Source organism: Chelmon rostratus, chromosome 22 (assembly GCF_017976325.1).
Source record: "Chelmon rostratus isolate fCheRos1 chromosome 22, fCheRos1.pri, whole genome shotgun sequence".
In the NCBI taxonomy this organism is placed as follows: Eukaryota; Metazoa; Chordata; class Actinopteri; order Chaetodontiformes; family Chaetodontidae; genus Chelmon; species Chelmon rostratus.
This window is the reverse complement of record NC_055679.1, coordinates 19,327,377-19,452,397: the sequence shown is the minus strand read 5'-3', so window position 1 is coordinate 19,452,397 and position 125,021 is coordinate 19,327,377. Positions and strand designations below refer to the sequence as shown.

At 43.1% G+C, this 125,021-nt stretch overlaps 6 protein-coding genes across 8 annotated transcripts in view; 5 read left to right on the top strand and 1 right to left on the bottom strand.

Annotated features, from left to right (window-relative positions):
* LOC121625629 (leucine-rich repeat-containing G-protein coupled receptor 5-like) overlaps nucleotides 1-19,993 on the top strand; it is a 31,286-nt gene extending 11,293 nt beyond the window's left edge. Inside the window, exons 4-20 of the mRNA XM_041963791.1 lie at nucleotides 431-502; nucleotides 5,051-5,266; nucleotides 6,886-6,957; nucleotides 9,816-9,884; nucleotides 10,712-10,783; nucleotides 11,324-11,395; nucleotides 12,314-12,382; nucleotides 13,463-13,534; nucleotides 14,029-14,094; nucleotides 14,407-14,478; nucleotides 15,351-15,422; nucleotides 16,527-16,652; nucleotides 17,158-17,303; nucleotides 17,965-18,045; nucleotides 18,212-18,455; nucleotides 18,928-19,085; nucleotides 19,180-19,993. Of these exons, the coding sequence (XP_041819725.1) occupies nucleotides 431-502; nucleotides 5,051-5,266; nucleotides 6,886-6,957; nucleotides 9,816-9,884; nucleotides 10,712-10,783; nucleotides 11,324-11,395; nucleotides 12,314-12,382; nucleotides 13,463-13,534; nucleotides 14,029-14,094; nucleotides 14,407-14,478; nucleotides 15,351-15,422; nucleotides 16,527-16,652; nucleotides 17,158-17,303; nucleotides 17,965-18,045; nucleotides 18,212-18,455; nucleotides 18,928-19,085; nucleotides 19,180-19,907 (2,407 nt within the window). The 3' untranslated portion in view covers nucleotides 19,908-19,993. The remainder of the gene's footprint in view (nucleotides 1-430; nucleotides 503-5,050; nucleotides 5,267-6,885; nucleotides 6,958-9,815; nucleotides 9,885-10,711; nucleotides 10,784-11,323; nucleotides 11,396-12,313; nucleotides 12,383-13,462; nucleotides 13,535-14,028; nucleotides 14,095-14,406; nucleotides 14,479-15,350; nucleotides 15,423-16,526; nucleotides 16,653-17,157; nucleotides 17,304-17,964; nucleotides 18,046-18,211; nucleotides 18,456-18,927; nucleotides 19,086-19,179) is intronic.
* A 7,907-nt stretch (nucleotides 19,994-27,900) lies between these two features.
* LOC121625771 (myelin regulatory factor-like protein) lies at nucleotides 27,901-45,527 on the top strand. Of its 2 annotated transcripts, none has more exons than XM_041964020.1 (24): nucleotides 27,901-28,130; nucleotides 30,774-30,915; nucleotides 31,866-31,959; nucleotides 32,613-32,674; nucleotides 33,450-33,849; nucleotides 34,324-34,539; nucleotides 34,619-34,814; nucleotides 35,093-35,169; nucleotides 35,736-35,846; nucleotides 35,925-36,018; nucleotides 36,124-36,324; nucleotides 36,647-36,755; nucleotides 36,857-36,966; nucleotides 37,080-37,225; nucleotides 38,783-38,938; nucleotides 39,092-39,163; nucleotides 40,295-40,341; nucleotides 40,524-40,679; nucleotides 40,815-40,859; nucleotides 41,476-41,560; nucleotides 41,965-42,039; nucleotides 42,555-42,666; nucleotides 44,111-44,182; nucleotides 44,542-45,527. In XM_041964020.1, the coding sequence occupies exons 2-24, from the start codon at nucleotides 30,843-30,845 to the stop codon at nucleotides 44,641-44,643; spliced, it is 2,811 nt and encodes a 936-aa protein (XP_041819954.1). In that variant the 5' UTR covers nucleotides 27,901-28,130; nucleotides 30,774-30,842; the 3' UTR covers nucleotides 44,644-45,527. The 2 variants fall into 2 exon arrangements, with proteins under 2 accessions (XP_041819954.1, XP_041819955.1); XM_041964021.1 differs by having other exon boundaries at nucleotides 30,753-30,915.
* A 5,279-nt stretch (nucleotides 45,528-50,806) lies between these two features.
* Nucleotides 50,807-57,526, top strand: cct2 (chaperonin containing TCP1, subunit 2 (beta)). The gene is made up of 16 exons (XM_041963950.1): nucleotides 50,807-50,867; nucleotides 52,190-52,264; nucleotides 52,366-52,431; nucleotides 52,649-52,760; nucleotides 52,946-53,022; nucleotides 53,107-53,219; nucleotides 53,588-53,790; nucleotides 53,882-53,982; nucleotides 54,244-54,371; nucleotides 54,598-54,701; nucleotides 54,984-55,103; nucleotides 55,386-55,514; nucleotides 55,743-55,846; nucleotides 56,144-56,243; nucleotides 56,415-56,556; nucleotides 57,097-57,526. Exons 1-16 carry the CDS (start codon nucleotides 50,865-50,867, stop codon nucleotides 57,125-57,127), a joined length of 1,608 nt encoding a protein of 535 aa, XP_041819884.1. The 5' UTR covers nucleotides 50,807-50,864; the 3' UTR covers nucleotides 57,128-57,526.
* A 1,227-nt stretch (nucleotides 57,527-58,753) lies between these two features.
* On the top strand, nucleotides 58,754-64,525 carry nots (nothepsin). The gene is made up of 10 exons (XM_041963537.1): nucleotides 58,754-58,812; nucleotides 59,490-59,670; nucleotides 59,970-60,087; nucleotides 60,302-60,420; nucleotides 60,716-60,915; nucleotides 62,087-62,209; nucleotides 62,501-62,645; nucleotides 62,797-62,895; nucleotides 63,280-63,417; nucleotides 64,435-64,525. Exons 1-10 carry the CDS (start codon nucleotides 58,754-58,756, stop codon nucleotides 64,465-64,467), a joined length of 1,215 nt encoding a protein of 404 aa, XP_041819471.1. The 3' UTR covers nucleotides 64,468-64,525.
* LOC121625461 (bestrophin-3-like) lies at nucleotides 63,239-75,004 on the bottom strand. 2 transcript variants are annotated; one of them, XM_041963535.1, is made up of 14 exons: nucleotides 74,942-75,004; nucleotides 74,627-74,789; nucleotides 74,129-74,223; nucleotides 71,588-71,675; nucleotides 71,190-71,335; nucleotides 69,949-70,103; nucleotides 69,405-69,482; nucleotides 69,074-69,226; nucleotides 68,108-68,188; nucleotides 67,559-67,710; nucleotides 66,134-66,224; nucleotides 65,328-65,446; nucleotides 64,952-65,227; nucleotides 63,239-64,721 (listed from the first exon to the last, which is right to left on the bottom strand). In XM_041963535.1, exons 2-14 carry the CDS (start codon nucleotides 74,776-74,778, stop codon nucleotides 64,334-64,336), a joined length of 1,974 nt encoding a protein of 657 aa, XP_041819469.1. In that variant the 5' UTR covers nucleotides 74,779-74,789; nucleotides 74,942-75,004; the 3' UTR covers nucleotides 63,239-64,333. The 2 variants fall into 2 exon arrangements, with proteins under 2 accessions (XP_041819469.1, XP_041819470.1); XM_041963536.1 differs by lacking the exons at nucleotides 71,190-71,335; nucleotides 71,588-71,675.
* A 15,578-nt stretch (nucleotides 75,005-90,582) lies between these two features.
* shank3b (SH3 and multiple ankyrin repeat domains 3b) lies at nucleotides 90,583-122,386 on the top strand. The gene is made up of 26 exons (XM_041963505.1): nucleotides 90,583-90,923; nucleotides 104,878-105,049; nucleotides 105,245-105,448; nucleotides 106,214-106,285; nucleotides 106,536-106,644; nucleotides 106,862-107,013; nucleotides 107,257-107,386; nucleotides 107,579-107,616; nucleotides 107,747-107,863; nucleotides 107,988-108,065; nucleotides 108,614-108,680; nucleotides 108,841-109,060; nucleotides 109,351-109,526; nucleotides 109,605-109,718; nucleotides 109,824-109,899; nucleotides 111,168-111,250; nucleotides 111,632-111,756; nucleotides 111,844-111,976; nucleotides 112,429-112,509; nucleotides 113,250-113,380; nucleotides 114,267-114,360; nucleotides 115,157-115,765; nucleotides 116,535-116,822; nucleotides 117,155-118,460; nucleotides 118,581-118,607; nucleotides 119,502-122,386. The coding sequence occupies exons 2-26, from the start codon at nucleotides 104,882-104,884 to the stop codon at nucleotides 120,085-120,087; spliced, it is 5,184 nt and encodes a 1,727-aa protein (XP_041819439.1). The 5' UTR covers nucleotides 90,583-90,923; nucleotides 104,878-104,881; the 3' UTR covers nucleotides 120,088-122,386.
* Nucleotides 122,387-125,021: the final 2,635 nt, after the last annotated feature.

The following is a 125,021-nucleotide window of genomic DNA, read 5'->3' as shown; positions in this document are numbered from 1 at the left end:
CACACACGCACTGTAACAATGTGTGTGTTTACTGGTGCTAATCATTCACAGAGACACTTTGAAGATTTCATGAGTGGCGGTTTGATGAAGAGTTTCTACAGTTTGGAACAACACGTCTGTTCACTGTTTATGTTTCACATGTTTACTCATATCAACCAAATTATTATTCTCATTCATGTCCACCGGTTATTTCTGTTGTTTCCTGCATCCCTCAGTTCATCACGTTGTTTTATTGACAGTAAGATGACTGCTGGGCCCCCATCGACCACACTGTTCCCATTAGGTCCAGTGCAACCAGCACCCCCGTCCTGCAGAGACTCATTATTTAACTTTAAACTATATTCTGGAGCAGGTTCTCCTCCTGTTCTTCAGTCATCGCTGTGTTTCTTCCTGATGTTCCTTCATTAGTACACTTGTTGTGTGTTTTCAGGATGCTTCAGAACAACCAGCTGAAGTCTGTCCCTGCTGAGGCCTTCAACAACCTGCACAACCTGCAGTCCCTGTGAGACGCTCACACACACACACACAAGCACTCACACACAGACACACATACACAGACACGCACACTCACACACACACTAACACACACACACGCACACACACACACACACACACACACACGCACACACGCACTGACACACACACACACACACACACACACTCACACACAGACACACACGCACACTCACACACACACTAACACACACACACACAGCCAGACACACACACACAGAGCCACACACACTGACACAAACACAGTCACACACAGCCACAACCACACACACCCGTACACACACACACACACACATGCACACACACACAGCCACACACACACAGTCACACACACTCACTCACACACACACACACACACACACTCAGATATACACACACACAGCCACACACACTCACTCACGCGCACACACACACACAAACACACACACACACACACACACACACACAGTCACTCGCACACATATGGACACACTCATCCTTTTGTCTCATTTTACCTTTTGGTGGAAAGGAATCTTTAGTCACACACACATGCATGCATGTGCACACTCACATAAACACAAATACACACACACACACACACCTGTATATTAATGTATGCAGTCCAGACACTGTGTTCCCTCAGTCTGATAACACACAGTAATTATACTGAAACTGTACCTGTGTTTGTGAGTGTGTGTGTGTGTGAATGTGTGTGTGTGTTGTGTAGATAAGGGTATAAGAATGGAGACGTCTGAGTCTTTCTTTTTGCCTAAGGTCTCTCTCTCTCTCTCTCTCTCATCTGATGGACCATTATGTGAAGTCCCATCCTTCACTTTCTGTATGTGAACAGAGGACATATTGTCAAGACAGACAGACAGACAGACAGACAGGCGGGCGGGCAGGCAGACAGACAGACAGACAGACAGACAGGCAGACAGGCAGACAGACAGACAGGCAGGCAGGCAGACAGACAGACAGACAGACAGACAGACATACAGGCGGACAGACAGACAGACAGACAGACAGACAGGCAGACAGGCAGACAGGCAGACAGGCAGACAGGCAGACAGACAGGCGGGCAGGCAGACAGACAGACAGACAGGCAGGCAGACAGACAGACAGATAGACAGGCGGGCAGGCAGACAGAGAGTCAGACAAACAGACAGACAGACAGGCAGACAGGCAGACAGACATGTTTATGTTGTACGACCTGAAGTAAAGACCTGAACACAAAGATGAACCAAATAGAACAAGTGAACTGGATGAACACGAGGGGCCGACATGCTCGTGTTTGTAAAAACATAAAAACTGTGCACGGGGCAGCGATGGAATGTAACTAAGTACATTTACTCAAAGTACTGAATTAGGTTCAAACTCAAAGCACTTCTACTTTCCTTGAGTATTTCCATCTTACGTAACTTTATACCTCCACTTGACACGATTTCCCAGGCACGAGAGTCAGGAGTCAAACTGCACAACACAGATAGGATGGGAGTAAGAGGCTTCAGGCCGGTTTAATAACAGAAGATACTCTTTACAAAAGGAAGAACAAAAGGCGCACAGCTCAAAAATACAAATAATGACGCTAAGGTTTAAGTTCTCAAAAAAGGCAAGGCAAAACAAAAACTCTCTCAATGATAAGACAAAGGCAATGGTTAAACGCTGGACTGACGTGAGACATAAGGCACATGACAAGGGGAGATGAAGGAACAGGTGGAGACAATCAGGGCGGGGCAGACAGACAGGCGGGAAAACACACCAGGAAGTCAGGGTCTGAAACAAGAGGAGAGTTAGGGTTTCACAATAAAACAGGAAGCGCGAGACCAGACTAGACGCTAGTGAAACAAACAGCTGAACAGACACAAGACACAACACCACTACATCTTAGAGGCAAATATTCTACTTTTTACTCCATTACATTTGTCTGATTTCTGTAAATATCTGCTGATTCTGAATCTGATGCAGCAATATGTTTCAAACATGTTGTGACAGGAGCAACTAAAGACTGAAAGATGTGGAACGCTCCAAAAACACCTGTTTGGATCATTCCACAGGTGAACAGGTTGAGTGGTAACAGGTGATAGTGTCGTGATTCCCAGTGATGCTACTATCATCAATGATGCTACTATCATGGTTCCCAATAGAGGTCGAGCCCCCCAAGGGGTTCACAGGAAAAAATGAAATCATGTGAGTATTTGACAGAAGAAAAACCTGCTTTTTTGTAACAAGACAAAAAGGTTGGAAACCATTAGTTTGATCTTTAACAAGGTGAATCATACAATATGTTTAAATGTAAAAAGTAGTGACTTGTAGAGTAAAATCAATATTCTCAAGTAAAAAGTACATTGTTTCTTCCTGAACTGTGGTGCAGTTATAGTGTAAAGACCTCAAAACTGTACACTCGTACATGCATATGAGTAAATGTACGTAGTTGCCTCCCACCACTGGTTGCTACCTCTCCTGCTTTGTTGTCTTCATATTTTTCTGATCTCAGCGTCAACATAATATTTTTAGCTCACAAGAAATTAATTTCAACAAATCGTGTGAATGTCGTCGGGATCACAGAATCAGTTTTCTTGTGATCATAAAGTCATTATTTTGTGGTCTCGATCAATCGATGATCGATGTTTAGTTCTTGTTCCTCGATGTGGCTGCTGACTGACACACACACTCTCAGCAATAAGTCCGTGCTCACTAAAATGCCTTCGTTTTGCCTAAGAGCTCGTTGGCTGGCTGAGTGGTGCTTGAGAGGCCTGCCGATCATTCCTCAGTGCTGTTCAAACACTTGATCTCTAATGTTCCTCTTAAACGGCCTGAGAGTGAGGTGAGGCCTCACGTTTTATATTCAGAGTCTGCAACTACAAAGTCTCTTGTACATATTGAAAAAGTCGATGTTTTCTGTTAGTAGTTTGGTTTCCCCTCGCTTGTTTTTCTGGCTAAAGTCCTGATACTATATGATAAAGTTTATTTAAAAAAAATTCAAAACAAAGCTACAAAGTGTTGAATTGAGTCACAGTTTGAGTAAAAACATTTCTACGAAAACCGAACAATGTTAGAAGATAAAAACAATATTATGTCAGGAAGGCTGGGACTTAAGGGGAACTGAACCCAAATGCAGACACACAAGGGGGCGCTAGGTTCGATTAATTTATTAAACACAGGGAAAACACAAGACAACTAAAACTCAGGGAACTAATGACTAACGACACACAAGGGTAACAGAATTCACACCACAACGACGCAACACAGGGAAAGACAACACATTAACACAAGACACATGAGAGCTAGGGACCAGACTATGAATAACTATCAAAGAATAAGATAACAGAAAACGCTCCCGAAGGAGGAAAAGACAAAGGCTATAGAAAACGGAACTGGCTGAGAGAACTAGATAAGAAAATCTCACAACTCAAAATACATTCCTAGAAAACAGAGAAACAAGAATCTAAATAACAAAAGTAATCAAACAGAAAATCACTCTTACATGAGAACAATTCGGCAAGGCTATGAACTAATAAAGGAAAACAGAAAACTAAGTTATTAATGTTTCAAACGAATAACACGCACAACGGAACTATGGCCTGGGAAACTAAACAGCTAGGGAAGGGCAGACAACACAGCATGGGTACACTACATAAAAGAAGACATGAACACGAACGAAGAAAAGAACAAGATGACAAACTAACTAGGACTGTGGCAAACTAAAGACAAAGACGAACCAAGGAACAAATCAGACATGAACAGAAACACGGACATGAACAAAGGTAACGCAACAAGAAACACAACTCGGACAGGACAAAGGAATCACAATGACAAACACTCACTTACTGGCTAGAACTGTGACAAAGAATCATGGGCAACGAGGTTACATGGACATGGCTAGGAAACATAGACAACGACCCGACAAGGACAAAGGGGAAGACACGGACTTAAATACACTAGGGAGGAACACTAATGACGCACAGGTGAAAACAATCAGACAATCACACAGGAGGGAAAACACAGGAAGTGAAGCAACACAAAGACACATGACATGAACCTTCAAAATAAAACAGGAAGTAGCAAAACCCAGGCAAAGATGAGACACAATGGGGAACTTAACAAAATACCAACAAGACAGGGCAAGGGTACAGACTAAGACAATACCGAACTCTAACATAAAACATGGCATGACTGAGACAATGGCAAGGATCAACAAGAGAAAACTAAACTAAACTGCCGTGCATGGCACGGGTCATGACATAATATTAATAATAAAAATAACAGATATGTTGGAAATAAAACAGTTCACTAGCATTGATAAAAAGCTTTTATTCCTTCCTTTTCTTCTTTTTCTTCTTCTTCTTCTTCAAAATCATGTGCAGCTATGATCTGTATTTTGCTCTCTGGGTGGCGCTCACATCAGTATTTCCATTAAATCTGTCATCAAACAAATTTTTAAAGTATTTCTGGACGATTTTAGTTACTGTTTAAGTTATCTTTACATTTACTTCCATGGAGACATAACGAGCTGTCCGAATGTAAAGTTACGCTCTCTGTTCACTGTTCCTGTCTGCAGACGCCTGGACGCCAATCACATCTCCGGCGTTCCCATCGGCTGTTTCTCCGGCCTACGCTCGCTCCGTCACTTGTGGTTGGACGACAACTCTTTGACGGAGGTGCCGGTGGAGGCCCTGAACGAGCTGCCCGCCCTGCAGGCCATGACGCTCGCCCTCAACCACATCAGCCACGTCCCGGATCACGCCTTCAGCAAGCTGGGCCGCCTGGTGGTGCTGTACGTACAACACGGACACACTGACGGAGGTTAAAACAGGCCTGAAAACCAGCACAGAAATCTGCAACAAAGCTGCTGGACTTCATTTAGCTCGTGACTCATTTCAGAAATGCTCAAACAACGTTCTCCGAGGTTTGCTTTGAGGGTGAGACCCGGGTGAGTTGGTAGATCAGAAGACTCCAACATGGCTGCCTGAGAGTCCGCGAGTAGCCTCCTATTCTCCAGCAGGACAGTTTAAACTTCGTCCAACAAGAATGGCTCATAAAGTCAATATATTATCTCAATGACTTCACATTAAATGTAAAACCTTCTTAAGTGTGATGTGAGTTAATAATAACTCAACACCTCCGTCTGATTTATCGCCATTAAATCACATTAAAACACATTAAGCTCCTCCGTCGCCGGACTGATGGATCCTTGTTTGTAAAAACAGATCTACAAATCACTGCGAGGGTTTGGACTCACGGAGGTTCTGCTCTGGTCTGTTTGACCTGAGGAGGTGAACGAAAGTTAAAGAAAGAAGGAGAAGAAGACGGACGAGATGAGGAGGTGGTGGAGGAGAAGGACAAAGGGAAAGAAAAAAGGAGAAAAATAACTAAAGGAGAAGAACAGAAAGCAGTTCATAGCTTAGGCAGCTGGTTAGCTTGTGAATGAGCTAGTAGGTTAACGCTAGCCATGTAGGTCAGTCAGTTAGTTAGCAAGTAAGTTAGCTAACATGTTCGGCAGTCAGTTAGAAGAAAGTAAGCTAGGAAGTTGGTTGTTGAGTTTACAAATTATCCAGTAGGTTAATCAGTTAGTTAGCACTAAACTAGCCAGTTGGTTAGCTATTTGGCTTACAAGTGAGTTAGCTACTAGGCTAGTCAGTGAGCCAGTCAGCAATGAGTTGGTAAGGTAGTTAGCCATTTGATTAACCAGTAAGTTAGCATTATCCATTACGTTAGCCAGTCAATTAGCAAGCACTGTATGTTAGCCAGTTGTTTAGCAGTTTGGTTTATAATTAAATTAGCCTTAGGGTTAGTCAATAAATTAGCCAATATCTTAACATTAGCCAGTAGGTTAATCAGCTAGTGCCGAGCTAGTTAGCACTAGTTAATAGGTTGGTTGGGCCGATGGTAAGCTAACTGAATGACATCTAATTTGTTCCAACTGAACTTGTGTGAATTCAAAGTTTTCCTTTTCAGATTTTCACAAAGAGTTTTTTGGTAATATTTTTGTTTGTGCCTGTGTGTGTGTGTGTGTGTGTGTGTGTTTGTGTGTGTGCAGACTGTTGCTAGGCGCCGTTGCTGCATTCTGCATTAAGTTTAACGTGGCAGCGACTGTCCCTGACTGTCTGTAATAGCTCCTTAATAACATGCAAAACTCTCTGTTGGTGTGTGTGTGTGTGTGTGTGTGTGTGTGTGATGGCATTCAGCGCGGCAGCATTGAAGTCTGCTGTCATTTCTTTTGTCCAATCGGCTTGAAGCTAATTTGCATGAAATTACCAAAAGAAAAAAAACTTCTTGAGAGGCCCCGGGGCCCCTTTTAAAAGGACACACACACATGCACGCACGCACACGCGCACACACACACACACACTCTTTGTCTGCTTCATTAGTCCATCAGTCTCTCTCTCTCCATAGGCATCTCAACAACAATAGGATCGTTTCCATGGGAACGAACTGCTTCCACGGACTCCACAGTTTGGAGACGCTGTGAGTTTCTGTCTATGTGTGTGTGTGTGTGTGCGTGTGCGTGTGTGTGTGTTTTGGGGAGGATTTGGAGAAGTCAGGGTTGAGTTGGGGTCAGGGTGAAGGGTTAGGAGATGAGAGAGAGGTTTAATTTATACATTTGTAAAGAACACTCAACAGGATTTATTCAAAGAAATTTAGTGAAATCTTTGTTTTTTTCTTCCTCGCAGTCAAATCAGAGCATCTCATTGGTCCAGGATCAGCAATCCATCCTGCAGTCAGCTGTTTTTTGTTTGTAGTTAGATATCATGAGAAAAAAAACGATAGGATATTCTTCAGATGCATGAATTACTAACTTATTGCATAGATTAAATGTATATGATAATAAAAAGAGAAGCACAAAGAAATGAACAGTATAACAGAGCCAGTTAATAATATTAATTCCAAGTTTTTCTCTGCATGCATTAATAAAATAACACATTTTAACTTGTTCTAAGTCAATTTATTTATCTGTAGTGAAGCTGTTATACAGCATCCAGGAGGATATTACTTTGAAAAGCTGCCATAACGAAGTGTTTCCTTTGCATTAATAGTGTAGGTGTTAGTTAGCTCAGGAAAAAGAGAGTGTTGGGAAATTATCTGGTGATTTTAGCGACTACTTCTGGATTTTAGTTGGAGTTCAGGACAGATTAACCTGTGTGTGTGTATGTTGGTGTATGTGTGTGTGTATGTGTGTAATCTGAGGAATTTGTGTGTGTGTGTGTGTGTATAGAAATGTTTCTGTTTTCTCAGTCAACCAGAGAAGCAGGTTTAAACACACAAACACACACTGCCTTCATTTGGAAATACTTCTGTATATGTGTGTGTGTGGCTCTGTGTGTGGCCCTGGCTGTATGCTAATCATAATTACTATTCATGCACACACACACACACACACAGGCAGCCTGTGTGTGTGTGTGTGTGTTGGGAGGTTGTGTACCTGTACGATCAGCAATAATAAACCGCACCAGGGACTCATGTTCATCTGAAACTACAAACACAAACAGAGAAAGAAGAAGAAAACAGAAAAACTAAATTAATCCAGCCAGCTCAGCTCAGTCTTAAAGGAGAACACACCCAGGTTTTAGCAGAACGTCAGCGTCTAATTCAGCTGTGGCGGTTTCCCTTCTCTAGCCCACCGCAGCGTCACCTAAGCCCCCGTTGCCCAAATTAGGATTTTCTGGTTCCAGTAAGTGACGAAAACGGCGGTGAGCAGAAAACCCAAAATCCAGCTTTCAAAACATCCCTTTAGAAACCTCTGAAGCACCACAAAAACACTGTGGCTGCCTGTGGCTTCCGTGAGACCCCCCAAAAACCGCCAGAACTGGACTGGAGACACTTGTCAATCAAGACAAATACATTCCTGAACAGCATGAAAGGAATAATTCAACGCATTGGGAACTACAATGGCTTTTGTTTGACCAGCTAACTACGACCTAACGTGAGTTGCTGCTCGCTCAGAGAATGATCATAAACCTGGATCAGGTTTTTACAGTTTCCTGCTTCAGGACACTCAGGTTGTTTCTCAAAACCCAGATAAGGGTTTCAGTGATGTTTACATGCACGACAACCAGGATACTCCAAAAACCAGATCATAACAAGAATACTCGAGCTCATCCAAACATGCTCACAGCTCTGATGATTCAACCAGTGATGTTTCCAGCATCATGTGTTCGCTGTTGCTGCAGGACGCCTGATGTTCCACCACACGCTAACACAACCTGCTGAGCCTAATCAGCATGCTCCATTTACAGCATGACATTATGATAATTAACATTTTCCAAAAACCTCTGGATCTCCCATGAGCCCCTAAACTGACTGAATCAGAAACCTCTCATCCAATCACAGCGTTCCAAATTCCACCAATAGTTTGGCAGAACCCGACCATTGTTGCAAATCATCCTCTGGACACCACACACACGTACTCACACACTCCGCAGCAGACTGAAGCAATTTCAATTTAATGGTATTTTCACAGCTTCATTCCACACGGTGTGTGTGTGTGTGTGTGTGTGTGTGTGTGTGTGTGTGTGTGTAATAGCCACCTGCGTCCCAGGGATGGATGAGAGGAGCTAATTGAAGCCATGTGTAGACTGGGAGAATGCTCTAGTCTCTACTGGTGATGAAAAAAAAGAACAGGGCACAGTTAAATGTTTCTTTAATAAACTGAAAGACGGAAAACGGAAAGAAGATTAAGCTAAACATCAGGTTTGAAACACAAACATTTACATGAAACGCTTTTCCATTCTGAAGTTGACTTTCCCACAGCATTAGAGCTATCATTCCCAGTACACAGCTCGCATTCCTAATAGCCCTGTTACCAGTGTAGAGATGGTATTCCCAGTAAAGAGCAAACATCACCTGGTCTAAATGTGACAGTTCCCAGTACAGAGTTACAGTCGGTATCAGCAGTCTAGAGCTGGAATATTCTCAGTCTGCTATTCCCAGTCTAGATGTGTCATTTCCCAGTACAGAGTTTACTTAGTCCAGAGCTAAAACTTTCCCAGTCTAGAGCTGACATTCCCAGTATATAGTGTGGTTGGTATTCACAGTTTAGAGTTCAGAATTGGTGTCCCCAGTCTAGGTCTGACAGAGTTTCCAGTGTAGTTCCAGTATTCCCATTACAAGCTGACGCGTATCACTGGTTAAGAGCTGACATCACCAGTATATTCCCAGTCTAGAGCTCACCATTCCCAGTACAGAGTTGACCCCTGATTTAAAGCGATGACATTCCCAAATCAGATGTAACATTTCTACTGTAGCAGTGCTAATCCCAGTGGATATTTCCAGTATAGAGCAGGTATTCCCAGTCTGTGTGTGTAACCCCTCCCTCTTTGTCTCAGGGATTTGAACTACAACAGCCTGGAGGAGTTTCCGACGGCGGTCCGCTCGCTCAGCCACCTCAAAGAACTGTGAGTGTGAACGGTTTGACTAAAAAGACGTCCTCCAATGCTTGGAAACTAAAGACATAAAGCTGATGATGGTGTTAAAATACACGTTATTATTCCACCATGTTTGCTTAAGAATTAAGAACGCACAGGACGCTTCCTGTTAAGTTGGTTGGTTACAATAACTGGGGTTAACGATAACGATAAACGATTAATGTCAAATAGAAGCTGGGGAGCAAGAAGAGAGTACATTTACTCAAGCACTGTGTTTATTATGGGCTGAGTAAATGGATGGACTCCAAATGCAGGACACAGACTCAGGTTGTTCGATTAATAAGTGGATTTATTGTCACAAAAAAGGTAGATTGATCACTGTGAGGCGATGCAGGTGAGGCGGGTAGACTCATGAGGGAGGTGATCCTGACACACAAGGACAACACACTTCAGTTAGTCAGAATAAAGGCACAGCAGAGTCACCAGGCTAATGAGCGCAGGCGAAGGCGGGCGAGGAGAAGCTTGTCCTGTGGCTGGATTACAGTTCACAATGTGTTTGTCTCGTTACTAAAAAGCAGCACTTCTGATTTTCACCACAGAGACATTTTGCCAACAGCTCACATGGTTTCATTCCCAAAGAGGTAAAAGTATTAAAAATATTTCACATCAGACAACAAACCCCTGTGAAGTAGTTCAGGCTGCTGCTCTAACATCGATGCTTCAGTATGAATCTAATCAGAGATCAGTCACAGGAGACGTTTATTAGAAGGTCTGAGCACTTCCTCCACCAGTTTACCACTGACGGATCAGGAATGGCGGAAGGAGGAAATCTAATTTCCGTTCTGTTTCCTGTTTAGTGGTTTCCATAGTAACAACATCCAGTCCATCCCAGAGCACGCCTTCACTGGGAACCCCTCGCTCATCACCATGTGAGTAGCGCTGACTCATCTAAGAAATCTCCAGTGTTGTTTGACAAATCAGGCCCAACTCAAAGGCCACTTACGAGCTTTTTAAGGGGACTTTCAAGCGTATTGAACTTCTCGTCCGTGTGGGGTTGAAAGTGAAGCGATGAAAAGCGATGAGACCGTCACAGCTGCTGAGCTCACATGTCAACAGATCCATCTCCATGACAAACTGAAGAAGACCATGTGATACAGTGGAAAAAGCTCGTAAGGGAACCTTGAGTTGGGATGGTTTTGTCGACCCATGAAGTTAAAAAATTAATCATGTTTAATTTTTTTTTACTCTTTTAAAATCTTTTCATGCTGCCTCGTGTTTCTTTGGTATCTTGTCTTGTTGCATTTTTGCGTCTTGTGTGAAGTAAACTTATTATCTGAGAAATCGTATTTCAGTAAATTTAAAGTGAATTTGAGGAATTAATGAATTATGCAAACAGACAAGAGCGACAACTCTGTAGCCACATGTGTCATTGTACCGATGACATTTGTGTGTCTGGATTTGTTTTATAGATTTTTCTACGACAACCCGATCCAGTCTGTAGGCCGATCTGCCTTTCAGAACCTTCCGGAGCTTCGGACACTGTGAGAAACACACACTCGACGCGTGATAAGAGCAGCAGATGTCACACTTTTATAGTTACGCTTAATTAGACCTCTGTTCAGTTTGAAGTCGGGTGGAATTACATAAAGTCACCAAACTTTATGGGCAAAAAAGAATGATAAAGGTTGAACAGACAGGTGTCAATCAAGCTGTCCGTACACGCCCACTCAGTCCTGTAAAGAGTCTAATTAGGCGGTGAGTGAAAACACCTGTGTGTGCCTGGGACTCTTTTCAAAGCTGACATTTTGAATGATCAAATCAGGAAAAGCACATTTGTAAATATAACAACCTCCATGTGAGCGATTGGTCCATCCTGCTGTCAATCATCCCCCATAAGCAAACTGAACTGTCACACATGGTTGTGGCTGCTCTCTGCATGTTGTCATGGTGATACGAGCAGCATCTGAGCATCACTTTTGCTTTTGTCCCTTAATGGGAGATGGTGCAATATAAACCTTTAATGACAATGTTAACATCAAACAAATCTTCACTTTCAAATAGTCCCGGTTATTCTGGAAAATCAAATGTGCAACATTGAATAAGAAACTCACGGAAGTGGAAGTGGCCTAAAAATATAAACGATGGCTTGTTTCCCAAAAAGTCATGTAGAATTATGTCATCCATCTTTAATCATGTCCTCTGAGATGAGCTTGAATGGCACTGTGTCGATTTACAAGCACGTAAATAAGAATTTATTAGTACTTCATTAAGTTGTACTGTATTTCTATCTTAGTATCACGACGCGAAACCAGTCAATGTGCTGATTCAGGAAGCGGCTGCTGCCTCAGTAAATCAGACACTGAGTAGACAAAGAGTGTAAACACAAAGTGAATGAAGAGGGACGACGTTTCTGCGTCTCTCAGCTGGAAACTAACACGAACGCTGCGTCTGTTCCTCAGCTCTCTGAACGGAGCAGCAGATCTCACCGAGTTTCCAGATCTGACAGGAACCAAGAGCCTGGAAAGCCTGTGAGACACACACACACACACACACACACACACACGCACACACACACACACAGAGGAATGCTTCAAATCTGAGTGTGTTTGCTGTTGTAGTCGACATCAGTGTGTGTTTTGAGAGCTGGACCTCAAATCAAACTGCTGTTATTAATACGTGCAGTTATTATTCTCTCTGACAGACTGTAGCTTTATTTTTCTGCAGCTCGGCCTGAAATTAAAACCCCCTTTCTCTCCTTGTTGTGACCCAGTTTTCCGTGTCATAATAAACACCTTCGCTGTGTTTATTTTCTCGTATTTTTCCGTTTAAACTCGTATGTGAGAGCGGGGTGTGTTTAACAGTCACCTCACGCTGAACCAGTAGGTGGAAATAAAAACTCCGACCGAGCAAACTGTCACACATTCTTCAGCTCTCTGGCTTCAGATGATCCCTCACAGTGTTACTGCACGCCTCAACATCCTGTCTCAACAGGGCATCGAATGGAAGTTTGATGTCCACTGAAATCTGGCTAATGTACACCATTATACTGTCGGCTACACCTCCAAGGCACCTGAACACACCATATTACAACCTAATACAGTTGTGATTCACCTGAACACACCATAACATCTTGGAAATGTTCCTGAATGTACCATAATAGTTTTGAAATTTTAAATGTTCTTAAACACACCATAGTACTATCTGTTACACCCTTGATGTACCTGAACACACCATAATTCACCAAAAATATCATCATACATCTTCTGTATTCATCACATTGTAATTAGTACAACGTTGATGCACCCAAACACCCCGTAAAACATTCAATGTTCCTGAACACACCCTAGTACTGTATTACACCTTAGATGCACTTGAACACACCACTGCATTGAACCCGACCTGTTTGGGCTCATAATGCAGCAGAATCAAGGTTTAGGCGCCTGCACTGCCCAAGTGCCCATGAGCAAACGATGACCTCAGATGCAGAGTAACAGATGCAACATGTTTCTTTTGTGTGTGTGTGTGTGTGTGTGTGCGTGTGTGTGTGTGTGAGTGTGTGTGTGTGTGTGTGTGTGTGTGTGTGTGTGTGTGTGTGTGTGTGTGTGTAGGACCATCACAGGAGCTCGGATCAAATCTCTGCCCAGTTCAGTGTGTGAACAGCTTCAAAACCTTCAGCTGCTGTGAGTTCACAGTTCTGACAAAGCTGAACAGAACCAACAGATCCATCATAATCTGAAGATTATTATTAATGATCATTATTAATCTGAGATGTTATTGACTGGTGGAGGAAACTTTTCACTGATCAGGATCAACAGTGTGTGATTCCAGCTGTAAATCTGTTCGCCTTTATGTTAACGTTCAGTTTTTATTCACTGATAAAAAAAAAGGAAGCTAAGACATTTTAACTTTTCACTGGAAACATTAACACAAAGTCCTGCTGAGGCTGATGGAAATGTCTTTAGTGAAATTTAAAAAGAAGAAGTCAGAGGGTTACCAAAGTCAGTCAGATTTATTGTCAGCATCACGTGATGCTGTGAGGTAGAAAAACATCCGATCCTGGATACGTAATATTTTTAACATCTCGTCTGCCGTGTGTTGACGTGCTGCACCGTGGTGCGTTCGGTGTGTTTTGGACTTTTGAACCGTGTTGACAGCTGACACTTTCTCTCTGCAGTGATCTCTCCTATAATCAGATCCAGACTCTTCCCAGTTTCTCTGGCTGTGAGAGCGTTCAGAAGATGTGAGTTTTATTCATTTTATTTCGTTAGTTTTTCATTTGACACTTACTGCATCAGAAACTTTCTCAATCTCAGGTTCCCTTTGGGTCAGGTACAGTCAACTGATCTGCTTCACAGTCTCTGTGTTCTTAACAGTTACCATAGCAACCAATAAAGTACAGCCAGCTGTGAATTATGGGAATGATTAGCTCCATTGTAGTCTATGTTTGACCAATCAGATCAGTCAGAAACAAAACTGATGTACAACAGATTGATAAATGTGATGTAATGGAAATATGTATGTGTGTGTGTGTGTGTGTGTGTGTGTGTTGCAGTGATCTACACCATAATGAGATAGAGGAACTGGAGGAGAACACCTTCCACGGTCTGATGTCGCTACGCTCTCTGTAAGAACACACACACACACACACACACACACACTCAGTATGCAGGTTTAATTAGGCTGGAGATCCTGAGCAGTGATCCAGAGATGCCCTCTTTAAATACTTCCAAATGGAAACACACAGAGATCCAGGTGGTCTGCTTGTTGATGGGACAGGTATGATCCCACAGTTTGGCTCCAAGTCAGAAATCTACACAGAAATACTGCAACGGATACTTAAGTAAAAGAAGAAATACTCCGTTACCACTAAAAGTCCTATAATCAACATTGCTTTTAAGTAGAATTGCAGTGTTTGCATCAAAATATACTTAAAGTATAAGTAAGCAAGTAAAGTAAAAGTACTCATTACACAGAATGGCCCATTTCAGAATGATGTTAATGTTTACTGATGCATTAATGTGTTCATCACTTTACTAAAACATCATCATTTAATAGTTTATTCATATTTTGTATTAATAATGTGAATCTGCAGAGTTACTAATGTGGTTCAACTATCATTTAAACTATAATGTCAGACTTCACAACAGTTAAATTTCCTTTTCAACAAAACATTTGGAGGCGATCACAATATTCAGGTAACATAAAGTTAAGGTCTGCTCTGTTTTACTTCGCCGTTCTCTGTCATGCCTTTCTGAACATTATGACTTATGTTATTATGGTATTATAGACCTAAGAGTATTATAATATACACACACTTTCTTTCATCCTGGGATTATAAACAAAGACTGGCTGTTAAATGAGAACTCGTGATGCTTTTGCTGTTTAATCCATGTTAACGTGCCTGTAACAGCAAATATGAGGTCAGCACGCAGAGGTTACTGAGAGATTAAACAAACTGAAACTGGCTGTGAGAAGTAACTCCGTCTCTCTCTGCAGCGATTTATCGTGGAACAGACTGTCATCAGTGAGGCCGAACTCTTTCTCTGCTCTGCCCGCTCTGACCAAACTGTGAGTAACCTCAAAGCGTCTTCACTGGTTGTGACAAAACAAGCCTCGGTACCAGTGGATTTCCACTGAAAACCAGCGAAGGGAAAAGAGCTGCCGAGGTGTTTGTTTTGAGTGAAATCCTCCAGGCTGACCTCAGAGCCACAACACACAAGCGAACAACACAAACTAAATCCCTGAACATGACAAATTCTCATGTGGGTCTTCATTGGTTTTTGAGAAAATTCAGGTGTGTTAAGGAAATCTCAGGTGAATCCAGGGAAAGTCTGTAGATGTTAGTCATCTCTGAGACAAACAAGCCTTAAAGTGCCCTAAAATGTAGGAATCCCGAAAAAAACATTCAGTCTGTCATGAAGGGAAGCTCCCTGTTAGCTCACAGCGTAGAATTAGCTGTTAGCATCTGTTGAGCTGCTCAGAGCTCTGGATTTAGGCTTGTGAAATCCAGTTTGTCATGTTAGACTGCAGGCAGCTTGGGTTTTGCACTGATGTAAGACAGGTGGGATACATCGAGCGTGTGGTGTGCTTTGATGGTGCCAGTAACCAGAATGAGAGAAGCTCTACGCTGTTAGCCTCAGATAAATAATAACTTTTATAGTAACTCATGATTAATAAAGGGATTCTGCTACTATAACTGCTGCTAGCTGCCGTTTCAGCTGTGGGAGGTGGAGCAGTCGTCCGGTCAGCAGCAGGTCGGCGGTTCGATCCCCGGCCCCTGCAGCTAACGTGTCGCAGTTTAAGGGTACAAGGATGCAGGAAACCATGTGAGGAAATGAGGAAATATGACTGACTTTAACCGTGTCCATAATAAAAGTTAATGGAGGAAATAATGATGAAAAGAAAAATCTTTCTCCTGTTAATCAGTTAATACAGATTATTTGTGACATGAAAGAGTGATACAGTTTAATCTGTTATTAGTCGTCACTGTGATGATGTGATCAGATCAGTCTGATCAGCTGCACTGTCCAATCAATAACTGATATCCAATAAGGGGGTGTGTAGGCTGCTCATGTGTGTCCTCGCACCTCAGAGCAGAAATACGAGCTTTGACAAGAGACGTGACATGTACCCAAAGTGACGGGAGTCATGGAAACCTACCTCTCTCCGCAGCGACCTGTCGTCCAATCAGCTGTCTTCTCTGCCTCTGGTTGGTCTGCATGGTTTAACTCACCTGCGATTGGCTGGAAACACACAGCTGATGGAGTTAATACCTCCAGAGGACCTGCCCAGAGTTAGGTGAACACACACACACACACACACACACACCAAATGAAAGCATTTTTGTAGACTCCAGTTTATCCACGGCTCACTTACCACAACTGAAACATGAAATACCAAACAAAACACCTGCTGTGATGCTGGAGGGGGGATGACATCACTGGTTCACGGAGGTGTTCCTCTGGATTTTGATTGGCTGGAAGAAGGTCAGAATACAGAGAATGACTCCAAGCATGGCTGCTGTGATTTAACAGAATCTCTTTTTAACTGAAAATTATTTGAATTTACAGACATTTTACAACAGATTAGGAGTGTTTAGGTGTCTCTCTCTCTCTCACACACACACACACACGCACACACACACACACACACAGTCCTCACATCTCATCGGTCTCCATTATGTCTATAGGACCTGAACTGCAGGTGAAACAAAGTTGATTTATCTGAGCGTGTTTTGACACCGCTGGAAATTAAATGCTCTTAAATAACAAAGATGTAAAAGTGTCTTTGTGTGTGTGTTCAGGGTGATGGAGCTTCCTTACGCCTTCCAGTGCTGTGCCTTCGTCTCCTGTGAGAGGAGAGGAGGAGGAGGAGGAGGAGGTCCGTCCTGGGAGAGAGAGGAGGCGGCGGACTCGACTGGGAAAGAGACCTCCGTCCTCTCCAGCCAAGGTGACACCAGACACACACCATCACATCGAAGACAAACTGAGCTTTGTTTCCAATATAAACACCCAATTTAAAGATACAAATGGCTCAAAGTTTGATTATCCACTTCTGATACACCAGTTCTGCTGGGAGTCAGACGCAGCATTAGCAGCTAACAGTGTAAGGCCTGGCTAGTGGCTCCCAGGGGCCACAGTGTGAGTTACATAACACATTTCCTGTTTCCACTTTATATATATGTATATATATATACAGTATATATGTGTGTGTGTGTGTGTGTGTGTGTGTGTGTGTTTATGCTCATGTGTTCTCGCCTAACAAAGGCCACATATATAATATACTGTATTTGCCATAATCAATAAGAGATTTTATTTTTGTGCACACAATATTGGCACCGATCCATTCAATGAAATAACATAAACATATTGTAGTAAATATTAGTTTGTCTTACAGCACTTTTAAACTGTGACGAGGTTCATGATATCACTGTCTGCTGGTGGAGGGACGACACGCAGCTCATTGCCTTTAATTAGCAGCAACCAACATGAAACTGGAGACCTAACTATGAAGAATTAATAACAGTGTAATATGAGCAGATGAGTGATATTTCAAAGTAAAAGTCTGTGGAGACTGATGCTCTGCTCTCCTTGCTGTGTCGTTGCAGTAGATCAGGACTGGGAGGATTTTCTGATGGAGTTTGAAGATGAACCCAAACTTCAACAGTCTGTCCACTGCAGCCCTGCACCAGGTAACACACGAGTTCAACCGCTGCAGGTGCTGCTCACAGGTTGATGCAGCAGTGCTTTAATACATTATCAGTTCTACTCAATTTACATCTAATACCTGAATTTTAAGTATGATGATGTATTTATTGATTGTAAAGTGAAGTGATATTTGGTTTGATCGTCCTCCAGGCCCATTCCGCCCCTGCCTCCGTCTGCTCGGCAGCTGGTTGATCCGTGGAGGGGTGTGGCTCATCGCTGCGCTCTCATTGGTCAGCAACAGCCTGGTCGTCTTGTCAGTTTTCTTTTCCCCGGCCACGCCATTGACACCGCCCAAGCTGCTGATTGGTCTGCTGGCCCTGGTGAACGGCCTGATGGGAGTGTGGAGCGGCTGGTTGGCGGCGGTGGACGCCTGGACGTTTGGCAGCTTCTGGAGGTACAAAGCCAAATGAGAGGCACCCTGTGGATCCCCGTGGGGGGGTGTTGAAGCTCTGTTTACTCTAGAAGTTAAGAATAATGTGGTTTGTAGGGACTCTGGGAGCTCTGATAACTCTAGAGGTTATGGGGGACTCTGGGGGTTGTGGGGACTCTAACAATGCTTTGGCTCCTGGAAACTGGTTTGTGGTTTGTGGGGACTGTGAAATTGCTAAACTCTAAAAATTATGGAGTTTTTTTTCCGTCTTTCTGAACAATTTAAAGAGTTCACATTGGAAACAGCAGTTAGATAAATGATCTCACCACAGAGTCTGTTTAGTATCTGTTTCCTGGAGCTGTGGTGTGTCCAAAGTATAAAGGTTAGTTCTCAAAACTGATCTCCTTTGATATATAATGACAATGGTAAAAAGGTTATTAAAGGACTTAAAAGAAGACATTTCAAAATAAGAGTCCCGTATCTCTTGGTGTTGCAGGTACGGGGCGAGGTGGGAGAGCAGCTTCCTGTGTCGGCTCAGTGGCTTCCTGTGTGTATTTGCGTCGCAGACGGGCCTCTTCCTGCTCACCGTCGCAGCTCTGGAGCGATGTGTGGCCGCCGCCACCGCACGCCGTCACAAAACTGACGGACACAATGGTGTGAAGAACACACACACACACACACACGCACACACACACACAGATCTGGAGAGTTTTCCTTAGTTTCTGATTTCACTCTTCTTCCTCTCCAGGTCGCTCCTCATCACGGCTCTCCATCCGTCTGGCCGTCTGTCTGTGTTTCCTGTTGGGCCTGGCCGTCACACTGCCCCCCCTGGTGGCCGGACACAGTAGCACCTCCCTCTGTTTGCCGCTGCCTTCCTCCTCATCCTCCTCCTCCCTGGCCTTCACCGTCTCCCTGGTGCTCCTCGACTCATTGTGTTTCCTCCTCATGACGGCCGCCTACACTCGCCTCTACTGTCGGGCCCACAAGGCTCCGCCTACCACTGAAGAGGAGGTGGCGTTGACTCGACATGTCGCCTGGCTGCTCTTCTCAGACTGCCTCCTCTACCTCCCTGTCGCCTTCCTCTCCTTCTCCTCCCTGCTTCGTCTCTCCGCCGCCGGGCCGGAGGCAGCGAAGGGGGTACTGCTGCTCGTGGCTCCGCTGCCGTCCTGCGTCAACCCACTTCTCTACATCCTCTTCAACCCGCTCGCCCGGCAGGAGCTGGCGGCGCTCGCCAAACGCACCTGCGGGGCCGTGGGCTTACCCAGACTTGGCAGGGGGGGAGGAAGAGGAGCTGGAGGAAGATCAAGGCCGAACGCGATGGATTTAGCGTACGACGAGGATGCGGAGAAACAGTCTTGTGACTCGACGCAGGCGCTGGTAGCAGTCGGAGGCATGAAGGAGGAAGAAGAGGGGGAGAGAGGAAGAGGAAGGAGTGAGACACAACACTCGGTGGCGTTTGTTGTTCCTCATCACTAGACTGACACAAACACACGAGGTCTAAAGTTCTCACCTGCCAAAGGCCACTTCATGACTCTCACCTGAACTCACTGGTTACACTCAGTCTGTGGTCTCTTCGGGGGGGGGGGGGGGGGGGTTTCTTCCTTTATTCTGTAGGAAACTGTTGAGAGGTGACAGACGCAGAGGGGCTGACTCGCAGACCAGACTCCAACTGGAACTAGTGAGTGTGTGCTGGATTCATCTCCTGGCTGTTTCCTGTCACGGGAGGGCTGTGTTAAAAAAACAGGTTTTAAGACTTGGGTTGGTCAGTAGGGATCCAAAAACAAATATTAATAACAGGTTAATGAGGCCACACACTGGTCACTATCGGGCACTTGATGGGCGACAACATTTGAATCTAAACGCTCATGTTGTGTTTTTCCTCTAGCGCCACCCTCAGGACAGGCTTTACATTTCTAGCTAAGAAGTCATCAGTAGCTGTTACTATGTGGCAGTAATGAACAGTGCAGCCTGTAGGGGGCGCTACCTGGACTTTTGGCAGGTGAGTCAAAGACTTCATTTTGGACTTCAAACACACACACACACACACACACACACTGCAGACTGATGGGACTGTGTGGTAGCAAATGTAGCAGAGGATGGTGAAGGTGCATGAAGGTGAAGCTCCAGCTTTCTCTCTACAATCTTTGTTTTTTTCTGCTGCAAAACGACCAGTAAATCAAATAAATGATAAAAGAAGAAGAAGCAGAACTTTGCCCTGTGCAGGACTTTAAAATCGTCCACTCTCTGATTGGTTGATCCGAGGCTTTATGCTAGAGGACACACACACACACACACACTCAGACATTATGAGCATATTATTTTGAGATATGTCACGATTTGCAGCATTGTGTTACCGAGCACTCCACCAAATGTTCTACCAAATGCTGCTGAGCATTATGTGCGTGTGTGTGTGTGTCCACAGCTAATATGTCTTTGCGAGCGTGTGTGAAAAGTGCAGCGTCTGTGTGAGTTTTGTCACGGAGTCGATCCGACAAACTGAGAACAGGAACCAGAAGACAAACAGGATTAAAGACCTGAACTGAAGAAGCTCATGTTCAGCTGCTGCAGGACGACCAGTGAAGAAACACAAGTGGCTCCTTCAAAGAATTATTTTCTGTAGTACAACAAATAACACCAAATGTCTCCAGATCCACCAGTCATGAACTGAAAATGCATCGTTTTTCTCTCAGTTTCGGGGGTGGGGGGCAAAATGAAAGCCCCCATAAGGTGAATCATTTAGTTTTGAGGTGAAGAATTGTGTTCAGGGTTAGAGTTAGTCTGCATGAAATGAATGTCAGTCTATGTAATACCCCCAAAAGTGGATGATGTAAACACAGCTGTGTGTGTGTGTGTGTGTGTGTGTGTGTGTGTGTGAACAGTAAATGTGTGTACATATTATTGTAAATACAGGCCACTGTGACAATCCTACTTTCCTTATCGTGTAGACTGTGAGAAGTTTGCTGAATAATGTTTCTAATGTTTGTACATAGCTTCTGGCCCCGTTTACACTTCTCATTTCAAGTGTCTCAGATCCAGATTAAATCCAGATATGATTTCATACACTTTCACTTACATTTAGTCACACACACGTGTCTCGGTGAGCCGGATAAGAAATCCGTCTTGGTTTTCTCGTGCTAAATGTAAATCTGGTTGGAAACCCTCCAGTCCAGAGGGTGGCGCTGTTATCTCCAAAACTGTATTCAAATTAGCAGCAGCTGAAGAAGTTTCAGATTTTCTCTTTTCTGCTGCTTTAACTTCATGTCAGAGGGAAACTTTGTACTTTTTAGTTCTCTACATTTATTTAATCACTTTAGTTACTTTGCAGATTCTGATTAATAATACAAAATACACGATGTAATATTTTAGATGAAGAAAGTTTTGATCCCTGGGGGGAAATTCAGAAGCTGTCCAGATATAAAAATTAGCTCCACCTTTACCAGCTGTAACATTAAAGTGACTAACACATTATTTAATTCTAATCCAATAATATATATCATTTTGAAATGGGACATTCTGCATAATGAGTACTTTTACTTTTGGTTCTTTGAGTATATGTTGATACTAATACTTTTGTACTTTTACTGTACTTTACTGTAAAACATATGAATGCAGGACTTTCACTTTGATTCTTTTTTGATGCATTTACACTTTGCTTGTTTGAGATCAGACACATTCTCGATGTTTTTGTTTTGTTGTAAAATGTCAAATTTTTCCTCCTGCATGAGTGTGAAGATTCTGCTGAACTGATAATCCTTCACGAACATGTTGCACGAGCATCATCCAGATCCTGATAAATACAGGACGACACCAAGTGACAGCAACTCGTCTGTCTCCGTGACAACTGAGCAAACCTCATCCTCTGAGGAAGACATTTTTAATGACTCATTTGGGGAAAAAAAAGTGTTTTTGTGAATTTGTATTTGTAAAAGCATGTTTACGGTGTTGCATGTTTAATTTGTAACCTATCAGGTGTAACTAAGCTTTCACGTTGACTAGTCGGGGGTGGAGTCTAGTTTTCTGGCTCCTCCCACAGCTGCAGCCATGGAAACTCAAAAAAAAAAGCATTGCTTGTTTGAATGTCGTTAGGTGCAACAGTTTAACTGCTGCACTTTCTGTGATCAGCACTTCAAATGTGTAACAGTAAAAATATAAGTTGTTAAAATCAGAGCGACTCAACCTTTATTTGTTTCTGTTGTAAACATGTAAAATATGTGAATGTTTGGTGTTATTGCAGCTTCCAGAGTGAAGGTTTAGTTTGTGACGTTCAGCATGTAAAACCACCACCATGAACTGCTCGGACGAGTCTTTGTACGTGTTATGATTCATCCATATCGTCATAATTCACTGCTGTGACTCGTTCAGGCTAAAATAAAGGTTTGAATTGAACCAATTACACAATGATCCACAGCAGCATTAAGAGCCGAGCAGTTTCTGTTGTGACAGGAGAGGCGAGAACTCATCGATCCACATCAGCAGAGACTGAGACATGTCTGAGGATATTTATAAGAGTCATCAATGAGCATTCGTAGCTTCTGTTCCACCAGACTCAGTCACACTGTGGTTCCTCATATGAGGAAGTAAAAGTAGAAGAAGAATACTACAACTATAAGTGCTCTGTAGGCTACAGGCCACATTAGCTGCTGTGCTGCTAGCACAACACACCTGAATCTGTTGGTACCTGAGTTGCATTCTGGGTAATGTAGGCAGAGTGCAGGAGCTTCTGGGTCTGAAAAGTGTAGCCAACGCTGAAGTGCCTTAAAACTGCATCCTTTTTAATGGCCATCAGAGGGCGACTCCACTGGCTGCAAAAAGAAGTAGGTTGTATGGAAGCTTATGGGAAAACAACTCTACTTCTCACTTGATTCACTACCTCAGTGAACAGCTTCCTGATGAGTTTATGGTCTAAATCAATAGTTTCAAGTCTTCTTCAGTGCAGCAGGATGTTCTTTTAGTAAATTATGGTCCCGTTCAGAGTAAAATAGATCAAGCAGGGTTTGCTTTAGGAGGTGGCTACCTTTTGACTGACAAGTCGCTACCACGGCGTGTCCATGTGTTTACACTCAGATCCAATCGGGATAGAGGCATAGCAATGCGTATCCTCCTGAGCTCCACCCTCTCATCCAAATATGGTCACTTCTGGTTCCAAAAAAAACAAGATGGCCAAACTTGATGCTTCAAAGCTGCAGTCCACAAACCAACAGGTGACCTCACCGTGGTTACAACCACTATTTATTAAACAGTCTATGGTCTGTAAATATGAAGCTTCAGCCTCCAGCCAGTTAGCTTAGCATAAAGACTAGAAACAAGGGCAAACAGCTAGCCTGGTTCTGTCCAAAGGTAACAAATTCCACCTACCAGCGTCTCTAAAGCTCCCTGGTACTCTGCGTTGAGTACTTTTACTTTGAATACTTTAAGTACATTTTCCTGATTATACTTACTTTAACTTAAGCAACATTTTAAATGCAGGACTACTTCTAATGAGGCATTTTACAGCGTGGTACTAGTACTTTTACTTAAGTAAAATATTTCCTCCACTACCACTTCCTGTCACTTCCAGTTCAGCTGTGCAGATTAGTCACTACAGTGTTACTAAGCACTACATCACCTGTGCAGACAGTGATCAGAAACCAGGATCAGGTGCAGAAGAGTCCTGGTTCACAAAGAAGAACAAACTGCAATATTTCCGTCATCAGTGAGTCATCTGCCAGCGAGGAGAAAGCTAACACAGTAATTCAATTAGCTTGTTGTTACGTTACAGTTGACACGCAGCTAATCGTGACGCAGAGCTGATATTCATTCTGTTCCTACTAAAGAAAATGTGTTTTTGATTGAAGCCTGAACTTTGTGAAGAACAGGAGAACAAAATGAGGCCGAGGTGAGTCATACTGAATTTATACTAAAGCAATCGCACAATTACCCAGAACAAGTAATGAAAAGCCAGCGCTCTGAGTCATTGTTTGCTATTTTTGATTTCATTTCATTTAAAGTTTCTTCTGTGTTTGGAGAATCTCGCTGTGTGACTTTTACATGAACCAGGAGAGATTCAACAGTCTGTTCTTCTTCTATGGCTGCAGAAAGTGGCCTCTCTGTTGTAGTTGGTCGAGGTGAAGCTCATTTTAAACTATTTCTACAAATACATTCAAATCATTCGAAGGAAAAGAAGCAAGTCTTCACATCTGAGAAGCTGAAGTGACTGAAACAGTAATCGTAATGCAGCCGTTTGGCATCGTAGCACTGTTGTTGCTGTGATCTGGGATCCAGGTCACTGATAAGAAATGCAATACAGATAAGAAAGACAATGGAGTGTGTGAGTATGATAATGATTAGATAAGAGTGGACAGAAGAGTTATTGTGAAACAGGAATTATTTTTATGTTTCACTCATTCAGAGAGGTCAGAGGTCACAGAAACACGATAAAATACAGAAATATTAAAAACTGTCGGCTGCAGAAAACACTGTTCGGTAATTCAAAGGACTGTTTATGTAAGTGACTTTGTGTTAGTCTTTTATTTAAACGCCAAAGACGACACATGTTTTTTCTTAAGAAATTATTAAAAACGGTTTTAATAATTTGGAAGTTTTCATTTTTTCTTTTACATTTAGCTGCTCAGTTCATTTCCTGTACATTTCAGTCACATGGAGCAGCTCTTTGAAGAAATTCATCTGGAAATCAACAATAGTTTATGATGAAGTTTGTCTCTGTTTTCTGTATAATTAGCACCAGATTACAAAGTAAGAAATTTATGGGCTCGTAAATTGAAGCATTGCCATTTCATTTCCCAACATAAAACATCTACAAGCTGTTTTAAAGCCTTCTCACGCTGCCAGGAATTCAATTCAACTCTGTTGGTCGGAACCTTTTATCTCCACGTTATTCTGTTGGACCAAAAGAAAGGAAGAAGGTTGTCAAAGTACACAGTTTGGTCAATAAAGTGTGTAACTTCAACATGGCAAACAACTGTCGGCATCTCGTTGCCCACTGACCAAGAGTCCGTGTTGTTCTCTTTAAACCATCATCTTGTCCAGACCTGAACTCAGGTTTGAAGGCAACTTGACTTGAGAAAAGTCATGAATCATCTCATGACCCCTCTGGTTTATCTTGTGGCCTTTGACTGTGCTGTATATAAAGTCAGTCTATCAGTGCTAACAGTCTAGTCATGTCACATAGAGTCATGCAGGAGACGCTGATGATGGAGTATTTTACATCGTCATATTAACTCTTAAGTAAAAGATCTGAGGACTTGTTCCACCACCGCTCATCCCTCACCTAACATGAGGACACGTTTGACGGGACTGCTGCCCTGTAGCACCATCTGCTGGACAGACAGACAGACTCAGCTGATCTTGGAACCTGGAAATGCATTTTATTTTTATGCTTAAATATATTTATTTGATCTGACACTAATGCTTAGTAAAAGATAGACACTATTTCCAATACTTTTACACTAGATTCAATGACTTTACTTTACTTGGATTCTTGCTCACTGCCATTTGGTGGCAACAGGTTTTTACGATTCATGTCAATGACAGAAAGAAAGAAATGAACTCAAATCCACAGTCACTCTTTAAAAAGTCTGTACTGCCACCTGCTGGCCACATGATGATACCACACATTGTTTAGATGACCAGCAGATAGATAGATAGATAGATAGATAGATAGATAGATAGATAGATAGATAGATAGATAGATAGGTCAGTTTAGGATCATTTGTCTTTCCATCAAATGGTGTTTACCAAGCAGGGAGGGTTGATGATATTGATTTGCATTAAAAAAAAAAGTAGTAATTAGTCTCTCGTGAGAACTTGGAAAAGCAAAACTACATCACTGGGCTGTAACTTTAAAACTCAATGACAGTATTATCTAGTAAATACCTTCAATCAGTTGCTAGACAGCATACTGTATGAACACTGTCCAATCAAAATAATCAATTACACGGCTACACAGGAAGTCACGTTAGCATGACAAGCTAACTTACGGCTGTACAAAAACAGCCAAAATTATTGTTTAAGGGGGCAAAATATAAAAGAAAGCTGCTAATTTGTTATAAATGTAAGTATTACTTTGTTTATATCTATACATGGAAAACATGAAGGTTTCAGATGTAGAGCATGCGTTTTAGAATTAGTGGGAAATATCAGATTATGCTAGCCTAGCTAACACTAACTGACGTTATTAGCTAGGTCATTGGGTGAAACGTAGCTAGGATAATATTTTGTAGTTTGATGTTACTGTCGTGCGGTTTTTGTTAAATGTAATTTAAAATCCTCTCAGTTAGCAAAATTGTCAAACAGCAGGGGATCAAATGTCAGGACAGATATGTCGCCCATATTTTACTCTTCTCGTACTGTATATTAGCAAGCTAACGTTGGCGTTGATAGTTGGTTCTGTTAGCTCAGTAACAGTTACACCCAGCAGTTAATAGGCATAAATATTTAGCAACAACTAGCTAGTTAGTCACTATGCTAGAATTTCTTGGTGTGGTGTAAACAGTTTTTAAATTAGCAATGTGTAAATCTCCATTCAGTAAACATGTAACTCAATTATAATCACTCTAAGCCTGAATTTAAGAGGTAATTATGCAACTGGATCCTGGGTTGTGTTGCACCAGCAATTCATAAATCATTCATAACTAAATTCTTAATTAGCTTTAAGAATTTAATTAGTTTCTATATCAAGTTGCACCATTGAAACTTATGAAATATCATAGCTGGTGAAGACTTCAGTAACATCGAACTAAATCAGTTGGTAGGAACTATCTGGAATGTTAGCATCGTCCAATCAGGAGGAATCGGCTATGTGCGACAGCATTACAAGCTAGCTAGCTCTATATTTTGGAAATGTAGGTATTATTTTTGTCTGTGTCAGTGTTACAAATATCCATCCTGTTTATAATGAGTAGGAAATATCTGATTATGCTAGCTAGCTAACTGACATATATTTATTTTGCCAAATGGTCTTGTCTTCTTGTTTCATAATTTACGGTTGTGTTTTATTTGTGAAATGTAATTTAAAGTCTCCATGTTAACATTACTTCTTTTGCTCATCACTCTGAACTGGTCATATGTTAGCAAGCTAATGCTAGCTAAAAAATGAGATAAAAGTCTTGCACTGAAAATCTTTTAAGTATTAGCAGCAAACTGTATACAAAGTAAAACAGTAAAAGTACTCACTAGGCAACAGAATGACTCACATCAGTGTGCATTATTTTATTTGATGATTATTACTTATGTATTACTATCTGCGAAATCTAATTACGTTATTTATTAGGTTTAAAGGTTAAAGGCTGGGCAATAAATGAAAGTCAATGAGGGCCCTCACAAGTATAGCGATATAAGTGTGTGTGCACTGGTTTATGGCTTTGTCACACACACACACACACACACACACACACACACACAGGTGTGTTATAAGCCTGCGTCAGGTGTGTGAACATCGTTTACTGTTTCCTGTTCAAAGCTCAAAGTTCAGGTGGCGGACAGAGACGATCCACAGACGTCTCAAACATCAAGAAGAAGAACTGGAACCTAAAAGGAAGTATTTCTCTTCACTTAAACCACAGAAGAAGATCCGACAAACTGTGTGTAACATCTGAGTGTGAATCCGCCCTCACAGATGGATTACACCTGAGGACGAGCCGGACGGACAAACAAAGAAATCACCGCTGAGCGACTGGCGGCCATCTTGGAAAGACAAGACAGGTATGTTTGAACCAACATGTCTGAGCGGCAGATCTGAGCTGCTGTGTGTGTTTGAAAAGCAGAAATCAGACCACATGCTTTGGTTCTTCGTCCTTTGTTTGCAGCCTCGTCAGTGTCACATGTGCTTAATTAGATTTTTCAAAATGAGACTGGACTAAAGCAAAGCTTCCTGCAGGAGACCAGCTCCCTGTGAGGACAACAAGCTGCAGGGACGTGTTGCACACAGGTCATAGTCAGGATTTCAGAAATGTCCCAAAACATTTTAGTATTTTTCATGTTTCATTTGTGGAGTTCAGTTTTATGTTCTGTACTTTCCAACATGAAGCTTCAAAGTCTGTCAGGAGTAAAATCCTGGTGGTACTTTGTGAATTCTGCGTAAACTGTTGAATTAAAAGAAATGGAAACTGAACCAGAACCAGCAGGTTTAATCTGCCTTAGAGACCCACTTGAATGAATAACTTTATTTGTATAATTTGTTTCTTAACAAATCTGCGAAGTGCTTTACAGAGAAAAAATAAAATAAACAAAACGAGCAAAAATAAGGAAAATACAAGGACCATAAAAACGAGATTACATGAAAAGGGGAGAAGGCTTTTAGACTATAAGATTTAAACTCCGTGAAGGATGAAGCTGACAGTACTACTGACCTTTTACTGCTGTCACTGTGCCGTGTGCGTCTGCGTGGCTGCTTCCTCCGATGATCCAAACACCTGCAGGTTAATCGCTGACTCTGAATTGTAGCTGTGAATTTGTGTGAATGGCTGTTTGTGTGTCAGCCCTGTGATGGACTGGTCATGGCGTACCCCCCCTCTCTCCAAGGTCAGCCCCCAACGACCCTCCAAAGGAGAAGTGGTTATAGATAAAGGATGGATGAGACGTCCACCACTGTAGACTCTACTGATTATTACCCACTTTACACTCAAATATTATTCAAACTGTTCGATCTATGAAATATGATGCGATCAGAATTATAGCAAGAAGATGATGACAACATTTGTTCATGATGTGATTAATGTCCTAAAACAGGAATAATTCATCTTTAGCCAAAAGCCCCAAACCAAAAACAAAAACAAAGTTGTCCTGCAGCTTCTTCACTTTAACTCCTGCATAAATTTCCTGTTAAGCAGCTTCAAAGTTACACAAACACGTTTTTCTTCACAGTCGTAGATTTTCTTTACTTGTTTATCAGTAAATTTCCATGATGGTAAAATGTTCAAACCCAAGATTTCATGTTTTTAAGGCTGCAACATCACATCACCATCGAGCGTAAAATAAGGTTCTGCTGGTTTGACCTCTGACCTGGAAGCCAACTGATTTTATATTACTGATATTAGATGTAACAATGGCATCTATAAACTGAGATTCAACAAATATTAATTTTATTCATTCAATTGAGGCAACAACTTGTTTTAAAGATGTTGTAATTTCCTAATAATTTCCCAGAAAGTTGTATTTTGCAGTTTGGTACCATTGAAGAGAAACAGATTTATTTATTTTGCACATAATAAGTACAACTTTATTTCTTTATGTTTTTATAAAATACTTAAGAAAGAATATTATGGTTTTATAGTTGGTAGCTGATTTTTGGAAGAATTTCCTTAAAAAAATAGAAAATTAATTTAAACAAATAAGTCAACATCAATTATTGTTAATTATTCGTTTGTAAAATGTTATCATTCGTTCAGTTGTTTTCCTTCTGCACAACTACAGAAACAGAAAGACAAATTTTACATTTCTCCTGCTTTTATTAAAAGAAGTTTACACCAACAACTGGAACTAAAAGAAAGCGTACAAATTAAACAATAGCTCAGATTCCCCTGCAATTATTAACAAATGATAAAATAGTTCTTTCTTGGGAAATTATCAGAAAACAAAGCCCCATAAATGACGTAAATTAATTATCAGGTTCAAGGTTAAGCTTTGATCTTTAGTCAGAGGTCTAAACCTTGAACTCTGCATCAGTATCAAACTTTATTTGATCATAAACTTGTCTGCTTACTCCACCATCACACCTTTGATCTCAACATATAGCCAATGATGTACGTAGTTCTCAGATATTTAATTTGAGAAAAAGTACCAAAACCACAAAGTACAAAGTAAAAGTCATTCATTTCAAATCTTTTCAAAATAAAAGTACAGACGTATTAATGGTGAATTATATACCGTCACATTTAATATTATTTGATTATTAATACTGATGAGTCATTGCACGAGTGGCAGTCAGTGGAGCTTGTTTTGTAGTTTAGTCCAGTGGTTCCCAACCTCGGTGCGAGTCCCCTTCAAAGGGTCACAAGATAAAACCTGGGGGTCATGAGATAATTAATGAGAGATGAAAGAAGAAAAAATGAAATTCTGACACAGATTTTTTTTTTATCTTTTGAATTTTTCTCTAATCATTGAGGTTTCGTGGAATATTGGATAAATTGATCTATTTGGGATTCAAATATCCCAAAGAGCAAAAAGTGAAATTTTCCTCGGAAATGTAAAAGTAGAAACAGAAAATGACATGGACAAAATGTAGAGGTGGAAATAGAAAGTAGCAGAAATAGAAATAAAAGAGAAAAACAATGAACATTGTAGAGAGTGAACTTGTCTGTCAGTTCTATATATTTATTGATTCAGTGTCTGTCTCCGGCCCAGCAGCAGCAGCTCCAGCAGGGGCCCTCCTGAGCCCTCCTCACTCCCCGGCTGCAGCGCCCCCTGCTGGGCATCATGGAGCCCGGTGCACCCCGGCTGCCACTCCAGGTCCTGGGAGAGAACGAGGCGCTGCAGCAGTTCTTCAGTGGTGAGCTGTTACATGTCATCTTCCTCATGACACCATGTCTCCTGCTGGTGATTCCACTGAAGATGGTCGACCATTCTGATAAATTTCAGTGTCTTCATACGGACCTTAAATGTTTTTTAATGAGGAATTATTGGCCATTCAGTTCCCAGGAGTCCTTCAGAAGGTGAAATAGGTTCTAGTGGTTCTTTGGTTCCTGAGGAGGATCCAGGTATCACTTTATGTGGCCTTTAGGGGTTCAACTGGTTCTGGAAGCGGTTCCAAGGGTCCTTTGAGAAGGTTCAAACAGTCCTCAAAGTACAGGTAGTTCTTGAAGACCTTGGGGGGCAGCTCCTAGAGAAGGTTGTATTGGTCCTTGAAGAGGACAGTACAGGGTTCCATGAACAGTTTCTTATTGAAGGTTCAAGTTCTCCTCCTTAGGGAGGTTAAAGTGATTCTAGTGTGCCTAGAGAAGGAGGCTCCACTGGCCCCTGAAGAGGTTCAAGTCGTCCTTGCAGAGTTTGCAGGAATCCCAGAGAAGGTTCTGCTGGTTCTTAAGAAAGTTCATGAGGATATTCAAGTTGTCCTTGAAGCTCCTCCATGGTACATAGGGGAAGATATATGGATCCTTGAAAAGGTAGTTTTTTGTGGACCTTCGTGGGGTTCCCTTGGTTGGTCCCTGAAGAGAACAGTCCAGGGGTCTATGAGTAGGTTCCAGTTGTCCTTGAGGTATTGGAGTCATCTCTTGTTGGGCTCTAGTCCTTTTTTACGAAGGTTCCAAGAGTCCTTGATCAAAATGTCCTTGAGCTGTTCTTAAGGAGGCTCAAGTAATTCTATGATATGTACAACAATATGAGTATCGTATATATTTATTGATATATTATCGGCTTTATAAGAATTATTTTTTATTCATTCAAACTCACCATTAGAGTGTGTGTGTGCGTGTGTGTGTGTGCGTGTGTGTGTGTGTGCAGGTCAAGATGTCAGTGGTGTGTTGGACAGTTCTGTTGTCGTGGATACGAGCATCCTGGAGCAGTACCTCAGTAATGACATGGACCCCAGCAGCTTGTAAGATTCACACACACACACACACACAGAAAATAGTCGTGGTAATGGGGGGAAACCTCGTCATCATCATTCCTGTACACACACGCTGTTATATAACACACACACAAACAGCACTGACCCAGTTAGTTATCAGCTGAGTGACGGCTGTAAATACAGAAAGCTGCAGAACCAGAGGATCCATTCAAACAAGGGTGGAGGTGTCATACAACACTAACTATTACAAAATCTCTTCACAACACTTTGAACACAACAAAAAAAACTCTGAATTAACTGAAGAAAATCAAAAAGCAAGTAATCAATCAGTTCACAAATGTTCTGATCTTTCAGCTTGTATGCTGCTGTTTTACTGATGTGACTTTGATCATTGTCTCTTTGTTGCTGTATTGTTGTTGTTGTTGTTTTGCTGTTGTTTGTTTTGTTGTTGTTGTTTCGTTTTGTTGTTGTTTTGTTGTTGTTTTGTTGTTGTTTTGTACGGACCCAGGGAGACTAGCGACCACTCTGTGGGAGCTAAAGGGGATCCAAATAAAGAATCCCTGAAGTCAATTAGATCCAGTCTGCGAGTTTTCAGCTGAAGACCTTTGCAGTTATCACACCTCAGTGTGATGTGTTCTTCACTGTCTATGCTTCATGTATTTTGTTTGTTTTTTTCCCAGCATGCTCCCTGAGTCTCCTCCTGACTCGAGCTCGGAGGCCTGTTCACCTGCACAGATTCCAGGTACTGATCGTTTACAGCAGGAAGACTTGTAATGAAATCTGACTGCCTGGTTTTCTCTGGATGGTTCACAACATTTAGCTGAAACGTGTTTATCAGTCGTCTGGACTTCAGCAGGGAGGCGACGTTACTTTCATTCTGTGGCTGCTGGACTGTAGACAGTGCTGGTAAAATAAGAGATGACTACAGAGTGAAAGTATGAATGTATTTATCTTATCAGTTTATTTCAAGACATTATGCTTAAAATCCTAAAGCTGTCGGTTTGTTTGACAAAGCCAAGCCAAAGTAGCTGACAAAGCTAGCTGTCTTGCTAACAGTTAGCCCACTAAGCCCCTACCCAGACAAAAAAATTAACAGTTAATTAGTTGTACCTCCGTCACTGACTGAATGCAAACAATGACACGTTTCTTTTGTGTAGCAGTTTATTCTCCAACAGAGCAGGATTGTGTCAAATTAAATGCTGCAACACAGCTAATATGTTAGCTCCCGAAATTTTGGACTCAAAGGTCAGATCGATCAACACGATGTTTGTTTGTCAGCTCCTTAGTTTTTTCCCTTCGCCTCTGTAAATGTAAATTTCTCTTTGGAGATTAATAATGTAATAATCTATCTATCTAATCTTTACAGATTGTGTCCACTCTTTTGAAATGAACTGATTTCTGTTGAATTTTGCTGTAAATTCTGCTGTGACTGAGCTCCAGCAGAGAAAACTTCATGAATGACAGCGTCTGTGTCTCTGGTTTAGAGTGTTTTGACACTGTATTACTCTGATTGGTAGACCTCCACTGCGAGCCACCCTATTGGTCCAACCAGCTGAGCACGCAGGAAGTGTTCCAGCCAACACAGCGGCCGGCCCCCTCTTCATCCTGTCGCTTTAAGGATCGAGGCTCCGCCCCTGCTCACCATGAGCTGCTGACCCACAATCAGCTCCACAGTTTGGGCCTCACAAACACTTACATCAAGTCTGGGACCTCACCCGCCCCCCGGCACCCGCACACACACCACTCACCTGAACACACGCACCACCTGAGTCCAGACAGCTGCTCGCAGGTTTACACCCCTCCAACACCTCTTTCCCCGCCACTGCCCCCCTCGAACAGCTACGCCACACCCTGCACTGGTCCTGGCATGGTCTCTTCAACCTGTCTGCAGGGCTCCGCCCCCACACTGCACACCTGGTGAGCAGACTGTCAGTCTTTTAGCCTTTTGTTCTTTCACGCTTCACTCACACTGCAGGTCAACTTAACTGCAGGACATTGTTGGACGTCCAGCACTTAATGAGCTGGGTGGTGTCAGAATAAAAATGTAGAGTAACACTATACTTGCAAATAAGCATTTAAAGAAAAAACTGTCGTGTTCATGTATTTATAAAGGATCTACATCATGAGTAAGCAATGGAGAACGTTCTAAGGTTGAGGTTGGACAGGAACCAGTGGAGGACAGACCAGCATCTGCTAAGGTTCAGGTGTCGTCACCCACATCAGACGTGGTTTAGTTCTTTCCCAGGAAATCGTTATAAACAACAACTCTCTTGTATAGACCACAAATTTTACAACTATGAGTCGTATTTATACCTGACACGATGAGGTAATAAAGAGACAAAATGGTCTGTGATTGGCTGCAAGCTCTGAATCCGTCTCATCCTCCTTCAGCTCCACAGGCAGAAAGAAGAGGAGGAGGTCTGAGTCCGAGGAACTATCGACAGGAATGGAGGCCTCCTGCAGTGAAGGTGATGGGACTCTAGGTGGCGGTGTTGGAAATGGTGTAGCCGGTGGCGGACTGAGTTTGGGACCCTACCAGCTGCTGACCTGGGATGAGTACAGGCCGGAACACTGGAGCACTTTGTACAACGGCAGCTACCAGGCACTGTGAGTTCAGAACCAGCTGAATCAGCGATTTGAACTTTCAGGCAGTTACACCTGTCACCTGCACCTTCTGTGCTTCCAGGTCTCCTCCCGCCTACCACGTCGACACAGATAAAGGCTTCATCTACTCTGCAGCCGACGAGGCCTTCGTCTGCCAGAAGAAGAATCACTTCCAGGTCACCATTCACATCGGTGTGGCCGCGGAGCCGCAATACGTCAGAACGCCCAGCGGACCGCAGGCTGTCGACAACTTCCAGATAAAAGTGTTCGGGGTCAAGGTGCGTACAAGAATCCTCCAGCCTTCTGCCCACACTCATGAAATGAAAGGAAGAAACATTCATCGTTAAATAGAAATAAATCAATCAAGACAAATTAAAATACATCCATAGAACAGAATTATTGAAAATCCATATCAGCTTCAGCTCTGGGTCCTGGTTGGTCCAGGATGTGTCTAAACTCAAACGTCCTGAACTCAGTGGGGTTGTCAGGGACGGATCGACCAGCAGGGGGCGTTCAGCGTTTCCTCCGTGTGACGCCTGTATGTCACTCCTCACAGATGGAATCTCCGAGCCACCAGGTGACCATTGAGCAGTCTCAGCCCGACCGCAGCAAGAAGCCCTTCCACCCGGTCCGGTAAGAAACTACTGAAGCGTCCCCACACGCACCACGACCAGCTGCACCAGCTGTTTAGAAGCTACAACACACTTTTATGATTAACGCCATGTGGGACTGTGCGCTGTTCTGAAGGAGTTAGTTATCATCCTGGAAGTGTCTACTGTTGTAGACATACAGTATAGATCTCACTTTTATGGGGCTTTTCCATGAATGTTTTTCTTCTTTACTGCATTCTAAGCCAAAATGGGCTCACTGTTGCCCCCTTGTGACCAATGGCAAAAAAGCATATTGTTGCTGTTGCTTTGCCTGTCAAGCTTTCCATTCCTACATGGAAAATTTTCGGTCCAAAACCACATGACCTTGTGTTACCTGTCTGGCAGGATGACCATGTCGATTGTGTAAGTTTTTAGACTTGGCCATAGTGCAGATGTAGCAAAAGAAAACTGGGAGATGCATAAAAACCAGTCCTCAACATTAAGCCAGGAGAAGCATCAGGCATGTCCTCCGTACTCACATTGCATTTAAATAAGTTGCACAAGTGGTTTAAACGCACATTTTAAAAACAATAAATGACCATCTTCCAGGGTCAGTCTGCCCAGCGGCAAAATCACCAAGGTAACGCTCGGCAGGCTGCACTTCAGTGAGACGACCGCCAACAACATGAGGAAAAAAGGCAAACCCAACCCCGACCAGAGGTGTGTGAGTGAGTTTATAAATGAACGAATGAATGAGTGGAGAGCAGTCAGAGCTACATGTTGATTGTGTGTTTGTAGATATTTCCAGATGGTGGTTGGTCTGTATGCTGCAGTGGAGGGAGGGGAGACTTTCCTCCTCACAGCTCTGGTGTCAGAGAGAATCATCGTCAGGGTAACAACACTGACTTTAAACTAGTTAACGATAAACCCGGAATCATATAACAGACATATAAAACCTCTGTCTTATTTATGAAACGGCAGCATGTCCCCTCCGCAGGCGTCCAACCCTGGCCAGTTTGAGATGGACGGGGACGCCTTGTGGCAGCGCGGGGCGGTGCAGGACGCCGTGGTCTGCCAAAGCCGAGTGGGCATCAACACCGACTCCCCCGACGAGGCGTTAGTTGTTTGCGGCAACGCCAAAGTGATGGGCGCCATCATGCAGCCGTCCGACTGCCGTGCCAAACAAAATATACAAGAGGTAAGACTCAAATCCTTAATGAATGAAATAAAGAGCACCTCCACAAGATACAGCAGAGACCATGTGTTTAACGAGGGGGTTCTTTAAAGGTGTCATCTCACGTCAACACTGATAATCAATCACATCGTACATTCATTTACTCGCCTCCACAACCACGATCCTGGTTTAAACTCAGAACAGCAAATTAATTTCTTTTATCAAACAAGTGAAATTTGATCAGTTCCTGCTTTGGTGCCCCCTAGTGGTCAGATTAAACTAATCCAGGTCTAAGTTATTTCATGAGCAACTGCAAGTCCAATTTCTGACCCTGTTTTTTTGTCAGGTCGACTCTGAGCAGCAGCTGAAGAGAATCACTCAGATGAGAATAGTTGAGTTTGATTATAAACCCGAGTTTGCGTCCACCATGGGAATAGACCAGACCCACCAGACCGGTAACTGACCACATTATTCCAGAGTTATTTTAACACCGAAACTCTCAGATATTCTTTGTAGCAGGTGAGTGTGCTTCTAACGTGACCTCATGATATTTCAGGTATAATAGCTCAGGAGGTGAAGGAGCTGCTGCCGTCAGCAGTGAAGGAGGTCGGAGACGTCAGCTGTTCTGACGGAGACAGGATTCATAACTTCCTCATGGTGGACAAGGTAATCTCCACCTTTCCTAATGTAAAAGCTTATCGACTAAATCAGAACATCAGACAGGGTCTCACTGGAAACGGCTCAGTCCTCCTGACTCCCTCCTCTTCCTCCTCCTTCAGGAGCAGATCTTCATGGAGAACGTTGGGGCGGTGCAGCAGCTTTCGAAGCTCACCGACAACCTGGAGACTCGAATTAAAGAGCTGGAGGTCTGGAACCGCAGACTGGCAAAGCTAAAGAGCCTGACGGGCAGCCTGCGCTCCAGCGGGTACCTCTATCCATTCATCTGTTCATCCTTTCATCTTTAGTATGATGTTTTTCAGATGATTTAAAAGAAAGCTAAAAACTTATCTCTTCACTTTATCCTTTAACTAGCTAGACTTCCTGATACAGGCCGGAAACATTTACTTTATTACTATTATTCAGTGGTTTTATTTTCCATCTTATGTTAATTATTGTCTGTATTTTCGTATTCTATCATATTTTTACTATTATTAACAAGTCAGTTTAATTCTCTCATATTTTAATTCTCTGTCCCTGTTTTTATGTTCATTCTGTCTTTTTTTAGGCGAAGCACTTGCTGCATCTCTTTTCTTTGTTTTAAAGCACTTTGATAAGCATTTCTTGCATGAAAGCTGCTATACAAATAAAGTTTATTACTATTATTATATTGTCCATTTATGGGGGTGGACAAAAGGTCGTTGTGGAGCTGTAGTTTGTGGTCATGTTCAGCAAACAACAAGTTTTTCTGAACAAGCAAAAGCAAAAAGCCACATTAACAATGTTACCAGTGCTTAGCTCACTATTTGAAGGAGTTTAAACATTTTAAAACCTGTAAATTTCACCATCAGTCACTTTATGACTGTACTCTTCCTACACAACTACGCTGATTGAGTGTGATGTTTAAACCAGAGTCAAACTCCTTGTGTGTGTGCACACAGTTGGCCAATAAAGCCGATTCTGGTTCTGATTCTGATTCTTCAGATGCAGCGTAGTGAGGTCCGGTTTACTTCAATACATTCTGTGCCTGAGCTACAGTTAGAAAATATCTCATGAAAAGATCTGAAATCATAGCACATGACACAATCTTATTATTATTATCATATTATCTGTGAATATATATATATATATAAGCCAAAATTATTAAGCACCTCTACAACATTTCCACTGTTTTGCTCCCATTATAACTCCTCAGATTTCTCTCTAAATCTTCAGAGACTTTTTTGTTCTTTTAGAGATAATACAAAAAACAGTAAATCTAAATATTTTTCACTCATTTTTAACTAAAAGGGATTTGTTTCGTAGGTTCAGTTGGAGCAGTCATGCTACATCACATACAGCACAAATCACATAGATCATTCAGAGAAACACCACCGCAGGCCGACATCTTCAACTCAAGAATAGTTTGTTTAAAAAAGCAGAACTCCATCATTTCTGTGTGTGAGCGCAGTTCAGGTGGTTCTGTACAGCAACACCATGGAAAAGTACTGTGTGTGAGTGTGTGTGTGTGTGTGTGTGCGTGTGTATGCGCGTGTGTGTGTGTGTGTGTGTGTTGCATAATAGCGGCATCACTGTGTTATCAGTGTATCACAGTTCAAGGTCAGCCAAGTCTCTGAAGGCTCTGAATCTGTGCTGCTGATTATTTATCTGCTCATTTGTTGGACTGTTTGACTTTTCTGCCCTTTTGTTTTGTTGTTTTGTTTTTGTTAACTTCTGTGACTACCTGTGTTTTAGTGCATTAACTTTTTAAAACTGTGGAAATCACATTTGAAACCAGCGGTTTCAGAGTTAAAGCTGGAATTCTTATGTTTTTTTTTTCAAACAGGAAGCACAGGAAACACAGCAGTGTGTCGACAGCGCCAAGTCCTGACAAGTCTGGGAAAGTCCAGAAGGCAGGCTGCAGTCAGAAGTACAGCCACTGTCTGCAGCATAAAGTCTTCCAGGCCAGCGTCTTCGCCCTGCTGGCCACCATGGCTTTCTGGTGAGGCGTGATGTCACTTCCTGTTTTACCACATAGAAAAAATATGTTGCAGCAAGAAAGAAAAATAATTCAGAACAATTATGGTGTGTGTGTGTGTGTGTGTGTGTGTGTGTGTGTGTGTGCGTGTGTGTGTGCGTGTGTGTGTGTGTGCAGCATCATCTCTATCACTGCTCTGTACCTACTGGATCTGAAGGATGAAAACTTTGAGGTTTTGCCTGGCAGCAGGTAAATAAACAAGCTTTCTTTTTTAATTACACAAATGATACCCACTCAAGCAATCACCCAATAACACCGAGCAACCACTTTATCTCCATGCTGAAACCTAGGAGCACAATGTTCAACCATGAACAGTTTCATAGAAACCCCAAAGTGACACCTTAGCAACCACTACCACTGGAGTAACCCTTGTAACACCCAATAAAACACTACCAACTCCCTGGTAACATCCTAGTAACCACAACTTGTCACTTGACAACTATCTAGTATATCTTACCATTAGTATTTCCTTTGTAACCACTGACTCTGAACAAACATTTAGTAACACCATAGCAGCCACTCAGTAACATCATAGTAACCACAGCTGTCTGGCAACTACCTAGTAACACTGGATCATTTGTATTCATTTATTTAAAGTAATTATATTTTTAAATGTAAACCAGAAACCACATATTCAGTCTGGCTTTTTTGTCGTGTTTACAATTTTATAGTTTTATTACTTTGACTTATTTTATTTGCTAATTAACTTTTTTATTTACTTTATTCTGTTTCATCAACCTTTTACTGTTGATCATTATTGACTATTTTATTTTATTCACAGTTTACTGTTTTACTTTGTTTTTTATTGCATGTATTATATTTTATTATTTATCTTTTGTTATCTTAACTGCTCATCTTTTATTCTTGTCTAATTTAATCAACTTCTTTTTTTGTTGTTGCTTTTTGGTTGTTTTGGCTGTGCATCGGTCTCTTAATCCATTTTTTTAACATCATTCTTTAACGCCGCTTGTAAAGCATGTTGGATTTTATTTGACTTATTTAAAATGTGCTTTATAAATAACATTTGATTGATTGATTCTACAAACTACTGACAGTTGCCTCACAACCACCTGGTAACACCCTGGTAGATTCTTAGCAACCACATTGCAACACATTTATAAACTATTGCTCCAATCTGGAATTTTAAACCTTTTAAGCTTTTTATCTTGAGTGTTGCTAAAATATGTGCTAGCTTGTTAGTCGTTGCCTTCGACATTTGTGTGGTTCTCATGCTTACCAGTAAAATAACAACTTAATTACAGCATCACTTGAGCGTTTGTTGTGGTGTCGTTTGTGCTGATTGTTGTTTTTCTGTCTTAGTAACAGCAGCATGGTTCCTCTGCAGACCACAGCCTGGAGCAGCACAGGTAACTCTCAGCCTCACAACACTGTTTACGTTCACCTTACTTGCATAGAGGATGTGAAGAGCTGCTGTTCCATTCATGTTCACGTTCACAGGCATTAGGATATGTTCTTCCTTATATTACCAGCAGTGTTAACTGAAGACATACATCTCAGTTATTTGGTAACTCCCACTTCTCTCTACCAGCGCCGACCAGTCAACCTGGCCCCGTGCCTCCAGATGTGGACTTCTGTGACCTGCTTCACTGTGATTGGGTGTACTGCTGCACTCCACCAGCAGGGGGCAGCACCACCTCCAACATCACCAATGAATTACCTGGAGCAGAAAAGTCTAATATGACCGGTAAGACCAGCTCACTGTCCAGTGCTTGTAGATATAAAGACACGCATTAATACAAACAGAAATGCTGTCGTTACTGCCGGTACGAACAGGAAATGTGATGATTGATTCAACGCTCGCTGTGTTTTTGCTCTACAGAAATAAGAAAAAGAATTTATGACGCACTGAGAAATGCCAAAGACTGTGAGTGTTCACATACACACTGACACACACACACCTTCACTGATCATTAAATTGAATGGATGTTAAGAGACAGACTAGCGCCCCCTTGTGGCTTCAGCTTCAGCTTCAGCTCTCGCCAACAGACGGTGGATTCTTCTGAATTTTACTTTGAGAATTGTTCATGAAGGGTGGATGCTGAGGCTGTAAACTCACTTTTCTGTTTTTTTTCCATGTTAGCTACTAACCAGACAACCAGGAAGAAGTACTCAAATCTTTTACTTAAGTAAAAGTAGCAATACCACAGTGAAGAAATACTGTTACTATTTCTCAAGATGAAGTTCACATCAAAGTATTCACATCAAAATATACTTAAAGTACCAAAACTAAAAGTACTCATTAGGCAGAGTGGCCCATTTCAGAATATATATAATATATCATTGGATTATAATATGGAAGCTGCTAAAGGTGGAGCTAATTTGAATTATTATTATTAAAAATGTCAAAACTTAGAGTCCAACACACACAGCCTCTTAGGGCCAATAGTGAGGCCTCAGTGTTAACTAGTACCTCAACGACTGAAAGGCTTGACGCAGTGATACACCTTCATACACCTTCTTTAATCGTGTCTCTCTGTCAGGGACAAACACCACCATCCAGTCTATCATGATCAAAGAGAACCGGCAGGTGATCGACAGCAAATACTGCCTGAGAGACGAATGTGGGTAAGTGAAGAGAGACAGAAAAAAATACCATAATTACTTTATCATCTGAATGCTACAAAGGGCTGAAGCCTTTTCTGACGTTTAATATCTCACATTATAGAAATACTAACTGTTCAAATTGCGTCTGAATCTTTGAGGGCTCGTTAAGACAGTTTGAATCCAGTCTCGTCTCGTCACGATGATGAAGCTGAACACTATGTGCAGTACGTCAGTCAGATGAAGTGATGGAGGAAGTATTCATGTTCTTTACTGAAGTAAAAGATGTACAGTGTCAAAGTCCAGCATTGAAAATGTGACTCAGTATTATGAACACAAAATACTTTAAGTATCAAAAGTAGAAGTGCTGAGTACAGATCTGACCCAGGACAGAACAGGACTGACTGATGCCACTGTGCTTCCTCCAGGCCTGGTAAATACATCTTCAGAGTTCCCATCAGCCAGTTCGTCCCAGTCAACATGAGAGTCACCCTGTCCATGAAGTAAGTAGTGAAGATCAAAACTCCTGCAGGAAAACAGCCAGTTTGTCTGTCAGCTCACTTAGTTACAGAACATTTCATTGTTTTTCTGGTTTAGAAATGTCAGAGTGTCCAGCTGCACACATGTGTCCATTCTACATGCAAAGTCCTTTACGGAATTATTTTGTGAACATAATGGTGAATAAAAATGTTTAGGAGGTTTTGGAAATTGAAACTTATTACCAAATCAAACATATTTAGTTAAATAACAGAATTAAATGTGTTCATTTGCTAACATCGACATCCATCGGCTCGACACTTTTTAAATGTTTGTTTTTTCTGAAAGCTCATTCGGTCTCGTGAACAACGTTAGCATAATCTGTGTAGTTGCTAATGCAGCCGATTAGCATGCTAGCTAACATAGCTAGCTGAACGCTAGAAAGTTGGAGCTGTTTGAGTTAAATAAGCTCATGTTTGTGTTTCAAAGACACGACAGCGAACGACAAACGTTCAGTGTGTGTTTGCTTGTTTCCGTGCAGCTCCACCGAGCTGCTGGTGGTTCACCTGTGCAGCTTCGACGAGACGGCTGCCTGCTCTGCTCTGCTGGACGGGAACCTGGTCTCTGACAGCAGGTATCCATCAAACACACAGGTAATAAAACACACTGACTGGTTGATTGGTTGATTACGTTCTGAGGTATCTCAGGATCGTGCAGAGCAAAGCCTAAACAAGCAGTTTTAAGAAGTACTGAAAGATTGACTCATTCAGATTTCATTCAAAACATAAAAAGAGCACGTGAATAGGATTTGAAAAGTAGGAAAATGTGAAATATCTGACTCTTAGATATAGTGGAGTAGAAGTATCAAGTGGCAGAATATGGAAATACTAAAAATTGAACTACATGACTAAATGTATTTATTTATTTTCCCCAGCTGAGGTTTCAGTAGATACTTCTACAGCACGTTTCTGGACTCGGCCACAGAAAATTTAACGTGTTCGTCCACACACGATGATCCAAGCGTGTGTGTGCTGGGTCACCGAGGTTCCAGTCCACTGACTCAGTTACCACACCGGTTAATAATGCAGGAAGTGTGAGGAAACGCTGATGAATAATGGATGTCAGCAGGGTTTCCCTCACATCAGCATGACAACATGCTAATCTCAGCCGCGCTCACACTAATCCAGGACATGGACGCCAATCACACAACGACACGCGTTACTGTGCCGCACTGGACTCACGTCGTCTGCAGCGGTGCAGAGGAAAAATACTCTGGTACAAGTACAAGTCCAGAATTCAAAATGTTTCAGGAGGAAAAGAACAAAAGTGTTTGCATCAAAAGGTTCCCAAAGTACCAAAAGTACAAGTACTCATTATGAAGAAGAATAGAATCATATATTTTATGTTGGATTATAATTATTGATGCATTCATGAGGTAAAGAGCTGATGGCTTTATGCACTGCTGGGTAGTTTGTGAATTCCCCCAGAGATCAATAAAGTTTTATCTTAACCTGTAACAACAAATCTGAATCTGCAAAGTGTTATTCAGTGAATGTAGTGGAGTACAAGTGTAATGGAAATACTCAAATGAAGTACAGGTACATCAAATTTGCACTTAAGTACAGTATTGAGTAAATGTACTTAGTTACATTCCACCATTGAAAGATAGTTTAGTAAACAAAACGTATGCAGGAGCTTTTTAAGGCTAATTTGATTGTTTTGTTTTCCATCAAACTTTAGTTACGTTAAACTTTTCTGCCCCAGCTGCTGCTCAGTGTTTCACTGGACAGATTACATGTTGAAGGTCAAAGTCAGAAAACTTTTAATGGTTTTGGTTTGTCTTCATTTTATTTGCAAAGTTTAAATTATGTATTAGAGTTGTCTATATTTTATTTATATTCAATATTTCCTCGTTCTTTCTTCTTAACTGTAGAAATTTACTCATTTCCTTGTTTTAGGTGAACTGAAATGAATATTTTTTGAGTTTTTTGATGATGTCACCATATTTTCTTCGGCCCTGTTTTTATTGGAGATTGAGCGTCTGTTGACTAAACCTCCCGCTGACCCCTGTGTTTCGGTCTGTCTGTGTCTCTGCAGGGAGAACATGAATGGCCTCTTCACGTGGCTCGTCTGTATCACAGCTCGTATCACTTTCGCTCCACGGTGGCTGTAAGAAACTGAATTTTCTGTCCTCACCAACACTGAATGTATCTGCACATGTGGATTCATCCGCTGCTGAAAGTAGTCCCCAACAAACGCTCGATTTCCTCCTGTTTGCCTGATGAAAAGTGCAGCAGCTGTTTTAGAAAATTACTGAAACTTTTATTGAAATTACTTTAAATTCTAAAACAAAGACCATAACCATAAAAATCACAAAATATAAAAAAAACATGCACATTATAAACCATTTAAGAAATAAATTTACTGAGAGCATGACTGAATAGATCTACAGACACACGACGACCTTTATCTTTTAGTTTGTGCTGCATTAATAGAGGTGATATCAGTGCTTGTGTGTCTTTCCTCAGGGTCAAGCAGACTGCAGTACTGACCATCACTACGCGGGGGCGCTCTTCACTGACTACCACTTCTACTTCTACAGACGCTGCATAGACTCGACACACATTTAATATATTGAGTATTTTCATCGCTACTGTTTTTACTGTTAAAGCTGGTTTCGTGGTTTGAGTCACTTCTGCTGATTTCACTCACAGGAACGACCTGCAGAGGTCTCAGATCAGATACACAACATCTGCGTTTATGTTCCTTTACTGTCTTTACTTTTATTCTCACGCCTTTCCTGCTTTGTGAGAAAGTGTTCAGCTTGTCGAGACAGAGACCGAAAGAAAAAAAGACGACCCCACGATTCAGCTGCTGTAATTCACCAACATCCAGCCATCAGAGGACTCGCTGTAAACCAAAAGTCAGCAGACGTCAGACAAAGGTCGAGAATCATAAAGGACACAGTATTTTGAATTACTTGATCAAATGTCTGGAATTAAGAAGTTTCCTGTTTTGGTTGGTTTTGGTTTTAGCTAATCTGACTCTGATGAAACAAAATTACACCTGCATGAAGGGATTAGTTTCAAAATTCCCCCCAAAAAAAGATGTTTGATGTTCATGCTTTAACTGTTAACTGTAATTTAGTCTGAAACATCAAAACTCTGAGAAAGAAAAACATTTTTCTAAATTCTGAGATAAAAAAAAAATCACTTTAAGACGAAGAAAAAGCAGCAATGAAACAACAGAATATGAAATGAACAGATGAGATGTGTCTGAGTGATGCAAAAGGTTAAAGTTACTTATTAGAAGCAGTCAGTTGTCTTTTCTGAATCTTTTCTACGAGCTGAACTGAACGCGGCTGAATCCTGACGGCTTTGTGTGAAATGGAAGCAAGTTTAATAAAATGTTTAAAAATCCGACTGCATCTGTCTTGACTTTCGTGAGCCAAAGCCAACGTGCTGCCAGTTCACCTCATGGAGGTGCTCACTGACTCCACCCCTTTAACCCTATAATGCTGTGGGTATCATATTTGATACATGCTTTTCTGAAACGTTTTGCATTACCATATGGTAAAAACTTTGCTCAAAACGATGCAAACAAAAAACATATTTGCAATTTGTTTTTATTTAAAAAAAATGTTAAAGGTCCAAATAAAGTCTTCAAATGAAAAAAAATAGAATTTTCTGTCCATTATTTCTTGGGTCAGGCATTATAGGGTTAAAGTCCCTTTGCAGGCTGGTTAAAGTTAGAGAAATGTCGTAGTTATGGTAAATAAACTACAGCTACGGTTATTGGACGGTCAGGGATAGATAACTAAAACACTTCAAGGTTAACCAACAGGATATAAAGTAGTTCAATGAGCTCAAGCTGAAACATCCACAGCAGTAAAATGCAGCATTAATGCAGCAGGAATATTAATCACAAACATCAGATATGATGAGAAACACTGACAGGAACATTTTACTGATATAACAACACTTTGACTGGAAGTACTTTAATAATACTGGAATAGAATGCAGTACTTTTATTTGTAGTAGAGCATTTTCACAGTTTCTTCCAGCACTGAGTCTGAAACAAACCAGTATTTACTGCAGTAAGAAGCTGCAAAATAAAAGAAATATACTGACAGGTGACTGAAAAGAACACAGGACTTCTATGTGAACGCATTTAGTCGGAGGCAGGGACGGTGTTCTTAACATGTGAACTCCGTCAGCTGTAAACACACACACACACACACACACTGATGACTAATTCAGGTGGAGGAGGTGCAGCAGAAACACCAAACTAATTAGGTGTCAGAGACAAACGTCTGAGCTGCAGAGAAGAAGCTGCAGCTGCAGAAAACGCACAGAGATGGCTGCTCAGCATGTTGTGAGTATCTGCATGTTCTCACAGTTCAACTGTTCTCTTTGGCTGCTGCGTAGAAACATGTTTGATGCTGCGAGTCTTCGCTGAATTGATTTCATGTGAAAGGGTTCATTGATTATACTGATGTATCAGCTAAAAAAGAGGAAAGTTAAGAAGTGATGGATCCGTTCTCACTGAAGATTTAAGGTTTTATCTTGAGAAAATAGATTTTTATGCACATAAATCTAATTTCATAAGTCAGCGTTGATGTTCTGTTTGAAAACTGAAGGAACGTCGTCACCAGTTCTCACTTTTACAGTCTTGTAGTCACCAAAGTCACGTCAAAAATGACATGTGTGTGCATGTGTGTGTGTGGACTGATCAGCATGCGTTCAGCAGTGTCGTCTGTCAGCCCAGAGACTGACGGACAGATGTCTCCTGTCACCACGGAAACTGTCGTCGAGGGAAACTGTCTCTCCTCTTCCAGCCTTCAGTCAGTCCTCTCAGAACATGTAATTAACTGATACTCTATCCTCTGTGTGTGTGTGTGTGTGTGTGTGTGTGTGTGTGTGTGTGCGTGCGTGCGTGCGTGTGCCTGTGTGTGTGTGTGTGTGCCTGTGTGTGTGTGTGCGTGTGTGTGTGTGTGTGTTGCAGGGCAGGGTGGGAGGTCGACATCTCTCTCAGATTCAGGAGGAGTCGGACAGCAGAGAGCACAGGTAACAGGACAGCTGATTGGTTGAAAAGGAGTCCAGGTGTAATGATGCCTTCATGAACGTCCACTCCTCTGAGCGGAAACCTTCCGACAGCTCTGAGTTCATCTGAGTTGTGATCCTGCCTTTTTAAAACACGTCGGATTCAGTGAAAGTTACATGTTTATTTGTTCTTATCAGCTCATTTGTTGGAACATTTCACCCTCAACAAACTCATTCAGCACATTTCAAAGGGAGTTCAGTGATGTGATATCCATTGTTCTTGTCACCTAGCAACAGTGTTCTCATGACCTAAACAACTAAAAGGCATTGAAAGCAACAGAACCTGCTTCTTCATGCTGCATTCATTGTATATTTGGATTATTGGAATTACGGGTTCCAACATGTAGCGTTCTCGTCAACATGCAAATCGTAATTACGACTTGGAAACAGTCTTTTCTAAAAGCTTCCCCACATCTGCTTAGACGTTGTCTAAGATCATCGTGTACTGAACATAGTGTTTTCCTGTTAATCCTGTTGTCTCCCATTGTTTCCAGTCTTTATGCTAAGCTAAGATAGCTAATGGCTGCTGTCCATATTTACCGTACAGACATGAGGGTGATGTCATTCTGAGCTCTCTGCAGGAAACTGATGAATGATTCGTTTACAGCCCTGGAGGTCAGGTGACAGTTTTTAACACGATGCTAACAACGTGTTGAGGTTACGTGTAAATCGTGAAGGTCACATGAGTTTATGTCAGCTTTGAGCTGACCCATCAAATAACCTAAAATGAGTCAATATTTAGGTCCTTTGACTGGTTTGGTTTGACTTGTGAGCTTGTTGTCAACATTTTTTTTGCATATAAATGAAAGAAACACAAAAAAACAAATGAAATCAAACAACGTGGACGAATCCAAACAAAAGCTTGGATGGAAACATTTCTGTTGTCTGCAGAGGAACTGGAAACTCAGCCTGGACAATCTGATAACACTGTGTGTGTGTGTGTGTGTGTGTTTGTGCGTGTGTGTGTGTGTGTGTGTGTGTGTGTGTGTGTAATACTCTCCACTGAAGCATGACCTTGGCAGAGGGATTCGTTACTGTGATCAGACCTGACTGTAAACAAATCTGAATGGAAACTGGTTTACATGGAAGTGTTTGTGTGTGTGTGTGTGTGTGTGCGTGTGTGTGTGTGCGTGCGTGCGTGTGTTCTTACGTTCATTAGTTCTGCCACTCAGCACAGATGCTGCTTGACACGATTACAACGTGATGAAGTGAAATATGAACTCTTCACTCTCTCTCAGTGCCTGCTTCCTGCCTCCGATCGTCGGGCAGCAGCAGACAGGTGGAGCAGGTAGACCAGGTGTGGACGAGGCAGAGAGACAGGAAGTGAGCCGTCCATCTGATCCGGCGTCTCTGGCTCTGTACGAGCAGCAGAGGAAGCTGGAGGACAACAGGAGTCTGCTGGAGGAGGTAACATTTAAAATGGGTACATCTGCACCAGTTTAGGATCGAGGCTCTTACATGAGGTTTGGGGTGAAACTGCGCCATCTAGAGGACATTTGAATTCTGAGCAAAGGAAATTATCAAAGAAACTTTTAATTCTGAGCCATATATTTCATTATATACCATAACTTTGTTTAAAAAATTTTATTATGATGTTTTAGAATGTGAATTTTTAAATATATTTTGTGATTTTATGGCTGAGTCATCATTGTAGACTATTTTTAAAAACTGATTCTAATTTGAGATTTAATGTGGCCAATCTTGCATGTGCTTCCATTGTAGTATAATATTTCTTATCGTCAACCGATCCCAAGAAAAGACCAAAAACATCAACATGTTTGTTCATTTCTCAATTCTGTCTGACTTCCTGTCTGTGTCCTGTCAGCTCATTGGTTCCTACTGAAGTCATAAATCTTCACAACACCTCACAAATATAAAGTGTCATATTCAAAAAGCTTCATTAATTTCCTCAAACAGCTGCTCGCTGTAGCTTCTATCAGACAAACAGGAGGAAATAGAGCATTTGTTGGGTCTATTTTCAGCGGCGGATGAATCCACATTTGTGACAGCAGGACAGTGTGTGTATGTGTGTGTGTGAGAGTCATGGTGATGAAGGAGCATGCTCACACTCATCATAATGTGTGTGTGTGTGTGTTTCAGCTGGGTCGTATAGAGGCGGAGCTTCGAGAGTCTCTGCGTCTGGACGTCGAGCGGCAGCAGGAAGCTGAATTCCTCCGTCAGCAGGAGAACAAACAGCTGAGAACAAACCTGTGTTACCTGAGCCTCAGTCAGCGCGTTGCCAAGTAAAACCTCACTCACTCTTCTAATAACACATTCTGAAATGGGCCTTTCACTTCTGCGTAGTATATTTTGATGCTGACACTTCTGTATTGTAGTATTTCTACACCGATATTGCTACTTTTACTTCAGTGTGGATGTGAGTACGTCTTCCACCACTGCTCATATCACAGGTTGTGTCTGAAATCACACTAATCAGCATCATCTGCTGCACTGTGCGACTGTTAGCAGAAGGTGTGCAGTGGATGCATCCACCCGAACACAGTGGTGGACAGTACGTGTGGTGCACTATAAAGGGACTGTCGCTGCACTGCGGGGGCCACTGAGGGATGAAAGTATATTTCACTGGTGTCAGTTTTTCTGGTTTCAGAAAGTTTAAGAGCAACACTCAGCGACACTTCTCCTTCACTTTGAGGTAACTCGGTGTTTGCTATGTGTGTCCCACAGACCCTGGGTCAGCAGCTACTTCAGGAAGTTCCCCATGCACATCTACTGCCTTCCCGTCCAGGCGGCCAATCACAGAGCCAGGAGGCGGGGCCTGACAAACAGGAAGTGATGGGCGGGACTGAAATGTGTTCAAAATATTATTATTTTTTACCTGAAAAGCAAAATAATTGCCTCCCTCAGACACTATTTATTCCTCCTGTTTCCTTAAAATAAAACAAGACGGATTCTACAGCAGAATCCAAACAAGAAACCTTTTCATGACGGATTTGACGCCACATTCAGCAAAGTGTCATATTCTATAAGATCATCATATGTTTGTCCTGTGAGAACCTCGTATCTCAAAAAAACAGCCTGTTTTCAGCTTTGTGACGATGCATTTCCAGATGATCCAAGAGGCTTTTTAAACAGTTTATTTAGCTGAAGAAGGACGAGAATTTTCTCAAGACATGAAGGAAAACTTTCAAACTTTCAAACATTCAACATCAACACATCTGGAGATATGAGCTTTTCACTGGCCATTTTCTTTTTGATAAAAGCTATAACAGCTTTATTACATTTTCAAATTGTGTTTAAATGTGTTGTCATAAAGATGCAAACAAATCAGCTGAATTCCTGGTATTTTGGGGGGGGGGGGGGGTTGCTCAATTATTTACTTTTAAGAAAAAATCCTTGAAGCTAAACCAGTGTTGTTGTTGTTGTTTTTTAATATACCTCAAATTTCAAATACACTCTGTGTGACTGAATAAGAATAAAAAGTTGACAAATGACTCAGCAGCTCCTCTGGAGTTTTTCATTGACTTTTCCTCAGCAGCTGTTTGTTATCGAGGCCACATGAGAAACATAGAAAGAAAACACACGAACATTATGTTCTTCACTGGCTCGTGGCTGGATTATATATGATCCAAAAGACAAATCCAGGCATATTTTTCAGCAGATGGTGGCAGCAGCATGTTCTCCACGATGTGCGCTGAACGCAGCATCACGTTTGTACGTAACTGCGTCACTCCCTTGCGCACCCCTTCTTCTGTGTGCGTGCACGGCTTCAGCCCTGAATCACAGACATCATGGTGAGTTTTTACATTTATTTAATCTCCTTTAAACCGATAGAAAGTGTTAGAAACTATGGCTTCAGCTCTGTGTGGAGCTAAGCTCGCAGAGACTCGGTTAAACACGTTACACATCGTCTGTGTTGTTGGAAGCCTCAGTTTAGCTTTCTGTTAGCTAGACGTGCTAACCGGTGAGCAAGCACATGGACTTTATGAATGCGCTAACGGCTAAGCTAACCGCTCCAAAGCAGTTGTTTCATGTTACACAATGTCTGGTGACACTGCTGGATTTGCTACAGCTAATGTAATTTTAACTGTTATGTTCTTGGCTGTGTTATTCAGACTCTGCTCGTTCTGGTTCTTCTCAGTTAGCCCGTTAGCATGCTAGGTTAGCTTGTCATTTGGGTTGTGGCTGTCAAGGGAAGAACAAATGAACAATTACAGACTTTGATGGAAAAAATAGTGTAAAAACAGTAAATGTAATGTGTTAATTACATGACACAAAGTTCTCATCTCAGCTATCTTTGTCTTCCGCTTCAGTTGTCAGTGGTCTTTAATGTGTCTTATTTTTTGTTGTAGTAATTTGGGTGAAGCTTCTAGCGGTTTCTGAGATGAAAGGGGCAGGGCTCGGTTGATGCTGCTTTCAGTGTTGCTCGGAATAAATTATCGTCCACGCCTTAATTGTCTTCTCGTTGCATACACGGCGCCTTAATGGTTATTTTAACTATTGATTAAAATGTGTTTTCACTTAAGTTAGTATTTAGTCCATATACCGTCAAAACTAACGGGAAATGCCCCACATACCTTCAGGTGCCAGTATGTTAAAATGTAGTAGTCAAATCCAGCAGCCCTTCAGTCACACCAACCACCATGAAGATGAAGTTTAAACTGTTTAAGAGGCATTAATTCAACTTTATGATCATTTAGGAGACTGTAGTTAGTGATGCTGTTGAACTGATTTGTGTTATATTGTGGAGATGCAATGATTAGTCAATCAGTGGGATATAGAAAACTAATCAGCAGCTATTCTGTTAATTGATTAGCATCAACAATAGTATGATACAAAGAAAATCTTAAGGCTGCAAATGTGTTTGTGTATAATTAAAATAATCATCATCGGATCAGGTGACTCATAGTTTCAGCATCTCTTGTACTGAGGTTAAAAAAGCACAGTGTGGGTCAGAGCTGCTATTTTTTTTTTAAATCATGCAAAGGTATAAGCCTTACAATAGAAACACACTCTGGACTCATGAACTTGATGCATCACAGACGTGTTTCGCTGTGTATTGTTGTCAGTGTAAATGTGATGGCATTGATTGACGGGTTGATTCGTGTCTCTGCAGGCGTCTTTATCAATGGCCCCGGTCAACATCTTCAAACATGGAGCTGATGAAGAGAAAGCTGAAACTGCTCGACTGGTGGGTTTGTTTTTCTGTGGTTTGGCTTTTCATTTTGATCTTAACTGTTAGAGGAAGATGAGCAGCTGAAACTTTTTTCTATTTGTTTATTTCCTTTGCAGTCATCGTTCATCGGAGCCATCGCCATCGGCGACCTGGTGAAAAGCACTCTGGGCCCGAAGGGGATGGTTGGTCATGTTCCTCACTACAGCTGATTAATGATTTGATGCTGCAGGTTTATGTGATGAACTCTGGTCTGTTTTTTTGGTGTTGTATGAGAAAGAAACGTAACTTTGCAGCAGATAAAGCTGCTATGAAGAGGATTGTGTTGTGATTCTGATTTGGGTTTGATTCGCTCAACTTAATGAAAATAGTCGTTAAGTTCTTTCTCGTCTTTCTCTTCAGGACAAGATCTTGCTGGGTGGAGGGAAGGGCGGCACTGTGACGGTGACCAACGACGGAGCGACCATCCTGAAAGCCATCGGAGTCGACAACCCCGCCGCCAAAGTTCTGGTTGGTGAGTGAAGCTGCTGAATATCTGCTGGTCAAACTGGCTGCACAGGACATCAAAGAATTCAAGGGCAACAAATGATGTTGGAGATGATTGCGAGAATCGTTTTTCCTGTATTACTTCAGTGAAGCTAAATTTGTGCTGTAAAAATGTGCTGAATGTTTCATGAAGGAGTTTGTCTGTGTTTCCAGACATGTCGAAGGTTCAGGATGATGAAGTTGGAGATGGGACGACCTCCGTCACCGTGCTCGCTGCAGAGCTGCTGCGGGTAAAATACTGTTGTCCTTTTCTAAAACTAAACCATGAAGGCTGCAAAGAGTCGACGCTCACTGCTGCTTTTTAACCGTCACAGGAGGCCGAGCTTCTGATCGCCAAGAAGATTCACCCACAGACCATCATCTCGGGCTGGAGGAAGGCGACTCAGGTGGCCAGAGACGCTCTGAGAGACGCTGCCGTGGATCACAGGTGAGAATATAGTTCGTGTTTAACTGTGTCTTCTGTCTGTAACTCCTCATCTCACTGAACACAGAGAGAAAACAGGTTGAGTCTAAGATGACACTGAAGTATTTTAACCTGGAAACTACTCGTAGCATCTCCTGAGGCTCTTAAAAGACTTCCCGTCCATGTTGGCGAAAAACATTGAGAAAGTTCATTCCTGAGCTTAGAAACTGTAGTTGTAGAATTATAATAATCGTACATCATCAGTTTGTTTCTGAACTGTCATCACAATAAAGTTTAATTCAGCTGATCCACAGAAATCTGCCACCAACACCAAACCCTCACTCTTCTTCTCTTTGTGTCCTTCTGCCTCGGCATCCGTCCCATCTCCATAGCAACGACTCGGCTCGTTTCCAGGAGGACCTGCTGAACATCGCCCGGACGACACTCTCCTCCAAACTGCTGACTCACCACAAAGATCACTTCTCCCAGCTGGCCGTTAACGCCGTCATGAGGCTGAAGGGCTCCGGAAACCTGGAGGCCATCCACATCATCAAGAAGCTGGGCGGCAGCCTCACTGACTCCTACCTGGACGAAGGTGAGGCCGTGTGATGTCATAACCACCCAGGCTGAGGTCTTCATGTCTCTGATTGGCTCCTGTAACTTCACATATGTTCTCCTTCATCCAGGCTTCCTGTTGGACAAGAAGATTGGAGTGAACCAACCCAAGAGGTTGGAGAACGTCAACATCCTGATCGCCAACACCGGCATGGACACCGACAAGATCAAGGCACGCACGCACGCACACACACACACACACACACACACACACACACACACACACACACACACACACACACACACACACACACAAACACACACACACACAGCAGGAAATAACAGTTTAACATAAGCAGGAAAGTGAATGCACCTGCTGTAAGAGAGGAGGAGAAGTCGAATATTTCATGTAGATCCAGAGCACAAGGCATGAAAAGGCCGCTGTGTGATTCAGCTGTAGTTAATAAAGTGTGTGCGTGTGTGTGTGTGTCAGATCTTTGGCTCTAGGGTTCGTGTCGACTCAACGGCGAAGGTTGCTGAGATTGAACTGGCGGAGAAAGAGAAGATGAAGGAGAAGGTCGACCGGATCCTGAAACACGGAATCAACTGCTTCATCAACAGGTACGTACTCACACACTCACACACACACACACACACACACACACACACACACACACACTGCGCCCGGCAGACCAAATACAAATAAAAACATTACTGGGTGACGTCCAGCAGAGGGCGCTGCAGCTCAGAGCCGCCACCATCACAGCAGCTGCTCGCTCGTCGACTCGTGAGTTTCTCTGTTTCTGGGAAGCGACTCAACTTCTTTTGTTTCTTTCTTTCTTCACAGACAGCTGATCTATAACTATCCAGAGCAGCTGTTTGCCCAGGCTGGTGTCATGGCCATCGAGCACGCCGACTTCGCCGGCGTCGAGCGCCTCGCTCTGGTCACCGGTACGCACACACACACACACACACACACTTCTTCTTTGAGCTTCAGTTTTTCTATTTGCTTGTGACTTCACATCACTTCTTGTGACATGTGACCCAGAGCTCTGGAAATTATAATGAATCATTTTTATGATGATAACAATTATTAATATAATAATACACTGTCAGTTGCAGCTGTATTGTCTTTTCAACAGTGGTCACAGTTTAATGTGATCTCAGATCGACCACACGGGCCACAAATGAGCCAAATCAGTTGATCAATTAATTTACTGTGTGTGTGTTCAGGAGGAGAGATCACCTCCACCTTCGACCACCCTGAGCTGGTCAAGCTCGGTCACTGCAAGCTGATTGAGGAGGTGATGATCGGAGAGGACACGCTCATCCACTTCTCCGGCGTTGCCATGGGTACGTATTACCTGTTAATATCATTTAATTTCTTCTATTTTAATAAACTGACATTTTATTATTCCAGATAATTAAATAAGGCAGCAGATAAATGAGTTCATGATGGAGAAGAGAGAGAATGTGTTAGATCATAAATTAAGGTATTATACTAAATAAATATTAACAGTGTTCTGATAGAAGGCTTCTGTAGTTACTTCTCTCAGCCTGTAGAGGGCAGAGTGGGCGTCTGCACCTCAGTGACTCTTTCAGTTTGACCTTTGACCCCCTGACTCTCTCCCACAGGTGAGGCGTGCACCGTCGTCCTGCGAGGAGCGACTCAGCAGATTCTGGACGAGGCCGAGCGCTCGCTGCACGACGCTCTGTGTGTGTTAGCTCAGACTGTGAAGGAGCCACGCACCGTCTATGGAGGAGGTGGGTGCACACACACACACACACACACACTCTTTTCCTTTCACACATGTGAAACACAGCTGGAGACTCTGTCAGACGTGTCAGACAGCTGGAGCTGGAGCTTAGCGAGGCACTTTCCACACTTCATACACATGTGATGCACATGACGTCACTAATCACTCCCCATGTTAGTTACTAATGCTCGTCACTCCCCCCGCACATGCTAACCTCGACTCTCCTCTCTGTCAGGCTGCTCTGAGATGCTGATGGCCAAGGTGGTGAGCGACCTGGCCAATAGGACGCCAGGAAAGGAGGCAGTCGCCATGGAGTCGTTCGCCAAGGCTCTGAGGATGGTACGGGCCGTCTCCCTGCTGTTTTTTCAGGACTGACTAGAGTTCACTGGAAAATGATCGAGCCTCATCTCTGAAATCACAGTTATATTGACAAATATGCTTTTCAGGGGTTTTTAGATCGGAAGAGATGATTTTGTATGACAGCATTCGTGTGTAGAGAGGACATAAAACTGTAGACCTGCTCAGTGGATCAGGTGACTGATCAGTGGATCAGGTGACTGATCAATCACATCCTTCGACTGTCAGAACTTCAGGGATGCTCTGAAAAGTCTTGTTGAATTTATTTTTCTCCTCCAGCTGCCGACCATCATCGCTGACAACGCCGGCTACGACAGCGCCGACCTGGTGGCTCAACTGAGAGCTGCACACCAGGAGAACAAGACCACCTACGGACTGAGTGAGTGAATGTTAATCACCTGAAAACCTCGTTAATACTATTTCAACAGATGTTTCAGACCTGTGTGAAACCCAAAGAACGGCATGTTTTACTGACGCTTTCTTGAAGCCGTTATTTAAACGTTTCTTTTACCGTCACATGTGGACATTTTTTTGTTTTTTTCCCCTCCAGACATGTCTGAAGGCTCAGTGGGCAACATGGTAGAGCTGGGGATCACAGAGTCCTTCCAGGTGAAGCGTCAGGTGCTGCTGAGCGCCTCTGAAGCCGCTGAGATGATCCTGAGAGTCGACAACATCATCAAAGCTGCTCCCAGGTGAGTCCTTCACACCTTTATCTTTCAGCCCTCAAATTGCATTAAGGTGAATTAATGTCAGTAAATTATGAAAATCAATTCAAACGACTTGATGATAATGAAACGGGCTGTATTGTTTTTGAATTACTTCATGTTCGAGCGTTAAGCTGTATGGGAACACTTGAACAGCACACTGAGAGGGGAGTGGGAGGCCTGCATGCTAGCTATTAGCAGCTAACCAATTCAACAAAGTGTGTTTGTATGTCTCCACCAGGAAAATACTTTGACTTATAAATGAAGACAAACACACAATTTAATCTGGTTTTACAACATTTCATTAAAAAAAATTAAACTTTGGTTGCATTCCTTTAATAATGACTGGCATTAACGTACAGCGTGAGCAGCTGAAACATAGAAAACCACCAGGATGTTAGCTTAACTGCTAACTTTGGTCCAGTTTAAAGAAGGAAAACGTGGAAACCATCTAAAACTCTTCTTGTTGAGACAAAATGATCCCAGTGTTTACTATGTATTGACGGTTGTTGTTGTTTGTTTTTGTAGGAAGAGAGTTCCCGACCATCACCCTTGCTAGAGGAAGAGGAGGATGAAGATCAGGGGGAGGAGTCAGTTTTGTTATTTATCACCTCTGTACTTCAAATTAAAGAAATGCGCCGCTGTTTTTTTCTCTGTTGTGGAAGCACTGCACAGGCTAGCTGGCTAACGTTAGCTAACCACCAGTCACAGGCTAACTCCAGTGGCCCTGCTAATGCTAGCAAGACAGAACTCAGTCACATAAAGCTGATGTCAGTAGACGTGTGAAACTAACGTGAAATGTCGCTCAGCAGTTTGTCCTGCTAACACTAGCTGAGGTCGCAGCACTCGCTGGAAGCCGGTTATGCTAACATTGGTCAGCCGACATCACTTAGAACAGAAGTTTGGATGTTGTTTGTTTTGTTTACTGAAATAAATGAATTGGTCCTCATCAAAGATTCGTTTGTTGTCGTTGTCTCTTCTCAATCTTCAGAGTGTTTTCTAACTCCAGTGTTTGAGATCATTAAAGGCGCCTGAACGCAGTGCGACAGCAGCAGCAGTCTGACAGGTTCATCATACAGCAGCTCACTCACACTGTCCGTCTGCACCAAAATGCTGCAACTGAAAATGGCTTTAAATGAATATTCTGCATCATTTCCTTTGAGAGTAAGCACAGTACTCGAGTAAACGTGCAGAGTTACATTCCAGCACAGTCATGATTTCATGTTGACACTGTCTGTCTCATCAGGTCACAGTGACTGAGACCTCTGAGTGTCAACACACTGAACTTACCCAACAAGACTGAAGCGTCAACACAGCCTCAGCTTTTACTGCAGCACGTCACAGGGGAATATTCGACTTTTTACTCCACTTATCGACAAATAAAATATGGTATTTTAATATAGATTATAAGCAGAATATAAACTAATGAAAATTAACTCCACTCTAAGTGATGAAACACATTAATGCACCTATAATCAAGACACAATAGTGTAATAAATGTTTCTCTGAATTGGGAATTTGCTTTTACTCAAGTTTTGAATGCAGGACTTTTACTTGTAACAGTATTTCTTCACTGGTATCACTACTTTTTCTGAAGTAGAAGATCTGAGAACTCAGTGGATGAGGACAAAAGCAAGTAAATGTACCTTGACTTTACTTCTCATGTCTCCTTTAACTCTCACTAAACAGTCCAACGATGCCATGACAGGATACTGTAACTGTGAACTGTGAAATCTCCAGACGTGTCCACACTCAGACTTAACGAGTCCAGAAAGCCTCAAGTCGTCCAAATCCACACTTTACCACATCTTAATTTAAATAATTGATGAATGTTCAGATTAAAAAAAGAATTTTCTCAAACCCATAAAGATTTTATCACAAACATTCAATCTCATCTGTAACAAGCAATTAAAGCTGTCAGAGAAATGTAGTGGAGTAAAAAGTGCAGTATTTGTCTCTGAGATGTAGTGGAGTACAAGTGTGAAGTTGCATGAATTGGAGATACACAAGTAAAGTACAAGCACTTCATATTTGTACTTGGGTGAATGTAATGAACCACACAGGTTAATGCAGAGAGTTCTGGGGGAGGACTTTCTCACAGAGATGTAGATCCAATCAGAGCAGCAGTGAATCCTGATAACAACCAGCAGTCTGACAGACAGACAGACAGACAGACACAGACATGATGAGGGTGGTGTTGCTGGTGCTGCTGATCTGGACATGGACGAGCTCTGCGCTGGTCAGGTAGGAAAAACTGCCTCCGCCTTCATTAACATCAGTGTATAAATACGGTTTGTCTTTACATTAGTCTCATGTTAGGCTGCTCAGAGTGCCCCAAAATATTACTACAAACATAAGTACAAAATGTGTCTTATTGCTCCCACAGTTTGGAGACAAAACTCATAAATCTTTAAGTGTCAGTTTCAGTTCTGGTTCTTCTCAGAGTCCCAGAAACCATCAAGCTTTAGTTTTACACCAGAAAAATGTGAAATGTAATCTCCATGTCTGGAATTTTGTCTTGTTTAAACAATATATCAGTTAGATGAGAAGACTGGTACGATCTCCTGTCTATACAGTAAACACGAAGCTGCAGCCAGTTGGATTATCTTAGCAAATTTAGCTCAGAAACAGGGCAAACAGCTAGCTCTGCCTAGCATCTGTGCAGCCACGGCGTGTTGTTTTTACAGTTTCATTACTGGATTAAACAAACAAAATATAATGTGTTGATTAGTGAGCTTTAGAGGTACTGATGAGTGATTTTGTTTCCTTTAGACAGAGCTAGGCTAGCTGTTTCCCAGTGTTCAGTCTTCATGCTAAGCTAAGCCGACTGGCTGCAAGAGAGTGGTATCAACCCTCTTATTTAACTGTGACTATTTAAGAGAATAAGCGTGTTTTCAGTCACTGAAACGTCGCCTCTGCAGGATCCCGCTGAGGCGGATGCCTTCGATTCGTACGCAGCTGCGAGCCGACGGCCTGCTGCCGGAGTTCCTGACGGATCACCGTCCAGACATGTTTAACCGGCGCTACGCTCAGTGCTTCCCGCCCGGCACGCCGTCACTGCGGCTCGGACGCTCCAGCGAGAAGCTCTACAACTTCATGGACGTAAGAACAACACTGACTGCCTCAACATTTCCTTCCAAAAGCTGCTGCTGATGTGCTCCTGAGCAAGGCACCAGACCCCCATCTGCTCCTGAAGTCCCACCTCCCTCTGGAGGATTTGTAGACCCCAGCAGGAGATACCTGTTTATTTTTTTTCATCTGTGTTTTAAACAGATGACAGTTTTTAACTTGTTGCAGTACTTGAAAAGTTCCTCTGGGATCAGGTCATTTCTCGTGTCACTGTGTTTGTTTGAGTTGTTTGTTGTCACAGGCTTGCTGTGTGTGTCTCTGTTGTGTGTCAGGCTCAGTATTACGGTGAAATCACTCTGGGGACTCCGGAGCAGAACTTCTCGGTGGTTTTTGACACCGGCTCAGCCGACCTCTGGGTGCCCTCGTCCTACTGCGTCAGCCAAGCCTGTGGTACCACACAACACCACACACTCATACAAACACACTACAATATAAGGCTACAGCACATTTAACTTTGTATTAGGGTGTTTTATAAGGGTTGTGTTTGTGGGTCAGGACAGTTTGACAACGTGGTTTAGTATGTTCCTGACAGTGATAAGAAGTTCAAGGCCTGTGTGTGTGTGTGTGTGTGTGTGTGTGTGTGTGTGTGTGTGTGTGTTCACAGCGTTGCACAGGCGTTTCAGGGCGTTTGAGTCAACTTCATTCCATCAAGATGGTCGAATGTTCGGGATTCACTACGGATCAGGACACCTGCTGGGAGTCATGGCCAGAGACACGCTCAAGGTACGTGTCAATGTTAGCATGTTACAAGCACATGGGACGCTATATTCATCTAATGTATGGAAGTTTGGGGCATCCTGGTGGCCGGATAGTTAAGACACATGTATCCACAATGTCCCTGGTTTAGTTGGGTCCTTTGCATGTTGTACCCTTCTCTGTATCCTTGTTTCCTCTCTCTGCCCAGTAAAGGTGAAAATGCTCCCTGAGCTGCAAAGGATTTGAAGATATGTTTTGACCTCATGCAGCTGGAGAAGCTGAAGATGTACTTTATAATATGCTGTAATCATTTTTCTTGCAGGTTGGGGGTCTAACTGTCCTGAACCAGGAGTTTGGGGAGTCAGTCTACGAGCCCGGTGCCACATTTGCAATGGCAAGGTTCGACGGTGTTCTGGGGATGGGTTATCCATCCCTGGCAGAGATCCTTGGAAACCCTGTTTTTGACAACATGTTGGCACAGAAGACAGTGGACGAACCGGTCTTCTCCTTCTACATCAGCAGGTTGAAATGCCAGTACAACCAGTTGAGGGGCTAATTGCTTTGCTCAGGGAGTCATTGGAGTGAGGAGAGATCCTTGTAGTCCCTCCATGTACAGATTTCTTCATTTTGAAGAGCAACTTTCAAGTCACAGTTGCTTGTGGAATGCAAGGTCCTCCAGGAGCCATTACTTGAGGATCCACAGAGTTTAAGTGTTCAAGGGGTTTTAGGGGAATTTTCTGAAGGACCCAGTGTTTCAGGTGACTTCAGGTGCTGGTTTTTCAGCAGAGTCCAAGAAGTTGAAGAAATTCTGGGGAGAGTTAGAGAGTAACAAAGGTTTAGAGCATTCTTCTGCTTTGTTTGGGGTGTCCATTGGGCACCAATGGTATCAAGTGAGAGCATCTGGACACCCAGTGCACACAGAAACTATGTTTTAGAGACACCTCTGTGTTTTGGATTTTCTATAGCTAAAAGAGTTTCTGAGGGGTCATTGGGTTTCAAGGTAGCCTAAGAGTTTCAGCAGAGTTTAAGAATTTCAATATAGTCTAGGGGTTTCTGGGAAATTCCAGAGAGGAATCTTAAATGATCTAGGGTCTTAAGTCTCAGGGTTCTTTTTGATTGTGAGAGTTGCCAGGGATCAAGGAGTGTAGTCAAGAAGGTTTTGGGGTATTCTAAAGGCTTTCTGAGGGGTTCCAGCTGAGTTTAAGAGTTCAGCCAAGTCTAAAATCCAAAGGTCTTACAGTTGTTTTTTCTGGAAGTCCAGAGAGACTTCCAGGAAGTTTTCAGGGAGGTTTTCAGTGTTTTAGGAAGGTCTAAGAGGTATCGCAAACCATGTGCCACAGAATGCAGATTGAAAATTTTCAGTTCAGCCAAACTCTTTTCCACAGATTCGTTTCTCCTCTCTGGTTCTGGGAATGCTAATTAATGAAATTTGTTGGCAGAGTCTTTGGGTGGATTAATAACTTGTGACTCTTGTGACATGGTTTAAGACATTTGGCCACAAGGGATCCAGGGAAATCCAAGGGTTTCAGGGGTTTCACATGAATCAGAGGGTCCCAGGAAGGTCCAGAGGGCTCTGGGAATTCAAAAACCTCAGCTGTGTGATAAGAAAAAGTTTGGGATCGTTGACCGAACATAAACAGGGTATAAAATGCAGTTTGTTGATTGGAATGTGATTTTTGTTTTCCTGCAGGAGAACAAGTAGCAGCAACCCAGAAGGTGAACTGTTGCTTGGCGGAACAGACCAGGCATTGTACACAGGACCAATCAACTGGCTCCCAGTGACTGCTAAAGGATACTGGCAGATTAAGATGGACAGGTTTCCCACATGTTTTTTACATTGTGATTCTGTTTGATTAAATAATTAATTGTTACTGCACTCTTTAACCCAAGATGAAGTCCTGACTGTGCTTGATTTTGGAGGCACTTTAGCTGAATGACAGTAATGGCTCTGGACCACATCCGTGCTGTGCAGTACATATAGTGACCACTAGGCTGCAGTCCAAGCAGGATTATTAGACAATGTGCAGTTACCCAGTGAATAAGATGAAACAGCAGATTGTCCTCTCTTGCACACCAATCAGTAAAATGATCTCTGTGTATGTTCCAGTGTGGCGGTGCAAGGTGTGAGCTCATTCTGTCCCCGTGGTTGCCAGGCAATTGTTGATACTGGTACCTCCCTTATCGCCGGACCGACCAATGACATCCTCAGCCTTCAGCAGCTGATTGGAGCCACACCCACAAACATAGGAGAGGTAAACAAACAATAAAATTGTATTAACTAAATCTTGCGTCTAATAGTAAATTAGACATTTCTGGAGAATACTCAAAACGTAGAAAAACAATAAATAATATATAAACTGAACTCATAATCTGATTTGACCTTTACCTTTGTGTGTGTTTCAGTTCCTGATCGACTGTGTCAGGTTGTCCAGTTTGCCTCATGTGACGTTCGTCCTGGGAGGAACAGAGTACACACTGACTGCTGAGCACTACATTAGGAGGGTGGGGAGTCCGTCATTCTGTCCATGCTCTGTCCATGTCTGTCTAAATGTCTGACAGACTTCGTGTAGCAGCTCTATGTGTTTGCTGTGGAATATTAATGATGACTGTCTCAAACACTGGTTGTTGTAGGGAGTTATGCAACTATTGAATATTTTGAATGAAAAGTTTTGCTTCTTTAAAAACAGCAAAAGTACAAAACATACATTTTTGCCATTTGTGTGATGGAGCATGCGCCTCACGTGGTTTTATGTTTTGACTGTTTTGGTCTTGAGAGAAACGATTATTTGTTTAGCCATATTTTTAATGGTTTACATTACAAATGACAAATGACCTTGAACATAAATACACTGTATGATACTCAAATGTCTCTCTCTCGATCTCCAGGAGATGCTTGGTGACAAGGAGTTGTGTTTCAGTGGTTTCCAGGCCGTGGACATTGTCTCCCCCGAAGGCCCTCTCTGGATTCTGGGAGATGTATTTCTGACAGAGTTCTACAGCATCTTCGACAGAGGACAGGACCAGGTCGGCTTTGCCCCTGCTAAGCACCCAATCAAAGACTAACCTATCGGTTATCAATAGCTGACAACTGTATGATCAATAAATACTATACAATTAAAAAGACTGTAACAGCATTTTATAATTCTTACAAAGGCACCAACACAAGTGACACACATTACCAACTAGCTAACAGCATTGTGCTTAAGCTAGCCATCATTCTCTGACCTATTTTGATCATTTGTGAGAATCTGGCAGTCAGTGTCCATCAACAGCGTCCAATCATAGACCGTCATCATCATCCAGGACAAACAACCATCACTGGCTGAACTGTTAAACTGACCCATTGACCACATTGATCACAATGTTTTGTTTTAAAAAAATACGGTGTTTGGTGATTCAGCAGCAGCAAAAGATATTTTATATTCATGACTTCAGCTACATTTACAAATAGACATGAGTTGACATGAAGACAGACGTTGTGCTAGAAAAGAGTTTTTTCTAGAAACCTTTAAATTCAGTCATAATCCTGAGTACTTTATGTAGTCAGCGCTCACCACAGTTGAGTGTTGGAGCCGAAGCCGAAGTGTGTTCAGCTGCAGGTGGGAAACTTTTCTCAAGAAATACAAAGTGAACTTTTCCACAACAGGTTCAGCTCTTGGTGGCGCTTCTAATGTACATCAAGTTCTTCTTCCATTAAGAAGATATTAAGGCATCCAGAAGTTTCAGCCTGCCACTCTCAGCTGTGGTGGTTGTTGCTTGCTTTCACCACCTTTGCCCAAGTTGCAGATTCTTTTGTATCTTTTATGTTCTTTGATGTACCATTTTGGGATTAGCGTTTCGGTTTGTCTCTAAAGACAAAGCTGAAAACGAAGCTGTGACTTCTCTTGTTGGGTAACACCGTTTCCAGCTTGGACATTGGCTCTGTTTGAGCAGTATTATTTTACTGTGGTTGTTTCTCATATTTTTCCAAGCTCTGGGATTGCGAATTCGGGTTTTTGATCTCTTTGCTGTTGTTGGTTCCTTCCTGCCCCCCATCATCAGCCCCTGCCATTCCCTGGAAGTCGTCAGGATTAGGGAGCTGCAGACTGTCGGGAGGTGGACCAGGTGATCGTCGGGATTGGAATCGAGCCAGGCCTCGTCTCCGCCTTCCCAGAGCCTTGGGGCTTGGCAAGCTGCGGACTGATCCTTTGGACGACTGCCTGGAGAACTGGAGGGAGAACTGGCGCCCCCATGGCCGGATCGGTGGGTGATTCTGGGCGTTTACTGTCATCCAGCGGAACGCTTTGGGTCCCAACTGGGTGGGGGAACAACAGACTGATGAGCCAGTCCTGGAAATATAAAGAACAGAGTCAGACCACAAGGGGAAGGTAAAGGAGTGGAAGCACAGGATAACCAAATTTAAAGGAGAATAGTGAAGTATATTTCAAAAACTGAGACCCACCCATAAGCCCCTTATGTCAAAACCACAGTAAAGTGGTGTCATTATGGGCAAAGTCACACAAACAAGGAGTTGAAAGTGGGAAGTCATGACACTTTTAGCAGAAAACCATTGAATAACCTCAGGGTGTCCAAGCCCTGTGTCTCCTCAGTGGGGGAGGGATCCCATCCATTCGGAGGTTTTGCTGCTTCACCATTGCCAGGAGTATCCATGTTGCGACAGACATCGCCAGTCAATGGCGGGCTGACGACGAGCCGGGGGAAAACAGCAGAGGGCGAGCTTTCTGGGGATGGAGGGTTGCTGCTGACCTCCCTTAAGGTGGACAGGGTGTCCAAGGTAGAGGGGGGCATGGGCAAAGAGGAGGGTGGACCCCTGTTCTCTGGACCTGGATGAATCCTGAATGATAACAGAAAACCAACGGTGAATACAATCAGACAGCGCTAACAGTCAGGTCAATATGGGCAACTTGAATACTTTAAATGGAGCAATACTGTACCTGAAATCTGGAAAGAAGCTTCCCGTTGCGTCACTGCTGTGACGTTTGAAGATGGGCCGAGGAGGTCGGAGGTCAGGAGGCTCCTGAACGCTCAGTAACCGGCGGACTCGACCCAGAACCTACAAACATCAAAAAATATAAATGAAAAATATATTCGGTAAACATCTCACCTGTATACTCTCTTTCCTTGGAGGGCTGTTTTCCTTCATTCAGAACTCTTCAGTAGCAGGAGCTCAGAGAGCAGGTACCTCCACCACAGCTGTACAGTCCGTCCGATTATTTCATTAGCATGTTCTGAAATGTATCATCTGCATATATGTAGAACCTGGTCTTCATCGATCTGTGTTATGTTTGCCACCTGTCAGGGTACTGTTACATTTCCACACGTCATTTAGGCCATCTGAGTTGTGCACTGCAGAATCTGGCCAGCATTTATCAAAAAGGAGGAATATATTGCGTATAAAAAAAAAATAAGTTGAAGCTGTAGGAGAAAAATTCTCAGAATTACAAATAACAAGTGACATTAATGCTTTGTAGAATCAGCAGAGAGGATAATATGGACTGTAAGTACTGAAACCAGGAAAAATATAATTTTGTTTCTGTCTTGCTGGAGAGTTAAGTGCTTTATGAACGGAGGATTAAGTGGTGTGAACCAGACCAGACAATATTCATGCCTTTCTTAGCTAATGGTCAAATGAAATATTGCATTAGATTTCAGATATGTCTCAAGTAGTTTTGCTTACTGGCTGACGGTCATTCAGGGCTGAAAACATCTTTGACAGAGGTAATAAAAAACGGTGCATTACCGACTCTTGGCGGGAAGTCAGAATAGGATCATGTTGCCGATGAGAACTGTCGTTAACCTCAGCTTCATCAAAGTGCAGGATATCAGAGAGTCTGCAAAACACGAGACAAAAGCTTTTTATGTTGCTAATAGAACTACTGCTACTCATTCTCCATCAGCCAATCACAACACAACAATACAACAATACAGCAACGTAACAACAATACAACAACACAACAATACAACAACACAACGTACAACAATACAATAACACAACAACACATCAGCGCAACAATACAACAACACAACGTACAACAATACAACAACACAACAACACATCAGCGCAACAATACAACAACACAACAATACAACAACACAACAATACAGCAATGCAACAATACAACAACACAACAATACAACAACGCAACAATACAGCAATGCAACAATACAACAACACAACAATACAACAACGCAACAATACAGCAATGCAACAATGCAACAACACAACAATACAACAACACAACAATGCAACAACACAACAATACAACACAACAATGCAACAATACAACAACACAACAATACAGCAATACAGCAATGCAACAATACAACAATGCAACAACAAAACAATGCAACAACAAAACAATGCAACAACACAACAATACAGCAATGCAACAATACAACAATGCAACAACACAACAATGCAACAACAAAACAATGCAACAACACAACAATACAACAACACAACAATACAGCAATGCAACAATACAACAACACAACAATACAACAACGCAACAATACAGCAATGCAACAATACAACAACACAACAATGCAACAACACAACAATACAACAACACAACAATGCAACAACACAACAATACAACACAACAATGCAACAATACAACAACACAACAATACAGCAATACAGCAATGCAACAATACAACAATGCAACAACAAAACAATGCAACAACAAAACAATGCAACAACACAACAATACAGCAATGCAACAATACAACAATGCAACAACACAACAATGCAACAACAAAACAATGCAACAACACAACAATACAACAACACAACAATACAGCAATGCAACAATACAACAACACAACAATACAACAACGCAACAATACAGCAATGCAACAATACAACAGCACAACAATGCAACAACACAACAATACAACAACACAACAATGCAACAACACAACAATACAACACAACAATGCAACAATACAACAACACAACAATACAGCAATACAGCAATGCAACAATACAACAATGCAACAACAAAACAATGCAACAACACAACAATACAGCAATGCAACAATACAACAATGCAACAACACAACAATGCAACAACACAACAAAACAAAGTAACACAACACAATTAAAACAAAACAAGTAAAACCGTGTGTGTGTGTGTGTGTGTGTGTGTGTGTGTGTGTTGACCCCATGTCGGTGGTGGAGCCGAGGAATGACGGGATGCAGGAGTCGGCAGCAGCCAGCGTGTAGGGCGGCCGCGCCTCAGAGTCGTTCCAGTACATGTCTTTGGTTATATGAGGCAGGTTCATATGCATCTCATCTACAGCCAGCAGAGACACCTGGAGGGACAGGTAGACAGGAAGTGACGACAATTAAAGGATTATAGTGTGGTCTCCAGACACATACCCTGTTCTTGTAAAGTAGTTAATACCTGCCAATGTGAGGACAAAACCATCAGCCTGATGGTCAGACTGAATCGTCCTTTCTTGTTGTTTCATTTCCAGCCTCACTTACTGGGTAAACTGGTCTCAGATAGGGAGGCTGAAGAAGCAGAAAGCTGAAATCTCACTTCCAGACTCATCGCTGTTCAACTAGACCCCAAAAAACATGTATCTTTTCACAGAGTGCTCCTCTTTTTCAAGATAAATGGGTCTTTATTTCTGGTCTAGATGGTAAAACCTGAAACATGTTAGGAAACTCTTAGCCTCTGTCTGAGCGCTGTGATTGGCTGCTGACCTGAAGGTTCCTGTCGATGATCCAGTTAGCTTCAAAGTCATCGTCGTCCTCTCCAAACGGGTTGATCAGCTGCTCCGCTACCTGGAAACAGGGCGCAAAACTGGAATTCAGTCTCACTGCATAAAGACATGACTTCACACTGAAAACCCTCCTTGTTTTCATATTTGAATTAGCTGCAGCCTTTAGCTCTGCTTGTCTGTGAGTCAGATTTCTACAAAATCTAATCAGCACATTCATGCACAAACATGAAATCTTTACTCTAACAACAGGCTCCTTTCTGCCTCTGACTCGTATCCACCAAGTAAGTTATTAATAACTTCATATGGTGTGTTATTAATATAACAGGACAAGGTTAAGAGAAGAAAAAAGGTCAACCACACGCCTGTTTATGTCTCAGACACGGACAAACGCTGCATGGTTTAACTGCCGACTGCCAACACCAGCTGACCCAGACCGGAAACGTGGTCCCATCAGATTCATAATCAGCTCAACAGTCCTAATGTGTGTCCCTGATGGACACAACTATGATGAAACAGATAAGAACTTAATGTTCAGTGTGATAAATCACAGCAAGAGACAACAGGATGCAGAGTCTGGTTGATCTGTAGAAGTCTCACTTCAGATGTCTAAACTTGATCAGGACAGTTTAAAAAAATAAATGTGGCTAAATGTGAACAGTGAAGGTAAGCTAGTTTCAAGTCTCTGCAGGCTTATCTTCATAGAACTAAAACAAAAAGATGATTTGGAGCTTCCTCCTGTTTGTTTGGTGGAATCTACAGTGAGCAGCTGATTCTTTTTTAATGAAACTTTGATATTTTTAAAGATTTATGTCTTCAGTAGGAACCAATGTCCTTGGAGCTGAGAGCCACAGACAGGAAGTGAGCGCTTTGAGAGACACACTGAAACTGTTGGTCTTTTAGTGGGATTTGCTGACATCAGCTGTATGCTGTAGGGAAAAGTCCGCACCTTCAACCAGCCGGAGTAGAAGAAGAACTGCAGCAGGGTGAAGACGGGGACGTAGAGGTCAAGGTCGTGGCCTTGGTAATTCTGGGCGGGGTCGAGGAACTGACGACCAATCAGACAAGCGAAAAAGAAGGTGTAGACAGCCAGAGTGACGACCTGCAGAGAGAGAGAGAGATCTTTACTGTGTGTCCCTCCCTCTGGCTGTGTGGGAGATTCAGAGCTCTGATTGGGTTACAGCAATGATGGACGATGATCACCGACGTGATTCGATGAGCTACAGTTACATCCCTTGTAAACATGTTATGGATGTAAGACAGGAAATAGAGAAACAGGCCTGTGTGTAAACCAGAGGGATGCCGACCCAGTCGTAGCCGAAGAGAGTCGCACACCAAGTCCTGAACAGGTTCATCTCCTGAAGAGACCACAGAGACACAGATTCAGCAGGGTTGCCAGTTTGGCAGCAGGTGCCAGACCCAGATTTCTGTGGCTGGAAGTCCCACCCTCCCTCTGAGAATGAGCTGGGTGTCACGTTACCTACATGTCTGGTTAATGTGGTCACAGACGAACAGGGATTTAGACCCTCAGCCACTGAAGTGACACTTTCTCATTGACGGGATACAACAGGATTATTTGTGACCTAACTGTTAGTCTTCATTTTGAAATTGAATTAAAACTGAAATATTCTTGTTAAAACTTTTTCTTCATGTTAGCTTCTCGTGTTAGCATAAGTTCTGCTTCCATCAAATAACGTTATGTTAGCCAGCAAACTAGCATTGAAAACACTTGAAAACATACTACGTTCATCTTTACCACCCTCTAAATGTCTATTCATGAATATTTTGAATTCATAAAACGTTCAGTGTGATCCCATGCGTCACATTGAGGATGTTCTGCATGTCGATGCTGTCCTGGATGCGTCCTTCCTGTCGAGCTTTAGACACCAGGTTGGAGAACCAGACGACGGGAATCCAGTACTTCAGATGAGGAGAACAGACGTTGTCAAACACCTTCCTCTCCTCAGGAGTCATGAAGCCTGCAGGTGGGCAGACAGACAGACGGCAGCCATCAGTAGCTTCTCTCCTATGAGCTGCAGTTTAGAAGCAGCTCTGTAGTTTATTTAAATCTTTTGTTGATGTCTTGTTTTGTTGTTTCAGCAGTAGCAATTCAAAATTACACTTATTAGTTGCCCCACGTGGCTCAACTGTCAACTGATCAACTGCAATTGAACAAAACAATCACTTTGATATTTCTAATGTTAGCGCGAATGAAAAGCTCAATAGCAGATGTAGTTGCTGACATATTCAAAATTCCAAAATCTCTAAATCTGATCTGTGATCTCACTTTCAGGATTACGTTTGTCGCAGCCTGGGGGTGTTAAGGACAGTAAATGGTTTTGAGTTGTTTGTTTTTTGTTTTCTGCTCTTCTTAAGTGATTCTGCTGTGAAATTGTATTTTTTTTTTAGTTAACGTCACTTCCGACGGAAGTGGCGGCAAAAACGGAAGTGGCGGTAAAAACCGGAAGTACATCGATGGCAGCTAGCAGATTGTTTTCAAAGTGTTTTTCTCCATCATCTTACATGCCCATTAAGACACATTGTCTGTAAGTATATGTTCTTGAGGTCTATATTGATGCTGAGAATGCATTATTGTACGAGTTACGGCCGAAATTTACATGTTTATTCTGTAATATATTGTGTTGCAGTTTCACACTGTGGTTCAGTAAAGAATCCAAAACAAGTCCCGGCTTCAACTGGCTTTATTGAATCCTGTGTTTAACTGACTGGGTAACCGCTGGTGAGACCAGTACAGGGGGTTTTAACTCCTAACGAAGCAAAAAGGATCATCTCAATCCGCTCTCCTGCAGCTCAGTCTGGCTCTAATTGGCCAATAACAACCAATCCCTGGGGCCAGATCAGACGGTTACAGGAAGGAAGAAGCAGAGCCGGGAAGGTGGACTCCATCTGACGTTTGTCAGCTTGGACTCAGTGACTCAGCGACAGTTCAGATACACGCATGTACACACAAAATCTACCATCACTGTAAACGCTGCACAGTAACAAGGCTTCCAGCCCAGTCCCCCTTCAGTCTGCAGGACCCAACACAAACCTCAGACTCTCACCTGCCTCCACCACGTGGTCCATGGTCGGGAAGCGCTTGCAGACGGCGGTGCTGACGGAGCGGAAGATGAGGAGCGACGTCAGGTTAACGTAGCGTATCAGCGTCCGGCGCAGCAGGCGGCCATATTCATCTTTGCCCTGAACACAGCTGGAGGAAACATGCTGACATAAATCTACGATGTATCTACGGACTTTACCGGAAGTCCTTCACACCCTGACACCCTTCACACCACAAACTGATCAGATGTTCACCGTCAGGGAGGCGGTCTTTACTGTGATCTATTAGGTTGGAAAAAACAACATGGGTGCAAGAAGCGTCTCATCCAGTCAGTACGGAGCGGGTATAAAGCCGTGCTGCAGTATAAATGAGACCGAATCTCTTCCCACCGTGTGAACGTACCTGGAGATCAGGTACATCAGTCGGTCGGGCCAGGGCAGGTTCACAAACTGGTTCCACCATCGATTCACCACCAGCGTCACATAAAAACCTGAAACACCGACGATGCACAGAGCGAACGTTTCCCCTGAATTCATTCATACAAATAAAAGGTATTAAAACCAGCAGCTTCTCCCCAAACTCCACACACACACTTTTACTTCATGTTTAAGGGTTTTTTTAGTTTGTATTAATGCTTCCCAATAACAGCTACTACAAATACTACAGATACTACTACTACTGTTGCTACTACTACTACTACAGCTGCTGCTCAGACGACAAAAACAAGTAAAACAAAAACTCGATCGACAGCTACTGACACTACAAATGGTAATATTACTGCTGCTACTCTTCAGTAGGAACCAATGTCCTTGGAGCTGAGAGCCACAGACAGGAAGTGAGCGCTTTGAGAGACACACTGAAACTGTTGGTCTTTTAGTGGGATTTGCTGACATCAGCTGTATGCTGTAGGGAAAAGTCCGCACCTTCTACTACTGCTAATACTACAAACACTACTTTTACCACTACTACTGCTTCCAGGGGACAGTTGCTTTAAAATAAAAACATAAAAAACAACAGCTACTTCAGATACTGCTGCCACCACTACTACTACTACCTGTTTTTGTGTAGTCTTTGTTTATAGCATAATCTTAGAGGGTGGACGTCCACCCGGAGCCCGCCGTGCTCCGTCGGCTGGGGTTGCCCCCCTGACGTGGTGCAATCGTGGATGTAAGACTCAAATATTAGATTTATTTCTGCTGATCACATGCTCACATGTGTCAGACACACTCAACCTCTAACCTTTTATTATAACAGTATGGATGATAGTTTTCTTTAATGAGGAAACATTGAACTTGTTGAACACACACTGTGTGAATACACAGCAGCCTGGAACATATAGAGTGTGTGTGTGTGTGTGTGTGTGTGTGTGTGTGTGTGTGTGTGTGTGTGTGTGTGTGTGAGGGGGAATCAGGCTGGAGATCAGATACTCAAACACTCATCCTGCTTTTAGCCTCTCTGCTCTTTAATGATCTGTTTCCATTAGCAGCCTGCTAATGAGGCAACCAAACACCCTGTCTGTCTGTGTCTCTGTCTGTCTCTCTGTCTGTCTGTCTGTCTGTCTGTCTGTCTGTCTGTCTGTCTGCCTGTCTGTCTGTCTGTCACGCTCTCCTCAGGCAGGAAGCAGAGTTATACATATACGTGCAAATTTTTTAACTTAACAATTTACAGTACAGTACAAAATTACAAGTACAAAAGTATTGGCATCAAATATATTTAAAGTACCAAAACAAATGTTCTCATTATGCAGAATGCCTCATTTCAAATCACGTTTATCTTATAATTAGATTATAATCAGTGATGCATTAATGTGTTCGTCATTCCAGCGTTGCAGCTGATGAATGTACTAGCTTCTTTATGTACTGGTGTGGAGCTTAATCATAATAATACATCATAATATATTAGTAGATTTCTATCTTATTTTAACTGTATTGATTTTTCTATTGTGTTACTAATATTGTCAAATAAATGTAGTGGAGTAAAAAGTACAATATTGGCTTCCAAAATTGAGTAAGAGGTATAAAGTACCATAAAATTGTACTACAGTACAGTAGACCAGTAGTTACTTTCCACTACTGGTCTGGTGTGTTACAGTCCACCGTACAGCATCTAAACACGACACTCATGTGTCAGTGAGAGTTAATCTCTGTTCTCAGAGGACCAATATTAGCTCGGCTCCTCCTCTCATTATTAATAATAATATCACACCAGCTGTGTCCTTTCATCCCCCGAGTCTGAACTCTTCATACATTCACATCTCAAACAAATTGTAGTAAAATATAGTTTAGCAACTGTTCTAAATCAGTATATTAAAGTGCAGGTAACCATAGCAACAGCACTGATGAGTCACATGTTCTTATCTGAGGCCGATAGTTCAGCAACAGGTCAAACTAAACATGAATTAAATTCACGATACACACACTTTACGAGTCCACAGCCATGCTAGCGGCCCTGTGAGGCTGCACTAGCTAAATGCTAACGTCAGCATGGCGATATGCTCACAATGACAATACTGAGATGCTAACATGTTCACGTTGACCTGATGATGGCGCTAAGTTAGAGGTTCACCACAATTCACCCTGAGGAGGACACAAATAGTTGTTGAGATATTTTCATCTGGATCAAAGTGGTGGACTGACCGACGCCGCCACATCATTCACTAAAAATGGAGAATAACTTAAACGCAGCCTCTAGTTCCCCTTCGCACATGGACGTCAGATAAAAGCCACATGCACAACATGTCATATATGAACAATGGAAGACAATGCTATGCTGCCACCTTTATTTTCCTTATGTTCTCTTTACAGCATTGTTCTTTGGCATTATTTTCCTTCATCAGTGTTGGATGTTAACAGAAATGTATTTCACAGGGATTCTGCCTCGTATTTACACATGAGGGGTAAAACTGCTGGAATAAAGCCTCAGACAGCAAACAGAGAGACGTACCCAGAACGAAGGTGACGGGAATCTGCTCCGCGTATTTATCGCAGTACATGGAAAGTTTCTCGAACAGCCTCTTCTGATGGTTGGAGAGGACGAGCCTGCAGCACAGACACACACATCACAACCAAAACCAGCGCTGGAGAGTAACTAAGTACATTTACTGGAGGACTGAACCGAACTTGTATTTTACTTGTACACAACTTTATACTTCTACTGTGGATGAATCCACACTTGGTGTTCTTGGACGGTGTGTGTGGGACTGAGTCAGAATAAACTATAGGGCTGTGATGCACACACAGTACTTGTTAATAGATACGTTCATGGTTTGTTTGGGTCTGAACATGAAGAAAATACATGACATCACTAGACTTTTACTTTGAAAGTATAAATTACAACCACATTTTAAAGGAAAGGATGCAAAGATCCAGTGACTAATAACACACTCTAACATACAAGCGCTGCCTGTGTGTGTGTGTGTGTCTGTGTGTGTGTGTGTGCGACCTGTATATGACGCTCAGCACAGTGTAGAGCAGAGCGAACAGGATGAACTCTCTGTACAGCAGCTTGTAGATGCTTCCCCTCCAACGCAGCAGGAGCCGGTGGAAACTGAAGAAGGTGGCGTTCGCAACTTTACTGGAATATGTGACGGTCATCCTGAGACCACCTGACAGACAGACAGACAAGCAGACAGACAGACAGACAGGCAGCAGTCTCTCATTACTCTGCTTTTCCATTGACAGCCTGGATAATTAACACTATTGTAACATTCTGCCTGCTTTTCTGAATCTAGATTATAATGGTGGTTGTTTTACTCACAGAGAAACTCACAGACGTCTTTGTTTTTTCTCGCCGCTGTTTTCCATCAAGCTTCTTCTTTCCTGATTTGGTTTTTCCAAATGCCATCCAACCACTGCCTCCCCCTCCATCTCCCTCTCTCTCTCTCTCTCTGTAATGCTCTCTCGCTCCCTCTTTCTCTCACCATGATGTTGTCCAGTTGCCCAGTAATGCCAGGCAGCAGACTGTGCGCACACACACACACACACACACGGTCACATGCAGGTCCAGAGTTTTATTGATGATCCGACAGGCTAAATGTAGTCATGTTTTAGCTGTGTGTGTGTGTGTGTGTGTGTGTGTGTGTGTGTGTGTGTGTTGGCATAGATGGCAGTGGAGGTAAACATGTATAAACAGAAACACTGTCAGTGACAACATGATGTCACACCAGGTATTAATCTGACACTCTATTTCTTACAAATCCACCTGCATCGCAAGGTAGCCACACTTCAGCTCTTGAACATTCAGTGGAAGAGAAGGGGATTATTCTATATATATATATATATATGTATGTATACATGCATACACAGTATGTAACTACCCACTTAAAGCATATAAGCTAATCCATTTCACTATTTTTTTACCTGCTGGTATGTTAGTTCTGTGTTCATTTTTACATCTTTGTTCAGCTTTGTTGTCCTTGTTGTTAGCTGCATTTCTACCTTGTTTGTGTCCAAAAAAGGTGATTTTGATCTGGGCCCAGAGTTTGATCCTCAAAACATATTTTAGGTGGAGTGTTGCTCTAAAACTGAACCGTAATGGCGGCAGCGACTTTCGTACAGCAGAAATGAAGCGGAGTGGGACGTCTTAGTTTCCTTTTTGCGTGTGTTCTGCGCATGCGCCGGCTGATCTCTTTTGGTAGAACATCCGACCTTCTATCAGAAGTTTCTCTGTACAAATGTGGCTCCCGCGTCGCTTAGCGCTGCTCTGCGGTCAGTTTGGTGTCTTCTCTCTGCTCCCTCCTCGTGTAGTCAGCTGCTCTCAGACCGCCGCTGCTGCTCCGCCCCGGACGAAGACTTTCGCGGTAAAATCAAGCGCAGGTACGCAGACACGCAGCAGCCGAAACTCCGAAAACAGGTCAGACATTTATATACGGTTAGTTTTTCATGTTCATGTTTGTGCTCCTTGTTAGCTGCCGGACACGTTCAGTACACCGTTTAGCAGCTGGAGTTAGTTGCTACCTAGGTAGCAGACAGGCTAGCTAGCGTTAGCTTTAATGTGCAAATGTGCTGGTGTAGTTACAGTTAACTGTTAGCTAACGATGTAGCTGTGGTGGGAGAAGTACTCAGAACTGCTTCTTTAGTAAAAGTAGCAACATAACACTGGAAGTACTCTGAAAATCCTGCGTTCAAAACATTAGTTACATTAAAAGTATTGGCATCTCATTTTATTTAAAGTTCTAAATGTAATTGTACCCATTATGCAGAATGAGCCATTTTAGAATAACAGATATTGTTGATTTCTAATTATTGACTTTAATGTTGCAGTTGGTGAGGATGGAGCTTATTTTAATTATTTACAGATAGTTAGCTTGTGGACTTTCTTTTGGGGACCAATTAAGTGTTAACCTGTAATAATATATCATCATTTATTTGTTCATTTTATTTTCTGTTATCAGTCTAAATCTGCTAAATAACTCAAATAAATGTAGTGCTGTAAAAAGCACAATATTTGCCTCTGAAATTTAGTAGAAGTTGCATAAAATAGAAATATTCAAGTAAAATACAAGCACCTCAAAATTGTACATTGGTACTGTGCTTGAGTAAATGTACTGCTGATATTCATCCTCCTCAGTCTGTACTTGCAAACACTTTAGGCACAAAATGAATAATTGAAGTGTTTTTTTAAACAATAAGCAGCGATCAGCGTCCAGGTCTGTCGATGGTCAGAGTTTTAATAAACTTTAAAACACCTGTGTCTGACTACCTGTCCCCCTCTCTGTTCTGCACATGCTCAGTAGAACCATGCCGTCCAACGTGGAAATCAAAGCCTCAGTGAGCGACCCAACACAGTTCGCACAGAAGGCCGCCCAGCTCAGCCAATCAGAGGGTACCATCATCAGACAGCACGACACATTCTTCACCTGCAGCCAAGGACGACTGAAGCTACGAGACTTCATGGTACATACAGTAGTGTGTGTGTGTGTGTGTGTGTGTGTGTGTGTGTGTGTGTGTGTGTGTGTGTGTGTGTGTGTGTGTGTGTGTGTGTGTGTGTGTGTGTGTGTGTGTGTGTGTGTGTGTGTGTGTGAGAGAGAGAGAGAAGCGTCACCATCAGCACCAGAGACAGAACTCTGGGCTCCACCTACTGGCCACAGGGAGCATTACATCGGCTAACCCTTAAAACTGACTCACTGTTTGTTGTTTGTTTGTTTGTTAGAACAAGACAGGTCAGCTGATCTTCTACGAGCGTCCGGACACTGATGGACCCAAACTGTCCCGTTACTCCATCAGTCCGACCAGCGACCCCACCAGCCTGCGGGTAAAACGCCAGCCTGTGTTTGTTTCTGCAGTTACACACTGCTATTTATCAAAGCTAATGACTCTTTGTGTGCGTGCATGTAGGCCGTGCTGTCAGATGCCCTCGGGGTTAAGGGTGAGGTGCGGAAGGAGCGACGACTGTTTCTGATTGGGCAGACCAGAGTTCACCTGGACACAGTGGAGGGACTGGGAAACTACATGGAGCTGGAGGTAACACACACACAAAGACACACATGAACATACACACTCTGAAACACACATGAAGTTTGTTTTCTTTTAACTGGCCTTGAAATGATTCATTGATGGTAGGAAAATATTGAGAATCATTTTAAGTCCTGTGTAAAGCCACAATCAAACCAGATATCGGTTTTCAGCTTCTTCGACGTTGTTGCTTTTCTTATTTTATGTCATTATAAATTGAATATCCTTCAGTTTTAGACATTTTATAGACCAAACAGTTCATCAATAAAATATTCAACAAAGAAATTTTCCTTACGTCAAACCAGAGGTCAGCGTTGCCTTCCAGGGTCCAGTGTTTTTCAAGGCTAAATATTATAATGTATATCATATATTAAGGTTGAATATAGTTTTAATAAAAGCACATTACATTAATCAAAACAAGAAAGTCATGTTCATTATACTGTTTTCTCATAATTATTGCCTGATAAATGTGGCAAAAACAAACTGTTGATGGGATTACGCTGCATCACGCTGTCGTTCAATACTGGACAAATAAAAAAATGTTTTCTTCGTCACTTAGACGCAGAAACATGAGAAAATAGGATCCCTAGACAAAGATGATATTTGACTGGGATTTCTCCCTTTAGTCTGGGACATCGAAATCTTCCAGGTTACGACAGACTGGGGGGGTGCAGTCCAGCTCCTCATCACAAAAAACTGTGGAAACGAAAACTTTTCAACCCCTTCTAGCGTTTCCAAGTGGTTTTATTGTTGGCGCTGCTGTCGTAAAGGCAGCCGGATCGCTTCCCGTTGTCCTCAGAGCAGCGACGGCCTGAAAGGCAGGATGCTCCGCATTTATTTCTAAATTTACACGAAGAAACGATCAACAGCACTTTGGAAATAAGAGAGAAGAAAGAAGCATTTTCACTGAAGAGGTAAAGTGAAATTGTCAGAATTTTATATGGAGTCATAACACAGTTTGAGTGTTGCTTCACTTAAACAACTGACTACAGCAGTGGTTGGTGTCAGGGTGGAGAAGAGGAAAGCATCAGGAGAAAAGTTAATTCATTTAGCTCAGCGTCAGTCTTCATTGTACCTGGTGGCAGAGTGAAGGTGAGAGTTAAAGGGAACCGTCTAAAAACTGATGGTGTCTTTATTCTGCAGCTTTTACATTGTGATCAACTTTCACTTCATGATGATACGTTAACGTTTAACCAGAAAGAGTTGCTGTTTCACCAAAGCTGCCAGGCTCCATTTACAAAAACAGGAATTTTAGCATCATGACACACTTAATTCAAACCCTGAAACCCGTCTTGTCTTTCCATTGCTCCACCAACAATCATCACCTCTGGTTTGGTTAATATAAAAGCTTAATTCACTGACTTGAATGTGAGGATATGAGGAGAGGATGGACATCAGTGAAGCAGCGGAGAAACCAGCGTGAAGAGCAGTTGATGGATGACCGGATCATGGAAACCCAAATGAGTGATGGTGTTCCCTCCACAGCTGAGTGTGAATCATCGGGTGTCCACAGTCGTGTTGTCACAACGTTATGACTGACGCCGACTCCACACAACATTTCATTATCGTCATTACGGTGTTTGGCAGGGTTGTTTTGAGATGTATGTGGAGCAGACAGAACAGAGGAGCAGGTGACCAGGTTGACAAACAGGTGCGGATAAATGTGCGATGAACAAAGTGGATCCAGAGTTCAGTGAATGTGAAGTGATCGGCTGAATAACCTGTTCGTTTGTTTGTTTGTGCAGGTGGTGATGCGTCCAGAGCAGACTGTTGAAGAGGGACAGCAGGTAGGTTTAAACTGTTCAGCAGTGATCAGTTTGTCTGTGCTAAATGTTAGCCTGCATTCATGCTAACTTGCTAACATTAGCATGCAACTTTCCCCTCAGCAGCACTGAGCTCACTGAGGTTAATAAATGATTAAAACCACTCAGATTCAGTTATTGCAGCTTGGTTACCTTCACGATTTACAGTTTTCAGAGTGTTCATGTTAAACTGTGGGAGTTTAAAAACAATAAATATAGTGGGAAAGCCGTTCAGCCGAATATCCTGAAAGCTAAATGTCATACTGTGGTCTGTGTGGAGCTGGAAGACACTGACGATGCTGCAGTGACTGACTGAACTCAGTCACATGATGTCAAACCGTTAGTTCAGCCTGTTTTAACTCTGTGGCATATTTATCAGCGCAGATCTTAGGTCAGCTGTCAGGTTTTACATCATTTGATCTGTTTTGTTTAAGGTGGCCGAGGATCTGATGGAGAAGCTGGGAGTTTCAAAGGAGAGTCTGGTGACTGGAGCGTACATGGACCTGATACTGAAGGGACAGAAAGAGACATAAAACAAACACACCTGGAACAGAGAGCTAGTTATATAGCGATCAGAATAAAACATTGACAGTAATAAAACAGACTAAACTCTTCAGGACCAAAAACCAGATATGTTTAGACCTGGAACAGTATTGACAATACAGTAGTACATTTCCCAGAATCCCTGTAACCACAATATTCTGTAGTAATTGCACTTGAGTCAGATGATTATAATAGAATCTGATTGGTTAGTTTTCTATTTAGTTTCTATGAAATGTTTCATTAGCTGTTGAATGTGATGGAAGCATAAAGCAGCAGGAGGAGTTTTGAAAAAGTCCTTTTTCTAAATAAATGAACTCAGTGTTCAAAGTCAGCTGGTTTGTGTGTGAATGGATTTAAGATGGAAAAGATTAAACCAAACTGGGACAGATTTTACTCACTTGGCATCGATTTAAAATATGCAAAGACAGAAAAGTGGTTTCGTGGCCCTAAAGCTGCATTAGCCTGTTTTTGGCCACTAGGGGGCAGAAAACATCACATGCAGCAGACAGCAACACGATCATCTCACTGAGACATTAACAGATCAGGCAGTGCTGCTGTGTAAAGGGAGCTGGATTTGACTTCATTATGTTTGAATGAATAAAGCTGCCCTCATTCAGTCGTGTATTTATGTTCTGAGGCTTTTGTCTCCTTTTGTCCTCAGAAAATCAGGCTAATGATCAGCTCTGGATTTCTGAAGAGCTCTAAATCAAACCCTCAAAGTGCTTTCAGAAATGTTTCAGATAAGAACATGTTTAATAGGTGATAGTGGTACTGGACATCAGGTGTGTCAGGGTGAGACAGTAGGAGGAAGTTGGTGAAGAGAAGTTGTGAGCATTGAGGAAAAGATGGTGTTCCTGTTCCTCCTGGTCTGGAGCCTTTTCCTGTGGGATTTGTAATAAGCTGTCATCACTTTGCAAGCTGTGGAGCTCCGACACCTGAACGCACCTCAGATACACATGTTAAACAGGTTTTAATCTCCAGCAGGTGGGTGGTTGCTATGGTAACCAGGCAGTCTGTTATCAGTCAGGTGTTCAGCCTGAAATTAAAATGTAAAGCTGAAAGTGCAGATTTTCAGCTCGGTGGGAAAGTTTTATTCAGTGGTGCTGAAAAATCCCCAAAGTGAGGTGGAGGCAGGTTAGATGTAATCTGCTGCTGCGTAAGCCTGCTCCATCCTATTTAAACACCTTTTACCTGCAGGTGGTGGATGGAAACACTGAGTGGAGTTCAGGGTGCTGATGTTTACTCTAGTTAGAGATAGAGATGGAAGTTTTTTTCATTTTTTTTTTTGTCAGATTTAACTCCGAAACCAAATTTGAGAACCAAAAGTCAGAGTGCAGACTCCTTCAGTCCAGCAGAGGGCGCTGCAACTCTGCCCCAGGCCCAAACAGCACAGCTGACTGCAGGCTGTCAGTGTCAGTATGTTTGAGTCCAACCAGCATTGACTGTAGGTATCAGCGCTTTAAAGTCATGATTTATGAAATGTCTTTAATATTCTCTCTAGCTCACAGTAACATCAGTTATAAAATGTTTTTGTATCAGATTTGAACAGAAACCGGCTGAAGAATCCTCAACACTATTGTTCCTGACCTGTGACCTCTGACCTCATGCTAAATTCATATGTGGACCTTAAATGAATTTGTTTTAAGTTCATAAATGGCGAGGCATTGCTTAAAAAGCGTGATATAAATGTCAATAAATTTATGCACTTACTAATTATCTCTGGTCGTGATCTTCACGACTGGTTTTCATTGGACTCTTTCAGGCTGTGACTGTGGAACAGGTATTAGCAGTAAATTGATGTCTGTGGTGTTAAAACTCTTTGAATTAATCTGTTCATTCTGACACCAAAGAATGAAGACATTTAAGATTTGTGTCTTTGAAGTACAAAGTGTGTGTGTGTGCGTGTGTGCGTGCGTGCGTGCGTGCGTGCGTGTGTGTGTGACAAACAATCTTCTGTTAGTCATTGGAAAACAAGATGCTGTCAGACATGTGTTGCATGTGAGTAATAAAAACAATCTGGGTTAAGTTGTCCAGGCTCGAGTCACAGACAGTAACGGTCCTTTACACTCAGTCAACACTAACATGAAGAAGTACTCAAATAGTCGTACGCTCCATGATTGTAATCGATTACACTGATACAGAGTCTGAAATTATGTTTTTGTGGTTGTTATGGAGGAGCTTTCACGCTGTGTAAAGCATAAATAACTCCTGTTCTAAACAAACACGTTGGGACAGGAGCAACTAAAGACTGGGAAAGATGTGGAACGCTCCAAAAACACCTGTTTGGATCATTCCACAGGTAAACAGGCTGATTGGTAACAGGTGAGAGTATCATGATTGAAAGGCTCAGTGGTTCACAGCGAGGATGGAGCAACATGATTGGATAAAGAGATTAATACCTGGACTCAGGTACACCTCATCAGTAAACACAGCACAGAAACTCTCAACTTTTTGGTCGTTGTGGTCTTTTAAGAAAAGGAATTCCAGGTAAAACCTCAGAAACGTTTTCCAGAGTTTCAGCCTCTCCCTGTTTGTTGGTGCTCTGGAGCGTTTTGATTGGCTGTGGGTTCTTCGTCTAACTGTCACACAGCAGAAGACGTCTTCTGTCCATTGATAACATTCAGGCTCCATCTGCTCTCACAGATTTGAGTTTGTTTTCTTTCAGTTGCCGTCGGTGATGTGAGCAGCAGATCTTCAGAGGAGCGAAGCCAGACATCAGAGGTTTATTTTCTGCCGATGCTTCATCCATCGAGTGCGATGGCTGGCTCGGAGTGGGAGGGTGCCGCTGCTGATCGCTCCCTATACAACATACAGATGCAGTGACAGTTCAAACAAACACAGCCATGACATCCGGCTGAACCTTTCAAGCCTCATGAATAACTGCACAAATATTTACTGCGATCAGTACGTCAACCCACGCTTCAGTTTGTTTGATCGTCTCATAATTTCAACATAGCGTCATCCTCATTTATTCAACAGCATGTGAGCTAGCAGCTAGTATTTAGCTTGTATCTAAAAGAGTTCTGGTTCTGGTTCTGTGGTTGTGGACAGTCAGCCCACCGCTTTGCTCCAGACTGAAATATTTCAGTATTTAAAAATCAATTAAACTGAGTTTCATTGAACTTTTCTTCAGACGTTCATGGTCCTCAGAGGATGAACTCCACCGACTCAGAGCGTCCCTGAGTTTTCCTGCACTGCCACCAGGTTGATGTTTCAGATCCAGGTTGAAATATCTGAACAACTACTGAACGAATTGCAGTGAAATTTTAACTTCAGATGACTTTAGTGATCCTTTACGTGTTCTCTAGCGCCACCAGCTGGTCAGATGTTCACTTATCCAGTAAAGTATCTCAACATGTACCACGTGGGACATTCCCAGAGGATGAATCCTACCAACTGTGGTAGACCTCAGGGCCTTCAAAAGACCAGTTTGTGGCATTTTGGGGATCAAAGAATTTTTAATTGGAATGAACTCCTCATGGGGGAGTGGGTCCTCTTCCACAGGGCCAAAACCAAAACACTGGCTCTGGAGGAGGCTTTTCACGTTTTTATGACACCTGAAGGCCACCGTAGGTTCTCCTACAGGCCTGGAAAAGGAGGTGAAGGGATGTGCAGTCTCACCACCAGATGTCACTAAATCCTCCACACCGGCCCTTTAAACGTCCACTGAGGAGGTGAGACAGAAAGCATCACATCTGTGATGAGGAGAGTCATCTAAATAACATTAACGCATGAAACAAACATTAACATATTTTTTCATTATAGTTTTCCACATTTTTTTCCCACGTCCTGACATTTATTGGAGCTCTTTCGACCGCGTCGTCTTTTACAGCGATTGATGGGACCTGAAGTGGAGACTTACTGCCACCTGCTGTTGACGAGCCAGCCCCTAACGGCGAAGGTGGATGGAAACACGCCTGACGGCGCACTTTCTTTTCTGGAAAGTCTGTTAAACGTTGTGCTGCATTTGGACGAAACCTGATGAACCACTGATCCCGGAGCAGTTGGGTCGATGTGATAACGGTGACGGACTGGATGCAGTCAGCGATCCTCCGACGTCTGACTGAGTCAAAGGTTCACATGTGGAAAACACCCTCTTCATCTCCGGTGGGGTCATGTGACTCCTGCCACGTGTGCTGTGATTGGTCGGTCCCAGTTAAATCAAACATTGATGGAATGAAAAATGGATTTAACAGCTGTTTTTTTCCCCCATCATGCACCAGGGCTTGTCATCATTGGCCAGTGATGATAACGATGATGCTTGGATGCTGAGTCTGAAATCCCCCCCCCCCCTTTTTTTTTCTTTGCTATTGCATCGTTGCCATGGCGACGGGGCCGCTCCTCTACACCCACGCTGCTTACGCCTCTCTCTCTCTCTCTCTCTCTCTCTTTTTCTCCCTCTCTCGCTCGCTCACTCGAGAGAGGTGTGTTTTCTAACCCACGCATTGGAGTGGGAGACAATGTGCACACTCACACGTGCACGCACACACACACACTCATAATACCCAGAGTGTGTGTCATGCTAGCAGTGTGTGGGCTGAACCGACCAGCCTTCCACTCATCCTGCCTCTCCCTCTCTCTCTCTTCTTTTTCCCTCTCTCTTTTCGTCTCCAGATACACCTCCTCCTCTTCTTCTTCCTCTTCTTTTTTTCCATCCTCCATCATCTCTCTCCTCCACCTCTCTCTTCCTCTCTCTTCCTCTCTCTCCATCAATCCTTCCTTTTCTTTTCAGTTTATCATCATGGAGAACGAGTCGGTGATGTTCTGGGTGAGTCCTGCTCTCGCTCTCTCTCTCTCTGCAGCCCTGTGTGTGATGTGTGTGTGTGTGTGTGTGTTAAAGGGATTGCATGTGTGTTTGGCGAATGTTTCGGTGATATGTTCGGCTGCGTGTGTGTGTGTGTCAGTCACTTGCTGCCGGTCTGTAACTTTAAAAGTCATGACTAAATTTTCTTTACCTACTTTACCTTTTTTACCTCTCGTCATCATTTCATCTCATTTCCTTCTTTCCTGTCTTAATTTCCTTTCCTCCTCTCCTCGTTTTCCTTACCTCATTACCTTCCTTCTTTTCCTTTCCTTCTCTATCTGCATTCCTTACCTCTTGTCTTTCCTTACCTACTCTCCTTCTCCCTCTCCTCATCCCCCATTTGCTACCTTGCCTTACCTTGCCTCCTTTGGTCCTTTCCTTGCCTTTGCCTCCATTCACTTCCTCTATCTTCCTTTACCTCCTTTCCTCATTTCCTTTCCTGCTCTCCTTGTTTGCACTCTTTTCCTTCCTCACCTCCTTTCCTTCCTTCTGTTCTTTTCCTTTCCTTCTATGTCTACATTCCTTCCCTTTTTTCCTTTCCTTGCCTCCTCTCCTTCTGTTCTTCCCTTATCCCTCATTTGTTTCCTTTCCTTTCCTTTCCTTCCTTCTTCCTTTATCGCCTTTCCTCCACCTTTCCTCTCTTAATATTCTTGTCTCCTTTCCTATATACAATCTGTTCCTCTCTTGCTTGTTGCCTTCTTTACTATCCTTACCTGCCCTCTTTCTCTCCTCTTTTCCTCATTCATTTCTTTTATCTTTCCTTCATATTGTCTTTTTTGTTCCCTCTGTCCTGTCATCTTCTTCCCTCATCCCTTGTTTGCTTCCTTGCCTGACCTTGCCTCCTTTCCCTTTCGTCCTTTCCTTTCCTGCCTACTCTTAACGCTTCATCTTCTTTCCTTTATTCTTCCCGTCCTTCCTTCATCCCTCTTTTTCCTCCTCATCATACCTTGTGTCCTTTGCTTTCATCTTCTTTTCTTATTTCCTTTCCTTCTTACATCTCATCATACCTTTCCTTTTCGCCTTCCGTCCTTTCCTGGCCTACTCATATCTCTTCCGTTTCTCCTCCTTTCTCTTTCCATCCTCTCTTCTCCCATTGAGAAGAAGATTCTTTATCCTTTCATTAATCACATCCATTCCTTTCCTTCTTCCTCATCTCTCATTTTTCTTCTTTCCTCCTTTCCTTTCCTTCTTTTCCTCATTTGCTTCTCTGTCTTTACTTTCCTACTCTCCTCTTCCCTCTGCTTTCCTTTATTCCGTCCTCCTTTTCTCTGCACTTTTGTCCTTTATTGACCCCCTTGCTACCCGGCTCTTCCTCTTCTAGTCCCCTTTCCTTGCCTCATTTCATTTGCTTTCATCTTTCCTTTTCCTCCCTCATTTCTCATCTCTTATTTATTTTCTCCTTCATCTCCTTTTACATTCCTTCCTTCCTTTGCTCTCATCTTCATCTCCTTTCCTTGCTTTTACTTTAGATTTTTTGTGCTACCCACCTGTCCTCTCTTTCATCTCTTCTCCTTTTCTATCCCTGTGTCTCTTCCTGTCACCCCCTCTTTGAGATGTCTTTTTATTTCCTGTTTCCTCCACCATTACTTTACCGTCCTCTGTGTGTGTGTTATGTAAGCAGCAGCAGAGAGTGTGTAGGCCGTTGTCTCAGACCGTCTATCTAAAGAGATGATCTGCTCCAAAAAAAATCAAACACATCAAACAGGAAGTGGATCTTCTTCTTCTGCAACACTGACACTCTTTAACATCACATGGTTGTCATGGCAACGTGTTAAGCCCAGCACTGTGACAGCAGGCTTGTCTTGAGCGACTCTGCCTCAGCGTTGCTCGCCAGAGGTTAAACTGCTTCGCTGGCTGAATCAACTTTCCAAAAGAGGAAAATGAGACGAGCCTCATTTTTTTTTTAAATGCAGCGACAGGACTACATTTCCCATGAGGCAGCCAGAACTCACCACAATGCTGCACTCTTGTTCCAGTTCAGAGCAAAATCGTTCTAGCATGAACATCTGCTGCTGACTCTAAATAAGAAGTCGCTTTGCTGGTGTGACTGACACGAGCTCAGACAACCTCGACCATCTTTGTACATCTTTTTGCTCGGCTGCTGAGTGACAGTGTTTCTTCTCTGTGTTACAAACTACAAAGACACCTTGAAGATGGTCAGAAGATGTGCTTGAGGGGCATGTAACAGCACTGTGGGAGCCTGTTTTTGTGGTGAGCAATGACCAGTTCGGTGTAAGCCTGATAGTTTATTATCTTTCTGACCTTGAAATTCAGTGTTGGATGGATCTGTTTCCTAATTGACCAATCTGAAGCACCACCCCTCCCTTAGATATGTCAGAACTTAAGGTCAACAAATTGGCAGCCAGATACCACAATATAGTTAGTAAGGTTATCATTAAATAGTTCTGCACTGGAATCTCATGAAATAAGGTGTTAAAACAAGTAGTAAACTGTAGTTTTTCTGGCTTCTCTGCCCTACAAAAATTAATTGTAGATCTAAAATGAGACTGACTTTCAGTTATTTATAACTAAAATGAACATTTTTATAATAAAGATGTATTATATGATAAGTGAAAACAATGCGACAGTGTAAAAAGGGTCTCCGGTTGTGATTAAAGTGAGTCTCAGCATGTTTTTGATCAAACAGCAAACAGCAGACACAGTTAGAGACGAGCTGGTGAACAAAGTGGAACATTTAGCAGCTAAAGAGCCAGATCTTTCCTCCAGGAGCTGGTGGAGACCAAAAACAGAGCTAAATGAATGATCACTCTGCTCAGTAACAGCAACAATCTGTGATTGCAGGACTCACTGACACATGTTCAATTTCCATTTAATTTCATTGAATGAGGGATTCTGAAGGATTTGGGTTTGATAAGAGGATTTGATACTAGATTTGGGTTCAATAAAATGCTATCAAGCTCAACCTGATCATCAGTATGTTTGTTCCATCCAACACTTAAATGTTGTTGGCTGCAATGATCATTTCAGCCTCTAGGGGATGCTTACAGGGATTAAGGATTTTGTTCTAATGCGAAGAGAAAGAAACTGAACAGATCCGCCTCAGTTTTTAGGTTCCCCGTGATGTGAGAAACTTGACAAGATAAAGTGTGTGTGTCGGAGAGAGAGATGATAATACAGTGTGCTTTATCAGCTCCTGCTGTTGGTTACCATGGTAATGGCCAAGGGAGCTACATTTTCAGGACACACACACACATCCTGTTCCCACCTAATGAAAGCATCTTTGTGATCTGACCACAACTGGACCGCTTCTAATCCAGTTCCAGGTCATATTAAGAGCTGAATCAGGATCAGATTGTTCAGATTCAGAGCGGCACACGAGAAGACCTGCAGTGTGACCACAGATTGGGTACATGATGGATGCAAATGCAGTCAAATGATTCCACAACTTCATTGCATGATAGAAAATGCTGGAAAAGAACTTTTATTTAGCGACAAAAGCTGAAATCATCACAAATCAACAGCAAAAGTTCTCCATCATTATAAATGAACAGGTTACTTCAACAAATCTGACACGAGATACCAGGACTCAACACTATCAAATACACACACAAAGACGTGTGTGTGTGTGTGTGCGTGTGTGTGTTATCAGTGCCGTCCAGTTTCTCAGCTTTTTCCTGCCAAACATCCGTTTCCTTGGCAACCCTTGCGGGAAACAGGAAGTATGAGTCACGGGAAGTACTTCTAATCTTTGTCAAGTCTTTTTTAAATTGTTTTCTTGTTTCCAACATGTCCTCTTGCTGTCTGCATTGCCATAGAAACATCCTGGTTCCCCCAGACCCACACATACCAGCTGGCTAGCATGCTGTTAGCTATTAGCAGGCCACCAACTGGCTACCAGTATGATACTGGCTGACTCAACAGTAAGCTAACAGCCCTCTGCCAATAGGGTAACAAAGGTAAACAGCTGGTTCTTAGCAGATTGGCAACAATATGCAGCTAGCTGACTTCGACTAAACTAACAACAATCTACTAACAGGCTGCTAATAGCTAACAACTCTAACATGACAGTAAGTCAACAAAGTCAGCTAGCTAGAGTGATGTTAGCTGTTAGAAGTCTGATAATGTCTTATCAAAGATTGACAGCTGGTTATAGACTGCTAACTGTCCACCAAGAAGCTAACAGCAGTCCTCGAACATGACAGTCACTCAACAAAGACAGCTAGCTGGAGTGACGTAAGTTGTTGCTAGTCTGATAATGAGCTACCAAACAGCTAACAGCAGGTTACGAACTGGCTGCCGGATGTCAACACTATGCAGCTAGCTGACTATCAGTCAGGAGCAGCTAACAGCTGTCCACAACATCAACTCCAAAGGCTGCTGGTTGCCTTCCACTATTAGCATTGTACCAACAGGCAACAAAAGGATAACACCTTAAGATTACCACTTACAGGCTAGCAGTATGCTGTGTATGCTAGCTGACTTCCAGTAAGCCTGCAGCATCTGACCAGTTGACAGATGACACCTAGTTTTATCGGAAGCACAGTGTGGCTGGCAGCTACCAGCTAGATACAATTTAGCAGTTCATTTGCCAGCTATCCTTTCACCATCCAGCACCACCTAGCCAGGATTTCCCAGTCCCATTTTCAGGTCTGACTGTGTGCTTATGCAGGACTAATTTAAAATGATTTTTACATGGTTGAGTTTGGGTTTCTTCCACCTTCGTGTCGTCTTGGGCTTCAGCTAACAATTATTGTCATTACTGATTCATCTGCAGACTAATTTCTCTATTAATTCTCATAAATTGTCAGAAAACATATGAGTCCTTCTCGACGTCTTCAGATTTTGTCCATCCAACAGTCCAAAACCTAAAGATGTAAAATAGAGAAAAGCTGAAAATCTGAGGCACTGGAGGAACTTTTCTCATTTTGTTTGCACAGTTAATCAGTTATAAAAATGGTTGTTGATTCAGAATAGTCAGTTAATTGACTAATTGCAGCTCTGGTTTCTCCAATTATTGTCTAAAGGCTCGTTGTACATATTGAAACTCCAAAAACAACAGAAAAACATGAAGTTGGTTCATCAGAGCCAACATTTGATATGATTGGGTGGATGAAGCATTTTGACAAACATGGCCCCACTTGGTTTCAGCACAGTAAAGCTCTGCTCTGTTTCCTCTGACTCCCTCTGTGATGCTTTAAAGTTCACACAAGGTTCATGAATGCTAACTGCTAACCAGGGCTGACTATAAGTCCTCGGCTGCTGCACTGAGTCCCACAATCATTTTTCTATTTTTTGTACTCATCTGAGAATAGAAACAGAACGATGGATCAATATTTAGAACTTTACATAATACTGCCAGCACAGCGGCAGTTAGAAACAAGGTTTACGGCTCTTTCGGACGGCCTTGTTGCTATGCTAACTGATACCACAGCTTCGTGTTGTGTAACCGCCTGAACCTGAAATGGCCTCCCCAAAATGCAACTGTGTCTGACCCAATTCTGTTTTAAACTGCAAGCCAGCACACTCCGTCGTCTCTGTGCGCCCTCCACTCATCTTCTGACATGTTTTTTTTTCTTCTTCTCCCTCCCCTCCCTCCTTTCCTCCCCCCTCCTTCACATCCTGGCATCCCTCTCCTTTACCTCCCACCCGCCTCCTCCCCATCTTCCTCTCGCTCTTCCTCCCTCTTTTCCTCCCTTTCTACAGGATGGGCAGGGCAGCTCCCAGAATACAATCTGAAACTCTGAGACCTCTCACTCTGCTGCAGGATTACCACACAGTAACTTCACTTATACTACAGAAACCACTCTACTATTAGCTGTAAAACTACTTCATCTGCTCCGGATTCTGCTCATTCTACAAGAGGACCAAAACACCTTCGGAAACTACTTCATGTGCTGCAGATTGTACTCATTCTGCTGTAACGACTCCCAGGATTACAACAGGAACTTAAAATTCACCCAATCTGCTGAGGTTCCACCAATCAAATCCCAACCAGAGACACAAGAACCTGGTACCTCAGGCTGGAGCAGAACCAGAAGCCAGAACCAAGCCAGACCAGTATCGGACCAATAATCCAGCCAGTCTCTGTAGAGTGGATCAGACCAGACCAGGACAGACCAGAAGAGACCAGTAAAAGTCAGGCCGTTGGAAAAGTTTGATGGGACTGCTGACGATAGGTAAGTGTGGTGGTGTTACTCCTTATCTTTATTACTGGAGGAGTTTAAAGGGGTTTATTTACCTGGGACTAAACTGGGGTGGATCTGAACAACCAGGACGTGTCTGAAACCACTTTCTCACTCATTGGCTGACCTCATGCCACCACACCGTTTTCCACTTTTGTCTCGTAACCTCTGGTTGCTGTCGCTGAAGCGTCAGGAGTCTCGGTCCTGACTGGATCACACAGTCTGCTACACGTGATCCCAGGCGGGAACGCACATCCACATTTATGAGGAGGTCATGTGACCTGACACAGCCAGTGCAGAATCAGACCTACAGTGTGGACAGCCAGCTCTACTGGCACCTAGCTGCACAACACTTCATAAAGTCGTGTCATGGAAACTAAACAGATGAGTCTCCGCTGTGAAATATTGTTTCAACATATGTTATGATTGTTCACTCAGATAACTTTATCGTATTGTCATAAACACAAATACCAACACATCGACCAGTCACCATGACTATTATAACAGTAAGATGAGCAGCTGATCCCAGAGCTGTGTGGGAGAACTGATCTAACACCAGCCGATGTTTACCAATGTTTAGCTGATGACTGCAGACTGTTTCAGATGAAAGTCTCTCATGTTCTTCCAGCTCTGACAGACCTGATTATAAAACTGCTGAGATATTTGATCAAATGAAGGTGTGAGGTGAGCAAAAGCAGTTTGGACTCAGTCATGTCCAATCAAACTGTGTTCAGTTTCCAGGTATTAATCTCTTCATCCAATCATGTTGCTCCATCCTCGCTGTGAACCACTGAGCCTTTCAATCATGATACTATCACCTGTTCCCAATCAACCTGTTCACCTGTGGAATGATCCAAACAGGTGTTTTTGGAGCGTTCCACATCTTTCCCAGTCTTTAGTTGCTCCTGTCACAACGCGTTTGCAACATGTTGCTGCATCAGATTCAGAATCAGCAGATATTTACAAAAATCAATGAATCTGATGAGTTCAAACAGTAAATATATTGACTCTGTGCTGTTTTCAGGTGAGTTTATATCAAAACGATTCTGTTTATTTATGTTTTATACAACGTCCCAACTATTTTTGGGTTTGTAGAAACAAATACAGTCAACATGGTGCAGTAGATTTGGGTGTGATTTCAGACACTGTCATGCTGTAACAGGTTCGTTTTAAAACAGCTCATTTAGACCCAGGTTGTTTGTGTGGAACCGCTCCAGTTCAGATCCGGCTGGTTTAGAATCAGTTTATTAGAAGTACTAATTGTACTTTTGTTTAGAGCCAGTCAGTCGTTTCAGAACCTTTGATTTCACGTATGCTGGTTTTGAACTTGTCATCCACATATCAGTGACATCACAGTGACTCAGTGTTTCCTGCTCTAGAAATATCTGGGACGTCCTCTTAGAAATCACAGTAAAAGGATTCTCCTTGCCTCAAAATGATCACGTGTAGACGTTTTATTCAGCATCAAAGTAATCTGGTGGTAGTTGCCTGTTTCCATGGTTACATTGCAAACAGGAACTGCTTTTAGCTAAGACAGCATTCACCAAATGTGAAGAAACATAAAGGCTAAAGCCCACAGCTAACATAACACTTCCTGTTTGCATCACCCAAAGCATGATGGGCACTGTAGTTCCAACACTTAGAGCACAGTCTGTTCATGTACACACACACTTGTTCTGTGTGAAAACCTGTGCACGTATGGACCGATGGCCTTTCTGAGCAGCCTGTACCCGTCAGGTCGGGCAGAGACAACGACGGCCAACATCTGTAATTAAAGGGAGTGAAAACTCAGCAAACGGTTAATTTGTTTAACTTGGAACTCAATAATTAAGTAAAACAACTATTTTCAAATAGAAAAGTTTCGAACCAGTTAGTTTGGAAGCTGTTGGCTGCCTCCAGTAGACGTATACTATACTCAGACTAATAATACAAAATATTATCAATACATAAATTCTGATATTATGAACTCAAGAAGAGTTATAAAATATATATTGATATAATAATAATATAATTAGCCCCATATTTACCAGCTGCAGCATTAAAGTGATGAGCATACCATCAATAACCATAATTCAGTAATATGATATATGTTATTCTAAAATGGGCCATTCTGCAAACTTTTGGCACTTTCAGAATTTTTTGATTCAAATACTTTTGCACCTTTACTTTAGTAAAGATTTTAAATGCATGACGTTTATTTGTATTTCTACACAGTGGTATTACTACTTTTACTTCAGCAAATTATCTGAGTTTTTCTTCCACACTGCTGATTTATAGTTACTGAACTAAAGCAGGAAAAACCAGCAGACATACAGTTTACGGCCTAAATTAAGGTTCCTCCACCTCTTCACTGAGGCCTTCGCTGTGTTCCAGGGATATTTAAGGTCTGTGATGTGTTTTTATATCTCAGGCTTTAAAGAATGAAAATGACTCCTTGCTGGCTGGCATACGCATCACAGAAACCTTGAATCATTTTATGTGGTTTGAAGAAGTGAATTAGCTTTTCTTTCACTGGAACGTGATTAAATAGCTTTTACATCTTGTCCTCATTCTCCACATAGTGAAAACAGAGCGTCAGCAGCACGACACCAGCAGCTGAAGTACTCCGTCTACGCTACGCGTTATCAAATTTATTACAAACAACCGTGACATCCAGAGGACGAATCTGATTGGTGAATCTTTGAATTTTCATGTTTTGACTGCTTCAGGTGTGTCGGGTATGTTTACGTTTCCTTAACAAGAACCTCTTTGTTTTTGTCTTTTTACCCAAACTTCTTCTTCTTTCCCTCTTTTTAGCTGAGTTGCTTTTGTGCCAGATTCTTACCATAGCTCACGAAAAGTTGACTTTTTAGAGATACGAGGTTCTCACAGGGCAAACATATGATCATATCTTATAGAATATGATGCATCGCTGCAGATTAAACCAGCCAATAGGATATAAAGTAGTTCAAATGAGCTCAAGCTGAAACAACTACAGCAGGAATATTAATCCACAAACATCAGATATAGTGTTGTGCCGTTCACGAACGAACTGGTTCTTTTGAACGGCTCGTTAACATGAACGATGGGAACCGAGTTGCAGCTGGGAACCGTTCTTGCTGCCCAGCTGAGCGGTGCTTATTAAATATGCAAAAAGCATCACGCCACCTTGTGCACGCTGCCTTCAGGTGAGTGCGCCAGTAAAAGCAAAGCACTGTCAAAGCAGAGTGATGTGGCGCCACCCTGTGGAATATTTACAATTAATCCAGATCAGAGTTTAAAATCTAATCCACACATGTCAAATAACGTTATAATCCATGTTTCAGAATAATTAAAACTCATATTGGTGGGATATCTAAATTCATTCCTCCCAGTGGTTATTTCCAAGATAAAACGAGTTCAGGCCAGACTGCCTTCTTAAAACTTAATAAATATAAAAATGAGCCAAATGAGCCAGTTTTTTGAACGGCTCTTTGAAAGGAACAGCTCACCAAGATCCGGGCCATAAATCCCATCTCTAATTAGATATGATAGAAAAACACTAACAGGAACATTTTAAATACTTTGAGAACATTTTACTGATAATACCTTTGAAGTATGTTTCTGAATGCAGGACTTGTACATGTAGTGGAGTATTTTAATACTTGCTCCTGGCCTGGCTGTCAGGTTGAAAAGTCGCTTTCTCTCCGCTCATCAGATTCTTCGTCCTTCGTCCTCCTGCTCTGAGAGGACATTTCTCTCACTTTTTGTGTCTGTGAAACGCAGCCTTTGCATTCAGGATGTGAAGCTGATTCTTCATCGCGGTCACCTCGTGTGTGCAACAGTCAGACTGTGATCGTCGTCAGCTGGTAACAGAAGCTGTTCTCACTGTAAGGAACATTCAGTCTGAATGAATTATGCAAGAGGACTGTGGTGGACTTCACTTTCAGCATTTTTACAAGAGAAAATACTGTTAAAAAATACTTTTATACATCAAAATGAAAATTTTTGATATCCAGTATGTATATAGAACTAGTTTTCAATGGGCGGTGGAATATTTGACGTCGTCATGACAGCGATGAAATTCAATTGAACTGAGCAAAATCCAGAGAGGAAGACGACACGATGTGAATCATAGAGGACGACGTCCTGACGCCTCAGAATTATGTCGCCTTGTGTTGCTGAGTCTGACAAGTTGCACGATGTGTTGGTGCTGCTGACCAATAGGAGCTCAGAGCACTTTTCACCTGTAAGCTGTGAAGTCGAGGAGGAGTGATGTTGGCGTGGCGAGGTGAGACTGGAGTCGCTGGACAGCCAGTATCGTTGACGCTGCTTCAGACGCCATGTTTGTTTACATTCTGGTTCCAGGAAGTTGGTACTAGCACCTCCATCACAGCGACATCACGGCGGCCTTGAAAGATGGCGAGCTATGATTGGTCGTGGACTCTGACACAGTGACGTCTCGGCAGACAAACACATCCTGTAGCTCGGCATAAAGGGTTTGGTGCATGGTCAGTTTGATTCTTTGCTTCATGATATCAAAGGTGGTGCAAATTAAATTTCTGATGAGAAAACTTCAGATCAGATGAATTGAAATGAACCAGCTTCCCATCAGCAGATCCATGTGGACAAACATCTTCTGGGTTTGTTGAGTTGAGTTTTATTTCCAGATGAAGCACGTAGCTGCTGCATTGTACAGGCTGTGTGGGAGGACCGCGGCTCTGTCAGGACAAAAACGGGAAATGATCAAAACGGTGACCCCGAGTTATTCCAGGACGAAGCCTCCCGCTGCTCGAGCCGAACAGAAATTTCACCTTCCACCAGACAATGATCTCGAGCCAAAACCGGAGCAGCGCTCAACATCCTGGATCAGATGAGTCCTGGAGGAAACCTGAGGATGGACCCGAGGAGACGTTATATAACGGAGCTCTCTGCAGAGAACAATGGAGGAAAACAACTGCTGTGAGCAACACAGAGCTGCTCCTGCTCCCACTGAGTGGTACCTGAAGGACCCATTCACATTTACAGCAGCAGGCAGAGAGATAACCAGAGACGCTGCGTTTTCCACCGGAAATATGGCAGAATTGCTAAAATAGCAGGAATGTTCTGCTCACCGAGGTGTGAAAGTAGATTGTGAGAAGGAGTCTGGACTGAAGGAGGAGCAGAAGGAGTGTAATGACTAGACTGAAAGACAGGAAGTGAGACAGAGGGAGGGATGAGAAGAAGACGGCAGCAGGAAGAAAGAAGTGAAGACGGGGAAAGAGACTGAGACACCAACTGTGAACCGCTGGAGTCCTTTGATGCCCCCCCCCCCCCCCTGTTTCTACTGTCAGCTCAAACTAAGGCTTACGAAGCGTTCGAGAAACGAGTAGAAGATCAGCAAGCTGACTGTTCGATGATGGGATGGATTTCTGCATCAGAAATTGTGTCGGCCGTCTTGGAAATGAAGCAGTTCAGTGATCCAGTTTCCTCCCGCGGCCGGTTCTGTCCTTCTGTTCCCCCACCAACTCACCGTTTACCATCAACAATAATAATATTAATAAACTGTTTGAAAGTTGCTTCATAAAATAATAAAATATAGGTAAGAATGTTAGAGCCATGATTAATATTTAGAATAATTAATAAAATAATTTGAAAGCAACATAAGAATTCATATATTTAGTATTTTTTGTAATTTCTAGTTTGTTTATTTCATTAAAAAAGAGATGTTTACTGTAAGTCGGGTAAGTTAACAGTCATTTAGATTCGGGACTTTTAATTTGATAGCGTGCGTAAAGACTGACGCACTTCAGACCTGAAACCACGGTGGAAAGAGCCAGAAGGATTTTAGACCAGCGCGGATGTATACAGTTTTTTGACCGTGCTTAACTCTGAAACATGGAAATTATATTTGAAGACCTTTTTTTATTAGATAAAGTATTTTGTTTGATTAAGAACCGAGCCTGCTCGCGTCCATTCTTTTCAAAAGTGCTGGACTGAACGACACAGATATTGGATCTGCTGCCGTAACAGAGAACATAGAAAGCATAAAATCAAGTAAAATCAGCATTTTAAAGAAGTGCAGCAGTGAATCAGCGTGAGGCGAAGTGCAGAGGTGTCAGGCCTGTATCAGGAAGTTAAAGCGAAGGGATCAGGTTTTAGCTTTATTTTGAAAATCTTCATCGAGCTGCTTCCTGATGTCTGCAGGTAGTTTGTTCCAGAGCTTTGAGGCGTAACTAAACGTTGCTGGAAACCTCCAGTAGACCGTCAGCAGATGCTCGCAGTGTTTCTCGAAGGCAAATAACAAAGGAGGGAGTTAGAGGCGTTTAATAAAACCACAGTGTGAGGTTTCTGCAGACTGAGGCCGTCATGGGTGACTGGAAGCGATGGGTGTTATCATATGAAGCTCCTGTGTTACACAGCAGATTGTATTTGAACAGCTGTCAGAGAGCTGGCTCGCGTCTGGTCTTTACCTTCGTTTTGAAGGTTAATCCATCAAACAACAGTGAAAAGCTCAGATTTAATGAGCTTTTATTCCACTCGCTGATGCAGGAAAAGCCCTGTTCGCTTCCACCGCTGAGGTTTTCCTTCACTGCGAGGAATAAGAGCTCGTCGGTTCAACGGTTCTCAGAACAGCTGAAGATTAAAGGAAACACGAGGAGGAAGAGCTCTGAACAGCTCGGGTCGTTCACCAGCACTTAGTCAGCGCTCGCTCGTTAACGACTCCTGAGGCTGAACCTCGTCAGATCCATCGATCCTGTCGTTATGTCGACCTGTCTCTGTGCCCCCAGAAGGCCGGTTCACCATCCCCCCCCCCCTCACAACAGCAAAGGCTGTATTTCAGAGTGATTCAAGGCCTCTGATTGGTGGATGTGAAGTATTTGCTGAAGTGCAGAGAAACAACCCACCGACTCCGACTCGGGCTGATTGCAGAAGGAGTCGTTGAGGAAGAGAGTGGACGGGAACCAGTCGTTTATACAGACTCCAGATCTGCTCAGACCGCACTGGTATTATATTTCAGAAAGCCGTGATACAGTATCATTTGGATGATGTTACATAACCTGCTGATCTGTTGTCGGCGCGCAGTGTTTGCTGTTAGAATCTGTCAAAACAGACGCAGTCGGCTGTGATGAGGAATCAACGTGTTTCAGCTCACAGCTTTTGTTCCTGTTACACAACAAAAAAACAAGCGCACAAGTGATGAAAAGTTGTCCGACCAGGGTCAGAACACGTTTTCTGATGTTTTCTCCTTACAAATACTTTGGACTTTTGTCATATTGTCGTGTATCATAGGTGTGAATCATGAAAAGATGTGATTTAAGTCTTTATATTTCTGTGAGAAGCTGCAGTCGTTGCTCTGTTTGATGGCGTGCTGGATGCTGCTGAACATGGCGTCTTTGGATGAACGGCGAGGTGCTACGACTTTCATTTTGTGCTCAATATTTGCATATGATGGTGAAGAAATTCATTTTGATTCGGCCCGTTGTGGAGACTGGACCGGGGGTGCTCACATCCCACACACGCTGCTCCGCCCCCACCCCGCAGATGGGATCTGCAGCGTGTTTTGACCCTGAATAGCAGCGAGCGATGAAGGGAAAAAGGAGTGAAAGAGTGTAATTTCTCGTGCTTTGGTCCTCTGTCGTCTCGCAGGCTGACATGTCGTCCTGCGTGCTGAGGATTCCTCCACACGCCGACACGTTAGCGGTGAATGTCGCTGCAATTACCGGCCTTTTGCTGCAGTCAATGAGAGGAAGTGATTCATTTTAGCAAGCTGCTTCTGCGTGTTCTGTCACAACTGTTATATTATAATCAGAGGGTTCAGCTCATTTCAGCGTGCTGTGAAAACCAAACCGAACACGAGTCCTGGATGTAGATTTTAAATCCGAGTCTAAGAGTCAGCTGCTCAACAGCAACAGTTCACAGGATCCTGTTGGTGTTGCTTATGTTTTGTATGATAACGGAAACACAGAGTTTACAGTTGTAACCGGTGGATTATCATCGTGTGCGTTCTGTTATGCAGAGAACCAGACCTGGATGCATTTGGAGGTGCTCTCCATTTATTTCTGACAATAAAAGTGAAATAACAAAAGATCCTCCGATCAATCATCAATATACGTGAGCCCCTACGCAAATCAAAGAACACAGGAATGTGTTAGCATGCTACAGCAAAGTTTTAGCTAGCGAGTAAGCGAGAATAATTTGCTGCATACCTCTCCCACAAAGTACAGAAACAAAAGGGGAGAGGTGAAGGCAGGAGGCATATTTTATAGAGGGGGACCCACAAAAACAAACGTAGGGGTACACTGACTCAAAGTCTCAGACGTTCCACATTGACTCTGGAGGCCTAACATGTCAGGTAAGGTTAAAACTAGTTACAGAATTTGTGTAATTATAACTAAAATTATATGGTGTATGACTCTGTTACACTGCTGTACAATTGACCCTGTTACACAGTGACAGTGTCGTAAATGGGTGTAAGCAGGGCTTTTACAGGTGTCCTTCCAGGTGTTTGCGTATGTGAACCAGGTAGTATGAAGTCTCCAGAGAGAGCAGCTGCTGCAGGCTGCATTAGCCGCTGCTAGCATGAGCCCGATCTTTGACCGAACTGCGTTGTGGGTAATGCAGGAGCCGGTTTGGACGAGGAAGAAGAACATGTGGAATAAAAGTCAATATCTCTGCGGGAGTGAAACCAGCGGAGGACTCGTGACAATAACGAAAGCTGAACTGTGAACTTGTCCTCCTGAGTTCACACAGTGTGACCTTCAGTAAGTTTTATTGCAGGTCACATTGTGTGAGATGGATCGATTGAAATGTGTGTCAGACTGTAGGGTAGCACATTTTCAGGCTGATGGATGTCTGGTGAATTGTAACGCTGAAGCCAAACAGACACGACCTCAGCTCGCATCCTTCATCGACCCTGATGGCTGGAAAACTGACCCTTGGCGTTGGCCAGTATATTTAGCATCATCTCATGCTGTGTTCTGATTGGTTGTTTTGTAGATCTGAGCTGTGGCAGCAGTCGCATTGTGACAAATTGGTCCTGAATTTTCTGACACTGTCAGAATTTTGATCTTTGGCCGATAAATCCCTGAACTTGACTTTGGTCGAGGTGTCAAAGTACGATTGTTATGAGATAGCTCTCTGTGGGAAAACATCAGAAAACCAGGAGGATTTGGGAAAATGTGCATTTACAAATAACAAAAAACGAAGCAAACAACCAAAAATAAGTGGACTGATGGTAAATAATTAAATACAACCAAGGGAGTGTTTCTAAGTCAGAGTTTTCCGCGGTCTACTACATGAAATACAGAGTGTCTGAGCCGCTTTCCTCTTGCCTGTCCAAAACTAAAACAACATTTGAAGCTGCAGCTCTGCTCCCAGTGTCTCCAAACACAGGAAGTCTGAGTGCGTGTGTGTACTTTAACTGACCCACTTAAACCAGCCCCGTCCCCAGGTAGACAGCGAACGCCTCGTGTTCACATTAAAACAAATGTCTAACAGGCTGCGGCTGAACTCTCACTGAGCGGCGGCGGCGTTCTGCTCACGTCAAATCAAATATCCTGCATCTCACTTTCCCTCCAGCGCCACCTGCAGGTCAGAGTCTTCACTGATCCAGTGTAACATCCCAACATACAACGTGCAGAGAAAAACGAATGGGAGGACTCGAGCGAGTGAGAAGAAACATCCAGCACATGTTTGCACAGAATCTAGCGCCACCATGAGGTCGACATTTCAGGCTTTGAATGAACGGTTTCATTCGAGTGTGAATCTGTCGCTTGCCTGCAGATGAGTTTAACATTTTTGCATATTCGGCTGCCCTGCTTTGCACTCACTGAAAGACTCTCGGTTAATATTTAATTAGAATTAATAGCTTTGGAGCGCATTAATTGAGCACTGTCTCTGTTTTCCCTTGAATTATTTCCAAAATATAGATTTCTTTCCAGGAAAGTTCTTGAAAATTATTCAAGCAAATATTCAGAAATTACAGACATAAAATAAACTAGAAGCTCCGATCAAAAAAAGATAATACATCCCATCAGTGGCGTGCACAGACTTTTTGAAGGGCAGGGGCGAAAAGGAAAAAAAGGGCACATATAGCCACTGAAGAGGGCACTTTAACACGCGTTTTGACGTCCAAGAGGGCACTTTAGCGCGTGTTTTGGCTCCCAGGGGGCACTTTAGCACGCGTTTTGGAGTCCAAGAGGGCACTTTAGCACGCTTTTTGGAGTCCAAGAGGGCACTTTAGCACGCTTTTTGGAGTCCAAGAGGGCACTTTAGCACGTGTTTTTCAAAAACTGGGCCACGAGGGGGGGCCGTCGCCTGGTTTATGGAAAAACCAGATTCATCCAGTTGCGGCACATTTGATGGAAATGAATCATCCAGTCTCTTCTTGATATAAATGAAACTGAGAGGGTGGAGACCTGGAGAAGTTGCTTCTTAAAAGGGAGGTGTTCTGGATTTCTAAACTGGGCCCTGTGAGCCCAGCTCACAGGGTCCAGGGTTAAATGGATCCTATTTGTGCTCCATATGGATGAACGTTTTTTACTTCTGTTGAAAGCTTTTTGCTCATTGATGAAATCATGTAACTCAGTATTTATGGTTACAGATACCTTTCTTACAGTTTTTGTTTGAACTACGGACCGTGAGATCTTCTAAATTAAACTTTTTGGCTGTAAAGTTCTGTAAACATGGTATCTGGTGATTTATCGCTCACAGATCAATGTTGTACGTATGTGAGGGAACTGGTAACAGCCTGATGAAGGCAAGATGGCCGAAAACATTTGGCAGATGAAGCAGAGTGACGCACTGGAGAGGAGTTGTGTGTTTTAATCTGAACTCTGTCTGAACTCAAGCCGCAGCCCACCGGCTTCTCCTCCGCTCACTTCATACAGGTCTTATAATCAGAATCAGTAGCTGACGATGGCGTCCCTTCATCGTGAAAGCGTCCCAGATGTGTGAGCGGCACAGTGTGGGCACACGGCGGGCTGACGGCCGAGCGAGGTTGACAGGACAGACGCAGAAATGCAGAGAGAGAGAGAGTCAGCAGGTAGGATGGTAGTTTTAAAACGGGAACTGCGAAAATTGTTCAACCACGTTGCCATAGCAACAGCGAGCATGTAGATCAGGAGGCTTTTTTTAACACACACACACACACACACACACACAGTGACACCGTGAGGTTAGCACAGGATTCCCTGCTATTCCAGTTTCTATGACAACTCACAACTCATCCTCTCTCTCTCAGCCTCTCTGTTTCATCCTCAGCTGTGATGGAGGCAGCCATTAAGTTCTGACTTCAGTCCTGCTCTGCTTTACTGGCACGGATGCTAATCAAGTGCTAATTAGCGCCAATGGTGATTAATACAAGTGATGATTAAATACGTAATAATGTCTTGTGTTGAACTGGAAATACCATCAGCAGTAGTAGAAGTCGTGGTGGTATTAGCTGAAAGGGACTCTGAAAATGATCGGGGTGGGCCGGGGGTTGAACTTGAACCCCCCCCTTTTGCTGTATCATTGTTAAAGCAGCTATAACAGTGTGAGACTCCTGACTAAGAAAAGATGCAACATTATCTCAGAATAATATGATATTATCATGTCTTAAAACAGAAGTTCGTCATTCTGGGAAACATGTTTATTGGCTTTGTTGAACACTCTCTGTATAAAACTTAAAGCTGGATGCTAGACGACGATTAGCTTAGCATAAAGACAGGAAACACTGGGAAACAGCTAGCTGCTCTTCCAGACATTTAGAAAATACACCTACCCGCACCTCTTAATTCAGGGGTCGGCAACCTGCGGCTCTTTCATCCCTCTGATGCGGCTCCTGAAAATAATTAATGAGCATTTAATTAAATGTATTTCATTTTAGTTTGTTCATTTTGAAACAAATCACGCTCGCTCACAGATGACAGTTTACGATCCTGCGTAAAGATGCAGGTGACGGGGGACTGAGGTTCAGGAGCAGAAATCACATTAACATTGTTTGATTAATATTTTAAATGCCTATTATTTAGCATATATTAACATTTTTTCATTGTTCAGTGAAATTGTCCTTTTGCACACGCCAGTAAAAAGATGACGGCACGCAGAGAGTGGACGGCATTTTAGGTTTGCTGACGGTGGAGAATTTAAGTTTGGTGTTTTTTCATAAATGCAAGACGGACTCCAATAGACATTGAGTATTTTACTTGAGAGTACTTTCAACCCAACGTCTTTTTGTCGGACTTCAAAATGTTATTGTTGCACGCAGAAATGTCATTTCGTTTTCTCTGCAGTCGTTCATTGATTTCATAAATGCAGCACATTATCGTTTGTTTGTACGTAGTATAAAGGCAAAAAAAAAAAACGTTATGTGCAGCGTTATTTTATTTGACATGTCAAAAGGTTTTTTTTGGCTCCCAGTGTTTTCTTTACTGTGGGAAACGGGTCCAAATGGCTCTCTGAGTGGTAAAGGTTGCCGACCCCTGTCTTAATTAATTATTAATTAGTAATATTACTGATTATGTATGGATGAAAGAAACAAGAAAAGTAATTTAGACATGCTAGCATGCTACACTTTTAAACTTCAGGCAAAGGCAGGAGAGCTGTTCACCCCTGTTGCTCATGCTAAGCTAAGCTTCATGTTTAGTGTAGAGACATGAAAGTGGTGTCAACTCTCATCTCATGAGAAAAAAACTCTCATAAGGAAGCAAAAAAGTGCTTTTTCCCAAAATGTTGAACTATTCCTTTAATACACTATCAATCATTATGATCGTACATGGTACATTCGAAGGGGAAATCAAAATGCTGTATCGTCTTAATGAAATATTCCAGCAACTATTCTTCAATGAAAGCTGCTACATGTTAGAAAATAAAAGATATACCCCCCCCCCCCCTTGTGACCCCTCTTCCCTGTCTAATAATTTTCCCACAGCCCGTGAAGCTGCTGTGGAATCAGTGTTTCGGCTGTTGTGCGGAGCGATCGGACGCTCCTCTGTGTTATGTGTGTCGGTGTGTGAGAGCAGGGTGAAAAACAGGATGTGATGTAACATCCCGAGGCCATTATTAGCATTAGAGAAGGTGGAGGTCAGATCAGAGTCAGCAGACAATCTGAATAAGATGTCGTCCCACGAACAGACACAAACGCACAGACCTGAGCGGATCACACACTCACAGTTTAGACAATGGGCTGCGATTGGAGGGTCGAGCTGTCAATAGACCCGTGTCACGGAGGTCATCCTGACTTTCCACAGCAGGAAAATCACACGTGTTATTAGCTGCCTCAACATGGCCGCGCTGCGTTTCGTTGTGCATGGAGAGCAGCCATGATCACTGTTAGTACTTACACCTTCGAAAATGCAGAATGTCTGCTGTGAGAAATGTCCGTGGGAGGCTGTCAGATTCATGCTAATGTCTCTGTCCCCGCAGAAGTCTCTCTCACACAAAGTCCAAATCATGTCCAGCCGTTAATGCTCTTATAGAATGAGGAGACCAGTGCAGTAAAAAGCTAACTTTTAGAGATGTAGCTGTTTTAGCTCAAAGTAAACAGCTATGCTAGCAGCTCTGTGAAGCTGTGATGCTAACTGTAGAAGTTATAAGATGGACAAAAGTTGCAGACTACTGTTTTTAATGCTTGGCAGTCCTGGTCATTATGTTGTGACAAAACTAACATGCTGCTGTTTAGTAAGTTTAGTGCTTACCATGTTGCTTTAGCATGTTAGCATGCTAACATTTGGTAATTAGCAGTGAACACATTTCTCAGCCCCGTGCACGCCGCTTTATCACCAGGAGAAATGAGTGTGTTTGACCGGCTTTGAGCTTGCTAATGAGCATTAGCTCGGTTGCTAACAAGCAGCAGAGGTTAGGGAACTAAAACGACGTTGACGTGTTAAAGCTGAACACAGTTTTTTTCCACGCGATGACGGATCTTGAGTTATTTTTTTGTACTGTTATCCTTCACGTGTGCTGCAGAGTGTGATCCAGTTCTGTGTGTGTGTGTGTGTGTGTGTGTGTGTGTGTGTGTTTTCAGCCACATGCCTCTGAGTCCGGCTGCTGACACCAAACATGATCGCCCGCGGCAACAGGCGGTTACTAACGGCAACCCGACAGGCTCTGCTGTTGCCAGGGACGACGACGTGGATGACACGCCCCCTGGAAACAGCATTGTCGTCCGCATCGGCATCCCGGACCTGCAGCAGACGGTAACACACACATACTTTATATATAGATACACACACACAGTATATACAGTATATATATATGGATATGTACTGTATATAACTATGACTGGAGGATAAAAACTACATGAATGAATCAGCAGGACAAACCTGTGTGTCTGTCTGTCTGTGTCTGTCTCTTTCTCTGTCTGTCTGTTTCTCTGTCTCTGGCTCTCTCAGAAGTGTTTGCGGTTGGACCCAGAGTTACCAGTTTGGACCAGTAAGCAGAGGGTTCTGGTGACGTTGACTCAGTCTCTGTCGGATGTTTTGAACTATGGTCTCTTCCAGCCGGCGTTCAACGGCCGAGCCGGAAAGTTTCTGGACGAGGAGCGACTGCTGAAGGAGTATCCTCTTCCTCCCATTACGCCCATCCCATACCTGGAGGTACAGCAGACCAGTTACAGGGAAACTGGTGTTTTTTATATGTTCGTCTTGTGTGTCTCTGTCTGTCCTGCTCTCCACCCATTGGTTCCGACTGGAGATGGAAATCTTTAAACATATGTTGAAAAAAGGTTCAGTAATTTCCTAAAACAGCTGCTCACTGTAGTTTTTATCAAACAGACGGCAGGAAATGCTGCATTTGTTGGGATTTAGTGCGTGTGTGTGTGTGTGTGTGTCTGTGTGTGTCTGTGTGTGTCTGTGTGTGTGTGAGAGTCAAACTAAACTACATTGTGTGTGTTCATGTTGAACAGAATAAATACAGACAAGATATGTAAGAATGAAACTGTGAAATAATCTAAATAATTTTAAAAACTTTTATTTAAATAACTTTATTAATTCCAGTAGTTTTTATTTCACAATCTCATCTCTGTCTGTTAATTCAGATCTAAACAACAGCCAATCAGGCGCATTAACTGGCTCAGTCCTGCAGGTTTAAGATGAAAAAGTGGACTGAAATAAAAATGGACTTTGGAAAAAAGGAAATAAAAATTGAATTAAATGCAGTAAACTTCTTAAAAATAAGCTTTACTAATAAAGAGCTGAGTGTGAAATGTCATGGTTTTACACTTCTAACACACATTTTGTCTGTATTTATTAACTTGGTTACTTCCTGATGTCCTGTAATTTAAAGTGACAGCTCCTACATTTACACACATGTTTGTATGAGCACAATGAGCACTGACCTTTGACCTCTGATTATTATTACAGTTTCGTTATAAAAGAAGAATTTACACGCAGAGCTACGTGGACGACAAACAGCTGGCCAAGCTGCACACCAAGGTACACACACACACACACACACACACACACACACACACATTGATGAATCACTTTATGCGCCGCTACAGGCACAAATGTTTTAAGTAGGCTTAGACAATACAAATCCTTTAAAAATGCATAATAATAATGATAATCATGTGTTTTGCTCCCACTAATCATTAAAATGATAACACTAACCGGAGTGTCTCATAGAGAATATATTGAAAACTGCCTGAACTCGTAATTAAATGCATCAGTTTGATGTTTCCAGGCCAACCTGAAGCGCTTCATGGAACATGTTCATCAGAAGAATGTGGAGAAGGTTTCCAAATGGTTGGAAAAGGGCCTGGACCCCAACTTCCATGACTCTGACAGTGGGGGTGAGTGCACACACACACACACACGCTCAGATAATAACATTATGTTTGAATTATTGCTGTGTGTGTGTAAGTGTGGAATAGAAAGTCCTCCACAGGTAATTAAAACCTGAACTCTTCCAGAAGCTCTTGACCTGCGTGTCTCCAGGCCCACAGGAGAGGCCGTGTGTTTATTGGATTTGCTTTGGAACAATAATAACTTTGGTTGTTTGTGTCTCAGAGTGTCCGCTGACTCTGGCGGTCCAGCTGGAGGAGAGCTGCGAGTTGATTAAAGTCCTTCGGAGCGGAGGAGCTCACCTGGACTTCAGGACCAGAGACGGTATCACGGCTCTGCATCGAGCCGTCCTCTGCAGGAACAGCTCGTCTCTCACCGTAAGAAAACACGCCGGCACAAGCCACAAGGCGGCGCTGCAAAGTAACTGAGTACATTCACTCAAGTACTCAGTGCAGTTTTTGAGGTGGAGGTTCTGGAGCCTCAGGGACTCGAGCAAATGACAAAATGTCACGTTAACGCTTTTACTTCACACATATGTTTAAAGTTATTTGAGGCTTTTTCATTCCTGTTTTTCATCAACACTTCGCTGAACTCTGTCCTGTCCTGGTCCTGGTCCTCAGACTCTGCTGGACCTCGGAGCGTCTCCTGACTACAAGGACAGCAGAGGTCTGACTCCCCTCTATCACTCTGCCATGGTGGGCGGCGCCCCCTACTGCTGTGAGCTGCTGCTGCAGGACCACGCCACCATCGGTACGGAGGCTCGCAGGGTCAATCCACCTGTGTGTGTGTGTGCGTGTGTGTGTGTGTGCGTGTGCGTGTGCGTGTGTGTGTGGATGGATTTAATCAGCACTGTGTCACTACAGTACTGATTAACGTTTTCATTTTGTTTGTGTCGAGAAAAACACTTCACTGCTAAAAGAGTTCTTGTTGCCATGGTTGCAGGGATGACTGATGAGAACGGATGGCAGGAAATCCACCAGGTGACACACACACACACACACACACACACACACACACACACAGACACTCAAATCCATACAATCAGTCAAAGTACTCGCCCTATACAATTATAATTTGTGTGTGCATGCATGTGTGTGTTCGTGACTTAAGGCATGTCGCTTTGGAAACGTGCAGCACTTGGAGCACCTGCTGTTCTACGGCGCTGACATGAGTTCCCAGAATGCATCAGGAAACACTGCACTGCACCTTTGTGCTCTGTACAACCAGGTAACACAGAGAAAACATTCAGCTCTGTTTCTTCTCGGTCACGTCACTGTCGTTCTGTATGTAAAGTGTTTTTATTTACAGGTTCACTCTGATGTTAATAAAATAATCGCTGCTGGTTTTGCAGGACAGCTGTGCCAGAGTGCTGCTGTTCAGAGGAGCAAATAAAGACATCAAAAACTACAACAACCAGACCGCCTTTCAGGTAAAATACCATCCAAAACTACGACAAGCAGACTGCTTTTAGACTAAAATCATATACTGTACATATAAAATACCCAATCATGATACTATCACCTGTTACCAATCAACCTGTTTACCTGTGGAATGATCCAAACAGGTGTTTTTGGAGCAGGAAGTGGAACTAAAGGGAACTAAGACACCATCCTGCTGCCTCAAACACTCACTAGAGCACCAGATGTGGATTAATCCACCACTGAAAACAGCCCCCAACAAATGCTCTATTTCCTCCCGTGCATTCAGTAAAATCTGGAGTGGGCAGCTGTTTGAGGAAATTACTGAACATTTTTTAAAAAATGAAACCATAAATGTGTGAGGTTTTTAAAGATTTACATCTCCAGTAGGAACCAATGGGCTTGGAGCTGTCAGTGCTGAGAGACAGACTGACGTGTGGTTGGTTTGGGTCTTTTGACAATAAGAAAAATATAGAATGAAGCCTGATGTCTGTTGTTGTTATGATAATGCAGGACGCTCCTTGTACGTGTGTGTGTGTGTGTGTGTGTGTGTGTGTAGGTGGCGATAATTGCTGGGAACTTTGATCTTGCAGAAATCATTAAGATCCACAAAACCTCTGACGTTGGTGAGTTGGCTGAGAGTATAAACCCATTTAAATAGTGTGTGTATGTGTGTAAGTGCACATATTACAGTAGCTGGTGTTAACTGTGTGCATGTGTGTCTGTGTGTCTGTGTGTGTGTGTGTGTTTGTGTGTGTGTACATATGTGTATATGTGCCCAAGTAGTTCCCTTCAGAGAAACTCCATCCTACACAAAGCGCCGCAGAGTCGGCCTCACCAGGACGACGGCTGGAAATGGTCTGTCTTCTCCACGCTCTCTGATTCGCTCGGCGAGTGACAACGCTCTGGAAAGCCCCGCCTCCTCTCCCGGCCCCTCCCTCCAAAGCCTGGAAACACATCATGACACGCACACACACTCACTACGACGACACACACGCCGGCTCAGGTACACACATTCACATGCACAGACACTCAGACAGGGTTAGTATATATTCACACACGGCTGCAGTCATGCAGCTCCATCATCCTTTTGTTTACATTATAATAAGAAGTCCACATCAGCTCTGGTGTAGTTGACATTATTGTTGGTGTAGTTGACGTTAGTGCTGGCGTAGCTGGCATCGGTACTGGTGTTGGCATGACAACAGCCTCTAAAGTTAACCCAGGCTGCTCTAACCCGTCTGTATCCCACCTGTCCGTCTCAGATCTTACCTGTATCTGTCTGTGTGTCTGCAGCCCGAGTGGCGGAGGCCACGTGGAGACCAGCCCCCCGTCCTCCCCCCCTCTAACCCCCCAGATGAGGAAGAGGAGGCTGTACAGCGCCGTACCGGGACGCACCTTCATCGCCACCCGGTCCCACGTCCCCCAGGGGGCCGGAGAGATCCAGCTGCACCGAGGAGAGCGGGTCAAAGGTCAGACAGAATGAACCCGTGTTGTGTTTGTGGCGAGGACAGACGTCCGGTGTGCTGATCCCGACTCTGTGTCCACAGTTCTGTCTATCGGTGAAGGAGGATTCTGGGAAGGAAGCGTTAAAGGAAGAACTGGCTGGTTTCCTGCTGACTGTGTTGAAGAAGTCCAGATGAGACAATATGACCCACGACTGGGTGAATAATCACTCGGATGCACAGACGTACTACATGTGAGGTACATTTCCTCCTGTACACTGTGTTTATTGACTGCTCTTCTGTTTACGTCCATGTATGTTTCAGAGACGCGGGAGGACCGCACCAAGAGACTGTTCAGACATTATACTGTAGGATCGTATGACAACTACACCTCCTACAGGTAACACACCATCATTGCACCTGCAGGTCACTACACCTCTCCCAGGTAACGTACTGACGCCGCACACTCCTGGTTGGTTGGTTAATTTTGTGACTTAAACACAACACAAGCATATAAAATAACTTCAGTCAAAGAGAAACATGAGGGTACAAACAGGTGGAATCCAGAATATCACATGAGGAAGCTGCTTCACACATAATAGCTAAAAAGATGAATTAGTCTTTCTCTTGATTGATGCATTAGTGTTAAAAACATGAAGTCATTCTGAGGAAAGCATGTGGAAAAAACACAACTTTTTATGTGATGAATCATGTATGTACTGTATTAGTCACTATTAAATGCAATGTATTAATTTATAATTAATTATTTAATGAATACTGTATATATTTATGATGTAGACAAAACACGTTTATTTTATTAACGTGTCATAAGCAGTTACAATATAAGATGTGAAAATATCAGTAAATACTCTGGATGATAACACTTTATTTGTCATGTACAAAGTACTTAAAGCAATACAAAAAGGTCAGTTTAATTTATACATGAAAGAATTTCAAATCTATACAGTATATACTTTTACACATGTAAAGCACACATACAAACACATACAAACACATATATAGAGCCACTTTATAGGAATACCATAAAAAAAGAATAGTTTGTACTTTTACTCAAGTACAAATTCAAGGTAATTGTACATAACATCAGTACTTACATGTGAGAGGCAAATACTGTACGTTTTACTCCACTACATCTGTATGACAACTTGTTACTTTTCAGATTATTTCATTCCTGTCCAGTGAAAACCACGTATCTCCAGATGTTTGTGATAAACTGAAGGATGAAGTTTTCCTTCATGTCTTCTTCAGCTAAATAAACTGTTTAAAAAGCCTCTTGGATCAGCTGAAAATGCTTCGTCACAGAGCTGAAAACAGGCTGTTTATCTGAGATACGAGGTTCTCACAGGACAAACATGTGATGATCTTATAGAATATGATGCATCGCTGCAGATTAAACCAGCCAACAGGATATAAAGTAGTTCAAATGAGCTCAACCTGAAACATCTACAGCAGGAATATTAATCCACAAACATCAGAGATGATGAGAAACACTGACAGGAACATTTTACTGATAATACTTGAGGTTTTGAATGCAGGACGTGTACTTGTAGCGGAGTATTTCCACAGTGTTTCAGCCTCATCACTGTTCTTTTACTGCTCAGTTCTCTGTTAACCGTGAAAATGTTGTGATAAATGTTTGTGTGTCAGCGACTACGTGATCGAGGAGAAGACAGCCGTGCTGCAGAAGAGAGAGAGCGAGGGATTCGGCTTCGTCCTCAGAGGAGCTAAAGGTAGAGAGGATGGATGGATGGATGGATGGACGGATGGATGATGGAAGAGTGGTGGGTGTTTGGAGGTGTTGGAAAGAAGAGAGCGAAGTCTTCAGAGGAAGAGCAGTAAAGTTTAAAACTCCTCGCTGTGTTGTTTCATAATAACGACAGAATCCAGCGAGTCTCATCGCTGAAAGCAGCAACGACGCCACGGTGACGTAAACTGGGAAGCAGAAGGCGGATTTTTAGGAGTTAAACTGGGAACCAGTAGAGTTCTGATGGTTCTGCAGAGTTCTGGATGATCTAACGGTCCTGAGGAAATTCAAAGCCAGTCCACTGAAATCCTGATCAGTCTGTTCCTTTAAACGTCTTTTCCACCTCTCTGTCTTCTTCTTTCTCAAGCTGAGACCCCCATCGAGGAGTTTGCCCCCACCCCGGCGTTCCCCGCCCTGCAGTACCTGGAGTCCGTCGACCAGGGGGGAGTGGCCTGGCGGGCGGGGCTTCGGACCGGAGACTTCCTCATAGAGGTATCAGCCGTCCTCTGACGCGTGGCGTCGTTAGATCTCTGAAGTGCCGAACGCTCACCGCCATCACCTGTGTGTCTGTCTGTCCAGGTGAACGGCGCTGACGTGGTGAAGGTGGGTCACCGGCAGGTCGTCTCTCTGATCCGTCAGGGTGGAAGTCGGCTGCTGATGAAGGTCGTATCTGTTTCCAGAAAATCAGAATCCAACCTGATCAGGAAGAAAGGTTTCCTTACTGCATTTCATTCACTTCCTCCTGTGGCAGCTGGTTTTATTTACCGATATTTCATGTTTCATTTCTTTTATTTGGTTACACTGATGTCTTTTATAAATTTAACACAAACAGGATTTAGTCAATTTTCTCAATTTAAAATTAATTCATGATATAATAATCATATGCCTATAAAAATAATATAAAGACTATAATAATTAGACTTTCTCTCAGTTCAAACTGAACAAAATAAGACGTTTCCTGTTTTTTTATGATTGAAGTGAGAAATAAACTAAACTTGAACTTCAATCCTTTGCCATAAATAGTAAAATAACAAAACATGGTGATTTCACTGCGGCCTGTGTTACTGTGCGTTCACTAAAGGAGCAAACTACACAAAAGCTACACACCGTGTTTGTTTCTCTGCTCCAGCCCCAACTGTCATCTGATTGGTTCTTGTCTTGTAGCTCCACCCCCTCCAAAACGAGCCCCCAGCACCTCGTTGACACTCCGATCCAAGTCCATGACCGCTGACCTGGAGGAGATAGGTAAAACAAACACACACACACACACAGAGCGCAGAGTTAAGTCAGACTGTGGGAGTGTGTGTTGGTGACCTTTGCTCTGTCTGCAGCCAGGAGGAGGCGCATCGGTGAGTCTCATGGATCGGATGTGTTGGTGGTCGTGGTCATTCCTGTCTACGTGTGTTTTATTTGTTGTGATGTCACGCTGCACTGATGATGATGATGATGATGATGTTGGTCTCATGGCATGTTGTTGGACTGATGTGATGATGTCACAGTGATGTCACAGCCAGGGCCGTAGCTGAGGACACTGAACACACGTCCTCACCCACACCTACTGAATCCACAGTGTAAAAATACTCTGTAACAAGTAAAACACATTGAAAATGTTAGTGAAGCAAATCGTTTGGTAACCATGGTGACACATATGTCCGTCAGCGAGCGTATTAATAGGTCAAAAGCAGCTGTGCTCATTAAGTCCATTAACGGTGTGTGACAGCGACCCCACAGCTCTCAGCCTGTACATAACGCCTCCTTTTCGTCCTGTTTGATTCATAACATGCAGTCGATTTGAACCACAGGTGTGAACACACCTGAGACCATCATGTGGGTGTGGGTCTGGTTGGTGGCTATGGCCCTGCCCGCTGACCTCACGTTCACAGCTGGTGTCATGTTGTTGTTGTTGTGGTCATGCTGTGATGTCACGAGGCCGTGTCATTACTGTTGTTCGTTTATTTCGTTTCGATCACGTCTCCACCCTCCAGAGAAACTGGATGAGATGTTGGCCGGGGGTCAACAGGAAGTCGTTCTAAGGGCCCGCCCATCAGACGACTTCAGAGCAGCGACGGTGAAGCAGAGACCGACGAGCCGACGCATCACGCAGGCTGAGATTAACGTAAGTGTTTGATGGTCATGAACAGGGACATGTCCTGATGATCTGAAGAGGGACAGTTCCGCACGGCAGGCTACGCCATAGTTCAGGGGTTTCCTACCCAGAGGTCGGGACCCCCAAGAAGGCTTTGCTAGATAAATCTGAGGGGTCCTGAGTTGATGGCACTGCTACACTGTCGGCCAATTTCTGCGATTTTTTTCTAGAACTGCTGCCTAATTTTGCATCTTTGGGCCTCTTGAAATAAAGAAAAAGTCATTTTTGGTTGAACGAGTTGCAGCTGGTCTAAACAAACAGAATGCACATGAATGCAGAATCTGTAGGTACGGGACAAGATTCACTCATTCGTCCATTTGTAGTCTGAGGCGTATCGACCAATCACGGTTAGCTGCGTGCAGGTAAAGAGTCTGTGTAGAGAATGAAAGAAGCTCATCAGCGATCTGGTGTTGATCCAGATATCTGCTGGCGACACCAGAAGCCTGAAACACCGGCCGTCGCCCCCAGAGGCTGAATCATCGTCAGGCGATAGCTGAGTCTTCTAGATTGCGGCTGGTGATGAAGGGTTGTTTTGTTTTAAGGGGTCACAAATTAAAAAGGTCGGGAGCTCCTGGCTGCCACATGGAGACATCAAGGACTGTGATTGGCAGCTGGTGTTCTCTAACTAGTTCCTGCTGCTGGTGGAGGTTATTCAGGGTGGAGATACTGACTGTTCTCTAGAGCCGACGAATCAACGTAAACACAGCAGGAGTCTCGAAGTTACCTGGACGAAAATTTAAGTTCAGATTATTAGAAATCTTCAGTGTAGAGAAGAAGAAAATAATTCATTATAGTCTGGACTTTTATGCATGATTTCAGACTAAATGTGTGTGTGTGTGTGTGTGTGTGTGTGAAGTCCTTGTTTGAGCGTCAGGGTCTGGTGCCCCCCACCGCTCCAGAGAAGAGCACCATGGCTTTACCTCGAGGGATGTCCAGAACCAAGAGCTTTGGTGAGACGTACACACATGGGATTATACAGTACATGCATAAATATTATTATTGTAGATGGTGGTGGAAGTACACGTAGTAATACCACTGTGGAAAAATAGAAGTACTAGCATTAAAATATCCACAAGTTCAAATACTCATGCAGAATGGCCCATTTAGGAATAATACACAGCGTATTTTATTACTCGATTATAATTATTGATGTTTTAATACTGTTGTAGCTTTAATCTACAATAATAAATCTAATTTATTAGTCGATTTATATTTTGTATTAATAATCTGAATCTGCAAAGTAACTAAAGCTGTCACTTAAATGAAGTGAATTAAAAAAATACAATATTGGCGTCAAAGAGTAGAAGTCAAAGTCGAAGTACCAAAAAATTGTACTTAAGAACAGGATTTGAGTAAATGTACTTTGTTACATTCCACCGCTGATTATATGTACTTGCTTAATTTGATTACTATATTTGTATTGATGGAAGATGATGAAATATTGACTTTACCATTGCGATCATAACATTTCAACATCACAACACGAGTGACATCACAAATAACTATTTGTTTATTCATTCATTAAGTTTTTCATGCATTTCTTTATTTAGTTCAGGTTAATTAATTTGGTTAATTTAGCGATAATTCTTGGGTCTTTTATTTGGTCCGTCTGTCATAAAATTGATTTTTATATTTAGTGACGTATCAAAAGTCAGTTTTATTTTTTTACCTGAAGGTTTGGTGTTTATAGTTTGAAGTGTTTTTTTGGATAACTTTGCGTTAACGTCTCCATGGTTACCACGGCAGGAACACCTGAGGACGACAGGATCACGGCTCTGATCAATGAAAGTCGGTTTCCACGGAGCTCCTCACTGACAGACAGCTTCATCCCCCCTCCTCCTCAAACAGCTCCACCCCCTCCTCCCTCCGCCTCCTCCACCTCCTCGCTCTTCCTCCTGGACTCCGGCCCTCCCCCCTCCTTCCTCCCCCCTCCTCCTCCTGCCAGAGGAGAGGGTCTAACCCGGTCAAGCTTCAAGCCCGGTGCTGAGCCGAGGCTCCAAGAGCTCTCTGATTCACCGACGAGGAGCCACGCCCACGCCGAGCGCCAGAGGAAGGCGAGGTCGATGATCATCCTGCAGGACACGCCGCCGCCGCTGCAGCCTGACGCGCACGCCGCTGCCACGCACACACTGCACACTGCCACACACACCGCCACACACACGCTTCACACCGCCACACACACCTCCACACTGTCTCTCCACAGCACCAGCCCCGCCCTCGGTCACTCGCCGCTGTCACGCCGCCGGGGGCGACCAATAGAAAACCCTTATGCTAACGTGGGACAACAGGCTGCGCCCTCCAAGCCGCAGAGGAGGAAGTCACCTTTGTTGAAACAACTTCCTGTTGAGGAGCAGGGTTAGGATTGTTCAGACCTGTTTTCTTTCTGATTCTATGGAGTTACATTTGTGCCTATGGGGGGTTTGTTACAGTTTCAAGTTTCATCTACATTAAATTCCATTAACTAATTTATATTGGTTGGTAGCTAGCTAACTTCAACCCGTGCTCTGCAATAGCTAAGCTAGTTAACATTAGTTGGCCGACTTGAAGACTGACATGGTTTTGCAGAACAGTGAGCTAAATCTAATTAATATTTATAATGTCTTTGCAGCATAGCTGTCAGTTATCAAGTTAGTCAATTAACAGTTAACTACTGGTTATCTAGCTACCAACCAAGATACCTAACGTACGAATGGAATTTCATCAAGGTTACCGGAACTGTACAAACGACCTCCATACGGCTGTGGTGTGACCATTCTCGGAGTTCTTCCCTTGTGACTTGATTCCCTACCAGAGATCAACCTGCAGACAAAACAGCCAATCAGAAATGACCTACTGAAATTGCAGCACGCTGTAAAATGTGTCCGATTGAGCGAGCGTGCAGGAAAACTTGGAAGCACGCACACAAGTGGATTTGAGCCGATGAGTAAAACTAAATGAGAGGAAGTACAAATGAGTGCTGATAATAGCAAACCAGCAAATCTATTAAGTTTGATTTTTGTTTTCTCAGATTAAATGATTCCTTCTTTGTGCTTGCAGAAAACATTATCGTAACAAAACATTCAACTAAGTGGTCTGGACTCCTGATCGTCAGTCTGACTCCTTGTTTTTTTTTTTCCCCCCCCAGGACTTGGAATGAAAGATCACGATCCAACCAAATTAGAGCCACCCAGCAGCCCCAGCAGGGCGGAGCTGTACCAGCAGCAGGTTCTTTCGGAGCGCGCTCGGGTTCAGGGTCGCAGGTCGTCTCTCTTCCTGTCTGTGGAGGGAGCCGGGTCAGAAAACCAGGTGCCACCCCTCCTGACTCAGAGCCATTCAATGGACGACCTTGGCGAGCTTCCTCCTCCGGCGCCAGTCCTGTCGCCCTCACCAACTCCTCACACCTTCCTCCACCCACTGACAGGAAAACCTTTAGGTCAGTCCGACTGCACTCTCATTTGTTCTTGCACAGAGTCTGACTGCTGAGTCTGGATATATTCTGCGCGATTTGATGACAGTTATTGGACTGGTACCTCAGCGCGCTGCTTAAAGATTGGTACCAGGGTGTAAATTCAGATCCACAAAAACATAGATAGGGACCTAGAATGCAGCCTTGAGGTACTCCGCAAAACAGAACAGGACCTAGGACAGAGTTGAGGTCCTGCACAGTTCAGTGGTTCAGTTACCACGAGCAGTAGTAAATTGTCAAAGTGGTAAAGATCTATCCATACTAAAACTTCCATCTTTAATCTTCTCTTCTCTCCCCAGACCCCTCATCTCCACTCGCCCTCGCTCTTGCTGCACGAGAACGAGCGCTCACTGCTCGCACGCCGAGCCCCGAGCCTCGACTGAAACATGTATCTGCCTCCACCACACCTATCCCCACCCCAGCTGCCAGCCCAGAGGGCAGACACAAGCGAACCCCTATTACCACCCCACAGAGCAGCCCTGAGCCACGATCTAAACGCACCACCCCTCAGACAAGCCCAGAGCAGCGAACCAAACGCACCACTCCCCAGACCAGTCCTGAGCTGAGGCATAAACGCATAACCCCGCCCTTGTTCCCTGATGGACAGGTGGAGCGTCCAGAAACAGAGGGAGGAGTAACATCACCTGCCGGCCCCTCACCTGAGCGCTGGAGACCCACCCCCTTGCCCACGCTGGCCAATGAGAGTCACTCTGCTCTGATTGACAGGCGCAGAAGCCTCACCGTGGGCAGCTCAGAGGAGGAGGGCGGGGCTTACACAGTGACACTCCCACCAGCATTGTTGTCATCCAGTGATGAGGAGACGAGGGAGGAGCTCCGTAGAATTGGTCTGGTAACTCCACCCCCTGCATTTGGTGCTACTCCTGCCCCTCCTCCCCCATCTTCCCTCACCTTGTTGCCACGACGAGGTGGGGAAGGAGGGGGAGGAGAGAGTGGTCCTGACTCTCTGGGTAGACGAGGAGATGAGGAGGAAGGAGGCGATGAACGGCTCCACGACAGCTCCTCCTCACCCAGCTCGCTCCCCCCTTCTATCACCTTGGCCTCCCCTCCTGCTCCGTCTTCCCCTTCCTCCCCTCCTGCTGCTCACCCTTCCCCTTCCTCCCCTGCCACCTCCCCGATTGCTCTTAAGCCACGCCTCCGTTCACCTATTGGTCGGGGCCGCTCTTCACTCCGGGACCCGCTGCTGAAGCAATCCTCAGACAGTGAGCTCCTCCCGTCTGCTGCGTCCTCTTCCTCCCCTTCTTCCCCACTCTGTTCCTCCCCCACCAGCGGCGGTGGCCGACAGCCGCGCTATCTGTTCCAGAGGAGGTCCAAGCTGTGGGGAGGTGGGGACGACCGTGGGGAGGAGCGGCGAGGCCTCAGTCCGGAGGAAGGGGGAGGTCGTCCAGCAGCACTGGGAGGTCAGGGGTCAGGGTCGGCCGTGGATCTGACCAGCCGGTCAGCATCAGCGCTGGAGCTGAGCGGCAGGGCAGGTTCTGGTCTGGATCTTGCTAATCGGCTCCAGCTGCTCAACAAAGACAGTCACTCTCTGGGGGAGGAGCCGAGTCCCCTCGATCCGGGCCGGAGATCACCAGTAGGAGGTGCCAGGTACAATAAACTGCCTTATATTGTAAATACTGTAGTACCAGATAGTACTACTGTCTGTGTGTGTGTGTGTGTGTGCGCGTGCACGTATTGTAACAGAATCTGTTGTTTGTGTTGTTCCAGATGTGTGGACAGTGGACAGAGTAAATCGTATGTTTTTATCTCTGGTAAACATTTCTCGTTTCGCTAAGAGATGATTTTCATTTGCTAACCGCTGACTAACATGCACCTTCTTTGCAGATGACTAACTACTAAATGTCTGCAACTTCTATCCAACCCATGGTTTCAATTGACCATTTGCTAAAGACCTCCCCCGAAAATCAATCGTCCAAACTGGCATCTGAAGCAAAGCCTGTCAAGCTTTGTATGTCTCAACATGTGGCATCTATGGTGCTGTCTAAAAGGGTTTTGCACAGAAAAAGTCTGAACGGTGGTCTGCCTTTTAGCCTTATGTTAACCTAAGGTCACATGTGTGCTGCAAACATTAGCATATCTGACACAGCTGTTAGCATTGCATTAGTTATTATAAATCAGTAGTCTTTGTCGCTTGTTGTTGTCACTTGCCAAGCACCCAAAAAGCATTTTGTTAGTATGATCTGATAATACTGCTGTATCATACTGGTGAAAACTAGCAAAAACAATGCTGACTCTTTATTTGTCTTCTACATGGTTTGTTAGCCAGTGATGATTATTGACTTCTGTGTGGGACATACTAGCTTTAGCCCCAGTCCTTTGCTATGTTATCATGGTGTATGGACGTAACCATTAAAGACATATTATTGACCAAGCAAGCTACCAATAGCTCATAAAGCTCATAAAGTCTGCCAACAACAGTTACTGTAGGCAGCAAAGCCACTGCTGTTTGAAATCAAGAAACTTGTTTCTCAAATTTCTAAGAATTTTGAGGTAAACCTTCCGCAATGACCTTTGTAAACCCAGTATGTGCCTTAACAGTAACTAAGGGGAGCGGGGCTTAACGAATGGTCAATTAGCTACTCCATGTCAACGTTCATGTTTATTTATATGCTGTTTAATGTGTTGCAGGTTGTTCTCTAGTCTTGGTGAACTCCACACAATCTCCCAGCGAGGATATGGTGCCAGTTATACAGTCCGACCAGGAAGCCGCTACCCCGTCACTCGCCGGAGCCCCTCCCCCTCTCCCTCCCCATCTGATAGGTCAATAGGGCTTGCTTCCTCCTGCTCTGAAAGGCCAGATCTGAGCTCGGGTCGCGGTCTAACCATCCTGAAGTCGTCCAGTCTCAGTCTCCCCTCAGAACCGAAGGAGGTTCGGTTTGTGATGCGAAGTGCCAGTGCACGAACCAGGTCCCGTTCACCCTCACCTTCACCCCACGCCTCTCCCTGCCCCTCCCCGGTCCTCAGCGGGCCCCTGTTGGCCCTTCGGCCATGGAGGCAGCGGCCCCTCAACTTGTGGAATAAATATGACGTGGGTGACTGGCTGGAGAGCGTGGGCCTGGCCGAGCACCGCCAGCGCTTCCAGGAGCACGAGATCGAAGGCTCCCATCTCCCCGCCCTCACCAAAGACGACTACGTGGAGCTGGGCGTCACCAGACTGGGACACCGAATCAACATCGAGAGGGCACTCAGACAGCTGCTGGATGGTTCCACTTGACCCCTCACCTCTGACCACTAACCTCTAGGCATCCTGAACTGTGACCTCATAACCCCTGACCTCTAGTCAGACACTAGGCCATCTATTTGACTAGAATATCTTAGCAGTGACTGAATCTTTAGACCTTTTTACCAACGTGGAGCCCAGCTCTCTGAGTGATCTCGGTGACGTTTTGGCTTATCAGCTCTTTGATCAACCCAAAAGGACTGGTAGCACTAAGGTCTGTGTCGAGCATTTAGCTTTAGTGTTTATGTTTTTAGCAGTTTAGACCTCCAAGTTTTAGTTTGGCCTTCGTCTGATGCCACAAAACCCTCAACCAAATTTGTCATTCAATAGCAAAAAGAGAACAATTGAATGAAAAGTCCAGTGAGCGTTACGTTAGCTGCTGCTGTCACAACACAGTCAACCAGGCGGGAGCTGATGCTGATGCTAATTGTGGCTGATTGCTGCCGTGGATCCAACATTTCCTCTGTAGTTTAAAGCCGTTTGATGTGACAGGGCTTTCCTAACAATGGTAACTAGCATGTCCGTCATTTCCAATAGAGAGAGCGCGGCATGCAAGATGTTACAAGCACATTTTCGTATTTCAGAAGCTGTAAGCAGCAAGTTTTTGGATTTCAATCGATTATTAAAATTATTTTCAAATTTCAGTTAGCTATCTCTGACTGATTAACAGGCTAATCTGTTAGATGGAGTTGATAAACTCCATCTAACAGATTAAGAGGGTCTGCACCAAGTTTCTCTTGTTAACATTCTGTGCTAGCTGGTGAAATAGCTGTTTTAAATAATGACGTACGGTAGCTGCTAAACAAATAACTTTCTTTTTCTGTGTGTTTTGATGTGGTTCACCAGAAAACACCTGAGAGGCATCGTGTTCTACAGTATTACGTTAGCATGTGGCTTACTGAGCTAATTAGCGCCAGACACAGAGCTTTACTGCCAGTCCCAGCAGGTGACGGGTCATTGATCAAAGAGCTGATCTGACAAACTGATTGATGAGACGGGTTGTTGTCCTCGTGCCGTTCTGCTTCCCCGATGAGTTTAGCTGGACTTTTGCTAGCAGAGCTGGATGATTAGCGAGCTACTGGGAGTCTCTACCTTAACAACACGAGATTAGCTGAGGATTTTTCTCCGACCTTTTACAGAAAGTTCTTGTGACTTTTTTTTGTTTTGTTTTTCAAATATCACTCATGAAGAATTTGTGTTTATTTTGAGTTCATATCTTAATACCGATCATTTAGAATTTATGAATAACAAGTAATAATGTGGTGGTGACGACTTATCAGAGTTTCTAATAGTTTGGAAAATGATTTTGAGTTCCTTATGATTTGACAATGAGTTGAATTTCAAGGTCGTTTCGGTGATGTTTTGGAATTCATAATGATTTGTCAATGAGTGTGACTTTGTGCTGATGTGCTGTGTGTTTCAGGGAGAGCTGCAGCAGAGCTCCAACTGTAAACCTCTCTGGTTTCTAACCTGCTTACTGAGGGCTTACTGTACATGGTGCTATCTGTTTAAAGCCATTTGTACAGAAAATACCTTTCTCCTTCCCCTCCTACACCTTCCTGACACTGACACCTGAATCTCTTAGGTTAACCCCAATCTAGTGTGGCTGTACCTGCCACAACCGTCCTGCAGTAATGGTAACTCACCAGGAACAGGCCATATATGGAGTTTCCTCCCTGCCATAGTGGGAATATCTTCCCTGCCATACACGGAGTTTCCTCCAGACCATATATGGAGTTTACAACAGATTATAAACGGAGTTGCCCAATTACAGTTTAGTGTGCCTCGTGTGTCACAAAATTTGTGTTTATGAGTAAAGATGCGGTCAAACCGAAATGCATTCCTCAATCATCTCAACAAAAGAAGACTGATCCAGCCTAACAAATGATTCAAACTGACTGAACCCATGAAATCACAAGTTTCTCTAGTATCCAATTCCAACAGAAAACATCACTCATATTCTTAAATATCACTGCACAGTGAAATTCTACAGATCAGACGAGGAATGCTGCTTTTCTTCAGTTAAACAGGTTGATGACAGTAAATTCAGGCTGGATTTTATAACCAAGATTCTTCTTCAAGCTTGGAGACAATTTAAATGTTTTTTTGTTTGTTTTTTACCTTAAACGCATAAAGATGAAAACATGATGGAAATAATATATTTCATAGGTCTTGAACATAAAACCCTGATTCCAGAAAAGTTTGGACACTGACATAAATAAAACAGAATGTGATCATTTGTTAACCCTCTCTGACAGAAACTCACCTGAAAACAGCACAAAGTCAATATTTTTACTGTCTGAGCTCATCAGCTTCAGTGATCTTTGTAAATATCTGCTGATTCTGAATCTGATGCAGCAACACGTCTCAAACAAGTCGGGACAGGAGCAACTAAAGACTGGGAAAGATGTGGGAAGACGAGGTGATGGTATCACGATTGGGTCTGAATCATTCTGGAGAGGCTCGGTGGTTCACAGCGAGGGTTGACACGGACACTCCAGGAAACTGTTGTCAGTAAACACAGTTTGATTGTTAATGATTGATTCTGGTTTTATTGATGTTTCACACAGAGTGCACACTGTTCTGGGATCAGAGGTTTAATTAAGCAAGAATTATAAAAGAGCTGAAAGGCTCAATGTCACAAATTCACCTTTTATAATCTGTACAGCCTCAGATTACACGACTGTCACAGCAGCTTCTCACCACAGTCACAGTCCTGCAGAGTCCGGTCTGACCGCACCTTTAACAGCTTTATTGGGCACAACCCTTAAAGAAACTGTCGGGGACAGATGAAAAGATTCCTATCACTGCAGTAAGTCCAGGATGTGTTTAGCCTAGCTTAGCACAAAGACTGAAAGCTTCACCAGAAGTAACAGAAAAATCTGATTCACATGTTGAGTCTTGTTTCATCGGCCTGTCCAGCTGAGTTTTGTTGACAGTAGATTCGGACAAACCCAACATGAGGACGATGCTAACTGCTGCTAAAACCACAAAGTCTCATTTTTATTTCACCACCTGTCCATCAAACGAGACGCAGCATGTGAAGAAGACGTCTGTGAAGCCGAAGGAAAGTGAATTTCTTTCCTTTTCCTTTAAATCAGACCTTTGGAGCCGAGTTGACGGATGGTGAACTGTCGGCTTTCAGTGTTTGTTCGATGGAGGGAGCTCCCTGCCTCTGCTGCTACAACTCTCTATTTTCTTAATAACTCCACGCCGTGAACGTAAACGAATTTGACACAACATGCCGACATGTTAGTCTCTCGATTCCCCTCTGAAGCACAATCGACGTTCCAGTGCCTGTTTTCCTCAACGAATAACACGTTTCTCCACCTTTTTCTCCCGCCGATGTACCTGAACACAAGCCGAGCCACAATCACGAATCCCAAAGTTGTACAAGTTCTATGACCTGCCAATGGCAGAGCACAGAGATGAAGAATGTATAGTCTATGTACAGCACAATACAGTAGACTTTATAGTCTGTATAATATATATTACCATAGAATAATGTAGCTATAGTGTAAAATATAAAGTATAGCAGACAATAAAATGTATACAGTAATATTTTGGTAGACTGTAGTCTATGAAGGCTTTATCGACATGTGATGTTCAGTCTTTGTGAGCAGCTGCACATCATGTTTGACTGAAAACTGAAAGCTGTTTCAGCACAAAATGAAATAAAGATCATAACTTGGTTTAAAAACTTCTGAGATCTTAAAAAAAAAAAGACACGAGTGGATCTTTAAAGAGTGACGTAACACTAAAAACACTCATGTGAGAAATGATCTGGTTCTGTCGACTGACGAGTCTGTGCAGCTGTTTCCACCGACTGGACGTCCACTGTATGTATAGTATATATTATAATGGACTATAGTCTACTGTACAGAGTCATCCACAGAATGAGACGGACTGTCGCTTTCTCCGCAGCGTGACAATAAGAATCAGTGATGGAGAGGTCATGTGACCTCTTAACCTCTGACCTCAGGTCCCCACTGGGAATCCCTCTGTACACTAATGTATACATGAGGTCACCCACTTGTTGTTGGATTTCTCAGCCAATCAGAAACAAGACCAGCAAAGCCTGCTGCTAAAACTCTCACCAGTGGTGTTCCTCCGCTGGTAAAAGTAGTTCCTTCTTTATTTTCCTTGCAGTTCTGCCTTCTGTCTGTCACCAGTCAAATCACCGTCAGCTCACTTAGGTCAAGGTTTCCTGAAGTTTCGAAATAATCACAAGATGCTAAGACCAGTTTCAGCCTGGTTCTGGGTCCATGAATAACCTCCATCTGTCTGTTTGGTCTGATGAGCTCAGCGACTAACGAGTGAAGCTCCCAATTTATTTTCAACCATTCCTACAACCTGCAGCCCTGTTGTCCAGATCCCTTCAGGTTTACTAACACTGCTTCAGTCCTCAATAATCAGCTGCCACATCTAGACGCTTACTGTCGTCTGCATGGCGGCCAGCGTCGCCTTCATGCAGACTCTGTAACGCTGTGAAAAGCCTCTGAGATTAAATTCTAGTTCATTTTTCTTAAGTTTTGTGAACGTTTGAGGCATTCAGGACGTAACTCTCCTGGTTGAATCATCAGTGCAAAACAACAAAAACCATGAAAAACCTGAAGGAGAGAGGTCACCAGGTTTAAAATGCTACGATGTGCAGTGCTAACGGGAGATTTAGCTTTGTAGAAAACCTACTAAACAATCTGCATCTTAAATTAAGTCATTTAAGACTCTGACTGAGTCTCACTGACCAAAATGACAGAAAAACATGATTTGTTGAAATAATTTAAACTGATACGGAGTAACTCCAAAACCTCCAGGTTATATAACCTACAGCACAGCGGACGGCTAACCTTAGCATTAAAAGAAACGATCTGAATTGGGACTTCAGGGTGAAAAAACTCCCAGAACCAGCAGCTCCTCCCAGTTCACAC

Bases quoted from the DNA above. Each gene is read 5' to 3' on its own strand.
- LOC121625771 (XM_041964020.1), top strand. From the start codon at position 30,843: ATGGAGCCCGGTGCACCCCGGCTGCCACTCCAGGTCCTGGGAGAGAAC. The intron at 40,680-40,814 runs GTAAGACCAGCT...TTTGCTCTACAG, and splicing joins AGAAAAGTCTAATATGACCG to AAATAAGAAAAAGAATTTAT. The intron at 40,860-41,475 runs GTGAGTGTTCAC...TCTCTCTGTCAG, and splicing joins ACTGAGAAATGCCAAAGACT to GGACAAACACCACCATCCAG.
- LOC121625461 (XM_041963535.1), bottom strand. From the start codon at position 74,778: ATGACCGTCACATATTCCAGTAAAGTTGCGAACGCCACCTTCTTCAGT. The intron at 69,483-69,948 runs GTGACGCATGGG...TGGTCTCTTCAG, and splicing joins ACATGCAGAACATCCTCAAT to GAGATGAACCTGTTCAGGAC. The intron at 65,447-66,133 runs GTAATGCACCGT...TGATGTTTGTAG, and splicing joins TGACTTCCCGCCAAGAGTCG to GTTCTGGGTCGAGTCCGCCG.
- nots (XM_041963537.1), top strand. From the start codon at position 58,754: ATGAGGGTGGTGTTGCTGGTGCTGCTGATCTGGACATGGACGAGCTCT. The intron at 60,916-62,086 runs GTTGAAATGCCA...TTCCTGCAGGAG, and splicing joins TTCTCCTTCTACATCAGCAG to AACAAGTAGCAGCAACCCAG. The intron at 63,418-64,434 runs GTCGGCTTTGCC...CCCCATCATCAG, and splicing joins TCGACAGAGGACAGGACCAG to CCCCTGCCATTCCCTGGAAG.
- shank3b (XM_041963505.1), top strand. From the start codon at position 104,882: ATGCCTCTGAGTCCGGCTGCTGACACCAAACATGATCGCCCGCGGCAA. The intron at 105,449-106,213 runs GTACAGCAGACC...TTATTATTACAG, and splicing joins CGCCCATCCCATACCTGGAG to TTTCGTTATAAAAGAAGAAT. The intron at 109,900-111,167 runs GTAACACACCAT...TTTGTGTGTCAG, and splicing joins GACAACTACACCTCCTACAG to CGACTACGTGATCGAGGAGA.
- cct2 (XM_041963950.1), top strand. The intron at 55,515-55,742 runs GTGGGTGCACAC...CCTCTCTGTCAG, and splicing joins ACGCACCGTCTATGGAGGAG to GCTGCTCTGAGATGCTGATG. The intron at 56,244-56,414 runs GTGAGTGAATGT...TTTCCCCTCCAG, and splicing joins CAAGACCACCTACGGACTGA to ACATGTCTGAAGGCTCAGTG.